Consider the following 117,860-nt stretch of genomic DNA (forward strand, 5'->3'; position numbering starts at 1 on the left):
TTTATATTAAGTAGTATCATTGTCTTTTTATTAATTATTGTGTTGCTATCACTGTTGTTGTTACTGCTGAATAATAATATATAGATATGTATAATTGATCATAATCAATCTCTCTCTCTCATATTACAATGATTGTAAACTGTTATGATGTGGATCGATCTGTTTATTATATAACAAATATTAATCGGGAACCGAATTATAGAAGGGGATTCATTTGAATAGTTGATAGTGTTTAATATCTAATAGTTGTCAATAAAAGAGGCAATACATATATGATCATTCCTTGATTGGTTACTCTCTCTCTCCCCCTCTCCCTCTCTCTCTAAAGGTTCATATTGCATAAACATAATCAGTTATGTAATCACATTTATCTTGTTATTGTTTATTTTATTAATTCTAATGAATGTTCTCTCTTATTAACAATTCGATATAATATAGTTTTGTTTTATTTCTATTATGAAATATATCTTGACAATTACTTCTTTCACTTTCTCTCCCTTTCTGTCTCTCTTTTCACAATCAAGTTCTCTGGCCTGCACGATATATTTATTTTTACACGCAAGTGCACGCGTATGTGTGTGTGTGCGTGTATGTGTGTGTGTATGCAACTCGTCATTGTTTCTCTCTTTATTTGTACTTGTTTTGATGTATAAATATATGCATAGTGATATATGTAATTTATTCCTATTTGTATATCTATACTACGATAAAGTTATCTCATCCATTCTTTGTTTTATTCTTTTATTTTTCTTTACGTTACTGTTATTGTTGTTGTTGTTGTTAAGGGATCATATTCTGACACATGTATACACAAGTATGTCATTATACATGAGGAAAATGAAAAAAAAAGGGGAAAAAGAAAAAAAGTAAGCGAAAAAAAGAGGAACTAGCACACATCAATCATGTTTTATGATAAATAAATTGAAACTTTGAATTGATGATGTTTGTTTTGTTTTCTTGTTTCTACATTATCATTGGTATGTTTTGTTTGGTGACCAGTTAATGCTTATTGTTTTCTCTCGTTCTTTCTCCCCCTCTCTCTCTCTTTTCTCTTTCTTCTAATTATCTCTAGTAAGTGTTATATAATTCAAGTTGATTTATCTTAGAAATTAGTGAATATTGTTTGTTTTTTTTTGAAAATATTTCCATGATTCAATCGGTTGTATAATATAATTTTAAAGGATAATGCAGTATAACTAAGTGTATATAGATATTGTATAGATTAGATGAATGCATAACTTATTCACTGAACTGGATGAATCAATTCAGTAATGAATCTGTTTATATGGTCAATTATATGACATAACAAATATATATGTGTATCGCTAAATTTCATGGATTAGTTGAAGTTACACATTAACACAATTGGATGCCGGCTCAATAATTTAGTGGTTAAACGTTCGCGCACAAGATTGATACGTCTAAGGTTCGAATCTCACGAGGCATGAACGTGGATGCGCACTGCTGAGGAGTTCCACAATAGGATGAAACTGACCATCCAGTGCTTCTAGGTTTTCCATGGTGGTCTAGCTTCGATTGACTCATGATTTCAACTATTGAAATATATATAAGTAGACATACAGATAGTCATGCTGCAAATGTCTAGTAGTTGTTAAATAATTATTCGAATCAGTAGCAAATTAAAGGCTTAATAACTAGCTACCTTAATATTTGGCTTTTTATCAGTTCAAATTAGACTACAAAAAAAACCAGTGATGGTGTAGTGTATCCTACTGATGTCGATAGATATAAGTAGTATGTATCACTCATCAGTTGAAACTGAGATGTTTGGTGGTAGAGCGTTAACAAGATATAGGAGAACAGAATGAAAACAAATATTGATTGGTACAGAAACGAAGGAACAGCAAAGTCTGAAACGAGTGATGAATATTTTGCAATTGAAGTATTTACTGTATGGTTCTAATTTTGTGTTCGGATATATATTTGGTTGTGCCCACCTGTGATATTTCGTCGTATGATTTCAAATTCGTATGCGTGTCAATCAAGGTTGCTAACTCTCATCCTTTCTCTCTCTCTCTCTTGGTGATCGACTGGATCATGAAAACTTCAACAATTGGGGGGAAGCATGGGATACAGTGGACATCTAGAATGCAGCTGGATAATCTAGACTTCGCAGATGATCTAGCTCTTCTATCGCATACGCAACAACAAATGCAGGAGAAGACGACCAGTGTAACAGCAACCTCAACAGCGGTAGGTCTCAACACACACAAAGGGAAAAGCAAGATTCTCTGACACAACACAATATGCAACAATCGAATTACACCTGATGGAGAAGATTTGGAAGATGTAAGAACATTTACATATTTGGGCAGCGTCATTGATGAACATGGTGGGTCTGATGCAGATATGAAAGCGCGGATCGGTAAAGCAAGAGCAGCATATTTACAACTGAAGAACATCTGAAACTCAAAACAAATGTCAACCAACACCAAGGTCAGGATTTTCAATACAAATGTCAAGAAAGTTCTACTGTATGGGGCAGAAACCTGGAGAACTACGAAAGCCATCATCCAGAACGTACAAGTGTTTATTAACAAATGTCTACCCAAAATACTTCAGATCCGTTGGCCGGACACTATCAGCAACAACGTACTGTGGGAGAGAACAAACCAGATCCCAGAGAAGGAAGAAATCAGGAAGAAGCGCTGGAAGTGAATAGGACACACATTGAGGCCTGAACACCGATTACTACGACGTGCAATGCTGACTAGTGTTGGGTCTGGTTGGAAGAATGTTCGTGTAGACCAAACCTAATTGTGGCATCAGTTCTTGAAGTCAGTAACTTGTGGTGTGAGCCATGTTCGTAGATGCAGACAACTTTGTTGGGGTCCACGTGACTATCGTAACCAATGGTTTGAGACTGTGTGTGACATGGCTCAGAATCGATCAGAATGGTGTAGGTGTATACACTCTTTGTCTTCCTTTAAACTATGAGATTTAAGTCGCTTGATATCTTTCTACGAACTAATTCTTTCTTCCTGTACTATATCCTTATATCCAATACTTCTTTTCTATATTACTACTATTGAATTAACTACTATGAGTTTGATGTTCATCTTGCTAATGAGTGAAGTATAGCAACTTGTACCGATACATGTATGTGCCTGGTCCTACGTTGTAGCTTACTGACTGACTGAAATCTGTATCAAAATATCCTTTGATTGTTTATGGAAGCATCGTAATTTTTATTAGGAGTTTGATGAATTGCAAATGAACAATCTTATGGTTCTTAACAATTTTTAAAAACGAACTTCTTGGTGATTGATCGCAAACAGATAACAGTTTACTTACTTTCTGTCTATCATCTATTAAAGGTGTTTCTCAAGCATTGCTCTTCAGTGATGAACTCACTAAAACAAATAGTGCCAAGAAAGAAGTTTATCTAGTAATAGTAGTTTGATGTCTAAAGTTAAGATGGTTGATTCATGTTGTACATAGAGTTAATCACCGTCAAACTGTAAGAAACGGAAGATCAAACATATCATCAATCAGTGAAATAATTGTTAGTAGGAACGTGATTAAGTATAGACTTTGAAGTTGGAGTCCATAATATAATATACTTTTATATGATAAGAATGTGATCCACCTTTACATTTCGAACTTAAAAATTCATCTGACTCAATACATGAATTACAAAACTATAATGTATTTTTAGTAAATTAAAGTGTATCAAAATACGGCATTTATGGACGAGCCAATTAGAACCATTTGAGGCATTTTAAGGTCACAGTGCCTATTTCAGTACCTGATGCTCATGTACGATCGGTTCACGGTGGATTTTAGAGAAGACGTTAAAACTTTATGGCTATAACAAATGGAACTACTAAGAAGTTCTTTTCATTTGTGATTGTGTTAATCAAATGACTTGTGCAGACTATCGTGTCATTGTCTTTCGATGTAATATATGTTGGAGGAATTCTGCTAGAATAGGAACTTTCTTCACTCAATCCAAATCTAGACTAAGACAAATTATGAAAGTTATTGCACACTGGGTAATAAAAGCACCAGTAACACTGGCTGCGACCTATGCAGATGTTTTTGAAGCTTTGCTTATTTAGTGGTGAGTATTGTAAAGATATATGCACAGTAAAAATGACAAGCTTACACGAGTCGTTCAGGGGAGACGGGAGAATCGTTGGGATAAATGAAAAAGTTGTTAGAAAACGAAAATTCAATAGAGGACGTAGTGTTAAAGAAGACTGGGTAAGTAGCACTTCCATAAATATACTTCACAGGTCCTTGTAATATACAACAGATCTCAAAAAGGACACTTCCAACGGGTTAGAAACCAACAGGTTACAACGATTATACCACTTATACGTGAATATGAGATGTCGAGTATTATAATATATACATAGACTTAGTTATGTGCATCGTTTCGTCGTCCAGAAGCGGTATTTTGTGGACCCAACCACCGGAATGGACACAAACAATATTGAACATTTGTAGTCGACGCTGAAGGAGTTTTTGCGAGCTTATCATGGCTCTAGAGATCGACTACTATGGAGCCATATGGATGAGTATATCTATCGTATACCTTACGGTTTCAAAACTGCTAAGCCTCTTTCTAGCCTCAAAAAGATTTAAAACCATATGAAAGAAGCGTATCCACTCTAATTCTTTGGTTTTTTAAAACATATTTTTACTCTATACCGACTGTTGCCTGATTGGTTAATATTTATCAAGATCATTCAACCGGGTTTGTTGTGAGATAGTAACTCACTGATGACAAAGGTGGATGTACCGCTCAATTTCGTGGATTAGTTGAAGTTAGACATTAACACAGTTGGATACAGACTCACTAGTCTAGTGGTTAAGTACTTGAGCACGAGACTGATAGGTTCTGGGTCCGAATCTCACGAGGCGGGATCGTGGATGCGCATTGCTAAGGTGTCCCATATTAGGACGAAACGGCCATCCAGTGCTCCTAGTTTTTCCATGTTGTTCTAGTTTCAATTGACTTATGAATTCAATTATTAAAATTACTATAATATCCACAAAACCCCTTCTGACATTTAAGATTCGTTCAAAGGTCATCCATAAATTATAGTCTCACCATAAGCTTATAATTAATTAACAATAATTTGAGTGCAGAAAATGATAGGACAACTATTGACATGTCAAGTGAAAATATGACATTCAGGGAATATTAAAATGAATCACATAAACTAAATATTGGTAAATAACTTTTCTCAATCTAGATTAAAGCCTTAACATGATAAGCTTACTAGTTTAATCTTAAGTCTAGGAACTCGTCAGTTCGAAATGAGACTAATTGCCTTGGATAGAGAAACGAAAACGATTATATCAAGTGATTGGTTGACAAGCTTGAAAGAAAGAGAGAAGATAACTCAACTAGAACATTGTTCAACTTATTGCTGATTCACAATTTGATTTGATCCCGATTCAAATTCGTGCAAAAAAAAGGATACATGAACAAGTAAATGATTTCAAAATTTGAGAAATTTCCATTTTCTAAATTAGAACAACATAGATATAAACGAACAATATTATTTTCAATTACATCTTTACCAGGTTTTACCCTAATATGCAGTGGAATGAATTACATAACAAGGTGAATGTTGTGAAATAGTTAATAGTATCAGAAGGGGTTTTGTGGAGATTGTAATAATTTCAACAGTTGAGATCATGAGTTAATTGAAGTTAGACCACCATGAAAAACCTGGAAGCACTGGTTAATCGCCTGGCGCGAGACTGATAAGTCCTGGGTTCAAATCCAGCGAGACGGGGTCGTGGATGCGCACTGCTGAGGAGTCCCAAAATAGGACGAAACGGCCGTCTAGTGCTTCCAGGTTTTCCATGGTGGTCTAGCTTCAACTGACTCATGATTTCAACTGTTGAAATAGTTATTACTCAAATGCACCATGAATGTGAATTTCATGTTCAATGGTGAAATATATAAACAAACAGATAGTGTTACAATAGGTTCACCATTGGACTCTATACTAGCTGACATTTTTCTAGCCAAAATTAGAAAATGGTCCACTAAAAAAAGATTATTCAAAAATTCATATTTTACTATAGATATATGGATGACACGTTCATCTTCTGTGTAAAGATAATACATCACAGTAAGAGGTTATTAGGCGATTTAATGAAGTGCATCCAGCCATTCAGTTTACATCTTAAGAAGAGAGTGATGGTGGAATAGACTTTTTGGATATTGTCTTAATTAAAAGAGTGGATGGATCATTAAAAAGGAACTTAAATAGAAAAAGTACATGGACTGGGCAGTATACACATTTCCTTAGTTTTGTACCTCTACAGTAAAAACGAGACTTGATCAAAACCCTTAATTACTGTATACGCACTATATGTTCTGCGGATATAGTTGAAAATGAGCTTAACACATTGTATGATACTCTTAGGGAGAACGGTTACCGTATAAAATTTATAATTAAATATATGATCACGAAGGTGAAAATAGGCAAAATACAGACGGTGAGGAAGAAATCCGTATTCATGCGCTTACAATTCAGAGGGAATGTGGCTAGCGAAATATTAACTCAGAGATAATTCAGAACAATCCAAAAAATATTCAACGCCGGAGAACTACGATCAGTGTTTTCTACACAACTAATGGTTACACCGAAGCTAAAAGATGAATTACCTAGAATGACTACGTCATTTTGTATTTATCAGTTCGACTGCACCTGTGGAGCGAGTTATATTGGTCGAAATTCTAGGAATTTACATTTTCGTGCTCGTAACCACCTCTCAGCGTCGTTAAACAAAAGTTTGATGAAGAAAGTGAACAGCTCGATATTGGCTTATCTAGTACAAACTGGTCATAATCTCAGTATAAACCAATCCTTTTTCAATTATTTATAAAGTCAGTAATTTTTTGCCAAAAACTTGTCACATTTCAAGTCCTTTAAACGGCTAAAGCAGTAACTATCCTGATGAAGAAACCGGAGCTAAGTGTACGGACGAAATATCTTCAACCACTCCTCTTCCCCTGTTCAATCTCAAGGTCAATTATTCAATAGTAATCTTATCTATTGAATGACCTAATTTGACTATTGTGCTTACGACCTTTCGTAGTCAACTATAATTGTCTCTGTTATCGTCATTCCCATATATTTATATTATTATTATTACTATTGGTTAAACATCATTATCAATCTCCCCTATACATGATTCATTTACTTTGGATTCATTCTACTATTGTTCCTCTCACCCTATCTGACCCATATTTATTCGGATCATGGATCATAACATTTTCACTTCACATATATGCAGATTTAAGTTAACATTCTATATGAATTATATCAACATTAACAATTTTATTGTATCTTAAATTCACTTGGCATTGTTTGATTGAATCTTCCCACTGATCTCTTTAGGACCGCAATTGATCAGTCTCTTATTGGCATATGTGCGTCTTGTGCAGATTGCCTTGATATAGCCTTAAGTCACAAGTATTATAAGCAAAGATGGATGGTGACTAGCACTGGAATCCAGTTTGACGCGCGTTTCGTCCTATTTGGGACTCGTCAACTGGATGTATCTACTCCTCAGAGTTGATACTCACTCCACTATCCATCTTTGCTTAAAAAGCTTATGACTTAAGGCTATATCGAGGCAATCCTCACATGATGCACATATTCCAACATGAGACTGATCAATTGCAGTCTTAAATAACAATGGGCAAATACAAGTAAAACAACACCAAACGAATTTAAACTTCACCCCAATACACAAGCAAATAGCTATCAGGATTCAGTAGCTAAGTGAATAAAGTGATGGCGTTTGAAGCGAACGGTACTGGTTTCGAGTGACTCTCGGAGTGGATATTAACTCTGATCTGTGACAGGTACACCTAGCTGACGAGTCCTAAATAGGATGAAGCGCGCTTTATCCTGGATTCCACTGCTAGTCACTATCCATCTTTTATTGTATTTTGTTTAACAATCCTAAATTCACATGCTTTAAACGATGTACTTTGCCATTAACCTGCTCATTTTTTGGATTATTGATTTGGATATATTGAATTGTAGAACCTGAAGAGAATCGATTGTAAAGGATATTCTTCGTTCAACTATTAGTCTTTTAAAGTGAAAACTACAAATTAGTAGTGTGATGATAGGCGTACTAATTATGATAAGAATAATAAAGACTTGAATCAATCACTTCAATCAATCAATCACTTTAAATGACTTATTTCTGTCTATTACATGACCGCTATCAATCAAGTGTGCGTATTGTTTTAACAGTCCTTTTCCTAACCACAAAACTGGGGGGGGTGTTCACTAATTCTTTGGTTCAGTTGTTTGGTAGTGCGCCCAATATAGTTTTCTCCATTGGAGCAATTGAATTCGTAGATACACATAGAATCGGCATAACCAGGTAACTTATCCTTTAGTTAAGGAATCACCATAAATTGGGTCGAATAAGATAGACAGAAGTTGGCTGTATTAAACGTTCTCTTCACTGCTCTAGTCAGTCTATCACGTAGTACATCACAAGTTACATCTCCATTCAATTGCAACTTCAGGAAGAGAGGTTTCCTGCTAACCGTTGATATCGCTATTTTCTTGTTTGTTACACGGCAAGTGTTTCTTCAGGAAACCTTGTGGATAATCCATCTCATAAACTGCCTTTATTGAACTGAGAAGAATCTAATGGAAAACAATATTGTTCTCATACATATATGTTGCACTAAATAGATAACTAACATGACCATAATGCATAAACAATTTAAAAAATACAATTATTTCAATAGTTGAGATCATGAGTCAATTAAAGCTAGACAACTATGGAAAACCTGGGAGCACTGGACGACCGTTTCATCCAATTGTGGAACTCCTCAGCAGAGTACATTCACGACCTCGCCTCATGAGATTCAAACCCAAGACCTATCAGATTCGCGCGCGAGCCTTTAACCACTAGACCAGAATTACTACATGATAAGTCGTGTAAGTCGAACGCTATATACGATTCCTAAGCTATTCCGATAACCCGCAGTCTAGAACTACACAGCGACTTGAACTCCAGAGAGAAGACACAAGAATGAGAGAAAGCACTTTATTCCAAGGTTCATTTTTGTACAGAAAATCATGGGTATTTATAGATTTTGGCGTCTGTTAAATCAACATCATTTTACAGCCAATCCGATAACAACACATTATGCTACCGACCAACAGTAGCACGCCACGTTGGAATTCTAGAACGTTCCATCACACTCTGATTGGCCAGGACTCTTCGGCTCCTTGTGGGCCTCTGGAGGCTCCGTTGAAGTTCTCCGGAAGCCGACCCAACACCTACCCCGAATAAGGTTTCTTTCTGGGGTCCACTTGTAGTTTGATAACTGGATTGCGACGGCGTCCCATTGTTCTTGTCGTCTTTCTTGTCCAAGACTTCTTTTCAGTGTTCCTGGGCGTTTGTGGCATTGGTGCGTCTAAGATTAAATCTAACGGGAAAGTCGGCCGGTTACTTCGAGTCTGCACTGTCCTTTTGTCCTTAAGGATTTGATTTGTATGACGTATACATGTCCCAAAAGCTCCTCGAACTTTGTACAGTACTCTTCCCAGTTTTTGCACCACTTCGCCCGGCTCCCATCGGTTCTTCCCCATGTAGGATTTGATGTAGACTTTGTCGCCAATACTGAAGTTCCGGATACTTGGATCGCGACTACGCTCATCCACTAGTTTGGATGGCAACATGGCATCGAAGACTGCTCGAATACGCCTTCCAAACATGGCTTCCGCGGGAGATTTGCCGTCTTGAACATTTGGGTTTGGGGTGGATCTGTATGATGTTAAAAATTTTGTGATCACCTGCTCAGTCGTCCCTTCTCCTCCCCCTTTCAGTAATGCTCGTTTAAAAGTGTCCACAAAGCGCTCTGCTTGTCCGTTTGATTGTGGATGATAGGGTGGAGAACGAAGATGATTTATTCCGTTTGTTCTACAGAAATGTTTAAACGATTCTGCGGCAAACTGAGAGCCGTTATCCGTCACTAAGGTCTCTGGTACTCCGAAACTGCTAAATAAGGTAGACAACTTGCGGATCGTTTCTGACGTTGTACAATTTGGCATGATGTATACTTCCGGCCATTTAGTGAATGCATCTACGATAATTAGAAACATTTTCCCCTGGATTGGACCGGCAAAGTCTGCATGTAACCTCTCCCAGGGACTATTCGGCTTTTCCCATTGTTGCGGTTCACACTTGCTTGGACTTTTGGCTGCTTGTAGGCATGATGAACAATTGCGGCATCTGTTTTCGATATCTTGGTCCATTGTAGGCCAGTATGCGTAGCTTCCAGCCAATGCTTTCATCTTATTGATACCAGGATGACCGCTATGGAATTGTTTCAGAACCTTGTAGCGTAGTACTTTTGGAACAATAATTCTGTCGCCAAACATAATACATGAGTCGACCATCATAAGTGAGTCCCGTCGGCGAAAATATTGTAGCATTTCTCCTTGAAAACGACGGTTCGGCCACTTGGTGAGAAGATAACCACTAACCTCTCTTAAAGTCTTGTCATTTTCGGTGGCATCTTTGATGGCCTTGAAAGTAACCGGTAAACCATCAACTGCGTCTTCCAAAACTCGATGTACTTCTGTTTCCGTCTCGATTGCTGCCACCAAAGTGTCTTCTTTCTGCTTTACTTGTGAACCAATCAGTCTGGATAAAGCGTCAGCTTGTCCAAAATCAGTAGTGGGCTGATACTTGATCTTGAAGTCATAACCCAAGAGTGTAGTCCCCCAACGTTGCAATCTGTTTGCGGTGTAAACAGGTATACCTTTCTTCGACTCAAAGATGGCTAGTAACGGTTTATGGTCAGTTAATAGGGTGAACTGACGTCCAAATATCATCTTGTGAAATTTCTTGACAGCGAAGATAATCGACAACGCTTCCTTCTCGATCTGACTATAGTTACGTTCTGCTGATGTTAACGATCTAGCCGCATGTGATATCGCTTTCTCGGATCCATCTGGCATGATGTGAGAAATAACTGCTCCAATGCCGTAGTGTGATGCGTCTGATGCCACTACAATGGGTAGGGATGGATCGTAATGGGTGAGCAGCAGATCCGAGACTAGTACTTTCTTGATTTCATCGAAAAAGGTTTGGCAAGTTGCAGACCAACTCCATTTTACATTCTTCACCAGGTTATTCAGGGGGGCACGTAATTGATGAAGGTTTGGGATAAAAGCTCCATAATGGCTAACTAGTCCCAAGAAGGATCGTAGTGTGGTGACATCCGTCGGTCTGGGCATAGTTTTCACTGCCAGTGTATTCTCCGGATCTGGTCTTCTTCCATCTTTGTCGATTATAAACCCAAGGTAACGTACTTTTTGCATACAGAAGTCACATTTCTCTGGACGAAGTCGAAGTCCATATTCGGCTATTCGTGTCAGCACCTGGTCAAGCTTCTTTTCTAAGTCTACTCTATCTACTCCCATAATTATTATATCATCTAAGTAAGCTGCAGCACCTGAAACATCTTGTAGCATAGTATCCATTATTTGCTGAAATATGGATGGGGCCGTCTTGACTCCGAAGGGTAATCGATTATACCGGAATAGACCCTTGTGTGTGTTTATGGTAAGCAGGTTTTTAGACTCGTCAGCAACAGGGATTTGTAAATAAGCTTCTGATAAGTCCAACTTTGCAAAAAGCTTACCTCCGTTCAGTTTAGCAAAAAGATCTTCAGGTAGGGGTAATGGATACTGATGAGTTTCTAAGGCTTCATTCAACCCGGTTGAGTAATCGGCACATAAACGAACGCTACCATTAGTCTTCTTTACTACTACTATCGGTGCGGCCCATTCTGAGAAATTCACTGGTTCAATGACACCTAATTTCTGAAGTCGTTCTAGTTCTTGTTCAACCACTGGTAGATCAGCATATGGTACGGGTCTCCTTGGTCGAAAAACGGGAGTAGCTGCAGGCTTTAGAGTTAACAGTGCTTTGGCTTTCGTACATTCTCCCAATCCTTCTCTAAACACGTTTTGATGTCTTTGTAGCATGGCGTTTTTCTGATTCCATTCTGGGGTGTTGTCTGTACTTACTCGTCTGCAGATACTGTTGATAGAATGATCTGCTAGTTTAAGTGTTTCTATAAGGTCCAACCCCATTAAGTCTAGTGATGGCTTCTTAGTAAGATACAATGTTGCATTTTTTGTTACCGTACCTTTAGAAACAGTGCATGGCACTTCTCCAACAATATTCAACTTCCCCCCAGATGCACTGTGTGCCAACTGTGTTGTTGGGAAAACTGCGGGTCTCCCAATGTTCTTCCACGTTTCTGGGCTCATTAATGTAATATCAGAAGCTGTGTCCAGCTGAAGGCGGGTACGGTGTTTATTAATATCCAAGGTTACGTACTTTCTTCGGCGGCAACTTCGTGCCGTGATATGTGATACCAATATCTTATTTGTTGGAGCACTATATCTATATTTCTTTGAGTAAGATTTCAAGGAATGTTGTCTATAGTTTCTTCTCCTGTAGAGGTTTTCTTTATGCCCCTTCCGATGACATTTGCTGCAACGATGTTCTTTATATGGGCAAAACCTCTTATAGTGCCAACCTCCACATGCCCAGCATGGAGATGATGGTTTGTCGCTGTTATTTTGAAAATTATGGGTACTGGGACCTTGAAAGACTTTTCTCTTGACTGCATTGACGTTATGGAAACAGTTACCGTTTTCTTTTGGCACTCAGTAGTCACTTCTTGCAGGGTCATGTTAGGGCAGTGTTCGAGTTTGCTTAGGATTCTGGTTCGGATATCGGCATCTTCGGGTGAACGCAGGCTGCAGATAAATACTAAGCATTTAAAATGATCTTCAGACGTGGACGACAATCTAAATCTCTCACATTCTCGGTTCACAGTCCCTGCATGCTTCACCCAGTCATCTCCTGGTTCTTTCGTTAACTTTAAGCACTGGTAACGGATATTAAATAGAGATGATTGTTCTCCGAAGATTTGAGATCTCGTGGGTTCTTCGGAAGAATGAAGTTGCTATAGCGTTCATGTTCCATAGTCCCAAGTTTTCTAAGAAGTATTCTGACTTTTGAAGCATCATCCAGTTTGCAAAGATCAATATAAAACAAATCTTCATACTTCTTAAACCACGACTCGAAAGTTACACCTGCTACACCATCAAAATTAAATTCATGGATGGCGTTAATGACTGAATCAGTATGTGATACTTGAGATTCACTAGAAGCAGGGTTTTTCTCGGACAGGCAGAATTTCTGCATCAGGGTTTCCATGATTCTAATATGGAACTCTTCAAACCTTTTTTCTTGACGCACCATATAAGCTTCTAATTGCTCCAAGGAAATATTCATTGAAGTTTTCATCCCCGTCGCCACTGATAAGTCGTGTAAGTCGAACGCTATATACGATTCCTAAGCTATTCCGATAACCCGCAGTCTAGAACTACACAGCGACTTGAACTCCAGAGAGAAGACACAAGAATGAGAGAAAGCACTTTATTCCAAGGTTCATTTTTGTACAGAAAATCATGGGTATTTATAGATTTTGGCGTCTGTTAAATCAACATCATTTTACAGCCAATCCGATAACAACACATTATGCTACCGACCAACAGTAGCACGCCACGTTGGAATTCTAGAACGTTCCATCACACTCTGATTGGCCAGGACTCTTCGGCTCCTTGTGGGCCTCTGGAGGCTCCGTTGAAGTTCTCCGGAAGCCGACCCAACACTACAATCTCCACAAAACCCCTTCTGATACAAATACAATTATGTTCAAAACTGGTGATTAGAGTAGAAAAAATAAAGCACAAAAGACTACGTTTAAATTACAATAGCTTTGGAATAGAAGAGGCTATGACAGTGAAACATACATCAAACGAAAGCTTATGATTTGTAGAATAGATTAGGGGCAAACATAAATGTTAGTGTTTTACAAGCTTTGAATTAAGTGGAATAACTTCCCCTAAAAATAGCTTTCATGGTTTGTTATGGCTTTTTTACTTCTCTGTTCACATCAATCTCATACCGACAATTATGAAATACTAAACTCTATCATGTTATACACCTGTAGGATAGAATGATTAAGAGAAATTAGAATTACGCGTTAGTGATGTCAAACTAAACTCAACAATCTCCATAACCCTATACTGATAATTATCATGTGTTCATTAGTGACTAGCTTCAAGATGAATTTCTCGGAGTTCTAGTCAGAAGCCGTGAATAGTGGAGTTCAACCAAGGTCTGTTGTAAGTCAATTACTCAATGAAGACAATGATGGACGGTCGTGCGATTGAGTGAATTGATTGAAGTTAGACGTAAACACCTCTCAGTGGTCTAGAAACTAAGCGCTCGCACGCTAGCCCGAATGTCTTGGTTTCGAGTCCTACATACGAGATCGTACATGGACACTGCTGAGTAGTTCCATACTAGGATGAAAGGGCCGTCCATTGTTTACAGGTTTCCGGTGATGGTCTAACATTGATCTATTCACGATATCAATCTAAACTTGGACTAAACTGTGTCATTTTATTCTGTCAAGAATGAATCGGTATAACATTGGTTAATACCATGTTATACACCCGTAGGATAGAAGTGTTAACAGGAATTAGAATTGCATGTTAGTATTTCTTTCTTAGTTTCTCTGTAGAACTAATAAATCATTAGTCAGTTGACAAATAATATTTTCAGAAATGGGTTTTATGGAGACTGTAGTAATTTAGTAATTGAATTCATGAATGGATATACACTGCTGAGGAGTCCCAAAGTAGGATGAAACAATCGTCTAATACTTCCAGGTTTTCCAAGGTGGTCTAGCTTTATAAATCCAACTATTACCAATGTTTTATTGAGTCAACAAATTACTTTTTTACTGCCTATTGTGACTTTCCTTTATTTCGTTGAAAGCTAAACAGTAAATGATGGTTTCTGTGTAATAGTTATCAAGCTTTCAAAAGATTAATCACTATGCACACACATCATCATCATAAATCTGCATATAAAACAGTGGTTGTCTCTTGGTTTGTTGTTCTCAATTTGATTATCGTTTAAAATCACCTTGTTTACTGATAGGATTCGATCTATAGACGTTTCATTTAATTCCCTATATCCAAGATGATTTTATACTGATCGTGAAATTAGTCAGTTACAAATCAATGGTACAAATTGTAGATATCAATGATCGATCGAAAATGGAATACCTGACAGCAGACAGTTGAGCAAATCGAAGAGAGGTGAACAAGAACACAGAATGATTAGAATGATAATGAAGAAATAACATAGTCTGAGACAATTGGTCTAGTGTATGCTACTGATATGGACAGATATAAGTCGTATGTATCATCAATCGAAAATGAAATACCTGACAGCAGACAGTTGAGCAAATCGAAGAGAGGTGAGTGAGAACACAGAACGATTAGAAGGAACAATGAATTGTGCGGTCGTTGATTGACATTTTCCAAATGAAAGATTTCCAAGTGATTCTGTATGAGAACACTAGAATCATTGAATTAATCAATCACCTAAATATTATATTACTTACTAACTAACAAGAAATAAGTAGTATATCTTATCTTTGTTATAAAATCACATTTTTTGTTTCAAAGGTTTCCTTCTATTCTTCCATATATATATAATGATACCATTTTAATTTATGCCACATTTATTGAAGACATTAATCGATAATTGACCTTTATTCACTAACATACATGACTCATTATCGATCATAATTTTTTCTTCTTCAAAGGTCGTCAATACACAATTGTAGTTATAGTAACGGGCTGACCTTGATAAACGTATTAACCAATCAGAGTGAAGTAGTCTTGTTTTTTTGTACATTGAGTCATTGATTAAAACAAATTATATATATATCTGGATATGTTGTACAATATTTAAAATATGGTATCCATTTGATAATTTACATATTGTATCATGTCTATTACACATGAAAATTTAGATTATTCAGGAAATTGTAATGATTATAATAATGATAATGATGATGATGATGATGATGATGATCGAGATCATGATCATAATGATCATATAGAAAGAAATAATTTAATCAATGGATATACTACTGATGAAATTAATTATGAACAAATGAAAAAATGTTATAATTCAACTAATCAATTATATAATATGGAACCAGAATTAATTGGATTTGTACAAAAACATAATGTAGTTATGGATGATGGAGCAGTTATTAATAAAATGGCATTATTAAAACAAACTATATTAAGTAAAAAAAATCAAAAGTAATTGATTTTTAATTATTGAAAAGTATTGATTGAATAATTTATTGATTATTATAATTGATTAGTGTTTTTTTTCTCACTTGGTATTATTTGACTTGTATCTTCCCATTGAGGTTTTAAAACTGATCAATTGATCAGTCTGTTATTGGTATATGTGCATCTTATGTGTATTGTCTCTATATTGCCTTCATTCATAAGCTTTTTTGTAAGCAATGATGGATAGTGGCTAGCAGTGGAATCCAGTTTGACGCGCGTTTCGTCCTATTTGAGACTCGTCAGCTCGATGTACCTGCATCTCGGAGTTGATCTTCGCTCAGGGACTCGAACCCAATACAATTCGCTTGCAAACGCCATCACGTTATCCACTCAGCTACTGAGTCCTGATAGCCACTTGCTTGTGCAATGGGGTGAATTTAAATTCACTTGGTATTGTTTAGCTTGTATCTTCCCATTGAGGTTTAAGACTACAATAGATCAGTCCAGCTGACGTGTCCCAAATAGGACGAAACGCGCATTCTGGATTTCACTGCTAGCTACTATCCATGGTTGCTCATTAGTGTTATGTTTTTTGTTGATACTTATATATTGATATTTATGGATCACATAGGACAAATTCATGAAGATATTGATAAATGAATTGAGTCATGTTGATACATGTAGACTATCTGGCTAGGATTCAGATGATCACAATTGATGGTTGATTCAAAAAGCCTATCTATTGGTCATGGTTCAAAATAGATTGTAATGGCACAGATGCATCTACAATTTGTGATCTACCAAATTCTAATCTTCTGAATTTTTCATGTCTCTTAGTTTTTCTCTCTCCAAATTTATGTCAATGGATTATACTCATTGAATAAAATCTTCAAACCCTAATGTTTCCGATTACTGCCTATACTCTTACTAACTCTACCACTATGGCTCTTCTATCCCAAACGCAACAACAGATGCAGGAGAAGACGAACAGTGTGGCAGCAGCCTCAGCAGCAGTAGGTCTCAATATACATAAAGGGAAAAGCAGGATTCTCCGATACAACACAGCATGCACCAATCCAATCACAATTGACGGAGAAGATTTGGAAGATGTAAAAACCTTTACATATCTGGGCAGCATCATTGATGAACAGGGTGGATCTGATGCAGATATGAAAGCGCGGATCGGTAAAGCAAGAGCAGCATATTTACAGCTGAGGAACATCTGGAACTCAAAACAAATGTCAACCAACACCAAGGTCAGGATTTTCAATACAAATGTCAAGAAAGTTCTACTGTATGGGGCAGAAACCTGGAGAACTACGAAAGCCATCATCCAGAACGTACAAGTGTTTATTAACAAATGTCTACCCAAAATACTTCAGATCCGTTGGCCGGACACTATTAGCAACAACGTACTGTGGGAGAGAACAAACCAGATCCCAGCAGAGAAAGAAATCAAGAAGAAGCACTGGAAGTGGATGGGACACACATTGAGGAAAGCACCCAACTGCGTCATCGACGCAAGCCCTCACCTGGAATCCTCAAGGCCAAAGGAAAAGAGGAAGACCAAAGAACACATTACGCCGAGAAATGGAAATTGACATGAGAAAACTGAACAAGAATTGGATGGAACTAGAAGGGAAGGCCCAGGACAGAGTCGATTGGAGAATGCTGGTCGGTTGCCTATGTTCCATTGGGAGTAACAGGCGTAAGTAAGTAACCGCTACCACTGTATGATTTGAATGGACAATTCTATGTGTGCTAATGTGGTATGGCAAATTGGACTAATGTACGTACGTACGTACGAATTTCTACGTTGTTACTGACTGATTGACTGAATGACTGACATATTTATGAATCTATAATGAATTGTCTCTAAAGAGACTAAATGATATTACTCACAATTTATTTAATTACTTATTTAAACACATAAATATTGGTACAAGGAGGCATCAAATGGATATACGCCACATAAATCATTCGATTAATGTGAGGGATGGGATACTGTTCGGGTGCCCGAACGGAAGTAGGTGGTTTTCTTGGGGAGCCACACCCCAAGCCATTGATCTAAAGGCCTAATCCACAAAGCTTAGATGTTCTGTAGCACAAAACATTATATCACGAGACGACTCTACAAAATAGAAGGTATCACAATTGCAAAAACCTAGTCTATACACATGGTCTTCTGTAGAAGCAATGGAGGATCTTTTATCTTAATTCAAACTAAGGGATTTTGATTGTCGTTTGGATGGCCTTAATTCTGTTTAGTTTGAAAACTTGGCGTTATTTTTTTATATCGTCTAATCAGGTTGAAGTAAAACTACAGTACCAATTTGTTTTTTATTCGAGTGATTGTTTAACATCAAACTGTTTGTTACATTCTTCGGTTCTATTTTTTCATCTTCTCAAGTATAAATTTCAATAGCTCTTCTTAAAAAACTCTGTTCACTGACAACTCTATAAATATATCGTATTGTTTTATATGATCATACAAACTACTATCTCATTGACATGTATTTATATATTGATTAAATTATCTCTAATATCATAGTGAACTAATGTTTAGCAACATTATAACCCAGCTATTCCTATTGTTTCGTATTCTTGGACACCAGTTCACTCGACAAGTCCCCAAACCAAAACACGGTTGAACAGGAAAGAGATTATATTCCAAATAACAAGGTTAGATGGAAGTAAGAAGTATAATGGGAAAAATGTTAGTATGTTTATACTTTTTACATGAAAGGATTTCTAGAGTATTCTTCAAGTCTCGACTAACACTGATTGGGTAAGAATTTGCCAATTAGCGTGCACCAAAGCAATCGTGCATTGAGCATGCTTTAATCCAATCTACGTTCCGCTATCAGTTTTCGTGCCGAAAAGCGCTCATTTTCACCTTATCTTATTTCCCACTTGAGAGGACCTTGAATTTCAATGGTCACGCTTCCCAAGGACACCTTTATGCTATATACATATGTGCTTGAATTGTGCTTGTGGTTGTTGTTCGTGCTTCTGGCTGTTTTCGGAACACATTTTCCCTCTTCTAAACATGGACTTCTCTCTCTAGTTAGCGAGTATTAGACACACCGGAATAATTAGCTTATTTGATCATTCTGTCACTGAGTTTTATTCTGTTCGCAGATTTTAAAACAAATTATAGATGTTTCAATTCCGCTTGGTATTCTTTACTTGTATCTTCCCATTCATGTTTAGAATGACAATTGATCAGTCTCTCATTGATATATGTGTGCATACTGTGCGTATTACTTCGATATTAACTTAGGTCACAAGCTTTATAAGCAAAGATGAATGATGGCTAGCAATGGAATTCAGGACAAAGCGCGTTTCGTTCTATTTGGGACTCGTCGGTTGGATGTACCTGCATCTCAGAATTGATGTTCACTGTGAGACTGGAACCCAGTAACGTACATTCTAGACAATACAGAGTCTACATCTAATACACTGTCGGACACCCGATCGTAGCTAAGCTATATTAGCTGGAACATATGTTCCTGTAGGTTCTACCACGCCAGGAAGGTCAATTTGAGAACGGTAGGACTAAAAGCAACAACTCAAGGTCTGAGGGCGAAGTCGTATTGCTGACTTCACGTATCTGAAAGCCCTCATGCTGATTCCCGTGGTCTCGCTGGTGTAGGTATAGCATTGAGTCCTATCTCTCTTAGACTGGATCCTCGTAGACATCCCAACTGAACGGAACAGTAAGGACTCGGAAAGATAGGGACACTCGTCGTTGCCTCTTCGTCGTCTCTGCCTATTCTCCCACTGACTGACATTGTTGGGCAGACACATGATTAGGACGTACAATCGATTACAAAAACTTAGACTCTATATGAGCTATGTCGGATGCGATGTTTGTACAAACTTGATAACTGACTGATTTCGAATACCCAATACGATATCTTCAGTCGTGCTTATGTCGTTCTTGTTGGTTAAATTGAGTTACTTCTAGGATTCCTAGTTTGTATCTTAATTCAAATACTCCTAATCATCACAGATTCTTTCTGTTGACAGGCCTATAAATCCAGATGAGATAATTTTACATAAAGAATGATGTTTCATGTGAAGTTACTACAATGTTTCTTAAAAGTGATGAGAACAAACTGCACTTCCATTAGTAACACTTCTATCATTAAAAAGCTATTGAAGATATATACATTGCTGTCCAATAACATAGATGGTTTACGAATGATTGTCAATAAAGTTATGATCTTGAGTTAGACTAGAATCGCCCACATTTCTAACATTAATTACTTTGCAATCTAGTCTGCTGATCATTCGTTAATATTAAAAATAGAATATCTCATTTCTAACGTGATTTAACTTCACTGGTATCAATTATCATTCAAAACTCGAGAAGTAAACTTGAAACAGGTCACTAGTAACTCCAAAACTACATATATGTTCGTATCCCTTCTTGAGTATTCATTTAATTTATCGCTAGTATCCATTACGGAATACAATAGACAGTTTGAATGCAAATAAACGATTCGGACTTCACAAGTAACCTGGCCCTTCTATCCCATACACACCGACAAACGCAGATCAAGGCAACCAGTATAGCAGCGGCCTATGCATCAGTAGGCCTCAACATACACGAGAGGAAAAACAAGATCCTCAAATACAACACAGAGAACACAGACCCAATCACACTTGATGAATAATCTCTGGAAGAAGTGGAATCTTTCACGCACCTGGACAGTATCATCAATGAACGTCGAGGATCCGATGTAGACGTAAAGGAGAGGATTGGCAATGAAATAACAGCATTCCTACAGTTGAAGAATATATGCAACTCAAAACAACCTTCAACTAATATCAAAGTCACAATTTTCAATATGAACATCAAGACAGTTAGTTCTATAGTACGGAGCTGAAATATGGAGAACTACCACAACCATCATCAAAACGGTACAGGCATTTATGAATAGTTGTCTATGCAAAATACTCAATGTCCGATGACTGGATAACATCAACAACTGTCTACTATGTGAGAGAACAAACCAACTTCCAGTTGAATAGGAAAAGACGTTGGAAGTGAATAGGACACACATTGAGGAAATCATCAAACTGCATGACGAGGTAAGCGTTAACTTGGAATCCTGAAGTGAAACGGAAATGAGGAAGACCGAATAACACACTGTGCCGAGAATTGGAAGCAGACATGAGAAGAATTAGTAGCATTTGGAAACCAGTAGAAATGATTACTTATGACAGGGTTGGATAGAGAGTGCTGCTGGTCGTGCTATGTTCCTCCACGCAAGGATTAACAGGCGTAAGTAAATAAGTACTCATCACAAGTTATCATATAAGGGGGAATATTATTGATTTATGGAATCCAAACCTTTTATAAGTGGGACAATCATAATCAGTATCTGAATAACTATCAAGGTATATCATGAAATAATGAGAGATAAAAACATTAATCATTAGATTGAAAGTCATAAGTTTACATTAGAAAAGACGTTGGAAATGAATAGAACACACATTGAATAAATCACCAAACTGTATTATGTAACAAACATTAACTTGAAATTGTGAATGGAAGCAGAAAAAAAGGAAGACCGACACATTGTGTCGGGAATTGAAAGTAAACATGAAAAGAATAAATAGCAATTCCAAAAAAATTATTCAAATACCCTGGTACGGCAGAGAGTAGGGAGAGTCCGCTCTCCCTCTCCAAATGCTTTCACATGACCACGCATATATAGCCTCTACCAGGGAAGTCCTACTCACTGCCTTCTCCTATCAGGGGTGTTGTTTACGAAATTGAGAAAACGAAAAGCGAATGTTCGACACTTTAACCGGGTTGGTGGATATGGAGAGTCCACCTAGGGAAGTTGGAAAACCCTCATTCCAAACCAACCGTGCACATGGGTTCCAGTATCCTGAAGGAACAAATTGCGTATGAACCAATCGTTGGTCACCGGCTACTATGTGACTGCATCTTTTGACGTTGCTCCACTGCCTTGTGAACCAGACCTTTAGGTCAAAGGCTCCAGATGTGGTTACCTATGAAAGCCATCTGCTTCGGTTTGGCCACTCGGACACCCCTCACACAAGTAGAATGATTTATGTGGCGCATATCTATTTGTTGCCTCCTAGTACCAATATTTAGGTGTTCAAATAAGTAAATAATAAATGTATAAGGAATGCTGATTGTCAACCTGTACTCATCGACGAAAGGTAACAGGAGTCAATGAAATAACTATAGAACAATCATGTAGTCCTTTATATGTATAAAATCTTGTTTGATCAATATAACAATTACATTATATGTATTTATATTTATCATTTACTTCTCTTTTTGCAAATCTAGGAGATTTCAACCACCTAAAGGTTTAAGTATGAAAATGTTTATTATTTTAATCATTTTAACTATTGTATTAATACCATTAATTATAATTGGAATAATTATTGGAATTATTTATATATATAAAACAAATATACCAAATTTACCATATGCATTACCATGGTGGCGTCGTTCATTAATATATCAAATAAATATTGAAACATGGGCAAATGATGTACAAGGACCAATTGGTCGATTACAAGATATAATACCACGTATTGATTATTTAGTGAATCAAGTAAGTTATGAAAATTTTTTAAATAATTTTATTCGTTGAAATCATATGTGTCAATAAAAGTTAGATCACCATGGAAAATTTAGAAGCACTAGATGATTGTTTCGTCTTAGTCTGAGACTCCCCGATCGTAGCTGCTACCTTGACGCGGTGTTCGGGTTTGCCTATTGTGATGACCCAACCAAGCTATATTGGCTGGAACATATGTTCCTGTAGGTTCTACGATGCCAGGCAGGTCGATTGGAGAATGGTAAGACTAAAAGCAGCAACTCAAGGTCTGAGGGCGAAGTCGTACTGCTGACTGTAGAGGGGTGTGACAGCAGTAAGGTGTTTCCCTCGGACAACCAGCATCTACAGCGATGCTGCCTTCCCACAAGGAGGGGTGGGGTTAGAAAAGGTCGACCCTAAAAATATCATACCTCACCTTACCTCACGGATTTTCGTCTCTGGCGGTAAGGCCCTTTGAAGAGCGGGGCTAACACGTCAAATACCTCCCGCAAAAAAGCCGTGCGCGGCCGGCCTCAAGCAATTAACCCTTGGGCTCTGCGGTCACACTCCCAGGTCGTTAAGGTCAACATTAATCTAACTTCCTTTTCAGGTTCCTCAAGAAATATCCTTCCATGGTGTGGGCAGCCGGGAAGTGACCTCAGCCCTCATACGCGTAACAGCAAACGAGACCAAGTTGGTCACATTCAAATCCTTCCTGAGTATGAAACTCCACAGCAATGCGTATCCGTGATGTCGCCCTCCCCTCCTGCGAGATTTGAACCCAGGAGCCATCAGTTGTATATATATGTGTGTTATAAATCGCTCTTTTCTTACGGTTATGACCCAGCTATTCCTATTGCTTAGTATTCTCGGACACCGATTCACTCGACAAGTCCCCAAATCAGAACACGGTTGAGCAGGAAAGAGATTATATTCCAAATAGCAAGTCAGAAGCACAATAGGGAAAACGTCAGTGTATTTATAGTTTTTACATGAGAAGATTCTAGAATATTCTCCAACTATCGACTAGTGCTGATTGGATAAGAATTAGCCAATCAGCGTGCACCAAAGCAATCATGCATTGAGCATGCTTTAATCTAGTCTGTCCCGCTAACAATGTGTGTCTTGTTTTCTTTTTTGTTGTTAGATCTATTGAAGCGTTCAATTCACCTTGTTAAGATGTATCTTTAGAGTTTGGTTTCATATTATCAATGTGTGTTCACTTTAAAGGCTGGAGGATTTATAATTTCAACGATCGAATCATATGTTTCTTCTAAGTTGTTTGTATTGTACTTCTCTTTCCTGATCTTTGTCATTGTTAGATCAAATGAACAGAACACCATTTATACCAGATATAATTACTGTGAGCATTCAAATCAATATGAATCAAAGTTAAGAACTGTTAAGTCTATCGAATCGTCTAAATCTTCCATTGGAGATATGCTCAAAATCGAAGTTCTCAAAACAATGATTTGTTTGAAATAGCAGTTCTTTAATGAATAATGTACAAGGTTTACTTTTTTTGATTGGGATCATGAACCGATTGATGTTAGACCACCAGTGAAAACCTGGGAGGACTGGACGGTCGTTTCCTCTTATTGTGGGACTCCTCAGCAGTGCGCACCCACGATCCCGCACGCAGGATTCGAACCCAGGGCCTTCAGTCTCGCGCGGAACCGCCTAACCTACTGGACCACTGACCCGTCATCCAGTGGTGTTAATGTCTAACCTCAACCAATCCATGAAGTTGCGCAACCATCTTCCATTGTACTGAGGTAGATACCCGTTTCTACCCGACACGGATTAGCTCCACTGGTCACGGCTTCTCACCAGAACAAAATTTAATTATAAAGCTCAACTTGTGAGGTATATTTGGCGTTTAAAGCGTTCTTTTGTACGAAATAAATAAAAGGTTTCCTTTAACAGTAACATGAAGAATAATTACAACATATAATAGTTATAAGCAAATATGGATAGTGGCTAGCAGTGGAATCCAGTTTGACGCGCGTTCCGTCCTGTTTGGGACTCGTCAGCTGGATGTACCTGCATCTCCGAGTTGATGTTCACTCTGAGACTGGAACTCAGTACCGTTCGCTTCAAGCGCCATCACGTTATCCACTTAGCTACTGAGTCCTGATAGTCACTTGCTTGTGCAATGGGTTGAAGTTTAATTCACTTGATATTGTTTTACTTGAATCTTCCCATTGATGTTTAGGACTGAAATTGATCAGTCTCTTATTGACATGTGTGCATACTGTGCGTATGCCTCGATATTGCCTTAATTTACAAGCATTATAAGCAAAGATGGATAGTGGCTAGCAGTGGAATCCAGGACGCGCGTTTCGTCCTATTTGGGACTCGTCAGCTGGATGTACCTGCACATTTGCCAATAAGAGACTGATCAATTTCAGTCGTAAAACATCAATGGGAAGATCCAAGTAAAACAATATCAAGTGAATATAATAGTTATGGCTAAAATTGCTAACAGTTTACCAACAAGCAAAAATTGAACTGAGAGCAAACAGTATGGAAACCTTTACGTTTAAACAAAGGTTAAATACATGCACAAAATTGTGGATGACGGCTACAGTGATGGAGCTAAAGTAATTATAATGATAAAGACAATAAATGTTATAAGTATATGTAAACTTTCGTTACAACATACGAGTACAATTTCTAGGAACAAAACTACTTACTGAATGTTATTAAGTAGTATAAATCATACGCAAAAGAATCGAGGTGGAGTGAATAAGGATAGAAAATGTAAAACAGACTTAACAGAATGTGTAATATTAAATTTAATAATCACAATATTATCCTTGTATTGATCTATTTGAGCTCTAAAAATAAATCCCTTTGATCAAAATTTTATTTCGATAGTACAGACAATTAACTTTTCTCTCAATCTCTTTTAACTTGAAATAATCTAAATGGTAAATCAATGATTAAAAAACACCAAAAAAATCAAACAACATTCATCCTAAATTCACATGGTGTTGTTTGCTTGTATCTTGAATATCAATTCTAGGATACAGGTAAATCCAGCTGATGAGTCGTAAATAGGATGAAACGTGCTTCGTCCTGTATTCCGCTGCTAGCCACTATTCATCTTTAAGATTAGATGGTGGTTGGAGGTAGTCGACAGGAAACCCTGGACCCGGGTTTCGTGCTACCTCGCACTCATCAGCAAGGTGTGCCTGTAACCTTGTGGGAACTGGTGCCCCTTGGAGGATTCGACCCCGTGTCAACCAGCTTCACAGTCAGAGACGTTACCACAAAGCTATCCGGGCTGCGACTGACCTCCTGTAGGACTGATATGTAATCACAATCATCTTTACTTATAAGCATTCATCCTAGTCTTGAATTCTCTTTTCAGTTTTCAAGTTTTTCTAATTGAAATCCTTTATTCGAACTAGAACAACAGTTTTCTTTGAAATGTTATCTGTATACATAGTATTACATTTTTCTTAAAAGGTATTCTTTATGTTTCATCAAAAACGACAATATAGCAGTTAGTGTATTTGTTCAATCGATAGTTTATTTCAGTAGTTACATAAACCTTGTGTAGGCTCTTTACTCGAACACTACCAATCAAGTCAGAGATTATGGTGAACTGTCATCCGAAAAGCCTTCTACTATCTCCATTCTTGTTTAATTTCATCATAGACCTACTGCTGGAAATAACGTTCTCATCGACTGAATTTTCAGAAATTGATCTCCTTCCAGATAATCCACTTATTAACTTAGAATACGCAGATGACATAGTCTTATGTGGGGTAGACGCTGATGAAATGCAAAATTTTTTGGTAGTACTGAACAACAATGACAGGATGTTAGGAATACGTTTCTCCCCCTTTAAATGTAAGCTGTTGAAGTAACTACTTCTATAAATTTGGTGTTCATCTTGTTGTGTTAATGAGGTATGACAACTTGAACTGATGCATATATATATGCTTGGTCCTACGCAACAATTGACTGACTGATTGACTAATTTCAGTCGTGTTTTAACGTATACTTCTATCTTGTTTAATTAAATTTATAGAAATTTCGGATTTTTGTTTCTCTTATCTAAAAGATGATGTAATACCCTATATAACTATGATTAGTGCATCTTAAGTTTATTGAATATATGTATTTTGAGCCTGTCCTTAAAGGTTATAATGAAATTTGTATGATAATAGTTAGGTAATTGTAAGAAGAAGATTTTAGAACAATAAGTTGTATTTTGAGTTCATTCATGAAAATTTAACTTTCAATTTGATCTATATCTGAATTGATTATAAACTAGATCTGTATAATAAACTACCAAGTGATACATCATTAATAATAAGAGAAAACTGTGTTCAGATCATGAAACATATTACTTATCAGAATGGGGGGGGTTTGTGGATTTTATAGTAATTTAATCGTTGATTTCATGAGTTGATTAAAGCTATACCATTATGGAAAACCTGGAAGCAGTAGACGTCCATTTCGTCCCAGTATGGAGCTCCTCAGTAGTGCGCATTCACGATAACAATGAATTGAATAATATAAACATAATTAACCAAAGTATAAATTTATTGTATGATGACAGACGTATTAGCGTAGTGAACGAGAACACATTAACTGGAATAACCAAATGTATTTGAACATAAAATTAAAGAATATCTTGGTAAAATCTGAGAACTATAAAATAAAATAGTTCGTTTATTAAATGTGAATCAATTGTCTTAGACTTCACTGTCCCATCATCTTCACACCAATCACTCTTTGTTTTCATTCTCTTTTCTTTGATCTTTTCAACCTTCTACTACCAAACATTTTACTTTCATTTTATGATACATACAAAGTAATAAGACATTAAAGCTTATATTTGAAAAAAAAAACATAGTAAGGAAAAATAAACAAATAAAACGGTATGCAAAACGATAACATCTTAGGCTTATTCAGACAAGGTAAGGATAAATACAAAGACTTGGGTTGTTAGGTCGAAACCTTATAGTTTCTACTATATGTAAAAGATGAAATTGAACCCCAAATAAATAAAGGTAGTATGTATAAGATAAACTATTCTAAATACTTTATTTCTATCTACTATCTAACCATTATCCATTTTCATACCTAGTTATATTTCTAAGCAAAGATGGATAGTGACTAGCATTGGAATCTAACACTCGTGTTTCATGTTATTTGGGACTCGTCAGCTGAATGTACCTGCATCTCCGAGTTGATGTTCATTCTGAGACTCAATCTCAGTACCGTTCGATTCAAACACTATCGCCTTATCTAATTAGATACTGAATCCTAATAACCATCAGATGAATGTTCTAAGTTCGAGTTCTAGAGTGAATATAAACTCTAAGATGCAGGTACATTCAGCTAACGAATCTCTAGATTCCACTGCTAACCACCATCCATTTTTACTTGTAAATTAAGGCAATATCGAGGCAATCCTCAAAGGATGAACATATACTAATAAGAGACTGATCAATTGAAGTCTTAAACATCAATGGGAAAGTTCAGATGAACAATATCAAGTGAATCTAGTTATATTTACCTATAATAATAAACATTTTTTAAGTACATGTTGATCTTACATTGAATGAACTCAAATTATACCTGTATCCCTAGATACTTATGATGAATATTTCACATAGTAACTATTTATCATTTGAAAATAATACAAATAATTTCTATTAACTTACATTATTTCTTTTTAAATAAAAAAATGAATGATTTATATCCTTCCTCCCCTCCCCCTCCCTCTTCCCCTCTCCCCTTCTCTCTCCCCCCTCCCCCCAACTTTGATTTAGGTTGGTGTTACAAGTGTATTACTTACAAATTTATTAAATTCTGATATTAATGGTATTATTGATTGGGAAACAATTAATCAATCGATTGATCCAACCGAAGAAGGATTTAATCACTACTTACCACAAATAATAAAAAAATCGAAACAACAAAAAATCTCCATTTTACTTGGTTTATCAATGTATACAACAAGTAATAGACATGAATGGTTTCGTTTAAGTCAATCAAGTAATAATAATAATAATAATGTTTATAGTACATTTTATATATGGACTAATAATGAAGTAAGTATAATGTAGTATTTTCTTTTTCTATTTATGAATAATTAAAATTATAAGTGAATTGAAACTAGATCATCATGAAAAATGTGAAAGTAGTAGATGATCGTTTTGTTCTATTGTGGAACTCCTCCTCAACAGTGCGCACTTATGATTCTGCCTCATGAGATTCGAAGATTGGACCTATTGATCTTGTGCACGAATGCTTAACCTCTAGACTATTGAGCTGGTATTCAACGATGTTAATGTTTAACTTGAACTAATCCATGAAATTGTGCTACCGTTCATGATTGTATTGAGTGAGTTACTATCTTAAAACAGATCCGGTTGAACTCCACTGGTCATTGCTTCTCACTAGAACTTCAAGAAATACGTCTTAAAACCAGTCACTAGTGAGAATATTTTGATTAATATTTCTGTGGATATTATAGTAAGTTTAATAATTGAGATCATGAGTCAATTAAAGCTAGATCACCATGAAAAACCTGTTAGCAGTAGACGGTCGTTTTGTCTTATTGTGGGACTCCTCAGCAATGCGCATCCACGATTGTTATTTGTTTATTTTTTGATTAGTTAAAAGTGGAAACTGAGAACCTAAAAAGGTTTAGTCTTAACCATGATCTATAAATAATTTAAGTTATAGCTCAACTGTTTTGTTTTGACTCAGGAACAAGATTAGTTAGAGAGGGTATGTTAATAAACCTTCATAAAATAGAGTAGGATGGTAGATGTCAAATTATTCATTTACTGTTTTCTTGATTGATATAGATTGAATAATTCTCGTTCCAGAGTAAAACATCTTTTGATACTTACTTGCTTACTTACTTATGCCTATTACCCTCAGTGGAGCATAGGCCGCCGACCAGCATTTTCCAACCCACTCTGTCCTGGGCCTTTCTTCTTAGTTCTGTCTAATTGTTGTTCATTCTTCTCATGTCTCTATCCGTTTCTGGGCATAATGTGTGATTTGGTCTTCCTCTTCTCCTTTGACCTTGAGGATTCCATGTGAGGGCTTGTCTTATGCTTTCCTCAATGTGTGTCCCATCCACTTCCAGCGCTTCCTCCTGATTTCTTCCTCCACTGGGATCTGGTTTGTTCTCCCCTACAGTAGGTTATTACTGATAATGTCCGGCCAACGGATCCGAAGTATTTTGCATAGACCACTGATAATAAACGCTTATATCTTCTGTATGATGACATTTGCAGTTCTCCAAGTTCCCACCTCATACAGTAGAGCTGTCTTGACATTTATATTGAAAATTCCGACCTTGGTGTTGGTTGAAAGTTGTGTTGAGTTCCAGATTTTCTTCAGTTTTAGATATGCTACTCTTGCTTTACCGATTTGCACCTTCACATCTGCATCAGATCCACCGTATTCATCACTGATGCTGCCCAGGTATGTAAAGGCTTTTACATCTTCCAAATCTTCTCCGTCAGGTGTAATTCGATTGTTGCATGTTGTGTTGTATCGGAGAATCTTGCTTTTCCATTTATGTATGTTGAGACCTATTGCTGCTGAGGTTGCTGTTACACTGGTCGTCTTTTCCTGAATTTGTTGTTGCGTGTGCGAGAGAAGAGCCAGATCATCTTCGAAGTCTAGATTGTTCAGCTGCATTCTAGCTGTCCACTGTATCCCATGCTTCCTCTCAGATGTTGACATCTTCATGATCCATTCGGTCATCAGGAGAAAGAGAAGGAATGAGAGTAAGCAACCTTGCAAGACACCGGTCTTTACCTCGAACAAATCTGTAAACTGTCCTCCATGCACAATGTTGCAGTTTAATCCATCATAGGAATTCTGTATGATATTGACTATCTTCTGAGGCACGCCGTAGTATCGAAGAAGCTTCCATAGTATTTTTCTGTCCACGCTATCAAATGCCTTTTCGTAGTCAATGAAGTTGATGTAGAGTGATGAATTCCATTCAACTGATTGTTCCACAATGATCCGTAGAGTTGCGATTAGGTCTGTACATGATCTATCCTTACGGAATCCAGGTTGTTGGTCTCGAATTTGGGCGTCTACGGTGTCCTTTATCCTGTTTAACACTACCCTGTTGAATACTTTTCCTGGTATTGAGAGAATAGTGATGCCTCTGTAGTTCTCATACACTAACCAGAAAAAATTTTTTCAGTAGGTAGTTGATAAATTCAACATCAAGTGGATTTATCAGTTAACAAGTAATTAGTTCCAAGTTCTAAACTAACTGATTATCATTTTAGATTTTTCCTTACCAGAATAAAAGATCAATCGATTATATTAATCTTTTATAGTAGGTTTTTATGTTCTCAACTATCTTTATTTTTTTTAGAAAATAAGCTACAAGATCAAATTAACCAATAGAGCAAATCTAAACTTCAATGGAGAAGAGTTTATCCCTAGTTTTCCAAACTTATTTCTATCTTTTTTCTTTGATTTCTTCTTGATATGACGAGATCTTGTTCAGTATCAGTGCTTGAAGTTATTAACATCTAGTCTGAGCCATGTTGGTAGATGCGGACTACTTGTTTGAGGTTCACGTGACTATCGTAACCATTGGTTGGAGACTCTAAGTGACATGGCTTAGAATAGATCACAATTGCGTAGGTGTATACACTCTCTATCTTCTCATAAACTAAGAGATTAAAATCGCTTCATATCTTTCTTTCTACGAACTAATTCTTTCTTCCTGTACTATGTCCTTATATGCAATCTTTCTTTTATATATTACCACCATTGAATTAACTACTTCTATGAATTCAGTGTTCATCTTGCTGCGCTAATGAGATATGGCAATTAGGAACGATGTATATATGTGTTTGGTCCTACGTTGAAGCTGACTGACTGCCTAAATGACTGATTATTACTTCGTTTAATATTTGTCTATTATTTGATAAAGTGTTCATTGTAAAGTATTGAATTAGATCATTGAATCCTGTTATTGTTTTCAGTTTACTAATAGATATGATTAATATCTAATGCTTATTGTTTTTAGCCTTTAACTGATCAACAAAAACGACATTATGCCTATGATTCTATTCGTCGAGCATACTATCGACATGTACATGGTAATCCAAATAGTCCATTATTGAATTTAAGTAATCCTAATGTAAGTTATAGTACTTTCTATTTTTACAACTTTTTATTTTATTTCAATGGTTGAGATAATGGATCAATTGAAGCTAGACCGTGGAAAACCTGGAAGCACTGGATGACCGTTTCGTCCTGTCGTGGGACTCCTTAGCATTGCGCACCCGTGGTCCCGCTCCGAGGGACCCGAACCCATGACCTATCGGTCTTGCGCGCGAGCGCTTAACCACTAGACCACTGAGCCGGCATTCAACGTTATTAATGTCTAACTTCATCCAATCCACGAAATTGAGCGATGCATTCACCATTGTCATCAGTGAGTTACTATCTTACAACATGTTATTAATTTAGCAGTATTTGACATTCTCTCATATTTAGCAACAATCATAGAAGTGTATTCATACATAAATGATAATGATTCAAGTTAAAAAGAAACTTTTTCTTTTCAACAATTTTACCAACAAGGAGTATCAGTCAGTCATAATCAATGTAGAACCTGATACAACTGTGCGTTAGCCCTGAATTCCACACAAACAGATAAACTTAAGATGATTAATTAGGGTATCAAAGTATTCATAATACTAATTATAATCAGAAAGATTAAACATCGAAGATATATTTCGAAACGGTAGTACCAAGATATGTAGAAAGGAATTCTGAAATTTACGATATAGAAAGGTATCTGCTCCATAGTAACTAATCATGAGTAATGTCACTCAGCTACTCCAAACATTGATCTAATCAGGCAATTTACACCAATCATTATGACTAAGTCCAACAATTGATAACTCTATAGATTGAGATAAGTTTTTGGTTTGGTCGTCTTTAAATTACTTTTAAACTACCACAACGTTGAGGTAGACGATGGTTAGACATACTTAAACCATTTCTTAACTGGACCAGTTGATGAAGATTCTTAATCTCATTGATCGGAATAACTATACATGTGACGTGAATGTGTATATGAATGCTGCGAATGGCCCACCAGGGTGCTTGGTACTTCTGTGGTTGCGCCACAGGATTGAGCTGTACTATTCAGATTGTAGCTTTAAAGCATATACGGTGTCTGGTTCTCCTGTGAAACGGAAGGGCCGAACAAGCACTGCTAGAGTGGATCCCCGTCAACAGTCGTCTATGTGCTGTTCGGCTGAACGGCTACGTAAGAACTCGGAAGGATAGGGACACACGTCGTTGCCTTTTTGTCGTTTCTGCCTACGCTCCCACTGACTGCAGCTCAGATGAAGTGAAAGATGAATTTTACAGAAAGCTGTCCGAACTTCTTCAGAAAGATAAACGCTCAGACATAGTACTCGTAGCAGGTGATTTTAATGCTCAGATAGGCAGTTTAAACCAAGCAGAAAGACATTTAGGTGGATATTTTAGTATTCCGACACAGCGAACAGATAATGGTGATCGTCTGCTGCAGCTATGCTCAGACAATCGTTTATTTTTAGCAAACACAAATTTTAAGCATAAGGAGAGACATCGTCTAACATGGCGACCCCCTACACCAAACCAACGATGGACTCAAATAGACCATATTGCCATCAGTCATCGTTGGAGAGGGTCGGTAGAAGATTGTCGCTCATTCTGGAGTACCTGCTTGGACTCAGACCATGCCCTAATACGGGCACGCATCTGCTTGCGCCTCACTGGACGCAAAAAAGCCACATTAAAAAGACCCATTAGAACTGAGTTGAGTAACGAGAAAACCAAAAGTAGGTTCCAGGAACAACTGAGGTCACTCTTAGGTAGTTGTGAAGACGAGGCTGACCCAGATGTTGCTTGGAAGGGCATACAATCAGCTGTGGAAACAGCAGTGACATCTATTAGTGACTTAAACCACAGGGTTACAAAGAACCAGTGGATTTCTTCAAGGTCTGTCACACTGATGGATTCTCGCAAACTCGTCCCATCAGGTTCTGAACATGATGAAGAGCGTAAACAAATCAGATCTAGGTTAAGAAAAAGTCTAAGAAACGACCGTGAGCAGTGGTGGGCAACGAAAGCAAAAGAGATGGAAAAGGCGGCGACTATAGGGAACACAAGACAGCTTTACAGACTAATAAAAGAAACTGGAATTAATAAGTCAAGTGTAAGTGAGATTATTTCGGAAAAAGACAATACTCTCATCTGCTCCCAGTCCAGACGTTTAGAACGATGGGCGGAACATTTTAGAGAACAGTTCAGCTGGCCTTCAGCTACTCTACAACTACCCTCCATTCCCAGACAAAGTGAATGGAACATTGAAGTAGGTCCCCCAACTCTTGCTGAAGTTGAGAAGGCTATAGTTAATCTGAAACGAGGAAGGGCAGCTGGTCCAGATGGATTGGCTCCAGAGGTGTTTAAGGATGGTGGTCCAATTTTAGCGATTAGGTTGACTAATATTTTAGCTAAGATCTGGGAATTAGACGTTATTCCATCTGACTGGTTGCAATCAATTATCGTCCCAATATATAAGAGAGGGTCAAAATCATCCTGTGACAACCACAGAGGCATTAGTTTAACAAATATAGTATCTAAAATACTAGCCTGGATAATTATCAGACGCCTAACTAAGACTCGTGAACTGCAAACACGAGAGAACCAAGCTGGCTTTAGACCTGGTCGTGGCTGCATCGACCACATATTCACCATTCGTCAGGTTCTAGAACACAGGCATACCTATCGGCGTCCGACGATGGTGGTCTTTCTTGACTTAAAAGCAGCATTTGACTCTGTAGACCGCGAGACTCTGTGGCAGTGTCTGTCATTGAAAGGCGTACCTCAGGAGTACATAAACCTTGTGAAGGCTCTTTACTCGAACACTACTAGTCGAGTCAGGGCTTATGGCGAACTGTCATCTACTTTTGCAACTTCAAGTGGTGTCCGTCAAGGCTGCCCACTTTCTCCATTTTTGTTTAACTTCATCATAGACCTATTGATGGAAATAACACTCTCGTCGACGGAATTCTCGGGTATTGATCTCCTTCCAGGAGGTCCACTTATCGACTTAGAATATGCAGATGACATAGTCCTGTTTGGTGAAGACGCTGACAAAATGCAGAGTCTTCTGGTAGCACTAAGCAACAATGCCAGAATGTTTGGGATGCGCTTCTCTCCCTCTAAATGCAAGTTGTTGCTTCAGGACTGGCCTCCTTTAACACCTGAACTAAGGATAGGGAGTGAAGTAGTCGAACGCGTCGACAACTTCACTTATCTTGGAAGTCTGATCAGCCCTAATGGGTTGGTGTCTGACGAAATTTCAGCACGGATTCGTAAAGCTCGTTTGGCTTTTGCCAACTTACGTCACCTTTGGCGGAGGCGAGATATCCGTCTATCAATAAAAGGACGAGTATACTGCGCGGCTGTTCGTTCTGTTTTAATTTACGGCAGCGAAACATGGCCCTTAAGAGTAGAAGACACCCGTAAGCTACTAGTATTTGACCACAGATGCCTTAGAAATATTGCTGGCATCTGCTGGGATCACCGGGTAAGTAATAGTGAGGTTAGACGCAGGGTATTAGGAAATGATGGTAAATCAGTTGATGAGGTTATGAATCTTCATCGACTGAGATGGTTGGGCCACGTATTACGTATGCCTGAACACCGATTACCGCGACGTGCAATGCTAACCGGTGTAGGGGATGGTTGGAAGAAAGTTAGGGGCGGCCAAACCAAAACGTGGCATCAGTGCCTGAAGTCACTAACTTCTAGTCTGAGCCATGTTGGTAGATGCAGACTACTTGGTTGGGGTCCGCGTGACTTTCGTAACCAATGGTTGGAGACCCTTGGTGACATGGCTCAGAATCGATCACAATGGCGTCGGTGTATACACTCTCTGTCTTCTCTTAAACTAAGAGATTAAGATCACTTCACATCTTTCTTTCTACGAACTAATTCTTTCTTCCTATACTATATCCTTATTGCAATCTTTCTCCTATATATTACCACCTTTGACCTAACCACTCCTATGAATCCGGTGTTCATCTTGCTGTGCTAATGAGGTATGGCAACCTGGGCCGATGCATACATGTGCCTGGTCCTACGTTGTAGCTGACTGACTGACTGACTGTGAAACGGAATTGAGCTGTACTGCTAGGGTTGTCACGTGAAAGTCTGGATGGTTTCTGGCTCTCCTGAAAACCAATGTAAAATGACCCTGGTCCACAAAGGGATATTATATAAAAAAATATTTTCTATGATCAGGCAGAATAATGTTTGTGTTTCAAAGAAGCATAATTTTTATCACCCATATAACTTCATTCACAAGAACAAATAAACTGATAGACACAGAGTGAGTTGCTTCAAAGAGGTTATTTCTCCTTACTACATCCACGAAACAAGTACCCACTAGAGAAAATAATCTACATCTCATCACACTTAGCTCTTACAAAGGTATAGATAGTCAAATTCACTTGGTATTGTTTGCTTGTATCTTCTCATTATTGTTTAGGACCGCAATTGATCAGTTTCTTGTTAGCATATGTGCATCGTCTGCGGATCGCCTCGATATTGCTTCAAGTCGTAAACATTATAAGCAAAGGTGGTTGATGGCTATCAGTGGAATAAAGGACAAAGCGCGTTTAGTCCTATCTGGGACTTGTCAACTGGATGTACTTGCATCTCAGAGTTGATGTTATTTCTAGCACTCGAATCCGGTGCAGTTCGCTTCAAATGATATCGCGTTATCAATTTCGAGTCCCGGAATAAACATCAACTCTAGTTAGAAGTTAAATGTAGAAGTAACGTTTTTAGGTCATATTTTTGAGTTACTATGTCAAGACGGTTTCCAGGCCTAAGTAGTTGGAAGTTATCCGGGTTTTTTTTAGTATATTTAGATAAACTTGCTTTTTCCCAGTAGTCACAGCTTCCCATTAGAGCAGCCGTTACCAATGAAACTGTATGATCATATTATTATTGAAGTGTAAGCCACTGGACATTAAACCAGTATTTAAGCGTTTGCTACGTGCTATAAGGTTATGGTATCCGATTCCCGACGTGTACTCTTCAAGATTCTAGTGTTTCCTGGTTTCCAATAGTTTAGGTGGAGTATTGTTTTCTGAACTGAATGGCTTGTTAGTGAAGTTCTTACTGTTCTTCTGAAAAATATCATCAGCACAAACTTCAAGTAGGGATGGAGTGTTCAAATTTATTACAGTTTGTCCTGTTGACTTCGAGCTTGATTGGTTATTGTTGGCATTTAACCTGCAATTGTCTACTTCTCTATTTTGATTGTATCTCATTTTGATTTGATTCTTGGTTTATTTCGTAGATGATGTTTGGTTTTCTCCTTTCGTGATGTCGTCTTTTGGTTTGTATGGGATTGTTCGAAGTGATTTTACTGCTTTATATGCTACATCTATTTCAAACGGCTTCAACAATCTCGTTGTAATTTTGATATATCTTTTATATGTGCCAGGATGATCCGTTTGTTGGTTATTGTACATGATTTTGTTTCTGGAGATGAGTTGGGTTGATTCTTTTTGATGAAGTTGATTGGATAGATTTTCTTTTGGAAGATAGCCTTTAAATATTTCTCTTCATTTCTTCGCACTGCAAGTGTACTGCAGTGTATTCTCACTCTCTTGAATAAAATTTGTATGCAGTTGATTTTGTGAGTTCTTGGCTTATTACCACCATAATTAAGCATTTGATCTATGTGGATCGGCTTCCGATAAACCTGAGTCTCCAATTTTCTTGTGTCCGTTCTGGTGATTAGTACATCTAAAAATGATAGTTTGTTGTTTGACTCCTTTTTTATTATGAATTTTATGTCATTGAAGATGTTGTTGATCAAATTGTAGATATTTTGCAACTTGTACTTTTTGATGAGGACGAATGTGCCGTTAACATAATGAATCCAAATTTTTGACTTGATCACTGATATGATCAAAGTTTCCAGTTCCTGCATCACTGTTTCTGAAATAAGTCTTGATATTCATGATCCCATCGGTGTCTCCTTCGTTTGTTTATAGATTTTGTCATTGAATTGGAAGTATATCGTCAAGAATAAATCGATAGATTCTAGTAAATTTTGACTTTGGAGCTTTGTATAGTTTGAGAGATTTGTATCGCTGGTAAAAAGTAAGGATAGAATTTCATTTCCTCAATAGTATCTCAGTTGAGAACAATCAATGATTAATATCATTTATAGATATTGATTTTGTTAGTTGTCGAAATAACTGTTACAATATACATAAGAAAGACGTGTTTTACCTCCAACAGTTATCATCTCAATTTAACTTATCTATCATTTCTTTAGTTTCTTATATTATTTACATAAATTAGTAATTTATTGTTTTATATATGGGAGATTAGTATCAAACGAGTCTTTGTGGAGATTGTAGTAATTTCAATAGTTGAGATTATGAGACTGATAGGACTTAGGTTCGAATTCTACGAGTCGGGGTCGTGGATGAGCACTTCCAAGGAGTCCTATACCATGACAAAACGACCATCCAGTGCTTCCAGGTTTTCCATGGTGGTCTAACTTCAATTGACTCATCATCTCAACTATTGAAATATAGATTACATAATGATGAGGTGTAGACAATACTCAACAAATTTTTTTCAAACATCAGTTAATTTAATGTATGCAGTGTCTTCTAATATTCTAACTGGTTCTGTTTATAGTTTTCTATGGTCTCTGAATCATTCTAATTTCTGACTATCCTAACTATAATAAATCACATTGAGTAGGCAGTTGTATTTACTGAATAGCATGTTTGCATAGTATGTTTGCATAAAAAGGTGACTCAGATATTGAATATGTGATTGGTGACCTTAATTAAGTGAATATTACAGTTACGCATCAATACTAGTGTGGTGTGTGCTAATGATATCAATAGATATAAGTAGTATGTATCACCAATCAAAAGTGAAATGTCTGGTAGCACATTAAAAAAAATCAAAGAGAAGAGAACAGAAAGTGATTAGTATGGAAATGAAGGAACAATGAAGTCTTAGACAACTGATTAACGTTTTCGGTAAAGTTTTTAGTGTTTACTAAATGTATTGTCTCTGACACATTGGATTATTTTCTGTCCATTTAGTGAGTGTTACTTATTGAAATGCAGATTCTTCCTTGATTTTCATTAGTTCACACACTGAAATTAGATGGACGGTTAATAGAGAAGTTCCATACAAAATGCAGTTATAAGCAAAGATGTATGATGTCTAGTAGTGGAATCCAGTTAGACGAGCGTTTCGTCCCATTTGAGACTCGTCAACTGGATGTACCTGCATCACAGAGTTGATGTTCACTCCATCTAGTACTCGAACCCATTACCATCGATCTATTAACTGATTCACTAATCGATACTTAACAATAGTATTTCATTGTTTTTAATATTTTAAACAACCTTTTCTTGAATATTAATTATAGGTACAAATAAAAATGATTGAAGTTATTAAATTTTGGAAACAAAAACTTGAAATTAAAGGTGTTATGATAATGAATTCAAGTAATTTACTTGAAGAAATGGTTCCCGGTATTAGAAAAATCTTGAACACAGACACTGATGGTAAGACTTTCTAAAATTTGAATAAGTAGGCGGCTTTAGTTCATTTCCTTACTTAATTACGCCTGTTACCCTTCGCGGAGGAGCATCACCCGACCACTATCATTCTCCATCTAATCCTGTTATGGGAAATCCTTTCAAATTGTTCCCGATTCCCGAAGTAGCATGTTCTTTGGTTTTCATTTCCGTTTCTTTTCAAGATCCTAAGTTAGCGCTTGTTTCGTGATACAATTTGTATATCCTATCCACTTCCAACATCTTTTCCAAATTTTCTATTCAGATGGATGCTGATTTGTTCTCTCCCACAGTAGGTTGTTGCCGATAGTATCTGGTCGAAGAATATTGAGTATCTTGCATAGACAACTGTTCATTTCCTATATCGAAAATATTGACTGTGATGTCAGTGAAGTGTTGATAGCGAATTCCATCGGGTCGTAGAGAACGTATAATTTTTTTTCATATTTTACTATTTCATTATTATTGAGGTAATAGCTTTTGGATAACCAGTTGTAATACTCTCTTCTAACTAAAAGTAATAAGTATTGTCATAACTTACTTACGCCTGTTAGTCCCAATCGAGCATAGAACGCCGACCAGCATTCTCCAACCCACTCTGTCCTAGGCCTTCTTTTCTAGTTCTATCCAATTGTTGTCGATTCTTCTCATATCTGTCTCCATTTCTCAATGTAGTGTTTTTTTTAATCTTCTTCTTCTCCTTTATTTAGCTTTGAGGATTCCATATGATGGCTTGCCTTGTGACTCAGTTAAGTGCTTTCCTCAATGTGTGTCCACTTTACTTGCAGGGCTTCTTCCTGAAGTATTTTCATTAACAATACCAAATTGGATTTCATTATGAACTAATATACACATCATATCTGTTTATTCTAGATTGATATTCTTTACTTGTGAGTACCTGTGGAACTATTCTACTTCTTGACAAGTAATGAATCTTTAGACGATTGACACAATACTTAAATAAAGTCATTGATAAAGACTGTGTATATTTTTTAACGGAATGTTCAAATCTTTACGTAACAACAGATAAGAGTTTTAATTTTATCATTGAACTCATCTAAGAAAAAAAGAAGTTGAGACTATAATTTATGAATGACCTTTAAGTGACGCTAGTGTAATAACCATGAGATTGTCCATGCAATAACTAAAACCAAATAAGGGTTATAAACCAGTGTGAGGAAGTAGAATTACGATTTACAGTTGATACGTAGGGTTAGGAATTAGATTTAGAGTTTTCATTACGAAGTGACATAATCTAAAAAAATTTGATTGAAATCATGGACCGATTGATGTTAGACCACCATAGAAAACCTGGAAGCATTAGACGGTAGTTTTGTCCTATTGTGGGACTCCTCAACAATGAGCATCCACGATCTCACTCGTGGGATTGGAACACGTGTTCTCACTAGTGACTAGCCTCGTAAGAAAATTCTCGGAGTTCTAGTGAGAAGTCGTGACTAATGGAACTAATCCGTGTCGGGTACAGACAGGTATCTACTTCATCAGTACAATGGAAGATGGTTGCGCAATTTTGTGGATTGGTTGAGGTTAGACATTAACATCGTTGAATGAACGAATCTTAAGTGACCTTGAGAAATATTAGCCAATCAGAAGACAGTTAGTATAGAGTAAAAGTATATTATGAAAGACTAAACAATTAAAGTGGATATTCTTCTCTTACATGATTGAAAACCTCATTAACGTTTGAAAGAGGTTCAGAGGTTCTGAAATCGCAGTGCATATAGTATAAGAACTCATCCGTATGTCTTCATAAGAGTCGACCTCTGGAGCCGTGATAGGGACTTAAAAACTCCTTTAGCCTAGAACACATGGCTTCAATATTATTAGTGTGAACGCCAGTCGTATGGTCGACAAAATGGCGCTCGTTCACAACGACATGATGCACATACCCAAGTCTATGTAGGCATCTATACGCTCTCCAATTATCTGTATATATCGTAGTGCCCGGCTGCACGTATTCCTGTATAATTGGTATTATTGTGGTTGCTTGCCGGTTTCTGACCCTTTGAAAATGTCCCTTTCGCGTTGATCTGTCATAAATTCCAAGTACCTGTGAGGTACATTTACGGAAGTGCTACTTACCCAGTCTTCCTTAATATTACATCCTCTGTTATATTTGCGCATCCGTACTACTGTTTAATTTATTTCAACAATACTCTTAACTCCTCCGAACGACTCGTGTAAACGTTTCATTTTAATTGCGCATATATCCCTGCAATACTCATACCATTGGACAGCTGAATTCTCAGTAACGTCTGCAAATGCTGCTGCCAGTGTTACTGGTGCTTTTATTGTCCAATTTGCGACAGCTATCATGATTTGTCTCAGTCTCAGTCGCGATCGAGCGAAGAAAGTATCCTTTCAAGCAGACGTCTTTCTCCAACATAAATAACATCGAAAGACAATCTCATCACGGTAGTCTGAACACGGTACACCAGTCATTTGATTACCGCATCATTCCATAACATAGAAAATAAGAACTATACAAATTCAAGCCAGAAGTGGCTGTGATTGTGAGAGACTGTGACTAATAAATTGAGAACACCTTAAGAATAGTAAATCGTATAATAGTAGTTAGTACGTCAATTGGAACACTTCCCCCTTTAATTCATTTTTTCTGACTTTATATGTGTTGAATGTAATGTAACTAACCAATCTTAAACGGGATTCCCCATTCAATAATCTGGCAAATGAAGATGAATAAGGCGAACGAAATATTTCTAATCAAATAGTTTTTTTCATCATAACTTTACACTAATAACATATATTTTCACAGTTGAAACGACCAGTCAATCGAAGTTCGACCATCATTAAAAGCTTGAGAGCACTGCATAGCCACTTCAATGTAGTATGGAACTTCACTATAGTGCAAATCCACAATCTCTCACTTGTAGCTGAAACCCAGAACCTTTGGTCTTGTACTCGAAGATTTAAACTCCAGACCACTGATCCACCATTAAACATAGTTGGTGTCTAACTTCAATCATTCCATGATCTTACAAAATGCTTCATCTATCAACTTTAGTTATGTTTTTCATATCTCACTTCTTTCAGATGAATTCATATGGTTTGCTGATGAACCGAAAATTGATGCCATGGTAAATATGGAACAGAAAGTTTGTTTACATACACTTACAATAAATATTCGTGTACCAACAAGAAGTGATGACATAGATTCACAAATTCGACAAGGTAATTTAGTTTTATATTAGAATAATTTTATTTCATTTGGTATTGTTTACTTGAATCTTCTTGTTCACATTTAAGACTGCAATTGATCAGTCTCTTATTGACATATGTGCATAGTGTGCGTATTGCCTCGATATTGTCTTAAATCACAAGAATTATAAGCAAAGACGAATGTACCTGCATCTCAGAGTTGATGTTCATTCCACGATTCGAACCATGTACCGTTCGCTTTAAACGCCATCATGTTATTTACTTAGTTATTGAGTCCTGATAAACAAGTGAATTTAAACTTCACCTTATTGTACAATCAAGTGGCTATCATAACTCAGTAGTTAAGTGGATAACACGATGTCGTTTGAAGCTGGGTTCGAGTCCTAGAATGAACATCAACTCTAAGATGCAGGTACATCCAGCTGAATAGTACCAAATAGGACGAAATGAGCTTTGTCTTGAATTTCACTACTAGCCACTATCCATCTTTATCTGTAGAGCATTCAAAAGAACCAATTTAACTACTCTTGAGGATCACGTTATGTATATCTAAAACAAATATATTGTATTTAAGAAGAACTCCTATATTGTTAGCCAAGAATCAAAATAAAATAAGGAGAAACTCTATCTTGAGGAATTTAGCTGATGCTAGTAAGTTCAACTGTGAAAGTTATCCATGAAATGGCAATGAACTTTCTCTAAGTCCCTAGAGTCCAGCTCTTACATACATTAGTAGCTACTAGAATACAGATTAATAAACCTAAAACACATGTACAGAAGTTTTTTATATTCTCTTAATTTATTATTACCCTCCTCATCTTAGTTACTGCGTTTTTCAAGATTTTTAATTTTTATTCAATTTTAATTCATAACTTCATTTTATAGGATCTATCTATCTTAATAATGTGATTGCCTGATTAAATACGACGCATTGTATTATTGAACAAATCCTGACTAGTTTTTTAATAGTTGATATCATGCGTCAATTAAAGCAAGACCACTATGAAAAACTTGGAAGCACTGGACAACCGTTCTATTCTATTATGGGACTTCTCAAAAGTGCGCATCCGTGACCTCGCCACACGGGATTCGAACCCAGGACTTATCGGTTACGCGCACAAACGCCTAACCTCTAGACCACTGAGTTGGATGGCGTTCAACGATGTTAGTGTCTAACTTTTTATTAGTTAACTAACGCTCTTACCTGAAATCACTCAGTTAGTCACATAAAACGCAGAACCTGGTATTTATGAGCATTAAGTCAACTTACCATACAAAATTGAAACAGAGAAATGAAATTATTAGAACAAATATCCGAGTCTCGAAAATAGTAACAATATTACTGTTAGAAGAAACCACTAAATAGAGACAATGTTTCGAGAAGGAAGAATAAAAAGTATTAGTCAGTTTTTAAAATGGAAGGATTAAATGAATCTGCATCAATTCTGATCCATGTCACCCAGTATCGCCAACCATTGGTTTCAATAATTTCAACTTTGTAGCTTGTATATACTAATATGGTTCAGTTCAACAGTCATTAACTTCACATACTGACCCTTTATATTCATTTGGTCAATCTTAGCTTTTTGTAAGCAATGATGGATAGTGGCTAGCAGTGGAATCGAGGATGCGCGTTTCGTCCTATTTGGGACTCGTCAGCTGAATGTGCCTGCATCTCAGAGTTGATGTTCACTCCACGAGTCGAACCCAGTACCATTCGCTTCAAACGCAATCGCGATATCCACTCAGCTGTTGAGTCCTGATAGCCACTTGCTTGTTCAATGGGGTGAATTTAAATTCACTTGGTATTGTTTAGCTTGTATCTTCCCATACAACTGACGAGTCGCAAGTCGGACGAAACGCGCTTCCTGGATTCCACTGCTAGCCACTATCCATCATTGCTTACAAAAAGGTTGTGAATTAAAGCAATATCGAGGCATACGCACAATATGTACATATGCCGATGACAGACTGATCAATTGCAGTGTTAAACCTCAATGGGAAGATACAAATCAATCAATACCAAGTGAATCTTAGCTTTATTCCAACTTATTTCTATACCAATAAACATTCACTAACGAAATAGACATGGGTGAGTAAAACTGAACATATACCCTAATCAACTAAGTCAATAAAGATTCGAATTCTCATTGACCAGTTCATCTTCTTCATTACATATTACGTAATTTGTCTTTCCACTTTTTTTTATTTTATGAAGCTATGAATAATACACAATTAAGAAAATGTAGTCCAATCTGGTTAGTTCATCAATTAAGTGAAGATAATAAAGATTTTGAAACTATTCAAAAATTAGCATATTTTCTACCAGGTAGTTATTTAATGTTAGCTGGACAAGAAGTTGATTTGGTAAGTCAATTTATTTTTTTTTGGAATTAATAGGGAATAGAATTGTAACCTATTTTTAATAGTTGAGATTATGAGTCAATTGAAGTTAGACCACCATGGAAAACCTGGAAGCACTGGAGGACTGTTTCATTCTACTGTGGGACTCCTCAACAGTGCGCATCCACGATCTCACCCCCTGCAAGATTCGAACCCTAGGACCTGTCAGTTTCGCATGCAAGCGCTTAACTACTAGACCACTGAGACGGATGGCATGAATTTAAGAGACAAATTCACCATTGTCTTCAGTGAGTTACTATCTCACATCAGACCCGGTTGAACTCCATTGGTCACTGCTTCTGAGTAGAACTCCAGGAAATACCTTGGAGACCGTCACTAGTGAGTATATGTTGCGTAATATCATGTATTTCATTTTCTAATGGAAGTGATAGAATATTCAGTAATGGTTAATGTCATGTTAGTTTAGTCCTATATATTGATATAAGTTAATTGAGTCAATTTACAAAGTGATCGCTAACTGAAGTGACTTAACTTCGTGTGGATAAAATTTTGTGATTTTATGGTTTGGGAGTATTTGTCAGGAGAAATTTCGTGCTAGCTGCACCCAATTGACAAGGCATATTGCAACCTTGGGGGAAAACGATAATTCCTATTGCATTCAAACTGTGGATCAAGAAGCTTTATATACTAATGCATAACTGGTGAACTTTCGGGCTGGGAGTAACTTTCTTCGAGAATGAGATATTTATAATGATTAGTGGAATTTTATCAGTACTATAGGGTTAGATAATTATGAAATTATTCACTACCTATTCCTGAAGGCTTCTGGTTGCATTATGAATAGTTCAATTTTGATAAGCCTAAAGACATGAATGGTTTGAAATCCTCCAGAAAACATCGGTTGCCTTAATAACTGTAGTGGTGTTCTTTTTGATGAATCTCAAGTAACAATAAATATAGGGAGTAAGTTTTATACACACTATCATCAACCACTTATTCTCATATGAAACTGTTGTCGGTGAATGTATTCTCTTGATGCGCTATAAATTACTACTGAGTGTATTGGAATACAAGAATAAGATATACTTTAGTGAACGAGAACACAACTAGGGATAATAAAATATATTTCAGCAAAATAATTACACATTCTCTTAGTAAAATCTGAGAACCATATAGTAAATACTTCATTTGCAAAATATAAATCAATCGTCTCAGACTGTATTTCCATACAAATCATACTGTGGACACCCAGAGCCTTTGAGCTGATAGTCTAATCTACAAATCAATGAAGTAATGTCAAGAGATTCAATCACCAACAATAGATTCATACGTCATCTTTTTTACTTCAGGATTCTAAACACTATGTACACTAATTGATTTGTTATCAATGTCTTTGAACTCTCTCTGCCCCCCAAATGCCCTGGTGCGGCCGAGAATAAGGAGAGTCTGCTCTCTCTCTCCAAATGCTTTCACATGGCCACGCGTATATAGCCTCTGTCAGGGAAGTCCTACTCATTGCCTTCTCGTGACATTAATGTTGCTTACGAAACTGAGAGGACGAAAAACGAATGTCCAGCGCTTTAAAGGGGTTGGTGGACATGCAGAGTCCACCTAGGTAAGTTGGAAAACCCTTATTTCAAATCAATGGTCCACATGGGCTGGCTCCAGTGTCCTGAAGGAACAAATGGCGTATGAACCAATTGTTGGTCACCAGCTACCATGGAACCAGATCTACTTACGTTGCTCCACTGCCTTGTGGATCAGACCTTCAGGTCAAAGACTCCGAGTGTGGCCCCTTGAGAAAACCATCTGCTCCGATTTTGGCACCCGGACAGTATCACAGCCCTTACACATATCAAATGAGATTTGTGTGGCGCATATATATCTGGTGCTTCCTTGTACTAATATCTATATGTTGACATAAATAAAAAATAAACTCTCCTATATCCATCAGCTTTCATTAATATTTAATTGTTTTATAAATCTACTAGATATTCTCTTGATGTTATTTTGCTTGTATCTTCCCATTGAAATTTAAGACTATAATTAATCAATCAAATGAATTTAAAATTCATCCCATTACACAAACAAGTGGCTATCAAGACTTAATAGTTAAATGAATAATGCAATATCATTTGAAATGAATGGTTACTAGATTCCAGTCTTTAGAGTAAACATTAACTCTAAGATATGATAGGTAAATTTAGCTGAAGAGTCGTAAATAGGATGAAACACGCGCTTTATCCTAGATTCCATTGTTAGACACACTATCCATCTTTACTTATACTAAATATTTTGTCTTAGAGTGAACATTAACTCTAAGAATCGTAAATAGGATAAAAACATGCTTTATCCTCTGGATTTCATTATTAAACACATTATCCATCTTTGTTTATACTTGATATTTTATTTCTCTTTTTTCTTTTCTCTTTTATCATTGATTTTACTTTATTTTATTCTCTCTCTCTGTGTGTGTGTGTGTATATATATAGACTAATGGTAATCAACAATTGATCAAATGGTCATATGAAAATTATTTAGATTATAATACTTATTGGCCAATTAATATAAATTTAATCAATAATGGTAAACAACGTTTATATCATTGGAAATTATTTATAAAAAAATCTTATAGTATTACATTATTAAATACCCCTAGTGATAAAAATCAATTAATCAGTTATATTCCTAAAACAACTTATAATTTATTGATTATTTATCGTCATTATATTAATACAATTTATCGTATTTATTTTATAGTTAGTTTTCAAACTTTAAATACTATCATATCATTTCAATCCATATTTTATGATATAAGTAGTTTATCTCAATTAAAAGTAGTATATGATTCAAAAAATTTATATTATAATAAAAAACAATTAAATAATGAATTATTAGTTAATAATCAAGTTTTATTACTTTATTATTATTAATAATAATTATACTATTATTATTATTATTACTAATACTACTACTATTACTATTACTGTAACTATTACCATTACTATTACTACTACTATTACTATTACTACTATTAATACTATTGTTACCACTACTACTACTACTACTACTACTACTACTACTACTAATACTACTACTACTACTACTAATAATAATAATAATAATAATAATAATAATATTAGTAGTACCAATCATTCAATTCACGATCGTTTATGAACTAATGATACACGATTATTCAATGAATCTCCTTTTTTTATTTATTAAGAAAGTGAATTTTATGAAGATTATAGCATTATTGAAAATGTAAAAGCATTGGATGATCATCTCATCTTTAATATGTGATACTTTAACAGTACACATTCATGATCTCATTTGTAGGATTCAAATGTGAAAACTTTAGATTGGTTGAGTTTTAAAGGTGCTAGCTTAGTCGATCAGAGGTTAAATGTTCATAGACGAGATCGAAAGTGTTAGGTTCTTATCTTGAGAGTAAGATTATAAGTGCTCACTACTGAAGAAGTCTCACATTAGGACGAAATGGTTGTCCAATGCTTTCAGGCTTTTTTTTTTAAAAAATGATGATCTAGTTTTAATTGACTCATGAATTCAACTATTAATCTTCCTTTCAATATTTTGTAATCTCTTCCTTTTTTTAATTTCTTAGTTTATGAATCTAATTTCATTGAAATTGTACAAATATGATTCTTTATGTAAATAGATCATTTATAAAATAAAATAAATAAAAAACTATCATATTCATGAGTTTTTATTTATTATTATTTATTTGAACACATAGATATTGGTACAAGGAGGCACCAAATACATATGCGCCGCACAAATCTCATCTGATATGTGTGAAGGCTGTGATACTGTCCGGGTGCCTGAACCGAAGTAGGTGGTTTTCTTAGGAGGCCACTGCCCGAACCTTTGACCTGAAGGTCTAATCCATAAAGCAATGGAGCAACGTAAGGAGATGCAGTTCCATGGTAGCTGGTGAACAACGATTGGTCCATACGCCATTTGTTCCTTCAGGATACTGGAGCCAACCCATGGGCAGCATTGGTTTGAAATCCGGTTAAACCGCCGGACATTCGCTTTTCGTCTTCTCATTTTCGTAAACAACACCCCCGCCACGAGAAGGCAATGAGTAGAACTTCCCTGGGAGAGGCTATATACGCGTGGCCATGCGAGAGCATTGAGAGAGGGAGAGCGGACTTTTTCCACTCTCGGCCGTACCAGGGCATTCGGAGGCATATGAATGAGTGATTATTCGTGAATACTACCTTTGTTAAGTCTTCTAATTGAATGGTTGATTTGGTTTCCCTAAGATCTAGTAAACCTAAGATTACATCTAAACAGCGTAGGCCGCCCACCAGCATTCGCTATCCAACCGTGTCATAAGCAATCATTTATACTGGTTTCCAATTGTTACTCAATCTTTTCATATCTGCTTCCAATTCTTCGCACAGTGTGTCCTTTGGTCTTCCTTATTTCCGTTTCCATTCAAGATTCTTTGTAAGCGCTTGTCTCATGGTGCAGTTTGACGATTTTCTCAATCTATGTCCTATTCACTTCCAATGTCTTTTCCTTTCAAACTGGAGATTAGTTTACCCTCTCGCATAGTAGACAGTTGATGATGTTATCCAGTCATCGGACATCGAGTATTTTGCATAGACAACTATTCATAAATACCTGTACCCTTTTGATGATGGTTGTGGTAGTTCTCCAGATTTCAGCTCTGTACTATAGAACTAACTGTCTTGATGTTCATATTGAAAATTGTGACTTTGATATTGGTTGAAGGTTGTTTTGAGTTGCATATATTCTTCAACTGTAGGAATGCTGTTGTTTCATTGCCAATCCTCACCTTTACGTCTACATCGGATCCTCGACGTTCATTGATGATACTGTTCAGGTGCGTGGACGATTCCACTTCTTCCAGAGTTTCTCCCTCAAGTGTGATTGGATTCGTGTCTCTGTGTTGTATTTGAGGATCTTGTTTTTCCTCTTGTGTATGTTGAGGCCTACTGATGCATAGGGCGCTGCTATACTGGTTGCCTTGACCTGCGTTTGCTGGTGTGTATGGGATGGAAGGGCCAGGTTATTTGTGAAGTCCGAATCGTCTATTTGCATCCAAACTGTCTATTGTATTCCGTAATGTATACTAGTGATAAATTAAATGAATACTCAAGAAGGGATAAGAACATATATGTAGTTTTGGAGTTACTAGTGACCTGTTTCAAGTTTAGTGCTCGAGTTTTGAATGATAATCGATACCAGTGAAGTTAAATCACGTTAGAAATGAGAAATTCTATCTTTAATATCAACAAATGATCAGCAGGCTAGATTGCAAAGTAATGAGTGTTAGAGGTATTGGCAATTCTAATCTAACTCAAGATCATAACTTTATTGACAATCATTCGTAAACCATCTATGTTATTGGACAGCAATGTATATATCTTCAATAGCTTTTTAATGATAGAAGTGTTACTAATGGAAGTGCAGTTTGTTCTCATCACTTTTAAGAAACATTGTAGTAACTTCACATGAAACATCATTCTTTATGTAAAATTATCTCATCTGGATTTATAGGCCTGTCAACAGAAAGAATCTGTGATGATTAGGAGTATTTGAATTAAGATACAAACTAGGAATCCTAGAAGTAACTCAATTTAACCAACAAGAACGACATAAGCACGACTGAAGATATCGTATTGGGTATTCGAAATCAGTCAGTTATCAAGTTTGTACAAACATCGCATCCGACATAGCTCATATAGAGTCTAAGTTTTTGTAATCGATTGTACGTCCTAATCATGTGTCTGCCCAACAATGTCAGTCAGTGGGAGAATAGGCAGAGACGACGAAGAGGCAACGACGAGTGTCCCTATCTTTCCGAGTCATTACCGTTCCGTTTAGTCTGACAGTGCACGAGTGACTGTTTAGGAGAGATAGGACTCAATGCTATACCTACACCAGCGAGACCACGGGAAACAGCATGAGGGCATTCAGATACACGAAGTCGGCAGTACGACTTCGCCCTCAGACTTTGAGTTGCTGCTTTTAGTCCTACCGTTCTCAAATTGACCTTCCTGACCTGATAGAACCTACAGGAACATATGTTCCAGCCAGTATAGCTTCGTTGGGTCATCACGATAGGCAAGCTCGACCACCACGTCAAGGTAGCAGCTGCGATCGGGTGTCCGACAGTGTATTGGATGTAGACTCTGTATTGTCTAGAATGCATGTCACTGGGTTCCAGTCTCACAGTGAACATCAATTCTGAGATGCAGGTACATCCAACCGACGAGTCCCAAATAGAACGAAACGCGCTTTGTCCTGGATTCCATTGCTAGCTATCGTTCATCTTTACTTATAGAGCTTGTGTCTTAAGGTAAAATCGAGGTCTTACGCACAGTATACACATATGCTAATGAGAGACTGATCAATTGTCATTCTAAACCTGAATGGGAAGATACAAGTAAGCAATACCAAGTGGATTTAAATCTGAATTCAAGCATATATATATATATATATATATATATATATATATGACATAAATGTGTTCTTGGGAAGCGTGATGAATGACATTCAAGGTCCTCTCAAGCGGGAAATACGATAGGAAGGTGAAAATGAGCGCTTTTCGGCACGAAAACTGATAGCGGGACGTGGATTGGATTAAAGCATGCTCAATGCATGATTGCTATGGTGCACGCTGATCGGCAAATTCTTACCCAATCAGCGTTAGTCGAGACTTGAAGAATACTCTAGAAATGCTTTCATGTAAAAAGTATAAATATACTAACGTTTTTCCTATTATACTAATTACTTCCATCTAATCTTGTTATTCGGAATATAATCTCTCTTCCTGTTCAACCGTGTTCTGATTTGGGGACTTATCGAGTGAATTGATGTCCAAGAATACTAAGCAATGGGAATAGTTAGGTTATGACGTAAGAGAGAATCATAACAAAAACAAAAAAGAATTAGAATTTTATAATAAAGTTACGAAGATAAGATATCTACCAAGTGAGCTCTAAGGATCTAGCATCTCCACTATAGAACATTTTTGACAATTGTATCAACGGTTGTGTAGAATCTTCATCGATGTTATCCGACACATAAATATTATCTATTGAAGAAGATAATGTCTTACTTCAACGTTCGGCTTATCTCAAGTGTACATGAAATGGTTTACAATTGGAAATAATAGCTTTTTTCTAGCAATCACAAGCAGTCATTGGTCGAAACACTATATCATAGAACTGAAATGATATATATCACCCAGTAAAAGTGGAAGAATTGACAATTGTCGAAGAGATCCTAAGAGACGGCTAATACCCTTAGAATTTCATTGAGAAACACAGAAACGCTGTAAACAAGTTGACTGTGGTTTCAGTCACCAGAAAACCAGTCTTTATTATTCTTTATTTTGAAGGTGTTGTATGAGAAATCAGTAGAAGGTTAAACACTTTACTAAAAGGCTTCTTAGTTATATCCAAGCGGCTAATCCTACAAGTGATAACATGTTCTATGGTATAAACAGAGATGGACAAGTACTTCTTCCATGTCACCAATTATATATATTTATATACCTATCAGACAAGCTAACCTAACTAGTGAAAATGAACTCATCTTGTTCAATTCGGATATTCATCATTGTTGATGAGATTCTGTTGCCCTTTCTTTTATTCATCTGTACAGTTCACTGATAAAGGTGAAGTAGATATTCAAACGAATTTTCTAATTTTATGAAAGTGTTGGGATATTCAGGAAAATATCCCAAAAATTATTCTGTTATGTCTAACGCTATCCTTGAACTTGAGGTGGTATCATTTTTCTTATTGGTCATTATTTATCTCACGTGTCGTTTTCCTACTGGTCAATATTGTACAATGTTATTTCTTATTTTATCGTACGATGTGGTCTGTTTGGTTTGTATATAAAGCTAGTATGTTTGAAGTACATGATTCCTATCTCCGAGGCTGAGACTTGTGTTCCGGTTTCAACTGGCTGGGCTAGACATGGAAGCGGGACCAATCAGAACCCTAGGTCGTTCTTACGTGTTTACTCGTCTTTGGTCCGATCGATAATTCGCTACCCTCTAATCTGCCGTTTCAGTTATAGCAGAAAGATCCAAAACACTAACCTTATATTTGAATTTCAAATAACACAAACTGTGGTGTGTGCTACTGATGTTCACAGATATAAGTATTATGTATCATCATACACATTGTTAAATCTTAACATGCACACCGATTTCGCGCTATTTTATGCAGTGATGAATTCAAGGTGTTGAACTAAAAGGAAATGTAAATCGAAATAGTAATAACCATTTTTATAATAATGGGTTTGTTTAATAGTTTATGTTAAATAGCGAGTATTGTCGACGGATAGAAGTAGTGGGATGTGTAGCTGCTAAGCTGGTATTGGATGTGGATGACTCAGCAGATCTCTGGAGTGCATTCATTGAACGTCACGGGTGCCGAGCGGACATTGGATTTTAGTGGCTCGGTGAGTCGACGGAGCTATGAAAGTTAACTCACCGCGGACTCGACATTTTAACGGAGAACGTGACACAGACTACAGGAAAGAAGAAGGTAGAATGACGAGCAAAACCACTGTAAGAACGAATGCTTTAAAGAGGAGATGTGTGTATTATGCACTACTGACATTGACGGATATAAGTAATATATATCATCAATCGAAAATGAAATATCTGGCGGTATTTTAACTGAGAAGTCTAGGGTATATACTACTCACAACAATCCTGTGATAGATCAAGAATATATCGATTCCAAATAATAATAATCACGTTAACACGTCCAAAGATGAACGTGTTAAATATAATCTATACTAACACAAAAATATATATCATGGACGTTACTTGAACAGTCAGGAATTGGCATGTTTCAGTTTCGTTTGGTCTATCAATCCATTAATTATGAGTAGCTAATAATTCTAATCACAATTGTATTATAGTTCAAGAGATATATCTAGATGACGTATGTGATGGGAACATCGCTGTGATCTGTAAACATAGACAGGAAATACATTAGAGTTGTGTTATCATAACAACAAGCAATTAAGAACAAGAGATATATGTATACAACAGTGTATTTATTAGCGGTAATCAGTGTATCATGCTGTGGGGGACGGATAGTATTCAAAACGAAAGCAAAAACAACTATTTTACAGTCAGTCATGTCACATGTACAAATTATGAGAATGAATGAAAGAAATGAAGATAGTAGCAAAAACTAGTTACAAAACGAGTTTTTTCTTACTATCTCCACAATAAGATGGTGGTTAGAGGTCGTTAACAGGGAACTCGGAACCTAGATTTCGTGCTACTTGGCACTCGTCAGCAAGGCGTATCTGTAATCTTGAAGGAACTGATGATCCCTGAAGGATTTTTTCCGTCTAGTGGTAACGTCTCTGACTGTGAAGTTGAGTGACATGGGCTCGAATCCGTCAGGGAGCATCAGTCCCCCGAAGATTACAAGTTTACCTTGCTGACGAGTGTCGAATAGCACTAAACTCAGGTCCATGGTTTCCTGTTGACTATCCTCAACCACAATCTTATCCTAACATAGTGTACGTAATGCTCAGTCAACCTGGACTAGTGGCCACATTGCAACTTGGTCGATAGTATTCGATCTACCCTAAGAAGGACCTGATATACATGACATTGATCACCACCTAGTAATCAATCAATTGTAAATATCTACACAATCCACTGTTTATCTGTCTATAAATACAACATTTACAAACACTTCATAGCATAACAAGTTAAATTACGACTTATGGAAGTGACAGCGATTTGTCTCAGAACTTCGAAGGGTTTTATTGATGACAAAAATAATTTTAAAGGGATAGTGAAGTTGACTAGATTATTTAGGTCAAAGAAATGTTTCATGATTATTATTGTTATTGGCTCTAGTCACTATCATATCCTCAGGACAAGGTATTTCAACAAGTTTCCGTTCCTTACTTCTTGACCGATCCTGATGATAAGTATTGAATGGTCACCAACTAGAATTTAGCTGTTCAGGAATCGACATCTGAATAATGTGCATTCCTTTCACCCCATACTACCAACAACCACGATATATCTGATTAGGTCTTTTGTAATTTGTACAACGAAAAGTTGTATACTTTTCATAAACGCACCTGAATCGATTGTGCGAGTAATAGCCATAGTGATGTGTTAAAACAAGCGAAAACAGATAAATTGTTGAAATATCTATATGAAACGAATAGGTCGCTTAGATGTTCAAGCAGGTTGTCTCAGACTTTATTGTTCTTTCATTTTTATACCAATTGCTCTCTGTTCCCATTCCCTTCTATTTATTCTTCTCAACCTTCTACTGCCAGCTTTTCCATTTCTGGTCGATGTTACATACTACTTATATCTGTCCGTATCAGTAGCACATATAACAATTCCATCGTTTGGGGAATGGTGACGTATCACATCGTTAGGAGAATAGAGTTCTCGGTACGACTTCATTGTTATGATGATTTATAGACCATTGTAACTATATTACTTTCAGTAGTTGTATATTTAGGAATAAGATTGATGGTAAAGGTATCATTTCTTTTACCGGTTTAATATCCGGACTACTGGTACCAGTGTGCATATTGGAAGAAGTTATATTGTTTATAAGGACATTTAAACGAACTAGAAGTTAAGTATCCTTTTTCTCTTATTCTGTTTACATAATTCTTCTAGACCCGTCAATCAATTTTACACAGATCGTTATTTCTATTACCATTTCAATAAACTAATTATGATGTAGGATGCTAATTTTATTCATAGTACTATTGTTAAGTCAATCGAAGCGTCTAAATCACCCCAATGGAGATACGAGTAAAATTGAAGTTTACAAAGTGAAGATTTGCCTAAAATAGCGATTCTTTCTTGAATAACATACAAACATTGGTTACATACCTCAATATATGAGGCTTTTAAGGTTTTCACCGAGTTTTTTTCTTCTGAAATAAATAGGCTCCGGTAGTGCAACATGACAACTGTTGGCTGTGTCTAAACTTGATAACGGATTAATAGCAAGCAATATGAAAACTGTTACGTTTAAACAAGGATCAAAAGTTTGTACAAAATTGCGAATAATTACTACTATGACTGAGATAAAATAATTTTAATGATAAATACAATAAATGTTATAAGTTATCTACCAAGTGAGCTCTAAGGATCTAGCATCTCCACTATAGAACATTTTTGACAATTGTATCAACGGTTGTGTAGAATCTTCATCGATGTTATCCGACACATAAATATTATCTATTGAAGAAGATAATGTCTTACTTCAACGTTCGGCTTATCTCAAGTGTACATGAAATGGTTTACAATTGGAAATAATAGCTTTTTTCTAGCAATCACAAGCAGTCATTGGTCGAAACACTATATCATAGAACTGAAATGATATATATCACCCAGTAAAAGTGGAAGAATTGACAATTGTCGAAGAGATCCTAAGAGACGGCTAATACCCTTAGAATTTCATTGAGAAACACAGAAACGCTGTAAACAAGTTGACTGTGGTTTCAGTCACCAGAAAACCAGTCTTTATTATTCTTTATTTTGAAGGTGTTGTATGAGAAATCAGTAGAAGGTTAAACACTTTACTAAAAGGCTTCTTAGTTATATCCAAGCGGCTAATCCTACAAGTGATAACATGTTCTATGGTATAAACAGAGATGGACAAGTACTTCTTCCATGTCACCAATTATATATATTTATATACCTATCAGACAAGCTAACCTAACTAGTGAAAATGAACTCATCTTGTTCAATTCGGATATTCATCATTGTTGATGAGATTCTGTTGCCCTTTCTTTTATTCATCTGTACAGTTCACTGATAAAGGTGAAGTAGATATTCAAACGAATTTTCTAATTTTATGAAAGATTCAAAACACTAACCTTATATTTGAGTTTCAATTAACACAAACTGTGGTGTGTACTACGGATGTTGACAGATATAAGTAGTAAGTATCATCATACACATTTTTAAATCTAAGCATGCACACTGATTTCACGCTATTTTATGCAGTGATGAATTCAAGGTTTTGAACTGAAAGGAAATATGAATCAAAATAGTAATAACCATTTTCATAATAATAGTTCATGTCAAATAGTGAGTATTGTCGACGGATAGAAGTAGTGTGATGTGTAGCTGCTGTGCGCATATTAGATGTGGATGACTCAACAGATCTCTGGAGCGCATTCATTGAACGTCACGGGTGCCGAGCGGACATTGGATTTTAGTGGCTCGGTGAGTCGACGGAGCTATGAAAGTTAACTCACCGCGGACCATTGTTATTATATTACTTTCAGTAGTTGTATATTTAGGAATAAGATTGATGGTAAAGGTGTCATTTCTTTTACCGGTTTAATATCCGGACTACTGGTACCAGTATGTATATTAGAAGTTCTATTGCTTATAAGGACATTTAAACGAACTAGAATTTAAATATTCTTTTTCTCTTATTCTGTTTACATTATTTTTTTAGACTCCTCAATCAATTTTACACGGATCGTTATTTCTATTACCATTTCAATAAACTAATTATGATGTACCGTGCCAAGTTTATTCATAGTACCATTGTTAAGTCAATCGAAGCACTTAAATCACCCCTATCGAGATACGCGTAAAATTGAAGGTTAAAAAGTAATTATTTGTCTAAAATAGCGATTCCTTATTGAATAATATGCAAACATTAGTTATATAACTCAGTATATGAGGCTTCTGTGGTGTTCATCGGGTTTTTTTTCTGAAATAAAAAGGCTCCGTTAGTGCGCAACATGAAAACTATTGACTGTGTCTAAACTTGATAACGCAATGTAATGTAAAACAGACCTAATACCGCCCCTCAAAGACAGTATGTCTCACCTTATTCTTACTGATTGGATATTTATCGTGAAGACATTCCGAAGTGACAATGGTACAGTTTTCTCTAGACAAAATCACTTTAGGAGGTCTTTCTACCATTCAATTGTCTATTCATTCTAGACAAACAAATCTTACGTACATTTCTGGTGCATACTTTTCATGTTTACCATTCTTCTGTATCGGAGATGGGTTAAAATTTCGATGTGACTGAATGTAATCTGAAATTGAATTGAATATTGTTCGTAATTGACCGAGAAGTTGGAGTGATTCAGCATCTAATAAACACCTTGTAAATATATTTGATAAGAATGCTAGATGAGTTTCAATAACGTCACCTATATCTTGAGTGGAATAAATCCGATTAACAAGATTTTTTCAGACTCATCCCAAAACTTCACAACTGATATAATAGTTAAGCTGTTGCACCGAATAAATGTAATACCAGTGATGAATCAATTTGTAGATCATAACCTAAACATGTTGTACATAATTGTTGTTTAGATAAATTGATTGATGTAAATTTCATACGTTTAGTACACCGAAGTAAACTAAACGAAAATAAATATGTAAAACGACAACTATCGATAAATATTGTAGCTGATGCACCCACGACATGATAATTCAACGAAAATATATTTCATCCAGTATCATGATCTGCTGATATAACCAGTAAACGAACATCTAAACGTTGAGAGATTTCTGTTTGCTCACACTGTGCACTAGAATCGCGTATAACTGTCTTCGATATACCACTTAATCGACTAATTAGTATTTATGAATATGGTTTTATTTAAACTAGAATCTAACAAGCCCATATCACTGTAGCAGAGAACTAACCAGATCCCAATGGAGGAAGAAATCAGAAAGAAGCTCTGGAAGTGGTTTGGACACACATTGAGGAAAGCATCCAACTGCATCATAAGGCAAGCTCTCGTTTGGAATACTCAAGGCCAAGGGAGAAGAAGACCAAAGAACACGATACACCGAGGAATGGAAACAGACATGAGAAGAACGAACAGTTAATGGATAAACCTCGAAATGAAGGTCTAGGACAGAGTGGGTTGGAGCATGCTGATCGGAGATCTATGCTCCATGAGGAGCAACAGACGTAAGTAGATAAGTTAGTGACTAACAAACTCATTAGATGGTGAATAAAATCCCCTTGTCCTAAGAATGAAAATTGTCTTGTAGCTCATAAATTATCTAAGAAATTACAACGTCCTATTAATATTTTTAATAAATGTTGACTTGTATGTTTATATGCAGTGAAATGTTGGACTACAAACAAGCAATGTGAAAACTGTTGCCTTTAAACAAGGGTTAAACGAATATCAGTGAGTTGCGAATAACTGCTACAATGATTATGATGATGTAATTATAATTATAAATGCAATCGATGTAATAAATATGTGTAAATATCTCAAAAGATTACACAACGAACTTGCGTTCCAACGTACGCGTAGAAATTTCTAGGAATACAACTACTTACTGATTATTAATAAGTAGTTCAAAACAATAAACAAAAGAGTCCAAGGGTTGTGAATTAGGACAGCAAACAGACTTAGCAACCATTGTCGTTAAACACAAATTTTACTGGACTACAATTTGTACAAGATATCTGAAGCAATATCACACTCGTTTATCTGAAGAAGAATTTCAATGTAAAACATAGTTATGTTTTCTAAATCAGTTAGGAGTAGATTGAGAAGATTCGGTTTGTAAATGACAACTTGTTCGTTTACAAGAAAATGCATGACTTCTTATAGAATCAATTCAAATGATGAAAATAAAAAAAGAAACGACTTCACGGTCGATCTCATAGAAATACTTCAGGTATTTAACAGTCAAATACATACATGAATAATGTCTATTTATCAAGTTGCCTCATCATCATTGTCGAAGTTGAATGCAACTGAGGGTAATTGTCATGTTGATATTGTTTAATCACACTGGTGATCTGCTTTAGTTAGCTGTACAAAATACATGTGATTGATTTGTTCCTGTGTTATTTCACATTTTGTACAGACTAAGGAACTTATTCTATTTTACAAACCTGTAGCGTGGTGTCGAGTCGGAATTGACTATGAACACCGCTACCAAGAAACACGTGCCAAGTAAATCAGAAGGCGAAGGTTGAACGTAACCAGATAAATCCATAAAATCTTCGAGAAGCCAAATACCAGAAGACAGTTAATGGACCAAGTCGAGATATATATTTGCTGGCGATCTCGTGGCATCGAAAGGATACCGAGATCGTGCCAGGATACAAGCTTGGTTACAGAACGTAACCGAATTCGCGCGAAGTTACAATCAAAGTGTAAGTACAAGTGGAAGCACAAAATAGCTGTCATTAGCACAGTCAAACAAAAGCACATTAAAACAAGCACTGGTACAGTTAGTTATGATAATAATTGTTTTTATTAAACCAGTCGTGTTCTCGTGATAAATGTGAGTCACTACAAACCTTTCATTCAAACAAAGGTTACAATTTTCTCCTGTGTAGCAGATGACCAACAATAAATTCATATGTCATTTGTTTCTTCGGGATTCTAAAGCTCATGTGCACCATTGGTTTGGAATGAGGGTTTTCAAACTCTTCTAAGTGGTTCTTTTATATCCATCAACCCGGTTAAAGCAAAAAACATTCACTTTTCGTTCTCTCAACTTTGTAAAAAATAGGCATGTCGCAAGAACGCAGTGAGTAAAACTTCCCTTGAACGTAATCATGTGAAAGCATTTGAAGAAGGAGAGCTGACTCTCCTCTCTCTTGGCTGTACCAGAGCATTTAGGAGGTGGTGAGGTGGTGGGATAATGATTGAGTGTATGAAAAAGAAGTGTCCAGAGTTGAATTCAAACTATATGGTAATTCGTAAACGAGATATAACATTCTGAGATGGTGGATAAAATTTGTAACTCACGTGGATGATTTTGATAGAGTTTTGTTCTCTGAGCTGTGATGTACAGAACAAGCTGTGAAACGCATACAGAGAACTTCGAACATTTCACTTCTATCTGAAGTTTGTGCTGATGATGTCGTTCAGAAGAATGATGAAAGCTCAGAGAACAAAACTCCATCAAAAAAGATGTAACATTCAGGTAACAATTATCATTCAAAATAAGTATTCTTGTACATAAGTATTATAAGATCAAAATCTTAACATAAATTTCAGCCTAGTTGGTCATATAGTATGATCTTTTTGTTCTTTCATAAGAAGAAGATTGAATTATGAATGGAATTTCATAATGATCTTGAACTATTCACATTTTTCTTTTGTTTATATTAATTAGTTTAGTTTTTAATGTTTCTATTGACCTGGATACACTTCTATTGTCTTAATGAATCAAATTAGTATGATGCTTTTTATGAAAATGGTGTGATATTTTATTATTCTATGATAATATAGCTTATCATTGTTAGTTAGATAATGAAAGTTTATGTATATTTACTAACGCAATACGTCTAATTAGAGTGAATAGAATACTACTCTATGTGATTATTCTACTGATGATTGAACTATGAAGAAGATTTATAGCTTAGGTAGATTATTTAGATCCAGATCTGAGAATAAAACTTCATCATGATTAAGCCATTCATTCATATAGATTCCAATGATGTTCTTTGAATTCATTCAGTGTGTATTGTCTTTCATAAGTCACACAGATCTATCATCGTAATTCACTTGTGTTGATTTTGTTGTTGCTTGTTTTTGTGTATATATTTTGATATGCAGTTAAACATCACTTAGTTTCGTCATTGTGACAGTCTACTTAACAACCGATTCAAATGAAGGGGGAGTTTTCATATCCCCCCATTTTTGTAAGCAATAGCGGTCAGCTTCCTTCGTTCTGTGTTTTTCGTTCGTTGTTTCTTTTAGGTAGCTACATCAATTATTGTTTCCATGTTCGTCCATATCACCAGTAAATTATGCGTAATAAAATGAATTAGCGATATGTTAAGGCTAGTGGGATTAGGATAAATATGATATATCAATATAACATCCTCGTGATTTCTTCTGTTCGGCACAAATTCTAAGTACTCAACTTCAGCTTCCTGGTACTATATATACTGTAATACATATATAATTTCAGACTGATCATTTCCTAGTTGTGAAGGTTTGACATGCTAACAGAAGTGAGTGAGCGGCTTTACTTACTAAACTGATCTACTTCATTACATGGTTTAAGTTCTATACTTAAGTATAGTATAATTATATCGACTAAACCTATTTATATGATAATGTGGTGTTTGAATGAACTAATGATTCCTTTGTACTTGTTGAATGCTTGGTTTCGAATTTCAAATACAGTACATTCGTTCGTGCTTATCTAGTACTTCTTGATCCGTTCACGTTATTCCTGAGATTCTTAGTTCATACTATAATTCAACTACTCCTAATTATCATATTGGTGTCGCGATGGAGCCTGTGATGGAACGGTTGGACATACATTCAGATTTTGATGCTTTTGAGGATTATTTTGAAAGGTTCGAAATCTGGGCTATGACCAAGGAATATGAGTAAGGTGTTAATATTGTAGCACATTTCCTCACATTCATCGGAAAAGAAGCATATAGCTTATTAAAAATCTGGCTTTACCGGAAAAGCACATTTCGCTTTCTTATACAACTCTCAAGGATCTACTGCTAGACTATGTTAAGTATACAAATTTCAAACACGGTAAAGAGAAATTTCGTAAAACGATTCACCTCAATTCAGTGCATACTCAAGGTTATGCAGATAATTCATTGAGGAGTTGTGATGCCGTTCATGAAGATGAGCACACGTTTGGTCAATGTTTGTCCTCTGGTAGGTTCCATTCTTTTAATTCATGTAAATTTCGTAATTCTGAATGCTTTAAATATGGTGATATTGGACATATTCTGTCAGTTTGTAATACTACTGTTCATCTTGCTGCAACGAATATTAAGTCTTGTAATTGTGATTCTATTAAGTCCAGTGTTCCTAATGATCATTTATCTTTATCAACGATTTCAAAAGACAATGTAGAGTCATATAGCAGTTCAGAGTTAAATGAAACTCATAATCGTTGCGAGACAACAGTTTCTAATCAGTCGACTTATCAGATTTCTCATGTTATTGTACCAGATATGGTTTTTCCTAATGATTCCCTTATTTCTGACGAAATCCCTTACAAATCTAAGGTAAATATGTTGAATCAACCTAATCATGATCAAAACCCTGATGGAGTCTTGATAGATGCTGATTTTTCTAATGATCCTCTACTCTGCAATGACATTCTTAATAAATTTGAGTCAAATCTCGATATCGTACCAAATATTATTTGTCCTCATAATGCGTTTGTTTCTTGTGGGCAACGTGTTCAATTCAAAGCACGAGTACTAAATGACCTCGATTTTGAATACAAATGGGATGAATTCATATCAAATGCTGTTTACCTTTATCATAAAAACACTTCTAATGTTTACTCTAACCACTGTGAGAAATATGTTTTAAATGAAGCCACATCATTCATAACTTGGGGACATAACGATCCAACATTATTTCGTGAGGGAGGATAGTGTTGAAAAATCTATGGTTCGAATTCTAGATAATAATGATTTCATTACAAAACCGACATACCGACTGTATACAATTCCCGGTGAATCTGTTCCGATTTCGTTTGTTAATTCCAATACTACAAAGTTTTTATCTAATACAATGTCGGACAGACTCAGGATGAACTTAACAAGAAGACGTACAACCGATTACAAACACTTATACTTTTATTTAAGCTGTGACGGATGTGGTGTTTGAATGAACTAATGATACCTTTGTACTTGTTGCATACTTGATTTCGAATTCCAAATACAATACATTTGTTTGTGCTTGTTTCATAATTCTTGATTCAATTGCGTTATTTCTGGGACTCTTAGTTCGTATTGTAATTCAAATATTATATTATTTCTATTAAATTCATTACCTTACTTGATCTAGCATGACTGAGTCGATGAGAACTCATATCACAAACACTAGAATTATTACCACACATATGTTCATTGTCATCGAACAATTTTTAAGCAGCTAATGAAAACTCATTTTTCAACTGAGTACTCTCCTTTGACTGTCTACTCCTTGTTCTCATTGTATAGCTCCGTTTTAGGCAAACTTTCATTAGGTCAATTTCAAGTGCTTACAAAGTTGTTTAAATAAACTCAGTCGAAAATCAAACCGTATTCGAGATTTACAAAAACCACCAAATAAATTAAAGAACTTTTATTATTTGTTTAGAATCTGCTCTGACCAGTTACTGAAACATGACCGATGGATACACTTATATCATAAGACCTTAATAACGAGAAATGAATTCTTTTCTATTTAGTAAAGCTTTGTAATCAGCCATCTAGGGCCAGTAATAAAATACCATTCTAGACTGCTTCCTCAGGGTAAGATCTCGAGCAATCAACCATGGATAACTGTGAAAATAGTTTAAAGAGCACACTGAGTGTAATTACATGTTTCCCAGTTTCAATAAACAAATGTCAGTATTACTTAAACTAAAAAAAGGACTCAACGCCTCTCCATCTATTCATCTGTAACGATTTTTAGAGACGTGATGATGATTTCATGGTGATTTTCATCTTCGCATATATGTTTTCCTAGTATCATTAAACCGATGTCACATATGTAGTCTTTCACATCTCTACATGCTTTGAAGCTTCTGTATGAAAACATTGTGTCTTTTGGTTGTGCATAGACTGAAACATACTCTTTGTTCATTAATAGTGCACTTGCATTTAACATGTGAGCAACTTATATTTCTTAAAGATCAATTACTTTTTATCAAATTATTGATTTTTGAATGTTATGGAGCTTGCTGTTTGACGCATAATGACCGTGAGGCATTGTCAAGATGCTTCAAGTTGTCCATGATTTTGGTTTTTAAGTCAAAATATCATCGCGTCTATATCTGCATGATTATTGACAAGATATAATGAAGTGACAATTGTCTTGTGATCGGATCACCACATTTACAGTTTCAGATAGTTGAAAAGATTAAATTTCATGATCGACCATTAACACAGTCGGTGACTAATCGATCATTTTGCCAATGATGTAAGTTTATTTCAACATAAGTGTTTAACCATACTATCCGATTCTTGATATCTTAGAATGATTATTCGATATGGCGTTTTACGTAATTGTGGCGATTCCGTCCATAAACAACACCAAAATGGAACTACAAATAACGCAGACTAAAATTGTCGCTGTCAAAACTTGCTGGTTAAAATAAATATTACTGAGATAGGCAGTTGCTTAGCAGACAATTTAAAGCTGAAACAATATTCAACCAAGTACACTGAATAAACTGTATCCTATATAGTTCCCATACCGACCGATAATTATCATAAATTCGTTTACATTAGTTTCTCAAGCAATTTCTCATTGACCAATCATCATTTGACTATCATTTTACTGTTATCGAAATACATATATTTTTGAAGATCTAATCTCAGACTACCTACAATGGTTCCCAGTTCTTTCATCAAACAGTTCAAAACTCTCAAATACTTCACTACATCGCATGATACATCATGACATTAGTTAATAATGGTGATATGCCTGACAATTTTAAGAAATGATAAATAGAATAAAAAATCTTATGTAACAAGAGTAAAGTTAACTTATCTAATTTTATTTATAGCAAATATAACATTATGTTGAAACAACAAAAAAAAAAGGAAACATGACTCAAACGTTTATTTTAAAGTTATGTAATAAAATGATAAAGCAAATCAAAATCCACAAGAAAGGCACAACAATCCTGAATGTTTATCACGTATTTTAGATAACATCAGTATCAATGAAGTCTGAAAAAAAAGAAGAAACAATAATACATCATTATTAATCAATCTTGCATCATCGATTGAGCAAAAGTAATGGATTGAATAAATTGGAGAATGAGTTCCGGATTCATAACAATAGGGGTGGACAGTATATCACTAGTCAGTGAAAAATTTCTTAGTAGGATCTTAATAAAAATGCTAAACCTTATTTAAAATAACCATGAAAGAGAAGGGAAAACTCGTACAATGGAAACCAGTAAAATATTATAATATACATTAGAGATGAAAAGGTAAAGCGTATTCAAAAAATGTGACGTTAAACTCAAGCATTAGTCGTATGCCTTAACAACAGATTAATAAAATGAGATGAATCAAAATGAAGATGTAAAATATAGAAATGAGTCGATGTAAATGATCAAGCGACATTTACATTGAATAATGAAACATTGATTCAAAATACACTGTCTGTACTTCCATTTGCGAGTGTACTCATAGTGATAACCCAAACAATCAATAAAGGGGAAATAAAGTGGACGAAAGGGTAAATAAAGGGGAAATGTCGCTTTTTCGATTTTACGTCGGTTATTTAGGGGAAATGTCGATTTTATCCCCTTACGTTGTGTATTTGAGGAATATTTGTCGACAATTATACGCTACATACCGTGTTTGAATATGCCACATCCCGTACTGATGATTTCATAAAGGTCGATAAAATAAGGCACCAATTGATAAAAAACTTGGTGTCAACTCCAAACTATTGAATAAATTATAAATTGACATTGATGCCATGAATGTAAGACGGTCATGAAAACATACCAGTCAATCTAGGGGTTCAGTGGATATAAAACTGACATTTCTCTAACACAAATACAGAACACAATTGAGATCGAGTTGAGTGTACATACATCTTTGAGAATGTGAACAATTTCCAGTTTAATAATGGAATGTTCGATGGAAAACCTTTTCAATCGAGATAAATGAAAGCTGTTAGTTATCATGGGAAATAAGGAAATATTTGAATTAACATCAAACGATGAAATATTGCACTTACGACTGCTATCACTTTTATTGGCGTCTTTTATTCCGAACTAAAAACAACAATGAAACAAACAGTTAAATGAAAATGGATGAGCTGAACTGTATAAAAATACGCCAAAAATTATATCGTTCAAATCGAACTAAGATGACTGATATGCAAATTCAAAGCTTATTCCACTGTTGCGTTCCATTGAAACGGTAGTCATGTGCTACGCTGATGGAGTAATAAAATGACATTCATCGAAATAGTGATATCAAATAATGAAACGTGTCATTGTGTCTTATGTAACAACGCTCTAATGAATAATGGAAGATCGTTTGAAGAAAACTGTATGCGCATTAATATTTAAGTGAGCTCATAGTGAAAAGTTCAAGTTAGTGAATAAATTAAGGATTGAATTTGATGTTATGAATGTAAAAAAGCAATAATAGATCGATAAAATTATATGGTTTGATGAATATATAACTGTAATTCCGCCAATGTACATAAAGAACACAAATGACATCGAAATGTGTGTGAATGCATCATGGAGTATACGGACAATTCTGAGTTTGACAATGGAATACTCGACATAAAATATTTACTCTCAGGATAAATGAAATCTGTTTATCAACATAAGAAGTCAATAAATGTTTGAATTGTCATGAATCACTGAACCATTTTGCTTAGCCAGTTAATATTTCCGAATCCTATTCCAATCGTTCCTGCAAACAATGGTTATCAACAGGGTCAAATGAGAAAGAATAGACTTTGCTCTATAATATAACGCCGATAATGACATTGTTCAAATAAAACTCAGATGATTGACATACAAATTCTATGCTTCTACCATGAAGTTTCATAAAAGCGTTGCTCATGTGCAAACATCATGGCAATAATAAAAATAAATGCATCATAGTGTTGAGGTGGAATAGTAAAATAAATCCTAGTGTCTTAACTAACAACGCTTACAAAGAATAATTAAACATCATCTGACAAACAATGTTTTCATTTCAATGCGTGACGGGCTCACAATTATAAGCACACGTTATTGAGTAGATAAATAACTGCAAAATTTTCTCTAAGGGATAACAAATACACATTGATTTATTCGTTGGAAACAAAGTCAGACTACATTATTCACTGCATCAAGGAATTGACAAGTACCAACGCGCATGAGAGTGTTTCAGATGTTTACTATGAGATCATGTATCTTGAGCGAAATCTGTGCTTGTTGAAGCACTCAATGTCAAATGGCTCTGCAGAAAATGATTTTGCAAACACTTTACAAAGAGAAGGGAGTAAGATATTCATGACATCATGTCTGTAAACTCAGGGGTTCGGTGAATGCGAAAATGACATTCCAATAATACAAATGCAAATGACAAATGACATCGTGATGTGTGTCTATGAATCTTGGAGAGGGTAAACAAATTCGAGTTTGATAATGGACTATACGATGTACCATGCTCGCTATCTGGATGAGTGAAAGCTGTTTGTTATCACAGTAACTCAAGAAGTGCTTAATTTATGAACAACCATTGAAGTAATGAGCTCACCATTACTATTTCTTTTCGGTCCTTTTCCTTGATTTCCTGAAAACAAGGAGTAAATCAGAAGTCGTGTGAAAATGAATGAATCTCTCTGTGTATTATCACGTTCATAATGATTTTTTTTCAAATGGAACTCATATGATCGACATAGTAATTCAAATCTTCTTCCAGTGTGGCGTTCCACTCAAGCGTTAATCATGTTCGACGGTGGAGTAGTAACAAATCGTCATGCATCAAAATGTTGACATAGAATGGGGAAATGAGATCCAGTGCCTTATGCGACAAAGCTCACAATGAATTATGGAACATTGATTCACAATCTCTGTTTTTAACTCAATGTGTAAGTGTGCTCATTGTGATAACTTTAATTTATTGAATAAATAAAGAACTAAGATTGGTGTCATGAACGTATTCATGTTAGATCACTATTGTAAAACCATAAGTACTGGACGTTCGTTTCGTTCTAGTATGGGACTGCCTCAGCAGTGTACAACCACAATCTCGCATATGGGAGTGGAACACAGGTCCTTCGGTCTCTCACGCGAACACTTAACATCTAGACCACTGAACCAGTGTTCAAATTGTGTTACTGTCTAACTTGAAACGATCTCCGAGTGAAAGCTGTTTGTTATCACAGTAACTCAAGAAGTGCTTAATTTATGAACAACCATTGAAGTAATGAGCTCACCATTACTATTTCTTTTCGGTCCTTTTCCTTGATTTCCTGAAAACAAGGAGTAAATCAGAAGTCTTGTGAAAATGAATGAATCTCTCTGTGTATTGTCACGTTCATAATGATTTTTTTCAAATGGAACTCATATGATTGACATAGTAATTCAAATCTTCTTCCAGTGTGGCGTTCCACTCAAGCGTTAATCATGTTCGACGGTGGAGTAGTAACAAATCGTCATGCATCAAAATGTTGACATAGAATGGGGAAATGAGATCCAGTGCCTTATGCGACAAAGCTCACAATGAATTATGGAACATTGATTCACAATCTCTGTTTTTAACTCAATGTGTAAGTGTGCTCATTGTGATAACTTTAATTTATTGAATAAATAAAGAACTAAGATTGGTGTCATGAACGTATTCATGTTAGATCACTATTGTAAAACCATAAGTACTGGACGTTCGTTTCGTTCTAGTATGGGACTGCCTCAGCAGTGTACAACCACAATCTCGCATATGGGAGTGGAACACAGGTCCTTCGGTCTCTCACGCGAACACTTAACATCTAGATCACTGAACCAGTGTTCAAATTGTGTTACTGTCTAACTTGAAACGATCTCCGAGTGAAAGCTGTTTGTTATCACAGTAACTCAAGAAGTGCTTAATTTATGAACAACCATTGAAGTAATGAGCTTACCATTACTATTTTTTTTCGTTCTTTTCCCTGGCTTTTCTGGAAACAAATTGTAAATCGGAAGACGTATGAAAATGAATGAATCTTTCTCTATATTATTACGTTCATAATGATATTGTTCAAATGGAACTCATATGATTGACATACTAATTCGAATTTTCTTCAAGTGTAACGTTCCATATAAATTTTCATATTTACAACGGTGACGGAATAATAGAATGTCGTCCATCGAAATGTTGGCTTAAAATATTGAAGCGCCTCTTAGTACCTTACGTGATAGCGCTCCTTATAAATATTAAGACATCAATTTACAAACACTGCTTGTACTACATTCCATAAGTATGTTCACAATGATAACTCTTTATTGAATGAATAAAGTACTGCAGACGATTTATATATGGATAATAATAACACATTCATTTAGTTTGAACAATGTTGAGCTCTCTCATTCACAAACATGAATATGTATATGACCGTTTCGGTGACCTGCACTTCTATACTCAACGTTGTTAAGATCCCGTACATATATATTGAAGGGATTGTTATTCTCTCTAATGTTTGTCTTCAGTTTTGATTTTATTCTAACTTCTCAACATTCTTTTCATTGTATTAACTTAACAAAATTTTATTTACTCGATGATGATGATAAATTTGGTGTTGCGAGGGGGTGGAGGCTGATGAAGGTAATTGAATGTTTCAATTTTACGTCTGTTCTAACAGGCGTCTTTCCATTGAAAATATTCATTAGACATTGAACAAAGTGAAACTAATGGTTTAAAAAGAAACTAATGGTTTGTTTCAATTATTGTCCTTTGTACTTTGTACGGATATCTTAATATTCGTTTCTGAAAAAGTAAAAAGGATTCACGACCTTATTCCAGTGAGAAGCGGAATGTAACCACATCTAATTTCACTGAAAGCAGACGTAGCGGTAACTGCAAAGGCACTCCACGTTCTCTTCAATCAGATTTGGGATGAAGAACAAGTACCAACAGGCTGAAAAGAAGGACGTCTGGTCAAAATGCCAAAAACAGGCGATCTCAGTAACTGTGATAACTACAGGGGCATCACTCTCCTCTCAATACCGAGGAAAGTCTTCAGCAAGGTATTGTTCAACAGGATGAATGACTCCGTAGACGCCCAACTTCGAGACCTATAGGCGGAATTCCGTAAAGATAGATCATGTACAAACCAAATCGCAAATCTACGGATCATTGTGGAACAATCAATAGAATGGAATTCATAACTCTACATCAACTTCATTGACTACGAAAAAGCATTCCAGGCGTAAGTAAGTAATTTCATGGGATATAAGAACAGTCATTGCGTATTTATCGAAGCATCTGGTTGAATTGACAAACAATATGTCACCAGTGAGAATAACACAGAGTTTGATAAAAATGACAACTAGTGATAGGACTCATATAACTGTCTATCACAAAAATGATCTTACATACTCTTGTAAGATGAAACTAAAATGTCTCATTCTCAAAAGAGTGTATACTTGTTTATATACACAATCAGATTCATAACCTTGTTGACAGCATAAACAAAATAGGAAGTCTCCAGGTATATGATATAAGTTTCACTTACTTTTTGTTAGAGTAGTTCCCGCCAGATTAGCTTTTATCTTATTGCTTCCTTCATTAGAGATTAGATTTTGTTGTGCTATTGCTTCGTTAGGTTTACCAGTATCTTTTATTAATTAATTTAGAAAAACAAACATCATATCAGTTACATTTTTAATGCTATTCAATCGAAGTTTTTAAACTAAAACAGATATCTGTCATTGCTTATCATATTCATTATCATCATTTCAGTCTCATTTCTTATCATATCTCATATGTTCAGTGTAGTTGCTATCATATTTGTTCTCCTTGAAGTTTTCAAGATCTATCATTGAATTCGGTTAGTTATTAGCATTTTGTTTTTGTTACATCATTATGTCGCTGTACTCTATCTACTACATGGTAACATAACTATAACAATATTTTCAACATAGTGATCAATGTTAAACAATTACCCTGGTTACATATGTTATACTTACCTGGTCGGTAACATTTGTCATAGAAAACATACGGTAGCACTTTAACAAAATAGAAACGAAATGAATTATTATTCATTTATATCATTTGAATATACATATAGTGTAATGAAACAGTTAAGCTGATTAGTATGTATAACTTACTGTCATCCGGTACTACGTATGCTGTAATACAATAAATGTTCACAGTTATTTATGCACAATCACAATTATAAATCGGTTTTTAGTTATCATTCATGATAAAATACATTATTGTTTCAAATGAAAACGTAGTATTACAGGACAAATTTATAGCTGATGTAATTAGAAGTGCTGGTGACAAACAGCATGATGATAAAAGGAAAATATGCGTAACTATTAGGAAAGCATAAGTTGACACATTATTATGAAGTTGACGTAAGTCACATAGAAGCTGGTCAAAATATGATACTGGAAGCATTTGGGGTTCCCGTTGTTATTGAATAGAGTAAGGTTGTTAATAGTCTTTAGTTATCTAACAATATGTTAGCGCATATCAAACCGGTGTTCAACTTGTCCAGTATACACATTGTCACATTTCATAACGACCAGGTATAAAATACTAAAAACGACATTCTCACATTTAATGCAATTGGAACATGTAAAAAATACTCTGTTTTCATTAAATAGTAAGATCTGATCTTGACCACTTCAATGCAGATAGACGTACACAAGGAAAACGCCAGATACAATTAAGATGTTAAACAGAGACAGTGATCTATCGACGTATGCTCACAATTTGTAAACATAGGACTGCTGTGATTCACGGAGTGATATGTAGCAAGAACTCAATGTCTCAATCACTAATCATATGTATTTGAACTTTGCATTATCTTATGAATAATGGCTTGAATGTGTTTGGATGAATAAAAAATTCACTTTTAAAGAAACATAACGAAACGTTTATTCAATGATTCAATTACGTTGATAGTCAGATTGAACGAAGACTGCGAATACAGCGATAATGGCCAACAGTAACCAAGAATTATTCATCAACATTTTGATGATTGTAGTAACAGTGGGTTGAAGGTAATGAAAACTGTCTATTCTCAAGCACTTATATATTACCACTGTATAGTTGACCTTGACCACAAATGTCGGAATATAAATGATGAAACTTGTAGGCGATGGAATGTTAATGAGTTCACTGATTAAAAAACATAGACATCAAATTGGTAGTAGGGGTGTTTTAAGTACATAACTAATTATCGGAATTTCTATCATCATTAATTTTACTAAAAGCAGTATAATTAGTAGCGTTAGTAGTAGTAGAATTTTTTGTGTATGTTGTAGTATGTAAATTAGTTGGAATACACATTTGATGGCAAACTGGTTGAAGTGAACAAACTGTTTGTGTCTTTTCGATGGCTCTGTGATCTACCGTGCAGAAATGTCATTTTTCAGTTTCAGATATCATATTGCGTTACCTCCTTTCTACGTTTACGGGAAGTACACACAGTGTTGGTTGATCTGTGAATAACAAGCATTTCTATCAGCGTACTTTATAAATCGGTCTGGATGAATGAAAGTGCTCATAAAATTTAGCCAGATTCCCATGTGCAACGAGAAATCTGTTAACAGTTTAGACCTGATTTTAGTTATTCTTTAAAACTGATAGGTGTAGTCAAATAAAACTGACATCAAACGTTATACGGAATAACTTTTTTGCATTGTCACGCAGTGAGGAGAAATGTTTTTAAGGACGACTTACGTTTTTATGTGTTATCACACGAAATCTGAAACCGAGCACTTAATTACTAAAAAAAGATTTTTATTCAACAATCGACACGAAGGAAAGGTCTTACTGCATTCTTGCTTAAACGTTTTCTTACATGCATTGTGATTACTTTGATTGTTGACGTAGTGAAATCCAAGAAAAGATCCATGTGTGCCGCTTTGATATCCATGCGATTCAGTGAAGCTGACCCATTCAAAAGTTCCTCAAAGTGTTACACTCATCTGTTCCGCAGTACTTGAATCTCGGTCGTTGGTTTGCTTTATTTGTCCTTGACCAAGACTCTCTGATTTACTATACTTTCTTGCCAGTTTCTTCGTTGCGTCATATAGTTGTTTCATATTTACTTCGCTTGCAGCTTCTATCAATGTCGTTGCTAGCTCGTTCCACGAATTTCTATAATTCAGCCCTAATGCTCTTCCTAGCTTAATTCGTTTAAAACAGAGTCATAACTGGAATATTAGACGCCAATACAACATGGATCATCATACATTTGTGTTATGTCCTTGCGTCTCCCAATTATTTTGTTTTTGCCAAAATCCCCGTCGCCAATTGTTATGACCTTGGATGTCTGTTTTTTCGATCACACGACTTATCTACCAATCCGAATACGACTTATACGAATCTTCGCACTAGGCCAACCAATGACGTTCAACCGGTGTGGGCAGTTTAGTGTCCTTATTGGTCCTATGTCCTACGAGCCCTTCCACTTGAGTCCAGAACAAGATACCAGCTTCCGAATCAGAGCAGATCAGACCAGAATCAGAGCAGATCGTTTATTTCATGCATACTTGGTTTATATATCAATCACACAGACCGCAACGTACCATAAAATAGGAAATAATATTTGTACACAAATAAGCCCAAAAAGTGGCTGTGAATGTGGGAGGCAGTAGTTAATAAACTGAACATAACTTAAGAACCGTAAATCGTACAATAATAAATTATAGGCCAAAATAAAGCTTGTCATAAGAGGGATATAAATATACATAGTGTAATTGTTGAGTAGTTATACAATAAGAATATTAGTCCATGAATAGTCCTCGGAAGTTACCTGTAATTTAATCTCCACTCGGATATAACAATTTGAACAACGCAATGAAGACTTTTTCAAGTTCATTATAGGTTTGCTAATGAAAAATATGAACAGAAACGAACAGCAAATCCGAAGTAAATTAATTTGTTATGAAAAATATTCACAATAGCAGTTACTAGGGTGAATTGTAAAGGATGGACGAATATTCGAACTGAAGTATGGTTTATAGAGTTCAGCCTTCTGGTACAGAGGAAATAGTACTATCCAAGCAATTTCAATGTTTTGCACAACTATTCAAAGTACGTTGTAAGGCGGACAAGAACTATTCTTGGTCTAGAAGGCAACAATCCTAATGGCAGAACACCATGAGTTTCTCTAATGTGATGAATTTGAACACTAACAGTTATCTCATACTGAGTTGCCAACACGATCTCTTACGTTCAGTATAACTATAACGTGTTTTATCTCATGAATGATTGGAAGAAACTGATTAGTACAATCCGCATTGAAGCGTTCAAACGATTTAAAACGCTTCTTCCACTAAGTGATCATAACAAGTTAAATAGAATGATCATTCTCCAAATTTAAACCAGCATTGATGGGGACAACCATGTCAGAGAAAATGAAAAACACACCATTTTTACAAGAGCAAACACGTTTGTTAATTCAGATAAAAAGTAGCTAAAAAAGGTCGACTGATATTCTAAACACAAGAATTTAGATAAAAAACAAATAACTGAACTTGGAATTGTGAATAACATTCCATTTATTTCTGTCAAGTTATCAAGAAAACACAACAAAATGACCATTTTTTAAACATAAAGTCCGATTAAGTTAAAAAACTTATTATCTTGTATTAAACGTAAACAAATTGAAGTGAAAAGATATGTTGAATCCACAGATTCAGTATTTTTACAACTCATAATACACTGTCAAACTTAATGAGGAAAAAGCAGATATGTAAAAAAAGAGTATGAGAATGATATCTTCATATTGTTCTATCTACTTTGTTATCTTATCTAGTAAGCAACATAAATAACTGCATCATGGGGGAAACCTGAAATAGAAGGACGCATGGAACAACTATATGCCATGACGAAGAATCTGGTTAAGAAATATAGTAAACCAGATACCCTGGTCAAGAACAAAGATAGGAAGTTAATCACTGAGATTCAAGGACAGATAAATTGAATCGTAGAAAACGTCGTGGAATCCGTGAGTAGTTTAGCTCCATTGAATTCACCTGACGTCGGAGCATTACTTAAAGATTTTCCTGTAGGTGTCACTGCACCAACGACTAAAGAAGTCAGGATGTATGTCTGACAAATGAAGATTGGGTAAGCAGTTGGACCTGACAATATACCAGCTGTTGCACTCAAATCAGTTATCAGTCAGACGTAAAAGTGACCGCAAACAGAGTTTTTACTGTATACAGTAGTATTTGAAAGATGGACAAATGACACTGGAAAGAATGACAATTCATATAGATTTCAAAGGAAGAATATCTGAGCAAATGACAGAACTGCAGAGAAATCACACCACTGTGAGTACAGGGAAACGTTTGGAACAGTGTTACTGAACCCGGTCAAAAACTCAGTAGGTGTACAATTTCGAGAACAGACCGGATTCCTTAAGGATCGGTCGTGAACAGATGCCGTTTAAACAATCAGCTGAACGGAACTCGTTGCTAAACATCAGCATCATTGATTATGATGATTCAACTGACAGGAGGTTTTTATGTAGGTATCGCGGTAGAATTGACAAACCCCGAAGAACTATGGCATCTTCATAAGCTCCTCCGACGCTATGGAGTGCGTGAGTGTATGGTCAACAATACACAAAATTCACACAACAAACTACACTGTCAATTCGTGCATGGAGAACAGCTGACAGGGCATTTCAAGTGAAAACCTGAATCAGAGCTGAAACTCGGAGAACTACCACAACAATCATGAAATACGTACAAGTATTTTCGAACAACCAGCTACTTACGATACTCAGTGTCCGTTGACCGGATACCATCAGAAGGAAGCAGACATGAAGAGGATTAATAGCATCTGGGATCGAGCGAAATGGATTATAAGGGGATGAGTTGGATAAGAAATTATGATAGGTGGCACATGCGCTTCAACGAAGGGTGTCAGATGTATGCAAGCTTTGGGGTCTGAATGGTGTTGATTCACTTACTTTAGGACTAGAAGTGCATTTGAAGCGGTGTTTGGTAAGGATAAACGTTTATGGGAAAGATCATTGTTCAGGAAATGTAAAGTTCGTGAAGTTTGTAGTGACTTTAAAAATTGAACTCATGAGTCAATGTAAGCTAGATCATCTTTGAAAATCTGAAAGCATTGGACGGCTGTTTCGTCTTAGTATGGGACCCCCTCGCAGCGCTAATCCACGATCCTTCATACTGGGCTGGAACCCATGACCTTCGGTATCGCGCACGAACGCTTAACCTCTAGACTATCAAGCCGCTACTGAACAGCGATAATATCTAACTTCAATCGTGCAGTTCTGGCTTTCGACTTCCGTATAACTGTCAATCACGAGAACGCGTCAGCTCAATCCAGACCTGACTTCTGGAAAACGTACATGAAAGAAATCATGCACTCAGCATCGTCAGCAGATTTGAAAATAGACCCTTAGTCCCCAATTCCAACAGTTTGAGTATTTAGAAATTTATACTAAAAAGTTACTGCACAACATCACTTTGACTACATCAGGGAGACCGAAAAACTCTCCGCCATGGTTCAGTGGAAAGGTTCGCATCCCTCTCCGTAAGAGAACAAAAATGTGTGATAACATAAGGTTACTGGGGACTGATGAGACAATCTGAGTATAGAAAAGCTCGGAATACCTGAGCATCGACCCTCCGTAAGTATATTAAGTTGCACGAAGAGAAATTTTTCAAGAAATCAATGGAATGTCCCAAGCACTTTTATCTCTTTATAAACCAAAGGACCAAAAGAAGAGGAAATATTCCTACCTTATGGAGAGACAGTACTGAGTCATCATTAGTGGAGGACGACTATGGTAAGGCCCAAGTATTCTCAAACTCTTTTAGCAATGTATATACCGTGAGAACACCCTTCCTGTCAGTTCATACAAATCCCGACACACAAACACTGTGCAGTGTGAGCATTAAAGGACTCGATACCTTTGGTTTGTCAAATAAGCTTGACATATAGAAGTCCATAGGTCACGATGAGCTACATCCTAGGTTTCTAAAGGAACTAGCTAATTTCGTCGTGAACCGCCTAAGTACATGTTTTAATCTCTCCGTAACCCAGAGTCGTTTACCAAAAGACTAGAAGAACGCCATAGTAAGTCCTGTCTTCGAAACAGGTACGGAACATAAACTTGAGAATTGCTTACCCGTTAGCCTAACTAGTGTGGTTGTTGAAATTTTAGAAAAAGATTATTTGGAAAGAGCTGTCTAAGTATCTTGATGAAAACCTGATTTCTCGGAAAAGCAGCATGGTTTTAGAGTAGGTTATTCCTGTCTTACTAACTTATCAGTGACTCGTGAATTCCGGTGCGCTCTTAGAGACAAAGTTACCTATAGACGCAGCCTACAGTGACTTCAGCAAAGCCTTTGACAAAGTTCCTCATAACCGGCTGTCATATAAGCTAGGAAATGTCGGAATGTTAGGCAATCAATCAATGTGGATAAAAGACTTCCTAGTTGAGCACCAACAAAGAGTACAGGTGAACTCCAAGTTGTCTAGCTGGAAAACTGTGCTTAGTGGAGTGCTTCAGGGCATAGTTTGGGGGCCAATGCTACTCCTCTTGTATGTAAATGACCTTCCTCGTCTAATATCATCATCGGTCTTTCTATATATTGACAATGTCAAGATATGGAGAGCGATACGAAGTAAGAATGACAGCTTAGAACCCCAAAATCGCCTGGAGAAATTATCTGAATGGTCTCAAACCTGGCAGTTGCTGAAAAGTACTTCCAAGTGCATTGTGATGCATGTTGGTCATCAAGGTACAGATACATAAGTGCTGAATAACATTGAGCTGCTTGTTGTACGGGCACACGATGACTTACGAGTCATCGTGAGCCAAGACCTAAAGACTACTGCAAACTGCCGTGCAACAGCCAACAAAGGTTATAAAACCTTATGGTCAATACGTAGGGCTTTTACTCGTGTCCACGCTGAAACGTTTTTTACTTTGTGTGCAGTGTTCGTACGTCCTAAACTTGAGTACTGTATACAAGCGGCTAGCCCCTGCTTAAAAAGACAGTAACATTTTGGAAAACGTTCAGAGAACAGCAACTAAGCTGATTCCCGGAATAGTGCAGCTCCCGTATGATGCTTGACTGGCCAAGCTAAAACTATTCCTGTTGTCACTTCGTAGAACTAGAGGCGACTTGATTACAGTTTTCAAATTGCTTAGTGATAAATTTGTACCTGATATGCTCTCATTTTTCTTGTCTTCCAAAACAGAGAATTTACGAGGACACTCCAAAAAAGTTCACAAGCCCAGGATAAATTACTTATCAGCGGACTATCGACTTTCCCATCGAATCATCAACGACTGGAATTCATTAACTCAGCACGTGGTTAAGGCTCCATCCGTCGACTCTTTCAAAAGAAAGTTGGATCAACTGAGAGACCACCATTGCCAGGACTAACACAGGCCATCAAGCCTCCTGTCCTTTTCAAAATGAATCTGAAGCTGATTTACATCTGTTCACCATTTCTCACGTAGAGTAGTAATTAGTAATATTCCCTGTCAGAACACGTTACATCAGCACTGTCGATGATACATTCAAAGAGACGCTGAATCTTTGAAGTATTTCATATCATGAGGAATAATATGACTCGATTGCACTTACTACAGATGTCTGAAATTATTGTATATTGGACATTGCTTATTGGTCGTCGTGACTTCCAAGGTCGGACAAGTTATGAATTGTTTTGATAACGAAGGTGCAATTGAGAAAATTAAAGGTACATAACAAATTTTCCAGGACACTCGATTGTTTTTCATTTCTATACGTGTCTTTTTTAGGCTTTGGATGCCCCTATGAGTTAATTACCCCTATTGTCGACGAACGCATATGACCATGTACTTGAGTACGTTCGTTTATGTACATAAAACCGAAACTGATTAGAACTAGAAATCATAAGATAGTCTGGATATTGCTTTTCCCTTCAGTGCTAAACTGTTCAGTACTCCTTCCACTGTCTATAGACCGTAGTGAATACAAATAGGTATCTCTATCAGACGGAATTTTCCTCAAGATTCGATGGATTGGGGAAAGAATAATAAGTCACTTGTACATAGAAAGCAAACTTCAAGAGTCTGCAAAAAAACGCTTCACTCAAACTTCAGGCAACAACCAGACAGAGTATAGTTGCCTGAAAAATTAAAGCAAGCTAATAAACACATGTTTATTTAGAGCTTCGTAACACAGGACATCGAGTCATACATTCTCTGGTATCTAAATCAAATTCCAGCGAGTGAAAATAATCACGATGTCACAAAATGATTTGTTCCAGAAGGAACGATGAATAAATACATAGATTGAGGATTTTTCTTACCAATCATTCGTTGTATCCTAATGTCCCCCGAATAATATCGCGGTTTTGTGTGTTGCTTATCCAATTTACTCTTGATTGTCATGATTTATTGCTTTTTGCTCACTGTTGTTGGCTGTTCCTTAAGAAAAGAAGGCTAGAATACTTTCATCTGATTTTAATTTCGAATCTTGTTAGCTTATCCAATCTGTTTCGTATTAGTCCTATGTAAGAAGCTGTATTCATCTAGTGAAGTGAGAGAACCACTCGTTGAGGGTTTCGATCGCAGATTCGTCGAAAAGTAATTAAAACTCAGTTTCTGGCTAATGGACTGATTTTACGAGTTTTCGAAGATTTGTGTTGTAGTTGTCAAACAAAATGAGAATATAATAAAACGAGTGTGTAATTAAACTAATTGCGATTGTAATCATGTCAACTTGGCGGTTTACCAGGTGTTATAAGCAACTCACTATGGATTAGTACTAAAAAGACGATCAGTCATTTACGTACATCGTTCTACAGCATAACGCTTTTTCGATTGTAGCAGTTCTAGCGGAAACAAAAACGCCGTATGCATTTGGCTCATGTCAGGAACGATCTCTCTATCCAGAAGCTATACCTTATCATCGTCTTGGTATAACACTGGCACCAATAAATGGGAATGGATTTGTTGGACCGACAACCTATGACATTGAAGTGAATTTAATAAGTTGAGAATGTTTTAATTGAGTTTGTTATAGACTTCAATGGCTAACAAGTTCAACAAGAAGATTATCAGTACTCGTGGGTATATATTAGGAGCTAGAACAGCGCGTAGAATGAATAATCACTTATGTGTAAGTATTGAATTCACAAAATATTATACATACTTGCGAATGGAGTATCATTGTTTTAATCTTTTAGCTTTGTACTTTACTATATTACTAAGGTTTTCTACTCACAATGACTTGAAAAACGAGTTATACACGACTCATGCAAAGTTAGTCTGGAAGCATTATTATCATGGTGCTATTTTGTAATAAGCTTTCTCCGAGGATTAGGAATGCCTTGATGTGGTTCTATGTCAGGAACGAAAATTTGACAGTAAGTCTGAAAATATATTGGCCATCAATGTTTGGATCAAAACTTCATTATCATTACTAGATGTGATAACTAATTAGACGAGGCTGACTTATTGGTACGATACAAATCCACACTCTGAGATAACTTATTTGTAAAAAATTTGAAATGCAATACCACCACAATTATCCTGTCAACTTTCTCGAAATGTGTAAAGATAGTGTGATCTTATCACAAGAGAGTGATGATTATCAAAGAACTTCAATGCTATTCAAGTATTATTCCTTTGAAAGACTTATATCTTAAAATGTTGACGACATTTTACTTTATTTGGATGATGCTAGTAAATTCAAAATAATCGTTTTTATTTGTTTGCTTGGCTTATTGAAACACATCATATCACGTTTGAAAACCCCATGGCACCTATTAATGACCTTTAAGAGAGGGAGAAACAATTGCTGCACATAATATTTTACGGCTAGTTAGTATTGTTCCTTTGCCCAGTGTTTCGAATACAGACTTCGAACAAGTTGACAGGAGGTTCAAACTCCAACTCACTTTTGTTCAAGGGATGGAATAAAGTAAATAACTCCTAAAACCTATATTCTAGGGCTATCACTCACCAAGTGAACTTCATATTTGATTATTAAAATTCAATAACATACAGTTGCAAAGTAATAGCTCACAGGAAATAAAATGGAACTGGATTAATGTAGATGGCATGATTACCACTATAGAATTATAAACAGCATGAAAATACACACATCATTCAACAGATCCTGTCATAAAAGACTTAGAGAAACATGTTATAACCTAATCGTTTTTAAAACGAGGGGGTTGCTACCTTTTTTCTGATATTTTGGTTCAACTGATGTTTGGAACAGAACTATTAAAGATTAGAATGAGACTGGTCATTGAAGAAGCAATACATTATAAACAATTCAGAAAATGCATCCAAAAGTAAAGTTTAACGCTGATGATGTCACAGGTATTCAGTGTTTGACAACGCTTCTACCAGTAACACCTTCTAATATATTTCGTTCCCACCAAGAGAAATCAAAAGACAGAGTCGAGGAGACCGGAAGAGTATATTTGGCGATGACCAATATATCGGAATTCTCTGATCTAATCTGGCTAGCGATTGCGGTTGATGTTGAGCACGGCGTTACCACACGTGATCTGGTGCGGATGCCTGACCGAGCGCCTTCAGCTAGATGAGTCCACTAAAACATATGGTCAGCATCCAATGTCGAAAACTTAGTGCTATTTATTTTGGGGATTTATTTACCGCTACAGATCACTCCCCCTAGTGGGGCAGTGACGACCCTAAGACGTGGCCAGCCAGAAGTTTAAACCCAACGAGTTTGTCGTTGGTAAACAGTCTTCTGATAGCTTACTAAATTTAGCAGCGTCTGGTCGTCTTTCCTTACTATATGGGACGGAGGTACAACATAGTAAAAAAAGAAAATGTACAATGCAAATTTCGGATCCTCATAAACGTCATCGTTCTTTTCCAGCCGTCCTGGAAAAGAAAAAAGAAAATGTAAGTGCATGTCGAAATACACTCGTATGTGCGTAAAAACACAATGTCGGCGGAAAAAATGGAAAATAAACTCATGAACACGTAATAGCATTAAAAAATTGTTTTTTTGTTTTGTTTTTTTTAAATAGAAATAAAAATATATAAGCATATTAAAATTGTTTTTTTTTTAAAAATAATATAAAATGTCGAGAAGTGCCTTACGTGCAATAGTCGTTTAAATGTTCTGGAAATCTCACCCTTCTTCCAGAACGCGTCGTTTTAAGTTTGTTTTCGGATACTGTCGAAGTATCATCGTGTGTGTTGGTTGTCGGATGAGGTATTGTAAGTGTCGGAGTCGTGTCGTTCGATTGTACCGAAGGAAAATCGACGTGGATAGGATTTCCTTCTAAATACGCTGCTTTTAAGCGATCGATGCTGATGCTATCGTTTGTTCCGTTCTTATCGACTATATAGTACTTAGATTCACGTTGAAGAACTTTGAAGGGTCCTTCGTATGCTGATTCGAATGGTCGTCGATGCGAGTCTCGACGAACGAAAACGTGTGTACTATATCGTAAGTCAGGTTGAACGAAAACATCAGTTGATTGAGGTCGAGTGGAAGCAGGTTTAACTGAACGCATTGCGTTTGTAAGCCTGTTCGTGTAGGAGGTTAGATCCATGTTCATTGAAGAGGATGAAGGATCCACGAATTCTCCTGGAAGTCGAAGTGTCGTTCCATAAACGAGTTGAGCCGCAGTGTATCCAATGTCAGCTTTCACTGCATTGCGGATACCTAGTAAGACGAGTGGAAGAGCGTCGGTCCACTGTGAAACGTTTGCTGCTGATAGCGAAGCTTTCAGTTGTCGGTGAAAACGTTCTACCAACCCGTTTGCTTGTGGATGGTAGGCGGTCGTTCGGAAGCGAGTGATTCCTAAAAGTGTGGTCAGACGACGGAAAAGATCGGATTCAAACTGACGTCCGCGGTCTGTAGTGATGGTTGAAGGGCAGCCAAAGTTTGCTACCCATCGTTCGACGAAGGTGCGAGCCACTGTTTCAGCAGTGATGTCCTTGATAGGTACTGCTTCTGGCCATCGAGTGAAACGGTCTACGCAGGTTAAGAGATAAGAGTATCCATTTGAACCTGGTAAAGGTCCTACCAAATCCAGATGGACATGGTCGAAACGAGCATCGGGAGTTTTAAACGAGCCTAAGGGACATTTATTGTGTCTGATAACCTTAGATTTTTGGCAGCTTACACAGGAGCGTGCCCACTCCCTCACGTCTTTATTCATGCCAGGCCAGCAAAATCGTTCTGCTATAAGCTTGATGGTTGCACGAACACCTGGATGAGAAAGTTTGTGCAATGTGTTGAAGACATTGCGTCGATAATGTTTCGGCACGATTGGGCGATCCCTACCTGTAGATGTGTCACAAAGTAAGGTTTCTTTACCTGTTCCCATCTGTTTGATGCGTAGTTTAAGTGTTGTGGACGATAACTCGTGCTGAAGATCAGTGTCTTCTTTTTGAAGCTCGGCGAGTTTAAGAAGGTCGATTCCTTGGAAACTGTTCAAGGAAGTTATGCGAGATAAGGCGTCTGCAACTACATTGTTTGCTCCAGAAATATGTTGAATATCTGAAGTAAACTGCGAAATGTAGTCCAGTTGTCGAGACTCACGGGGAGAGTACTTGTCAGAAGGAGAGCTTAACGAGAAAGTGAGCGGTTTATGGTCCGTGAAAAGAGTGAATTCACGACCTTCGATGTAGTGTTGGAAATGCCGTACAGCACAATACATAGCTAGGAGTTCCCTACCGAATGTGCTGTACCTCGATTCGGTGTCTAGCAACCTTCTAGAGAAAAATGCCAAGGGTTGCCAGGAGTTGTTAACCCATTGTTGTAAGACTCCTCCGATTGCTGAGTCGGATGCGTCTACTGCGATGCTAATGGGTGCTTCGGTGTCCTGATGTGCGAGCATTGTTGCTTTAGCAATCAGTTCCTTAACTGTGGAGAATGCTTTTCGTGCGGTGTCGTCCAAATTAATGGATTTCGCATTTCCACGAAGTTGGTCGGTCAGAGGTTTCATAAGTGATGCGCATTTGGGTATGAAACGTCTATAGAAACTTACGAGGCCGTTGAACGTGCGTAATTGCTTGACGGTGGTCGGTTCTGGGTAATCCAGAATGGCCGCCACTTTGGTCCTAAGAGGTCGAATGCCTTGAGCATCGATAGTGTGTCCCAGAAAGTCTAACGAGTCGGTTCCGAATTGGCATTTCTGAACGTTTACAGTAATGCCATGTTTTTGTAATCGTTCGAAAACAAGATCCAGATGCTTGAGATGTGTTTCTCTGTCCGGACTTGCGATTAGACAGTCATCAACATACGCGTGTACGAAGTTTAGACCTCGAAAAACGTCGTCTATGAATCTTTGGAATGTTTGAGCAGCATTCCTTAGACCGAAAGGCATTCGCAAAAATTCATAGAGTCCGAAAGGAGTTATGATAGCTGTTTTCGGTATGTCGTCAGTAGCCATAGGGATTTGGTTATACGCTTTAACCAAGTCGATTTTCGAAAAGACAGTTGTACCTTTCAAGGTAGCTGTCAAATCGTGAATGTGAGGCAACGGGTAACGATCGGGAATGGTTTTCGCGTTCAATCGCCGATAGTCACCAGTTGGTCGCCAATCGTTGTTGTCCTTTTTAGGGACCATGTGCAACGGAGATGCATATGGGCTACTTGACGGTCGTATGATTCCTAAGTCCATCATGTGATCGAATTCGTTTTTCGCTAACCTTAGCTTTTCGGGAGCTAGTCGTCGTGCTTTAGAGAATACAGGTGGTCCTGTAGTCGTGATGTGATGTGTAACATTGCTGGTTATACACGGTAATCTCGGTTGCGTTTGTTGTATCCCAGGGTACTTATCGAGTAGTGGTTGATAGAGTGGGTCTATCATATGTTTAACTGTGACTGGGGATACTCTACAATCAGTAAAAGAAGTTACGCAAACGGACAAATTAGTGTTCCCGTCTACTAGCCTCCGTTTGCGCGTATCGATGATCAGATTGTGGTGTTGTAGAAGGTCCATACCAATGATTGGTATAGAAACATCTGCAACAACGAAAATCCAGTGTATGGGTTTGCGTAAACCCACGTTAAGGTAAACGTACCTTTTGCCATACGTAGCGATCGGTTTTCCGTTTGCCGCCTGTAAGTTTAGGGTCGATTCGTGAAGCCGGTCGTTAGGATTTGCTGGGAGAACGCTAACTTCTGCGCCAGTGTCGACGAGGTAGCGAACTCTCGTTGTCACATCTGTGACGAATAACAGACGGCTTTGTTCGCCGGCTACGGTTGCCGTTAACGCGTGCCGGCCTGGAAGTTTCCCGAAATGTTTTTCGAATCAGTCGGTTTCGTGTTGGGAAAATTGCAGGGTTTTCTGCAATTTCTGGAAAACTTTCCATACTGGTTATGATACCAGCACCAGTCGGGGTTATCTGTCTCTCGTGGTCTAGAGACAGATCGCTTACGAGAAATGCTTCTACGTGGTGTGCGCGATCTCTTACGGTCGGTACGAAGACTAAGATAACGCGTGAGTGTGTGACATAAGTCGGTTATATCATTCTGAGTCGTGTGAGGCTTTTCTTTGACTGAAAATACCTCGGTAGTAGAAGGTTTCGTAATTTCTAGAATGCGGTCGGCAGATGCAGCTAGCTCGTCTAATCCGTTGTTCTGGAACGAGACCAGAACTGCTTGCACCTGTTGGGGAAGTTTTGACAAGAAGAGTTGTTTGAATAGACCTTCGTCGAAAGTTCTTAGGCCTATAACCTCTCTCATCCGTTGCAACATGTCTGTCGCAGAACCGTGTTGCAGGTCGATGTTATTGAAGAGTTGATCTAACCTTTGTCGATCGGTTAGATCTCCTCGTTTAAGAATCGAGCGTTTTAAGATTTCGTAAGGATCGGAAACATCACTAGTAAACATACTAGGTGTTACGTACCTGTTGAATTCGCGCGGTAGTGCCTTGACTACTTATATCTTAAAATGTTGACGACATTTTACTTTATTTGGATGATGCTAGTAAATTCAAAATAATCGTTTTTATTTGTTTGCTTGGCTTATTGAAACACATCATATCACGTTTGAAAACCCCATGGCACCTATTAATGACCTTTAAGAGAGGGAGAAACAATTGCTGCACATAATATTTTACGGCTAGTTAGTATTGTTCCTTTGCCCAGTGTTTCGAATACAGACTTCGAACAAGTTGACAGGAGGTTCAAACTCCAACTCACTTTTGTTCAAGGGATGGAATAAAGTAAATAACTCCTAAAACCTATATTCTAGGGCTATCACTCACCAAGTGAACTTCATATTTGATTATTAAAATTCAATAACATACAGTTGCAAAGTAATAGCTCACAGGAAATAAAATGGAACTGGATTAATGTAGATGGCATGATTACCACTATAGAATTATAAACAGCATGAAAATACACACATCATTCAACAGATCCTGTCATAAAAGACTTAGAGAAACATGTTATAACCTAATCGTTTTTAAAACGAGGGGTTGCTACCTTTTCTGATATTTTGGTTCAACTGATGTTTGGAACAGAACTATTAAAGATTAGAATGAGACTGGTCATTGAAGAAGCAATACATTATAAACAATTCAGAAAATGCATCCAAAAGTAAAGTTTAACGCTGATGATGTCACAGGTATTCAGTGTTTGACAACGCTTCTACCAGTAACACCTTCTAATATATTTCGTTCCCACCAAGAGAAATCAAAAGACAGAGTCGAGGAGACCGGAAGAGTATATTTGGCGATGACCAATATATCGGAATTCTCTGATCTAATCTGGCTAGCGATTGCGGTTGATGTTGAGCACGGCGTTACCACACGTGATCTGGTGCGGATGCCTGACCGAGCGCCTTCAGCTAGATGAGTCCACTAAAACATATGGTCAGCATCCAATGTCGAAAACTTAGTGCTATTTATTTTGGGGATTTATTTACCGCTACAGATCACTCCCCCTAGTGGGGCAGTGACGACCCTAAGACGTGGCCAGCCAGAAGTTTAAACCCAACGAGTTTGTCGTTGGTAAACAGTCTTCTGATAGCTTACTAAATTTAGCAGCGTCTGGTCGTCTTTCCTTACTATATGGGACGGAGGTACAACATAGTAAAAAAAGAAAATGTACAATGAAAATTTCGGATCCTCATAAACGTCATCGTTCTTTTCCAGCCGTCCTGGAAAAGAAAAAAGAAAATGTAAGTGCATGTCGAAATACACTCGTATGTGCGTAAAAACACAATGTCGGCGGAAAAAATGGAAAATAAACTCATGAACACGTAATAGCATTAAAAAAATTGTTTTTTTGTTTTGTTTTTTTTAAATAGAAATAAAAATATATAAGCATATTAAAATTGTTTTTTTTTTAAAAATAATATAAAATGTCGAGAAGTGCCTTACGTGCAATAGTCGTTTAAATGTTCTGGAAATCTCACCCTTCTTCCAGAACGCGTCGTTTTAAGTTTGTTTTCGGATACTGTCGAAGTATCATCGTGTGTGTTGGTTGTCGGATGAGGTATTGTAAGTGTCGGAGTCGTGTCGTTCGATTGTACCGAAGGAAAATCGACGTGGATAGGATTTCCTTCTAAATACGCTGCTTTTAAGCGATCGATGCTGATGCTATCGTTTGTTCCGTTCTTATCGACTATATAGTACTTAGATTCACGTTGAAGAACTTTGAAGGGTCCTTCGTATGCTGATTCGAATGGTCGTCGATGCGAGTCTCGACGAACGAAAACGTGTGTACTATATCGTAAGTCAGGTTGAACGAAAACATCAGTTGATTGAGGTCGAGTGGAAGCAGGTTTAACTGAACGCATTGCGTTTGTAAGCCTGTTCGTGTAGGAGGTTAGATCCATGTTCATTGAAGAGGATGAAGGATCCACGAATTCTCCTGGAAGTCGAAGTGTCGTTCCATAAACGAGTTGAGCCGCAGTGTATCCAATGTCAGCTTTCACTGCATTGCGGATACCTAGTAAGACGAGTGGAAGAGCGTCGGTCCACTGTGAAACGTTTGCTGCTGATAGCGAAGCTTTCAGTTGTCGGTGAAAACGTTCTACCAACCCGTTTGCTTGTGGATGGTAGGCGGTCGTTCGGAAGCGAGTGATTCCTAAAAGTGTGGTCAGACGACGGAAAAGATCGGATTCAAACTGACGTCCGCGGTCTGTAGTGATGGTTGAAGGGCAGCCAAAGTTTGCTACCCATCGTTCGACGAAGGTGCGAGCCACTGTTTCAGCAGTGATGTCCTTGATAGGTACTGCTTCTGGCCATCGAGTGAAACGGTCTACGCAGGTTAAGAGATAAGAGTATCCATTTGAACCTGGTAAAGGTCCTACCAAATCCAGATGGACATGGTCGAAACGAGCATCGGGAGTTTTAAACGAGCCTAAGGGACATTTATTGTGTCTGATAACCTTAGATTTTTGGCAGCTTACACAGGAGCGTGCCCACTCCCTCACGTCTTTATTCATGCCAGGCCAGCAAAATCGTTCTGCTATAAGCTTGATGGTTGCACGAACACCTGGATGAGAAAGTTTGTGCAATGTGTTGAAGACATTGCGTCGATAATGTTTCGGCACGATTGGGCGATCCCTACCTGTAGATGTGTCACAAAGTAAGGTTTCTTTACCTGTTCCCATCTGTTTGATGCGTAGTTTAAGTGTTGTGGACGATAACTCGTGCTGAAGATCAGTGTCTTCTTTTTGAAGCTCGGCGAGTTTAAGAAGGTCGATTCCTTGGAAACTGTTCAAGGAAGTTATGCGAGATAAGGCGTCTGCAACTACATTGTTTGCTCCAGAAATATGTTGAATATCTGAAGTAAACTGCGAAATGTAGTCCAGTTGTCGAGACTCACGGGGAGAGTACTTGTCAGAAGGAGAGCTTAACGAGAAAGTGAGCGGTTTATGGTCCGTGAAAAGAGTGAATTCACGACCTTCGATGTAGTGTTGGAAATGCCGTACAGCACAATACATAGCTAGGAGTTCCCTACCGAATGTGCTGTACCTCGATTCGGTGTCTAGCAACCTTCTAGAGAAAAATGCCAAGGGTTGCCAGGAGTTGTTAACCCATTGTTGTAAGACTCCTCCGATTGCTGAGTCGGATGCGTCTACTGCGATGCTAATGGGTGCTTCGGTGTCCTGATGTGCGAGCATTGTTGCTTTAGCAATCAGTTCCTTAACTGTGGAGAATGCTTTTCGTGCGGTGTCGTCCAAATTAATGGATTTCGCATTTCCACGAAGTTGGTCGGTCAGAGGTTTCATAAGTGATGCGCATTTGGGTATGAAACGTCTATAGAAACTTACGAGGCCGTTGAACGTGCGTAATTGCTTGACGGTGGTCGGTTCTGGGTAATCCAGAATGGCCGCCACTTTGGTCCTAAGAGGTCGAATGCCTTGAGCATCGATAGTGTGTCCCAGAAAGTCTAACGAGTCGGTTCCGAATTGGCATTTCTGAACGTTTACAGTAATGCCATGTTTTTGTAATCGTTCGAAAACAAGATCCAGATGCTTGAGATGTGTTTCTCTGTCCGGACTTGCGATTAGACAGTCATCAACATACGCGTGTACGAAGTTTAGACCTCGAAAAACGTCGTCTATGAATCTTTGGAATGTTTGAGCAGCATTCCTTAGACCGAAAGGCATTCGCAAAAATTCATAGAGTCCGAAAGGAGTTATGATAGCTGTTTTCGGTATGTCGTCAGTAGCCATAGGGATTTGGTTATACGCTTTAACCAAGTCGATTTTCGAAAAGACAGTTGTACCTTTCAAGGTAGCTGTCAAATCGTGAATGTGAGGCAACGGGTAACGATCGGGAATGGTTTTCGCGTTCAATCGCCGATAGTCACCAGTTGGTCGCCAATCGTTGTTGTCCTTTTTAGGGACCATGTGCAACGGAGATGCATATGGGCTACTTGACGGTCGTATGATTCCTAAGTCCATCATGTGATCGAATTCGTTTTTCGCTAACCTTAGCTTTTCGGGAGCTAGTCGTCGTGCTTTAGAGAATACAGGTGGTCCTGTAGTCGTGATGTGATGTGTAACATTGCTGGTTACACACGGTAATCTCGGTTGCGTTTGTTGTATCCCAGGGTACTTATCGAGTAGTGGTTGATAGAGTGGGTCTATCATATGTTTAACTGTGACTGGGGATACTCTACAATCAGTAAAAGAAGTTACGCAAACGGACAAATTAGTGTTCCCGTCTACTAGCCTCCGTTTGCGCGTATCGATGATCAGATTGTGGTGTTGTAGAAGGTCCATACCAATGATTGGTATAGAAACATCTGCAACAACGAAAATCCAGTGTATGGGTTTGCGTAAACCCACGTTAAGGTAAACGTACCTTTTGCCATACGTAGCGATCGGTTTTCCGTTTGCCGCCTGTAAGTTTAGGGTCGATTCGTGAAGCCGGTCGTTAGGATTTGCTGGGAGAACGCTAACTTCTGCGCCAGTGTCGACGAGGTAGCGAACTCTCGTTGTCACATCTGTGACGAATAACAGACGGCTTTGTTCGCCGGCTACGGTTGCCGTTAACGCGTGCCGGCCTGGAAGTTTCCCGAAATGTTTTTCGAATCAGTCGGTTTCGTGTTGGGAAAATTGCAGGGTTTTCTGCAATTTCTGGAAAACTTTCCATACTGGTTATGATACCAGCACCAGTCGGGGTTATCTGTCTCTCGTGGTCTAGAGACAGATCGCTTACGAGAAATGCTTCTACGTGGTGTGCGCGATCTCTTACGGTCGGTACGAAGACTAAGATAACGCGTGAGTGTGTGACATAAGTCGGTTATATCATTCTGAGTCGTGTGAGGCTTTTCTTTGACTGAAAATACCTCGGTAGTAGAAGGTTTCGTAATTTCTAGAATGCGGTCGGCAGATGCAGCTAGCTCGTCTAATCCGTTGTTCTGGAACGAGACCAGAACTGCTTGCACCTGTTGGGGAAGTTTTGACAAGAAGAGTTGTTTGAATAGACCTTCGTCGAAAGTTCTTAGGCCTATAACCTCTCTCATCCGTTGCAACATGTCTGTCGCAGAACCGTGTTGCAGGTCGATGTTATTGAAGAGTTGATCTAACCTTTGTCGATCGGTTAGATCTCCTCGTTTAAGAATCGAGCGTTTTAAGATTTCGTAAGGATCGGAAACATCACTAGTAAACATACTAGGTGTTACGTACCTGTTGAATTCGCGCGGTAGTGCCTTGACTACTGCGAGGAATTGTGCACGTGTGTCGATCACGCCGTGCTCGGAGAAGTCGGCTTCTGCGTAGCGAAACCAGGCTTCGATGTTGTCGGGCCAGAAAGGCATCAGTTGAAACGAAGGTGGGGACAAAGTCTTAAGCTTGAGTACTGTAGGTGTCTGTTCAGTCATGATGAAGTATGAAGTACGATAATGAACGAGGGGAAAATATACATATATCCAAGAAAAAACACGAAAAAAAAATCACAATGTTTAAAAAAAAAATAAAAAATAAGGCAATGATATGTAAAAATCCCAAAAAGGAACAGACTCACAGTTGCAATTAGGTGTACCAGATCACGTCGGGTTCACCAATGATGATGTCACAGGTATTCAGTGTTTGACAACGCTTCTACCAGTAACACCTTCTAATATATTTCGTTCCCACCAAGAGAAATCAAAAGACAGAGTCGAGGAGACCGGAAGAGTATATTTGGCGATGACCAATATATCGGAATTCTCTGATCTAATCTGGCTAGCGATTGCGGTTGATGTTGAGCACGGCGTTACCACACGTGATCTGGTGCGGATGCCTGACCGAGCGCCTTCAGCTAGGTGAGTCCACTAAAACATATGGTCAGCATCCAATGTCGAAAACTTAGTGCTATTTATTTTGGGGATTTATTTACCGCTACAACGCAATCAGACCAGAAGAAATAACCGAACGGATATTGAAATGTATTCGTATCGTTTCGATATGACATTTACACTGAACCTTGTAAATATGTATTCCCAGAAAAACTGATTGTTGTATTTGTTTATCACTTTCACTATCTTTCATTATCACCCCCATTAGTAAATTATCAATATGAGATTACGTCAAAATGACAACAGTTAGTATTTATCCCGAACATCGAAAATACTCTTGAAAAAACTTTCAAACTTTACAATAAAGTGTACTACATGACAATGAAGTGCCACTTGGTCTCATTTTAGATAATCAGATTTTGTCAGAGGTTACCAATCGTCGCAAGTAATTGTCAAGTCATTGAGATGTTATTCTTAAATGAAGTTAAGGCTGTTGACAAAACCTTTTTCTAATACTTTTATGATAACCCTGTAACATACATTATGAATATCTTGTTTAGTAATTTGAACTACTCAAAGCTCTGTTTTTCAATTTGTTAATCCAAGAGCTATATGATGAATGATGCTTTTATAATAACTATACTTTTATCTATGGTAAAGTGTTTATAAACGTGTTTCCTATTTATTTTGTTTTTGATTCTAGAATTCAGATTTTCCAGATCCAGGAGCTTATCAAGATTTTGTGAACAAATCTTTGTCGGTCAAACCAAATAAAATACCATTTAATCAGTCCACACGTAGAACAGATAAATCACTAATCGGTGCATCAACTGTTGGGTAAATAAAAAAATCGTTTTGCTCCTATGAATAGGTTTTCATTGATCTATGGATACTTGAAACTAAGACATGATCAAAATAACATAATGCTAACCCATACTACTTTATAGTTCATAGTATGCATAGAAGTTTGCATGTTTCGACATGCGAGGTTGGTCAAATATGAATGAAGAGTTGTATTAGCTAAATAAGGTGATACCGTTTAACGGAGCTATTTCGTCCTAGTATATGGTGACTCCAAGGACGGTAGAACATAGGACCTTCATGTCCCACCTCAAACATCTAATCGTTCTATTATTGAGACCATATTTAAAAGTCATAACACTAACAATCAAGGAACGATTCGTTTATTGATGTGTACATTCGTTTCTCTATTGACGGATTCATTGTCTTAGAGAAAATAATTGTGCAAAATGTACAATTACACAGTCACAATATGAGCAACACTAGTATATTTACAACATTACTTGAGAAGATTCTTCAATTAATTCTCATTGTTGATTGATTAAAAATGGATTAGGCATTGTACTCCAACATAATGCTCCATTCTATGTTCTGCTAATTGACATATTCCATGTGACCAATCTGTTCAGTTGACAAAAGTTAACACTTACATTTTTTGGATTTAACCACTTGTATGCAACGAATAAAATCATTCAACAAAGTGCTATACTGCCCTGTTTTCATAACGATTTACTTAGTTTTCTGTGAATAGTTAAGATGAGATCTGTCATCAGAATGATCGTCTATAGTACACTTAGACTCAGTTACTAATATTTAGTTTTTAAAACATCTTAATGGACGAAACATGTTAGTTATCACAATTAATTGATCACTGTGTGGTGATCAATGTCATGCGTCTCTAGTCCTTATTAATGCAGATCGAATGCTATCGATCATGTTGCAATGTGGCCACCAGTCTAGGTGACTCGACCCGGGTTTCCTGTCGACTACCTCCAACTACCATCTAATCTCAACATGTTAGTTATTGTTCACTTCTTCATTAATCACTTAGCCAGTGCACTATTGTGAGTGATATAACCAAAAATAACAGAATAACAGTCATGATAACAATCCTACTATCATTAGATATCCAGATTGTCTCAAGCATTTATGTCTCTAGTATATTGGATTTGATACAACAGATAGATATGATTATAGGCAATCTGTCGGTATGTGATAAAATAGTACTGTGTTGTGCTACTTATATCAACATAAGTAGTATATATAACGCTGATCAAGAATAGAATATACGGCAGCAGAAGATCAAGCAGGAAAGAACAGGAACAGAAAGTCATTGAAATGGTAGTGAAGGAACAGTGATTTCTGGGGCAATTGATTGACATTTTGTAGATGAAGTATTTACTGTATAATTCTCAGATTTTATTAAGTGATTCTGTAATCTGTGTTTTCAAACACATTTGATTGTCCCCCACTTGTGTCTTCTCATTGACTACAGTACTAAGGTTAAGAAACATAAGCACTATACATTTATCTTCCATAGACAGTATTTTTATTTTTGGTGGAAAAGTTAAAATTTAGTTACATAATTAATGAGTAATGTTATTTGTTGCTATGACAACAAAGTGAATATTTCTTATTCAGCTTATGTTCTCAATGTCCTTTCACCTCCTACCCCCACCGCCTGCGGCAATCATGTGCACTTTTTCTATACCTTATACTACATTCAGAATTCTGCATTCATGAATCAATCAATATTGTTCAAGTGTAATCGGCTTTTGTTTTTCTTTTTGTTCTTCTTTTTTGTTTGTTTGTTTCTACCTGGCAACAATGTTCACTTGTTATTTGTTACATGAAATTGACCAAAAATAAAAGTGTTGGTACCTATAATGTAACTAAACAATTAGGTCAACATATACAATGGCAAATGGATACCATGTTACATCCTGTGAATCTGCCTAAAATTCAATACAATAGTACAATATTAATGAATACAGATAAAGTAAGTTAGTTATGATCATGTACATGATCACGATCATCATGATCATGATTGTGATCCTTATCATTAACAAACTATTTTTTTTTCTACTTTTTAGCTTAATACAACGACTGAATGTAAACGATTTCAAAGAAAATTAGCATATTTAAAATTATATTATAATTAAATGGAATGATTCAAACAATTAGCTACCATTTGAATGACGAAGGAGAAGAAGAAGTAAAAGGAAACTAGTAAATGTCATTCTGTACAGCTATTCTGTATAACTATGGTGTTACCAAGAATAAAGTTAACAAAAAATATATATATTAAACGTTTTATCTCTGTCACTGCCATCAGCAACCTGGATAATGCGTCGGACATTCTCTTTCTGTTCCCTCAATTTGATAAACAATAACCCTGCTGTTAGAATGCAGTGAGGTGAACTTCCCTGACAGTGGTTGTATATGTGTGTACATAGGCGAGCATTTTGAAAGAGAAGGTAGACACCGCCCACTCTCGACTGTACTAGGGTTTTTGTGGTGCAAGGTCAAAATTACACATGTTTGTAAATTAGACAATGTTTTGTGTGAACAAAATAATATCGAAGTTTTAGTTCTGTCACCACCACCATCCTCACCAACCCGATTACTGCTCAGGATAATCACATTTCGTCCTCACATTTTCGTAAATAACACCCCTAATGCTAGAAGGCAGTGGGGTGGACTTCCCTGACAGTAACTGTTCATGTGTGTATATGAGAGAGTATTTTGAAAGAGAGGTTAGACACCCCACATCCTCGACCGTATCAGGGTATTTGTGGTGCAAGGTCAAAATTACACATCTTTCTAAATTAGACAATGTTTTGTGTTAACAAAATAATATTGAATTTTTAGTTCTATCATTACGTAAATATGTTAAAATTGTATTGTTTGTAAGTAAAAATGATCATTTATTTATTTGTTCATTACAAATGGAAACCTCCTTTAACAATTGATTGATCACTGGGTGGTGATCAATGTCATGCGTGTCAAGTCCTTATTTAGTACAGATCAAATGCTATCGATCATGTTGCAATGTGGCCACCAGTCTTGGTGACTCGACACTGTGGGCGCTATATATTGAGATTAGATGGTGGTTGGAGGTAGTCGACAGGAAACCTTGGAACCGGGTATCGTGCTACTTGGCACTCGTCAGCAAGGTGTACCTGTAATCTTGAGGGAACTGGTGCTCCCTGACGGATTCGATTTCGTGTCACCCAGACTGGTGGCCACATTGCAACATGATCGATAGCATTCGATCTGCACTAATAAGGACTAGACACGTATGACATTGATCACCACCCAGTGATCAATCAGTTGTGATTACATCTCAGTCCCACAGGAGGTCGGTCGTGGCTCGGGTAGCTCAGTGTTAACGTCTCTAACTGTGAAGCTGGGTGACACAAGATCTAATCCGCCAGGGAGCACCAGTTCCCACAAGATTACAGGAAGCCCCTTTTCTATGCCATGTTATAATTCTCTCTTATTACAACTCAGCTATTGGGATTGCTTAGTATTATTGGACATCGATTCACTTGACAAGTCCTCAAATCAGAACACGATTGATCAGCATGGAAATTATATTCCAAATAGTAAGGGTAGATGGAATTAAGAAGTACAATAAGAGAAACATGAATGTATTTATAGTTTTTTACAATGAGAAGATTCTAGATTGTTCTCCAAGTATCGTCTACTGCTGATTGAATAAGCAATAGCCAATTAGTGTTCACCAACACAATCGTGCAGAGGATATTAATTTAATTCAGTCTATGTCCCTATAACAAGAGAACTTGTAATGTGCAATCAACTTACACTACTATCAAATTAACTTATCTGAATTTCAGTGAAAGTTAATTTGAATAGATAACTGACTAGATCCTTAATTTTCAGCTAATTCAGTCAGTCAGTCAGCTACAACGTAGGACAAAGGTGGTAATAAGTAAGAGGAAGATTGAATATAGAGATATAGTACAAGAAGAAATAATTGGTTCGTAAAAAAAAAGATATGAAGTGATTTTAATCTCTTAGTTTAAGGGAAGACAAAGAGTGTATACACCGACGCCATTGTGATCGATTCTGAGCCATGTCACCAAGAGTCTCCAACCATTGGTTACGAAAGTCACGCGGACCCCAACCAAGTAGTCTGCATCTACCAACATGGCTCAGACTAGAAGTTAGTGGCCGCCCCTAACTTTCTTCCAACTATCTCCAATACCGGATAGGATTGCACGTCATGATAATCGGTGTTCAGGCATACGTAACACGTGGCCCAACCATCTCAGTCGATGAAGATTCATAACCTCATCAACTGATTTACCATCATTTCCTAATACCCTGCGTCTAACCTCACTATTACTTACCCGGTGATCCCAGCAGACCCCAGCATTATTTCTAAGGCATCTGTGGTCAAATACTAATAGCTTACGAGTGTCTTCTACTCTTAATGGCCATGTTTCGCAGCCGTTAAGTAAAACAGAACGGACTGCCGCACAGTATACTCGTCCTTTTATTGATAGAGAGATATCTCGCCTTCGCCAAAAGTGACGTAAGTTGGCAAAAGCCAAGCGAACTTTTCGAATCCGTGCTGAGATTTAGTCCGATACCAACCCATTAAGGCTGATCAGACTTCCAAGGTAAGTGAAGTTGTCAACGCGTTCCACTACTTCACTCCCTATCCTTAGTTCAGGTTTTGACGCAGACCAGTCCTGAAGCAGACAACTTGCATTTAGAGGGAGAGAAGCGCATTCCAAACATTCTGGCATTGTTGCTTCGTGCTACCAAAAGACTCTGCATTTTGTCAGCGTCTTCACCAAACAGGACTATGTCATCTGCGTATTCTAAGTCGATAAGTGGACCTCCTGGATGGAGATCCGACAATGGTGGTCTTTCTCGACTTAAAAGCAGCATTTGACTCTGTAGACCGCGAGATTCTGTGGCAGTGTCTGTCATTGAAAGGCGTACCCCAGAAGTACATAAACCTCAAGTGGTGTCCGTCAAGGCTGTCCACTTTCTGTTTGGTTTAAGCTACCTATCTGAGCATTAAAGTCACCCCCTATGAGTACTATGTCTGAGCGTCTAGATTTCTGAAGAAGTTCAGAAAGCTTTCTGTAAAATTCATTTTTCACATCATCTGAGCTGCAGTCAGTGGGAGCGTAGGCAGAAACGACGAAAAGTCAACGACGTGTGTCCCTATCCTTCCGAGTCCTTGCGGAGCCGTTTAGCCGAACAGCACATAGACGACTGTTGACGGGGATCCACTCTAGCAGTGCTTGTTCCGCCTTCATGCTTAGTGCTATGCCTACACCTGCCAGTCCACGAGAACTGGCCATCGGGTCACCGGATACATGGAGGGTGTATCTCGTTGGCTCTCCGTTTTGCCAAGGTGAGGTCAGGTGGATGACAACACTGGGATCCTGTATGCGTGTTTCGGAGACACAGCATGCATCAATGGAAAGAGACTGTGGGGTTTTAGCCAAGGAAGCCTGCTGACCGATTTGACATAGGGTGCATACGTTGAAGGCTTCAATGTGTAGTTTGGAGCGAGGTTTCAGTAGACCTGGGACAGAGGTTTGAGCACTAGAATCGTTGGCTATGGTGACACTTGAGGAGGAAGCCGAAAGAGGAAGTTTAGAGTTGAAAGTCGATGTAGCAGTGCCTATCCATGGCTACTCTATGTCGTTAGGTAGAACACTAGTTTGAATACCATAGGGTAATTGATCCATATTCTTTAGAACTCAGATCTTTTGAAATTCAATCTGATGTTGATCCAACTAAACGGTGGTTAGTTAGTAATTGATTTTGAATGAGTTCAATAAACTAATCACTTTGATAGTTAAGGTGAATCAAATGGAAAGTTACTTCATCAACATGGGTTTATCTAAATGACCTTTAAATGCATTCAATTATGTTTGTTTTGCTGGTTGTCGTTAACAAAAAAAGATAAAGTCAGCTTGAGTTAGAATCACCAAATATTCTTTGAATCAATTTCCACACTTTCATGTACAACTTGCTTGTATACTTATTGAGTGTGAGTATTATGAGTTTCATGTTTTTAGCGGCTGTTCGGATACAGTGTCCAGATGAAATAATAATAACTTCAAAGGGGATCAGCAACAGCCTATTGTGAGAGAGAACAAACCAGCTTCCAGCTGAAAGGGAAATTAGGAAACGACGATGGAAATGGATAGGACATATATTACGGAAATCACCAAACTGCAACACGAGACAGGCAATTACTTGAAATCCTGAAGTTAAGCAGAAAAACTGGGGAGGCCGAAGAAGATATTACGTTAAGAAATACAAGCAGATCTGAAGAGGATGAATAACAACTGAAAAGAGCTGGAAAGGATTTCCCAGGACAGGATTGGATGGACAGTGCTGGTGGTTGAACTATTCTACTCCACAAGGAGTAACAAGCGTAAGTAACTAAGTCTAGGGGGATTTTTACTTTTGTGCTTCGTTGAATAAACTGCATTGCTGAGGTGGGTATGTATTACGACTTCAAGGAAGAGTTAAACGTTGTGTTTTCTTCCAGTATTAACACATTGTAATACACAAAATATCTGTCGAATGTCGTTAGCTATCTGCCTTCTTAATATGCATATATGTATATTTGATGTGAAACTTAAGACCCACTAAAGAGAGAATGAATGAAATTGTAATGACCTAGTGTATGCTGATCGAAATACTAGAAACTATAATGAATATAAGGCGCAAATATTTTCTTGCGACGAATCAGTCATCAATTATGTCTATCGTCATACTAAGGTTTTAATCGAAGCCAACTCAGTAAAGAAATCTAGTTCAAATACCATTTGATAGATTCGGTTAGGAACAAAGTGGTCACATTTAAATAATGGTCCATTGATATGTCTAGTGAAGACAAAGGGTTTCACTTTCTTCTTGAATGTTATGTACTGTTTGTCACATTTCAACAAGATGAATATCTCTTAAGAAGGAGGGAGATAATCCAAACCATTACAAGAATAACTTAAAATTCAAGTGAATGGATATCTGAACTCAGAAGACAATTGGATAATGGATTGACGTTTGAAGTTAAAGGTTCTGAGTCAAAACTCCAAAGTGAACGTCGGTTGTTGGATCTCTGTACATCCATCTGACTAATCTCAAAGAAATATAAATGCATCTCCAGGACTCTACTCTAAGCCATTATTCATGTATTCTCTTTGCACTTGCGAGAACCCATGTTTTCCACGTTCACTTGAAATATATCCCACTTATTTTCGTAGTGATGAATGTTGCCATCGAGTTACTGTTCTCAGTTATTCGTGGTTTAGTCTACGTATCTTAACTGGTAATGATAGTTTCCAAGTGTTTTTTTTCAAAATTCTTGAGACCGAAAGTACTTTTGAAAACCTTGTTTCGCTGAATATTACTAGTTTTTTACTCGTAACCTTCCTTGATTATCCAGTACTTTCCTCTTAATCAATCTGAATGAAACCGAATCGACTCAATTTGTCATCATACATTGTAGTGATATTTGTCATTAGTCAAAGGATATGTTATTCAAAGTGAAAAGTGCTACTTTGATTCATAAGAAGTAGTATGTTCTTTCAATGACGAATTAACTGTTAGTCCTGATTTGTAGTGAAATTACCTAATGCTCAATGTATCATTTTGACAATCATGGTTTTGATTTCATAATCTCCGAGCAATCCGAAATGTGTTAGATGGAACCGTGTATTTGTGTGTGTGTGTGTTTGCGTGCATTATATGATCTATTGAATGTATTCAGGTACAACTCATTTCCTTGACAACCTGAAAGTTTACATAATCATTGATCAGATATAGAATTGTGTACATGACTGCGGTCTCGTAGATCATTACGTACATTTCAAACGGATACTAGTAATTCACAAACAACTTTTTCATTGAAAACGAAACAGTCGTTTGATATTTGATAACCAAAATAGTTCACTAATGGTGTTGTTGAAACAATGAAGAAGCTGCAAAAATATCTATCATAACGTTATGAAGCGTTGGATGTCAATCCTTTCATCGTATGTATTCGTTTCTATATGTTCGCACTGGATAATTGTGCACTTGGACTGAAATAACATTGATACAATTATTTAGGTCATAAATATACAAAGGATACTACACGTAGTGCTCAGATATGTTCTAGTATCTAAGTAAGACAAGTGAATTTGTTCCCCACTGAATTACTGGGATTAGTGACACTTAGTTTTATGATATGCCTAATGACTTTCGACTAGGAGATAAACCAGCTAACTGTATCTGCATTCCAATGTCAGCTTTCATATTGAGGTCCCACTCTGACGATATATGACTCACTTTCATCCAGCATCGTTTATTTGGAATATAATTGTACTGGTCGAGTAGGATGAAGTGTCAGAAGAATACTGGTCAGTGAGGGTTTTTGAGTTAGATAACGAAAAGCTTAACAATGTTACAGACACTTTTGTGTTTTACCTACTATGTTGCTTACCGATAGCATGTGATAGATATATCAAGTCTGGTTGAAAATACCATTTACATCACTCGAAACCTCTTCCTCCATGCACTCACTAATGAGTTGTTGGACATATCAGTAAACTACTGTTAATAACCATTCAGAAATGTGGAAGTTCATCTTATTTTTAGTTAGTTTTGAACCTCATAAATCATGTACTTCGAATCCTAAGTTTACTCAGAAAACAAGTTCAGTGTTCAAACATTACTGAAAAGTAAGTTGAATGAATAAACATTGGAGATAGAATATGTATTCAGTGTACAATTCATTTTCTCAACCGAGAAACACCTTTGACCTAACTCTCTTACGAAAAACCTCGAAATGTTTTAGTTCAGACATAGATGAAGATTGTGCAATTTTGCATTTACAACAACTATTTTCTACAACACAATGAATCAGATAACAGACCATCGAATGTATACACCAGTAATGATGAATTTTATTCTTCAATAAACGATCGAATATGGCCCCAATAATCGAACAATTGGGGGTTTGAGGTGAGACATGAAGGTTCTATGTTAGACCCCTTTTGGAGTCATCACTTACCATCGGTTAATAGCACATGAACTTGCACGTGACGCAGACACAAGCTCTGTCACTGTAGGATGTAACCTTCCAAGCAATATTATCGTTCATATCGTTCAATCTACAGTCACACTCTGTCGTGAACAATACTTAGAATCTTCCACATTTGTCTGAGTTACTGTCAATTTGACTCTCCTAATCTTACGTGAAGTCTTTCCTTGTCGACTGAATAGCAGAAAATCAGTGAACCAGTTAACAAACAACTGTTCATTGTCGGCTAATATGTACAGTCTGGATAAAGATTCAAATCGAATGTCTTGTTTAAGTTTTGTTATTTGAATACAATCATTACGACGGAGAGTTATAACAAAATCTGCATTTGCAATGATATTAGCTTAAAGTTGATGCTCATTGTCTGTAGGTTCATTGTCAAACTGATCATAACTCTCATAGTTCAAAGTCGCAGTGAATTAATTCTTTTCCATGACACAAGTGGTTCAAGTTGACTATTTTTGAGCACCATCCCATCCAATCTTTATAAGTTCAAGTCATTCTAAGTTTATCCAGTCAACGTTGCAAATATTCCGTTATTCTGGCAAATAAACCATTAAACCTAGTTAATTCAACTTCAATTTGTTAATGCATAACTCCATTACGACTGACAACATCGGATACACAGATCAATCATACAAAACTCAAGAGTAAAGAATTGTGACTTTGAAGAATTATAATCGAGTTCAGTATAAAAGAATAATAAGAATAGATCTAATCAAATATAGTAGGTCTGTCATAATGTGACTACGTAATCTATACGATCTTACGTTGAAGTCAAATCATTGTCTGTTCTGACTCGTTCTCTTGTCACAATCCGCAATATGATGACTTGAAATTCTGAAGACCACATTTGTGCTGGGGATGGAATAACATATTTATTGTGTGTAGTAATAAGTTACACAATGATCACGCCTGTACGACTGAGTCATGCCGTAACGATTGATTATTTCTCGGTTCAACATTGGTGATCTCCTCTCCACATTAAATGTAGAATATGAATTGTCTCAGTCATATCATTATCAGATTCGAGGATTGTGTAGTTGAAAACAATAACACTACACTACTCTCCCATCAGAATCAACGTGACGTTGGATCGATACCGAATTGAGTGTGAGTGTCGCACCTCTGAGGTTACCAAACGAATGATAAGAACCCTCCAGGAAAAGATAGGCTGAAAAAGAAGTCAAAGGGAGGCGGCAGCAACTAATCGTGAAATACCTGTTATAAATTCCAAATGTTTAGCTTCATTTATTACACGCACAAAATATAAATTTTCGCAGCGTTTATTTAGGTTAAACAATGAAGGATTACAATAACTAAGAATGATTTAGAATAGAGACATTTTGAATAAATCATATTGAGATGTGTGGTGATAGCTGTTTTGTGTATAATCTTAAAGTACGGGCAGTATAAGTACTTTTAAAAGCATCAATATCGCAAAAATGCTGACATTGTTAATACTTTCAGTTTTAATTAGAAGGTCAGTTAATGTTTATGCCGGTATGGAGTTGATTTCTAAGTGCATTCTCATTAGTAGAGTAACTAAAAGAACAAACCTATAACCGCAAAGATGAAAAAATTTCAACTAGTGTTCTAGTCATTTTGTTTAGTTCAGTGCGGTTTACATAGATTTGAGATGATTTTCGCGACCTCACTATTACGTATCCGTGACAGATTGTAATCAAACTACTAACGCAAATGACTTGTTTATAAAAATGCTGTTAATACGTAAACACGTCGATAATTCTGTGAATTGTGGACAGTTAGACAACAGTAGTTTGTCAAATAAGATTGGATCCATTAGAGACATGCTCTCGATTCAACGCTTTGATGTGTAATAAGCTGAATATTTATGTTCACACTAACTGACTGGTGCTGCATACAAGTTAGTTGCAAGTATGGCGATAGGCACATTGTAGATATCGGCTTGATTGAAATGCAGTGATCACAAGTTGCTGAAATCAACTAAGCTTATGGGCCGCAAATATAGGTGTCATGAAGCTGTACAATGCTTTCGGCTGAATGAATCTTTACAAGATTATAAACAGTGACTGACGCTTGCATGAGTGAAGTAAGACTTCCAACTCATGCCTATGATAATGACATGAACATTTGTCAGTGTCGGTGTGAAGTCAACAGTTGCGTTTTCAGTTTGCAGGAGATTAGCTCGACTGCTCATACTGATGTTTGACATGAATGGCTGAGTTGCTAAATCTCCAATTATGCTGACAATGTTCTAAGATTTTTACTTAATGAACAAACGATGGATAGACACCCGAAAATCATCTATAATCAATATAAGTAAAGAAGAGAAAACATCACTGTTGAATGACAATTATAGGTCGGTTTGTCGACCGAGTATGTGTTAATAGATGTATTAATTTTATTGACCACATTACGTGATTGTTGAGTCAAGACAGTCAATTATGACGATATTCAGAAACTATTAGGAATAACTAGTTAGAGTGTTGACTGAAGACTAACCAGTGAGAAATGGGCATTGCTGTGTTACGTGATTCTGAAATATCACAAGTTTGTGACACTTGCTCACCATAAGTATTTACTCACTTAGTGTTAATTTTAGTAGTGTGCTTCAGAATATTTATTTTGAACTCTAGAGTAAGTAACAACCACGCGACAGCTTGGCTATTATACATGTGCACTACAGTAATATGGTTATGCGTTGGCAATATTATCTGAAGTTTGACAAACGACTTATCAATCAAGTAATATGACAGACAAATCAATAAGACACAAATACACATGGCATTATTGACTATGATGACTTTGATGGAAGGTGTTGGAAACAGTTCAAATAATAGTTAAATTCTAATTGCACAGTGATGATATAATGCAACGCATCTGAGGAATACAATGGATAGTTTAGAATCAACTATACGATTCGGACTCCGTAGATGACCTGATTCATCTATCTCATACAAACGGAAAATGCAGATGAAGACAACCAGTGTTGCAGCAGTCGATCTGAACATACACAGGAGAACAAATCAAGATCCTCAAATACAGAATGTGAAACACCAACTCAATGAGACTGGGTGGGTAAGCTCTGGAAGCAGTAGACGATTTCACATACTTGAACAACATCATCGTCGAACGTTTAGGATTTGATGCATAGGTGAATGAGTAGCAAGCACAACATTCCTATAATTTAAAGCCATGATCAATACCAGTCCTAAATAACAATGTGAAGATGCAATTAAACAATATCAAGCGAATTTAAACTTCATGCAATCGCACAAGCATGTGGCTGCCAGTACTCAGTAGCTAAGTGGATGACGCGATGTCGTTTGAGACAAACGGTAGTGGGTTAGAGTACTGGCCGGAGTTTACATGAACTCTGAGGTGCAGGTACATCCAGCTGACGAGTCTCAAATAGCACGGTACCTGAGTCAAACTGGATTCCAATGCTAGCCACTATACATCTTCGCTTGACCAAAAACCAATATCAATGTCACGATCTTCAATACGAACGTCAAGAAGGTTAGTTCTATTGTACGGATTTGATACATATGCCAAGAGGCATATTGCGTCGATAATTGAACACAGACATACACGGAATCAAAAGCAAGTTGAGGCAAGTGGAAGGAGGTGGGTAAGTGCGATATTAATGTTCACTTTAATATGGTTTACCTGAAGACAACATACATCTTCGTGGTATGTCTTTTGAGGCGGTGACGATTGTTTGTTTGTGCGTTCAAAATTGATCTCCCTTCCACGTCTAATGTAGAATATGGATTGCCTCAACAATATCATTTTCAAATTCAAGGATTGTGTAGTTGAGAACAATACCAATGCACTACTCTTCAATCAGAATCAACGTGACGTTGTATCGATAACTGATTGAGAATATATGTCACGCCTCTTCGGTTACCAAATGTTGAATAAGAACCCTGTGGTTATTTATTAGCTGAGAGATAAGTGAAAAATGAGGCGGAAGCAACTGGTCAGGAATTACGTGTTGTAATTCCGTAATGTTCATCTTAATTATTAACACGCACAAAATGGAAATTTACGTTTATTTACGATTTTTCAGGTTAAACAAAGTGGAATTGCAATAATTAATAATGATTTAGAATAGTGACATTATAGCAAATTACATTGAGATGCGTGGTGATAGTTGTTGTATAATAAAGTAAAGTATGGACGGTATAAGCATTTTGTCCTTTAAAATTTTGAAAACATCAATACCGCAAAAATGTTGGCATTAGTATTAAATTCAGTTTTAATTACAAGGCTTCAAGTTAACGTTTATGTCGGTATTGGTGTCTGTATGCGTTGATTTCTTGAGTGCATTTGCATTTGTAGACTTAGTGAAAGAACGTTAACAAACACCCATAATAATTCACATTCAAGCCTCTTTCAGTAGATTTTTTGTTATGTATGAAATTATGCAAGAAGGTCACTTTATGACGGACTGTGTGAAATCTACACTTTTGTTATTGTTAAACAGTTACGTTCATTAACCATAGAACGCCTACATCTTATCACATATCATTATTAGAGCAAATAATCTCATTATTCTATGCTTATTTCTCTTATATAATTATTCATTGACAAAAGTGGAACCTGTTAGTTATTCAGCCATATTGAACTCAGTATAGTTTTAGCTTTAATTAGCTTTAATACACCGTTGAAAGTCTCATATGAGATTGGAGGTTCTCGATTTGGTAAGGCTTGCCGACTGTTTCTACGCAAAGATGGTCTGCTGGTTAACCGATTTCATCCATAACAATGGTTGTTTTTCAGTATTCTCAATGGACATTGTCATTGGGACATTGTAAGTTAGGTCATCATTGCTAAAATAATTGAGGTTGACTGCCATTTAAGCGGAATTGTTTAAGTTTGGCCTTTTCACGTTGTGCACATTTGATTTGTGCGACGTGTGTGTGTGACGTGAATGTGTATATGAATGGTGCGAAGGTTCCACTAGGGTGCTTGGTACCCGTGTAGTTGCGCCACAGGTTTGAGCTGTTCCATTCAGATTGTAGTGTTAAAGCCTATATGGTATCTGGTTCTCATGTGGTTGAGCTGTACTGCTCAGGTTATAACACTTAAGCCCGAAGGATGTACGGTTTTCCTGGAAACAAACCATTCTGGTTATAACTTTTAGGCCTGCTGGCTCATCTGCAAAGCGAGATTGAGCCATATTGTTTGGATTATCACGTGAAAGTCTCGATGCTTTCTGGTTCTGAAAACCAGTGTAAAATTGGCCAGCCCATAAATGCATACAATATAACTTTGAATGCTTAGCAATTTTTTATATTCACAATAACTGGCGAACTGAATCCTCATGAAAGGAACAAGTATATTCCATTTCTTCATGATCTGAGAAAAGATTGTTGCCACTTCTCATCTCATTGCCCATTACCGAGCGATTCTATCTCATAATGTTCGAATAAAAAAGACGTAACTTTTCTTTCCTTCTTTTTTGTTACAATTCCATATTTTGCAACAGTGAAACGATCAACAGCAACTAAATCACATAGAATGACGTTTAGTTGTTAACTTGTTTTCGGTTATTAAATTGGCATTGCTAATGATAACAATTCTAGTATTAGAAATATAATAGTTCAGATTATTTATACATGTGCTCCGAGCTTTATTTTGCCTAAACTACAATATTCACGTTTACATTTCTATAGAACACATCTTCATAGTTATTGTTATAACTCAACGAAGAATAAACAAGAAGTAGATGCTAGGAATTATTCATGGATTATTGTTACATATATCCACATCGTATAACTACAAAGTAACTGTCATCATATGTCTATTCAGATTCGTTTTGTTACGAGCTTCCATTTGACTTGTTGAGCAAAATTATACGACTGACTTTCGTTAAATTGGTCCTAATCTATTAATAACTGTTCCTCATATTCACGGATACTTTTGAGTTGACCATGTATACTTGTAAATTTCTATTTATGGTATGATACGGTTTGACTATCTTGTACATAAACTACATATGTTTGGAATGCATGATTCACACAGATTGTATTCTGAACTTAAACAGAGAGGACTAGGTGAAAAGAAACAAAAAGGACTGAGAGTGGAATTTAGACTGTTCGTAATGGTCAACACGTCATTGGTTTGACACAGGACAAGATCAAATAGATCGATGTTCTGTCTGGCGATAATTGAACAGGCCATAAAGAAACATAACAGTTCTGTTATTTTACTAATAATATCTTGTTTTCTACTTTTCAAATCAAAGCACTACTATTTTTAGTGTGACCAATGAACACTTAGGTCAAATTAATTATTTGTCTGTATATAAACGGATAAATTTCTGTCTGAACAACAATACTTGGGTCATACTCAGTTGATCTACACAATAATCAAGTGAATCAAATGTCTCTGTTAACCAATATCGTCATAACGTTCATCATTCTTCTGAATTCAAGTATATCACGTAAGTAAATCTTCTGTTACATTTAAACCCCATTGTTACTTCTACGTATATACCATAAATTTATCATGATATAACGACTTACTATCCGCATGATCATTTACATGTACCGATAGACGATGTTCACAACTTTAGTGTTTAGCTACAGACTTTGACAGATAATTTAAAACAATATTACAACTGTCAAGTTACTTCACACATAGTTCGTCTTCAATCTGTTGGGTGTATGTACCATGAATAAACTTAACTGATTAAAACTTAGTTAGATGGACTACAGAAACCTCTACAGTTTAATAATTTGTGGTCGCAACTGATTGATTCATAGTGAAATGAATAAGAGTTTAATTGAGAACCAAACGCAAATTCTGAAACATATTACATGCCGTGAGATGACTTGGATATTGTTGGCATATATATAATTCCCATTAGTTGTATTTTAAACTCAATGTTGATTCACTGAGTATTTGGGATAATAACGTCTGTAAGGAATTAGTCAATGTAATGAAGTATAGTCATTTAAATTTCTTCCTGAAACACAACAGTTTAATGTAGAAACAGTGCGTAAACTGTTTTAGAGGTACAGCACGTGTATAAGAGTATTCTCAAAGCGACCAAACATTATGTGGTTTTACGTTCCTAATTCTATGATGTAATTTCTTCAGTAGACATAAAGTGATTATCTATCAACAAATGGATCAAAGGGTAATTGGTCAACAAAATCTAAACGTCTTTTGTTTAAATAGGATCTTTGAAGTTGGTCTTGAATCTTCTTTACAATTTCCAAGAAATTCAACATACCAGTGGTAATAGGCTTAGTTCCTTGAGGTTTGAAAACAGAAACATTCAAAGAGTTCAACCATAACAACGTCATCGATATACATTCGCACAATACTGATGGTTAGATATGAATGACGTTGGTTACAACATGGTATTATATGTTTGTAACTTACTATTGTTATAGAAGGCATATGTACATTCTGTGCTTCTGACTTATGGTATTACATATAAATATAAGTATGACGTATCAGAAGCCTAAACAGACATGAGACTCTCTTTCATGATGAATTCGTTACGTTCATCCGATTATTTTCTTTTCATTATTATTTTAGTGATCAAATGTAAGTTTTTAACAAACTTTTATAATAACTGAAAGAATCGTCGTAAGTTATTACAAAGAACCTTTTGTAAAAATGTAAGAGTATTCCAACATCAGGGGAAACAATCATAGACGATGACATACTTACTTTAGCCCGATAACCCTCATGAAGGACCATAAACTTCTCATTAGGATTCTCTATCGAACTGTGTCCTGAGCAATCCTTTCCATTTGTTTACAGTTGTTATTCGTCTTTTCGATGTCTGCTTCCAATTATCGACGCAGTGTGTTCTTTAACCTTCTTTCTTTTCTGTTTCCCTTCAACATTACAAGTTAGCGTTTGTCTCGTGATACAGTTTGTTGATTTACGTCATGCATGTTCTACCCACTTTAAACGTCTCCTTATAAGTTTCTGCTCAGTTGGAAGCACATCGTAGATAATGCAAATCAAATCTTTTTGGCGATAGAATAAAAGTGAGAAACAAACACGTTGTTGTTGAAGCAAAATTTAGAAAATTGCAAGTGAATTACACATATTTGCGAATCCATTCCAATGATAAGTTGAGATGACACTGCATCAATCAGATTTAATAATTCCTTCATTGAAATTTACAAATCTGATAACAAAATGAACCATCAGTTATTCGGACAAAGCGATCTACTTGTACACTGGTCAGCCAACTTGTACACTAACAACTTGTTTCATCTTATCGTGATAACTGATAAGTATGCCAATTAGTTACATCAACTTCGTCCATTTTTAAGTATCCTTCTAACATACATCCATAGCGTATTATTTTTCATGGAAGTTCCTAGCTCGTCGGTAGTTCTATACGAAGATACGGTGGAATATTACAGCATTTACTGGACTGTATAAGTAATTTTCTGTTTGTAGAAATGTTTTTGTCGAATAAACTAGAATGCTTGTTCCCTCTCACTCTATTCAATGTGCAACGCAAATTTTTGGAAATTCATTTGTTGAAGGTCAACCTACGTTCTATGTTAGACCCCTTTTGGAGTCATCACTTACCATCGGTTAATAGCACATGAACTTGCACGTGACGCAGACACAAGCTCTGTCACTGTAGGATGTAACCTTCCAAGCAATATTATCGTTCATATCGTTCAATCTACAGTCACACTCTGTCGTGAACAATACTTAGAATCTTCCACATTTGTCTGAGTTACTGTCAATTTGACTCTCCTAATCTTACGTGAAGTCTTTCCTTGTCGACTGAATAGCAGAAAATCAGTGAACCAGTTAACAAACAACTGTTCATTGTCGGCTAATATGTACAGTCTGGATAAAGATTCAAATCGAATGTCTTGTTTAAGTTTTGTTATTTGAATACAATCATTACGACGGAGAGTTATAACAAAATCTGCATTTGCAATGATATTAGCTTAAAGTTGATGCTCATTGTCTGTAGGTTCATTGTCAAACTGATCATAACTCTCATAGTTCAAAGTCGCAGTGAATTAATTCTTTTCCATGACACAAGTGGTTCAAGTTGACTATTTTTGAGCACCATCCCATCCAATCTTTATAAGTTCAAGTCATTCTAAGTTTATCCAGTCAACGTTGCAAATATTCCGTTATTCTGGCAAATAAACCATTAAACCTAGTTAATTCAACTTCAATTTGTTAATGCATAACTCCATTACGACTGACAACATCGGATACACAGATCAATCATACAAAACTCAAGAGTAAAGAATTGTGACTTTGAAGAATTATAATCGAGTTCAGTATAAAAGAATAATAAGAATAGATCTAATCAAATATAGTAGGTCTGTCATAATGTGACTACGTAATCTATACGATCTTACGTTGAAGTCAAATCATTGTCTGTTCTGACTCGTTCTCTTGTCACAATCCGCAATATGATGACTTGAAATTCTGAAGACCACATTTGTGCTGGGGATGGAATAACATATTTATTGTGTGTAGTAATAAGTTACACAATGATCACGCCTGTACGACTGAGTCATGCCGTAACGATTGATTATTTCTCGGTTCAACATTGGTGATCTCCTCTCCACATTAAATGTAGAATATGAATTGTCTCAGTCATATCATTATCAGATTCGAGGATTGTGTAGTTGAAAACAATAACACTACACTACTCTCCCATCAGAATCAACGTGACGTTGGATCGATACCGAATTGAGTGTGAGTGTCGCACCTCTGAGGTTACCAAACGAATGATAAGAACCCTCCAGGAAAAGATAGGCTGAAAAAGAAGTCAAAGGGAGGCGGCAGCAACTAATCGTGAAATACCTGTTATAAATTCCAAATGTTTAGCTTCATTTATTACACGCACAAAATATAAATTTTCGCAGCGTTTATTTAGGTTAAACAATGAAGGATTACAATAACTAAGAATGATTTAGAATGGAGACATTTTTAAAAAATCATATTGAGATGTGTGGTGATAGCTGTTTTGTGTATAATCTTAAAGTACGGGCAGTATAAGTACTTTTAAAAGCATCAATATCGCAAAAATGCTGACATTGTTAATACTTTCAGTTTTAATTAGAAGGTCAGTTAATGTTTATGCCGGTATGGAGTTGATTTCTAAGTGCATTCTCATTAGTAGAGTAACTAAAAGAACAAACCTATAACCGCAAAGATGAAAAATTTCAACTAGTGTTCTAGTCATTTTGTTTAGTTCAGTGCGGTTTACATAGATTTGAGATGATTTTCGCGACCTCACTATTACGTATCCGTGACAGATTGTAATCAAACTACTAACGCAAATGACTTGTTTATAAAAATGCTGTTAATACGTAAACACGTCGATAATTCTGTGAATTGTGGACAGTTAGACAACAGTAGTTTGTCAAATAAGATTGGATCCATTAGAGACATGCTCTCGATTCAACGCTTTGATGTGTAATAAGCTGAATATTTATGTTCACACTAACTGACTGGTGCTGCATACAAGTTAGTTGCAAGTATGGCGATAGGCACATTGTAGATATCGACTTGATTGAAATGCAGTGATCACAAGTTGCTGAAATCAACTAAGCTTATGGGCCGCAAATATAGGTGTCATGAAGCTGTACAATGCTTTCGGCTGAATGAATCTTTACAAGATTATAAACAGTGACTGACGCTTGCATGAGTGAAGTAAGACTTCCAACTCATGCCTATGATAATGACATGAACAGTTTGTCAGTGTCGGTGTGAAGTCAACAGTTGCGTTTTCAGTTTGCAGGAGATTAGCTCGACTGCTCATACTGATGTTTGACATGAATGGCTGAGTTGCTAAATCTCCAATTATGCTGACAATGTTCTAAGATTTTTACTTAATGAACAAACGATGGATAGACACCCGAAAATCATCTATAATCAATATAAGTAAAGAAGAGAAAACATCACTGTTGAATGACAATTATAGGTCGGTTTGTCGACCGAGTATGTGTTAATAGATGTACTAATTTTATTGACCACATTACGTGATTGTTGAGTCAAGACAGTCAATTATGACGATATTCAGAAACTATTAGGAATAACTAGTTAGAGTGTTGACTGAAGACTAACCAGTGAGAAATGGGCATTGCTGTGTTACGTGGTTCTGAAATATCACAAGTTTGTGACACTTGCTCTCCATAAGTATTTACTCACTTAGTGTTAATTTTAGTAGTGTGCTTCAGAATATTTATTTCGAACTCTAGAGTAAGAAACAACCACGCGACAGCTTGGCTATTATACATGTGCAGTACAGTAATATGGTTATGCGTTGGCAATATTATCTGAAGTTTGACAAACGACTTATCAATCAAGTAATATGACAGACAAATCAATAAGACACAAATACACATGGCATTATTGACTATGATTACTTTGATGGAAGGTGTTGGAAACAGTTCAAATAATAGTTAAATTCTAATTGCACAGTGATGATATAATGCAACGCATGTGAGGAATACAATGGATAGTTTAGAATCAGCTATACGATTCGGACTCCGTAGATGACCTGATTCATCTATCTCATACAAACGGAAAAATGCAGATGAAGACAACCAGTGTTGCAGCAGTAGATCTGAACATACACAGGAGAACAAATCGAGATCCTCAAATACAGAATGTGAAACATCAACCCAATGAGACTGGGTGGGTAAGCTCTGGAAGCAGTAGACGATTTCACATACTTGAACAACATCATCGTCGAACGTTTAGGATTTGATGCATAGGTGAATGAGTAGCAAGCACAACATTCCTATAATTTAAAGCCATGATCAATACCAGTCCTAAATAACAATGTGAAGATGCAATTAAACAATATCAAGCGAATTTAAACTTCATGCAATCGCACAAGCATGTGGCTGCCAGTACTCAGTAGCTAAGTGGATGACGCGATGTCGTTTGAGACAAACGGTAGTGGGTTAGAGTACTGGCCGGAGTTTACATGAACTCTGAGGTGCAGGTACATCCAGCTGACGAGTCTCAAATAGCACGGTACCTGAGTCAAACTGGATTCCAATGCTAGCCACTATACATCTTCGCTTGACCAAAAACCATTATCAATGTCACGATCTTCAATACGAACGTCAAGAAGGTTAGTTCTATTGTACGGATTTGATACATATGCCAAGAGGCATATTGCGTCGATAATTGAACACAGACATACACGGAATCAAAAGCAAGTTGAGGCAAGTGGAAGGAGGTGGGTAAGTGCGATATTAATGTTCACTTTAATATGGTTTACCTGAAGACAACATACATCTTCGTGGTATGTCTTTTGAGAGGCGGTGACGATTGTTTGTTTGTGCGTTCAAAATTGATCTCCCTTCCACGTCTAATGTAGAATATGGATTGCCTCAACAATATCATTTTCAAATTCAAGGATTGTGTAGTTGAGAACAATACCAATGCACTACTCTTCAATCAGAATCAACGTGACGTTGTATCGATAACTGATTGAGAATATATGTCACGCCTCTTCGGTTACCAAATGTTGAATAAGAACCCTGTGGTTATTTATTAGCTGAGAGATAAGTGAAAAATGAGGCGGAAGCAACTGGTCAGGAATTACGTGTTATAATTCCGTAATGTTCATCTTAATTATTAACACGCACAAAATGGAAATTTACGTTTATTTACGATTTTTCAGGTTAAACAAAATGGAATTGCAATAATTAATAATGATTTAGAATAGAGATATTATAGCAAATTACATTGAGATGCGTGGTGATAGTTGTTGTATAATAAAGTAAAGTATGGACGGTATAAGCATTTTGTCCTTTAAAATTTTGAAAACATCAATACCGCAAAAATGTTGGCATTAGTATTAAATTCAGTTTTAATTACAAGGTCAGTTAACGTTTATGTCGGTATTGGTGTCTGTATGCGTTGATTTCTTGAGTGCATTTGCATTTGTAGACTTAGTGAAAGAACGTTAACAAACACCCATAATAATTCACATTCAAGCCTCTTTCAGTAGATTTTTTGTTATGTATGAAATTATGCAAGAAGGTCACTTTATGACGGACTGTGTGAAATCTACACTTTTGTTATTGTTAAACAGTTACGTTCATTAACCATAGAACGCCTACATCTTATCACATATCATTATTAGAGCAAATAATCTCATTATTTCTATGCTTATTTCTCTTATATAATTATTCATTGACAAAAGTGGAACCTGTTAGTTATTCAGCCATATTGAACTCAGTATAGTTTTAGCTTTAATTAGCTTTAATACACCGTTGAAAGTCTCATATCAGATTGGAGGTTCTCGATTTGGTAAGGCTTGCCGACTGTTTCTACGCAAAGATGGTCTGCTGGTTAACCGATTTCATCCATAACAATGGTTGTTTTTCAGTATTCTCAATGGACATTGTCATTGGGACATTGTAAGTTAGGTCATCATTGCTAAAATAATTGAGGTTGACTGCCATTTAAGCGGAATTGTTTAAGTTTGGCCTTTTCACGTTGTGCACATTTGATTTGTGCGACGTGTGTGTGTGACGTGAATGTGTATATGAATGGTGCGAAGGTTCCACTAGGGTGCTTGGTACCCGTGTAGTTGCGCCACAGGTTTGAGCTGTTCCATTCAGATTGTAGTGTTAAAGCCTATATGGTATCTGGTTCTCATGTGGTTGAGCTGTACTGCTCAGGTTATAACACTTAAGCCCGAAGGATGTACGGTTTTCCTGGAAACAAACCATTCTGGTTATAACTTTTAGGCCTGCTGGCTCATCTGCAAAGCGAGATTGAGCCATATTGTTTGGATTATCACGTGAAAGTCTCGATGCTTTCTGGTTCTGAAAACCAGTGTAAAATTGGCCAGCCCATAAATGCATACAATATAACTTTGAATGCTTAGCAATTTTTATATTCACAATAACTGGCGAACTGAATCCTCATGAAAGGAACAAGTATATTCCATTTCTTCATGATCTGAGAAAAGATTGTTGCCACTTCTCATCTCATTGCCCATTACCGAGCGATTCTATCTCATAATGTTCGAATAAAAAGACGTAACTTTTCTTTCCTTCTTTTTTGTTACAATTCCATATTTTGCAACAGTGAAACGATCAACAGCAACTAAATCACATAGAATGACGTTTAGTTGTTAACTTGTTTTCGGTTATTAAATTGGCATTGCTAATGATAACAATTCTAGTGTTAGAAATATAATAGTTCAGATTATTTATACATGTGCTCCGAGCTTTATTTTGCCTAAACTACAATATTCACGTTTACATTTCTATAGAACACATCTTCATAGTTATTGTTATAACTCAACGAAGAATAAACAAGAAGTAGATGCTAGGAATTATTCATGGATTATTGTTACATATATCCACATCGTATAACTACAAAGTAACTGTCATCATATGTCTATTCAGATTCGTTTTGTTACGAGCTTCCATTTGACTTGTTGAGCAAAATTATACGACTGACTTTCGTTAAATTGGTCCTAATCTATTAATAACTGTTCCTCATATTCACGGATACTTTTGAGTTGACCATGTATACTTGTAAATTTCTATTTATGGTATGATACGGTTTGACTATCTTGTACATAAACTACATATGTTTGGAATGCATGATTCACACAGATTGTATTCTGAACTTAAACAGAGAGGACTAGGTGAAAAGAAACAAAAAGGACTGAGAGTGGAATTTAGACTGTTCGTAATGGTCAACACGTCATTGGTTTGACACAGGACAAGATCAAATAGATCGATGTTCTGTCTGGCGATAATTGAACAGGCCATAAAGAAACATAACAGTTCTGTTATTTTACTAATAATATCTTGTTTTCTACTTTTCAAATCAAAGCACTACTATTTTTAGTGTGACCAATGAACACTTAGGTCAAATTAATTATTTGTCTGTATATAAACGGATAAATTTCTGTCTGAACAACAATACTTGGGTCATACTCAGTTGATCTACACAATAATCAAGTGAATCAAATGTCTCTGTTAACCAATATCGTCATAACGTTCATCATTCTTCTGAATTCAAGTATATCACGTAAGTAAATCTTCTGTTACATTTAAACCCCATTGTTACTTCTACGTATATACCATAAATTTATCATGATATAACGACTTACTATCCGCATGATCATTTACATGTACCGATAGACGATGTTCACAACTTTAGTGTTTAGCTACAGACTTTGACAGATAATTTAAAACAATATTACAACTGTCAAGTTACTTCACACATAGTTCGTCTTCAATCTGTTGGGTGTATGTACCATGAATAAACTTAACTGATTAAAACTTAGTTAGATGGACTACAGAAACCTCTACAGTTTAATAATTTGTGGTCGCAACTGATTGATTCATAGTGAAATGAATAAGAGTTTAATTGAGAACCAAACGCAAATTCTGAAACATATTACATGCCGTGAGATGACTTGGATATTGTTGGCATATATATAATTCCCATTAGTTGTATTTTAAACTCAATGTTGATTCACTGAGTATTTGGGATAATAACGTCTGTAAGGAATTAGTCAATGTAATGAAGTATAGTCATTTAAATTTCT

General features: G+C 36.7%; 4 protein-coding genes across 6 annotated transcripts; 2 read left to right on the forward strand and 2 right to left on the reverse strand.

Annotated features, from left to right (window-relative positions):
- Nucleotides 1-8,183: 8,183 nt before the first annotated feature.
- MS3_00007063 (uncharacterized protein) lies at nucleotides 8,184-15,783 on the reverse strand. The gene is made up of 3 exons (XM_051215321.1): nucleotides 15,539-15,783; nucleotides 15,359-15,492; nucleotides 8,184-13,779 (listed from the first exon to the last, which is right to left on the reverse strand). The coding sequence occupies exon 3, from the start codon at nucleotides 12,312-12,314 to the stop codon at nucleotides 9,309-9,311; it is 3,006 nt and encodes a 1,001-aa protein (XP_051068533.1). The 5' UTR covers nucleotides 12,315-13,779; nucleotides 15,359-15,492; nucleotides 15,539-15,783; the 3' UTR covers nucleotides 8,184-9,308.
- MS3_00007064 (uncharacterized protein) lies at nucleotides 8,184-51,470 on the forward strand. Its single transcript, XM_051215322.1, has 9 exons — nucleotides 8,184-12,464; nucleotides 15,743-16,250; nucleotides 22,564-22,834; nucleotides 28,615-28,896; nucleotides 31,866-31,979; nucleotides 39,327-39,465; nucleotides 42,553-42,690; nucleotides 44,897-45,045; nucleotides 47,535-51,470. The coding sequence occupies exons 2-9, from the start codon at nucleotides 15,928-15,930 to the stop codon at nucleotides 47,973-47,975; spliced, it is 1,857 nt and encodes a 618-aa protein (XP_051068534.1). The 5' UTR covers nucleotides 8,184-12,464; nucleotides 15,743-15,927; the 3' UTR covers nucleotides 47,976-51,470.
- A 14,067-nt stretch (nucleotides 51,471-65,537) lies between these two features.
- MS3_00000322 (uncharacterized protein) lies at nucleotides 65,538-73,950 on the reverse strand. 2 transcript variants are annotated; one of them, XM_051208134.1, is made up of 10 exons: nucleotides 73,525-73,950; nucleotides 72,643-73,476; nucleotides 71,846-71,866; nucleotides 71,705-71,743; nucleotides 71,251-71,352; nucleotides 69,661-69,696; nucleotides 68,980-69,015; nucleotides 68,298-68,333; nucleotides 66,772-66,808; nucleotides 65,538-65,744 (listed from the first exon to the last, which is right to left on the reverse strand). In XM_051208134.1, the coding sequence occupies exons 2-9, from the start codon at nucleotides 72,716-72,718 to the stop codon at nucleotides 66,786-66,788; spliced, it is 369 nt and encodes a 122-aa protein (XP_051068535.1). In that variant the 5' UTR covers nucleotides 72,719-73,476; nucleotides 73,525-73,950; the 3' UTR covers nucleotides 65,538-65,744; nucleotides 66,772-66,785. The 2 variants fall into 2 exon arrangements, with proteins under 2 accessions (XP_051068535.1, XP_051068536.1); XM_051208135.1 differs by lacking the exon at nucleotides 68,298-68,333.
- A 5,436-nt stretch (nucleotides 73,951-79,386) lies between these two features.
- MS3_00007065 (uncharacterized protein) lies at nucleotides 79,387-95,528 on the forward strand (the record flags this gene model as incomplete). Of its 2 annotated transcripts, XM_012946032.2 has the most annotated exons (6): nucleotides 79,409-79,451; nucleotides 80,566-80,717; nucleotides 80,762-80,857; nucleotides 93,131-93,264; nucleotides 95,101-95,227; nucleotides 95,322-95,528. In XM_012946032.2, 6 exons carry the CDS (start codon nucleotides 79,409-79,411, stop codon nucleotides 95,388-95,390), a joined length of 621 nt encoding a protein of 206 aa, XP_012801486.2. In that variant the 3' UTR covers nucleotides 95,391-95,528. The 2 variants fall into 2 exon arrangements, with proteins under 2 accessions (XP_051068537.1, XP_012801486.2); XM_051215323.1 differs by having other exon boundaries at nucleotides 79,387-79,451; nucleotides 80,566-80,857.
- Nucleotides 95,529-117,860: the final 22,332 nt, after the last annotated feature.

This window comes from Schistosoma haematobium, chromosome 2 (assembly GCF_000699445.3).
Source record: "Schistosoma haematobium chromosome 2, whole genome shotgun sequence".
Lineage (NCBI taxonomy): Eukaryota > Metazoa > Platyhelminthes > Trematoda > Strigeidida > Schistosomatidae > Schistosoma > Schistosoma haematobium.

Bases quoted from the DNA above. Each gene is read 5' to 3' on its own strand.
- MS3_00007063 (XM_051215321.1), bottom strand. From the start codon at position 12,314: ATGAGCCCAGAAACGTGGAAGAACATTGGGAGACCCGCAGTTTTCCCA.
- MS3_00007064 (XM_051215322.1), top strand. From the start codon at position 15,928: ATGTCTATTACACATGAAAATTTAGATTATTCAGGAAATTGTAATGAT. The intron at 39,466-42,552 runs GTAAGACTTTCT...CACTTCTTTCAG, and splicing joins CTTGAACACAGACACTGATG to ATGAATTCATATGGTTTGCT. The intron at 42,691-44,896 runs GTAATTTAGTTT...TATTTTATGAAG, and splicing joins AGATTCACAAATTCGACAAG to CTATGAATAATACACAATTA.
- MS3_00000322 (XM_051208134.1), bottom strand. From the start codon at position 72,718: ATGTTGATGAATAATTCTTGGTTACTGTTGGCCATTATCGCTGTATTC. The intron at 71,867-72,642 runs GTAATTGAATCA...ATTGTATTACAG, and splicing joins CGTTCAATCTGACTATCAAC to CATACGTAGTACCGGATGAC. The intron at 66,809-68,297 runs GTGAGCTCATTA...TGTTGTTTTTAG, and splicing joins ACCGAAAAGAAATAGTAATG to TTCGGAATAAAAGACGCCAA.